The following is a 107,078-nucleotide window of genomic DNA, read 5'->3' as shown; positions in this document are numbered from 1 at the left end:
ATAAGAAATTCACTTCTCATTGAATGTGATATACACTCAAATGTATTAAATTTAATATTTAACAATTTAATTAATTCAGATTTTAATTTTATCAAAACACACCCTAAGATGGTAACCTCAATATTTAACAAGTCAAACAAAACCTGAAAAGTGTTGTTGTACTTTTGCCCGATTTTTTTTATCAGACTTTTGCTCGATTTCAACCTTATTTTTTATTTTCTTACACCCCAACCAAAAAAAAAAAGAAACTTTTTTTATTTACCATTATGCAAGTTGGCTGTTCCTATTCCAGCCTGTCTGAAAGGAACGGGGCGGTGGGGAATTTGGGGGAAAAGGGGGAATTCAGATATTCTCAGTCTTAACACGTGAGGAAAAATTAGGACTTTCTGAAGCAAGTTGAGAACATGGGCGTGGCCCAGCAGACTTTGGGCCGAAGTCCACGAGGATGGTCCCTTCTCTGTTCTGCTTCCGTATCTATGTGGGACCGTAAGCGCGGCCCGGGCCAGACTAGTTGGCCTTGGTCAGATAACAGCAGGGAACGGAAGCACGTGAACCCGTTTGGCAAAAGTGGCGAACCCCAACTTTACTCGCACTCGCAGCACCACCGCCACACATTATTGTTGTATCTTCATCTTCTATTTATTTATATCTATTATATTCATGGTCTTTCATTTATTTTGCCCAAAATAGTACGAAAAATCTTAAATAAATCACATTAAAATATAATTTCCAAATATTTTAATTTGCACTAGATTAGATGGGCTTGCGTAACTTATTTATTTTCCAAAAAAGAAAAAGAAAAAGAAAAAAAAGGCACATAACGGACGGGTAAGGTTGGAAGGTGGGGAACAGCAGGTTCATGTGAACGTGATGAGGACTTTCGTCTGGACTGGAGCCTCCCATTTATTACGTTTAGACGGGTCCCGTTGGCTTTGATAATTGATGACTCTTGGATTGTTTCAGATGTTTAACCAATTTTTCGAAGTTATGAAGAATTATAAAGACAATAGTTAACCAATTCTGCTAGTTTCTGATGAGGCTTGGCTGAGTGATGAAACGACTAAAGGTTGAACCTCAATAACTACAACTTCTTGGGTTCCTTTTCTGGTAAGAATTAAATTAACTGTAGTAATCCCACATATATATATATATATATATATATATACAACTATCATGCAATGAACCTTTTTTCGTTCTTACATATGCACTACGGGTAACTTTCGTGGGAACCCTGAGAAACAGCGTATCTTTTGAGGGTGTTGTGTACGTATTACAACCCTTGCTCCAGTGTCATAAAGTGATCTTGGGTCATGTAACATCAGAACAGGTCACAACTCGCAAGTATAGATGTACAGAAAAGCTAGCTAGGGGGGTGATGTTTTCCTCGTTTGGTATCCTATGTTAATTTGATGTATGATGGAAGAGAGGCAAGAGTTGCACCACTTGGAGGAGTATCAACACATTTTCAGTAAAAAAAGGTTGTACCATTGATTCCTTGCTTTCTCCAAACTAGCTAGCTAGCCGTCTTCAAACATTCTTGACTCATTCTATCGTGCTTATATTCTGCAAACCCCTCGATCGAGTACTCTTTTATTTGTTGCCCCCCCCCCGGGGGGGGGGGGGGTTGTAAGATGACTCAGCATCAACTAACTTCATGAAGGATTTCGGCCCTCAACTTTTAAATACTTGTTGAGGTTTGAGAGAGTAGAAGACAAGTAACCATTTTCTATTTGCATGTTGTATTTACAGTACTTAATCAATCGATAAGATGTAGTACATTCTTTATTAGCGAACATCAAATTAAACCCATATATTGAATTTCGAAAGTATCTAAAAGGATAAGTTGTTACCATATATCATCTTCCGAGAAGGACACGAGAAATGGTAACATGGTCTGCATCTACTTTGTGAGTTGAACTTGTGAGCCGTAGCGCTGCAGGACAATAGCAGTTGAGGGATAGAAATAGGTTGAGTGGTACGGAAAGAGAAAATATTATCAGGTGAGATTTCGAATTTGATAATTCTCACTTACACTTATAAAAAAAAATCTCGTGTTTCCCAGAAACCAGTAAGCACCATTGCTCCGGAATTTTTTTGCTTATTCCCTTTCTCTTAAGACGCCATGAAAGACTCCTCAACTTCCCGTAATCAAGCTTCCATCATTGTAAGTTCGCTTTTTTCCACCTTCCCACTCACCGTCCACCATCTAAATCACTTTCCCTTTTGTACCGAATTAATTTGATCAAATACAAGCCGAAAAAACAAAAAAGACCCTCTTAAACGAATTTTGCCATGCATGACTTAAGATATGGATATCATGGTTGTTTGGACAGGGTATTATTTGAAATAATTACTGTAACACTTTTTATGATGTAATGTTTGTGAGATAAAAAGGTGGATTGAAAAATATGTTTATGATGCAAGCGACATATTAATATTTGAGATAATAGTAGTGCTATCCAAACACCCAACTTATATCATAACTACTTTCCAACCGAAAGGCTAAAACGTTGCGTTAGATCTCTACAACTACTGTTGACTGTCCTCTTTTGTTTAATCTAATCTTCTACCGCCTCCCCCCGTCAATTTCAACGGACCACCGCTCACGGAAGAAGAAGCCCATTTATCAATTTACCCACACCCATGTCTGACGGTGACAGACAGGTAGCATCACCTACTAGCCACTCAACTCGGTGATATTTTTTAAGAGGAAAGGTATTTAGAGCTAATGGGATGGTAAAAAAATAACACTGGCGCCTAGATTTTAAGGTACTTCTACAAAAGAAAAGGTTATGGAGATTAAAGGAAGTCAAATGGCAAGAAATAAATATTTCTGGTAGAGTGGTGCATTCCAATCTCAAATAGGTTTGGAAGTCAAGGCGCGAAGAAGAGGTAGGTGTACTCGGTGAGTTTTTAGGGTTTGATTTTGAGACAGAGAAAGAAGATTTGTAAACGACTTGTTAAGGTAATGGGCTAATGGCAATAATCTTTGTCATTTAGGATTATTAATAGCGATTTTTTTTTTCTTTTTTACATCAGCAAAATGAAACTCCAATTCATTTTTTAAAGGAGGGTTGTGTAATTTTTCAAACCTGATGGTTACTGTCTTTAATTGTCATAAACTTTAAGAGAGGTTTGTGAAATTATTTATTTGTAAAGGTTCGTGGATTCTGAAGTCACTTTCTGTGGTCTTCTTCAAAACATTTTTTAACCGAAAACACGACAAGTTGGATTTCTAGGAAATTAATACTTACAGTTCTGCGATTGGATATTTCAATTTCAAACTAAAAAAGGTATCGATTTACCCCTCAAACAAGTAAAGTTTAGTGATCTAGAAGAGTATTATATGTACTAGTGCGAATGGCACACTCTATGTGTGTGTAAATCTAGAAGGAAATTTTTTTAAAAGAAAAAATTATTAAAATTTTTAGTAGTTGTTGTATTTTTTTTTTTCAAAAATATGGATAGAAAAATTGTGGTCTTTTTTTATTTGGTAGGAAGTTGTTGACAGTTATTGCTTTATTGGAAGTTATGTTAAACTAGAAATATGGAGGTGTAAGTATGTGCTTGTGTGTGTTTAGTTTAGGAGATGACAGTACCATTTTACCCTTTATTTGGAGAGTAAAGTAGGAATTGTAAAAAAATGACACAAAAAGTTTACACCAACTCCTCCATCATTCTTTATAAATAGGATATCTATACAATAATAAAGGGAGAGAAGTAGTGTCATTTTTTGAACTTTCAATTTTATCTTTAAAAAAAATTAATTTTTACTCCAACCACATAATGACATTTGCTAATATAATCTCCCACAACTCTCTTAAATATTATAACTACCAAACTAACTATAACTGTATTAAAGAAAAAATTACTAATAAATTGCAATTTTTTTCACGAAGAATATAAAAATTAATTTTATAAAAACAAAATTAATATATTCATAAAAATTAATAATTATTTCTAAACTGCATCCACATTGAGTGTACCCTTAACACTAGTAGTATATAGTATAGATGTCCTCATAAAAAAGTTTCCAGTGGTTTATTTTTTAATTTTAATTCCGATTTTGTTTTGAGGCAAGGGAATTTTTAACATGAATGCTTTAAGGTTTTAATGGACTTTTAAATCATAGTATTAGAGAATCAATAGACATCAATTAAGTCTTTGTTATTTCTTTTTTTTTTCACTCTTACGTCCCTTCCCATAATTCGAACCTTGAATTTGATGGTAGGAAAGACCCTAACTGACCACTAGATTGATCCTAAATCGTTGGGTGTGCTTGAAAGGCTGATTTTTTAAGTATTTGTATTAAATTTTAGTGTGACTTACCATAGGATTGGTAGAAAAGCTTTTGAAAATTTTCTCTTTTTTTCCCTTTTCTTCTTCTTTTTTTTTCCCCTTTCGTTCCTCTTTCTTCTTCTTCCTCCCCACACATATTTTATCTTAGTAAATATCTTACACATATTTATTGAACTATTGACTCTTTGACTACTGAGTACTAACTACTAACTGTTTGACATTTTAGTATTGGTTTACTGCGTAACGGAATTGGTTGGAGTTTGGACAGTGGAAATGGCAAGTTGCCATGTTGACTTGTTATTTTTTTTGTTTCTTTAACGTGATGATGAGGTGATGATTGATGTGCTGATTTTTTTTTATTTAATTTTGTCGGAAATTACATATGGAATATTATTTTGATGTAATTTTTTTTTGGAAAAAATTGAAATAGTTTAACTTATTATTAGCATTTCGAATTTTGAATATTACCGAATAACTGATTTTTCAACCAAAATTCAATTATCTATATCCTATTTATCAAACTAAATTTTGAACAATAATCGAATATTGATCTTGACAAACTGACTACTGAATTTCTGAAAAAATTTTTTTTATCAAATTTCTAATTATGGGCCGATGAACATCCTACTCCATGTCCCAATTATGATTAATGCTAATGACCCAATTATGATTAATCATAATGAGCGGGTCGACAACGTGTTATGTTGGATATGATACTTTGAAGTGGCCACCCGTGGTATCTATCAATCATGATTGTTCCGCAAGTTAAGACGGAGTAAAATTAAAGGCCCGAAATTAAGCTCTTCTATCTGGACTTTTGAATGCGCTTGCGGACACGGCCATGTCTCCGAAGCTTCAATAATATTTTAAAGATAATAATATTAAGGCCTAGACAATTACAATCTTTAATAAAGGATTAATTGAATTTGATCCCGTCTCAAGGGAAAAAAAAAAATGACTAATTGAATTTGAACCCGTCTCAAAGTTTATACAGCTTCCTGCTCAGTCAGATACCGGTTGCCAAGCCGAAGCTGCAATGAGGGGCCGGCTATGCCAGCCCAGCGTTAGACACCCCTCACTTTCTTCTATACAGTATCCCTCAGCTGAAAATAATGTCAATAGCATACTGGCTTGCTTAAATGCGTTGGATCCCAAATACAGTGGCTTGAAGCCAGCCCCCTTCAGTCGAGCTTTCCATTTGGCTAAGGGCTCGTGTCTTTCCACCCGGGCTGAATCCTCACAACACACTATGTTACATATCTCTTTTTGCATGTATATCTCGGCTAAAACATTATCAGCCCGATTTGAACAAGCTTCCAGCGAGTCAAACATCGTTGAATAATAGTACAGGGCTTCAGTAAATCGATCTAAAAATTCGGCTTGGTTGTGACTAGCTTCTTGCTCCACGACGGTCACGATTTTCGGGTTCAAGCCCCGGATCCAGGCCAGAACCTGTTCCACTGATGATGATCCATGAACTTGATCCGGCCCGAGTAGTTTGTGGAGCTGCAGGATCGAATTTACCGCAACGGCTTCATTCGGGTCGGCTTCTAACATCCATGGCTTGACATCTTCAAGCCGCGAAGCTGCCACCCCACGAAAGGCAAACTTGACGTTCACCGAGCGAGCCAATCCGGCTAATCTCAACCCAATTACGCATAGAGAATCGCGCCCATCAGGAAATGGCGGGCCAATCCCAGTCAGCCGTAGCAACGGCGGCCCACCGGGGCGGAGAGCCAAGGCTTGGATTAGAGCCGGCCATTGCAAGCCTTGCATTAGATTAAAGTCAACGACATGGACGCAATCGTGGCCCTGAAAGGCTTCCAATATCGCCTGGTTGGCCGTGAAATGAGCAAATTTTAAGTAAGGAGCCGCTTCGTAGAAATGATGATACAGAATCTCATCCTCAGATGCCCAGCAGCTCATGAAGCTGGCGGCTCCTGGAGGCACCGCCGTGAATATCCGGCGGCTCAGGGCGTCGATGAAATAGCCAGCCACTTTTCCAATACCACATGCAGTGTTGACACGTGTAAGCAGCGCCTGTAAATCTGCTATCAAGGAACCAGCCAACGGGAGGTTGCCACACTGGACAGACTCCGCACAGCTAATCAACACGTGGACTAACTGAATGCTGGAATCTTCCTGGTCCATTTGGTGCAAGACATGGGATAGAACCTCCTGGGGCTGCTGATTCTCGCTCTCGTTCCCGTTCCCGTTCCGAGGAGGCGGCGGCGCATGGAATTCAGACGGAGACCACCCGGTGGATTCATAATTACCAGGACACGGCGGGAGACCTGAAGATGATGCTGATGAACCGGGTTGGAGTTGGTGGAGCTCCGACAGCAAATTGTCGACCCATGAAGAGAGGTCAGAGGGATTGTAGTGCACGACGTCGTTGGCCAGATGATATTGTATGGGGAGGTGGGTGGGGATGTTCTGGTTGTGGACCATGACATTCTCCAGACATTCGAGGCGGTGGGCCACTTGGTGGAGCTGGGAGGAGCGGACCGAGTACCCAGCTCCGGCCAGAAGCTGGTCGATCTGATGATGATGGTGATGATCAGGTGCTCTGGCGGCCGCGGAGCATGATGACGAGCTGCCACTGCTGCTGGTTATGGAGGATCCTTCTGGGCCCATTTTGGTATCTCTTATGAAGTAGTCGTATTTTTTTATTTCGTCTCCCTTTCTTGTTTTTTCCTTGGTTGGGGCTTATAATGCCGCGGAGGAAGGGTAGGGCTTCTGCCCCAGTAGATGGACTGGGTGGAACATGCCTTTTTTCCTCGTATCGTGTATTACTGTGCGACCCTCTGTGTGTGTGTGTGTGCAGGGGTGTGGGAAGAGTGGGAGTTATGGGTGAGGAGGCTTTTTTGAAGAAGAAAAGAAAGGGTTTTGGACGTTCGGAGCGACAGCAGTCTTGTAGTAATATACTGATATGAATGGAGGATGCAAGAAAGGATTAAGTTAAGTAGTGCTACTGCCTGTCTTCATTTAATTCAATTGAAGATAATCCTTTCTTGAATGAAAGATATGTGGAGCGTTTTTTTTATATTGAAATGGGAAATGAAATACTCCACCCACAAATTATATTGATTACACACTAATTAAGAAGGAGAAAAATAAAATTAATTAAGAAAGAAAGGATAGCAAAAGGATTTGAGCTGACTTCACTTCAAGGGGTGGTTGCTTCACTCACGACTCTAATTAATTAGACGATTATGATTGTTCAAAGAGGAATAGGGTGGAGTGTGTGTGAGGGACCATTTTGTAGTCTCAACTCTCAATTGATTTCATCAAGAATGGACTCCGGCCTCAACTGTAGCTTGATAAAGACCTTGAAGCTGATATTTCCAAGTAATTTTTTATCATTGACTGACATGTACTGTTGTTTCTGAATCGCAAATTTTCGTGCCTTGGAGTTGGATTAGTGCCATTAGTTCCTGGGTCCTGGCGTTTTCACTGTTCCTTTTCAAGCCACATTCTTGCTGTCATTTCAAGCTTCCAAAGAAGAGAAAACTGGGAAGGGGAATGTCATTTTCTGTATGAGCCATTGGGCCTTTGGTCCGGTGGCCATCCCAAGCCTTCTTAGGCTTGGTGGTGCGGGAGGTCAAGGTTCGAATCTTGCCTCCCACAAAATTTATCATAATATGTGACGGTCTTCATTGACCAGTTTTGATGGAGTTTCTACTCACATCGAGTCCCCTCCCCTTCTCCTCTAGAATAGGCTAGTTTAGGTTATAGGAATTCTATCGTGTCGACAAAAAAAAAAAAGAAAAGGGAATGTCATTTTCTGCATGACTTTGGAGCAACCCCAAAATAACAACCCTATTCCTGCATTATGGATGTTTAAGTTTTAACTTTCTGGGAAGAAGTGCGTTAATTGTGTCGAGCCAAATGGCCTTAAGTGCTTAATTATGTGACTACGCCATAGAGTCTGGCAGGAAAAAAACACGTACTATTTAGGAAAATGAGAGAGTAGTTTGCAGTTAGAAGATCAGGTTGCGTAGCAAGCCAAGGTTTGCTTGCACTTCATGACTCTTCATTATTAGAAAAGACGGTAGCTTTCTGCCATCTAGCTCGCATATTTATTTAAGGATGTAATACAGTAGTCTACGTATTCCGCAAATGATTTGAAAAACCAGTTCTAGAGCTAAATATAACTTCCATTATATATATATATATATAATGAACATTATCACGCCCACAAGACTAGTAAAGATTTTCTCCCTTTGTTTAACTTTTGACCAAAATTATGCACGAAGGTTAGTTATTGAAGACGTTATATGCAGCTGTAGTCGACTCAAATCATCAATCTATAGGGTTTTTAGCTCTCTTGCTAAAATTTGTGTAATTCGAAATGTCTTATCTTTGTGTGGGCATGAATCCCGATCATATTACCAACAACCAGCAAACAAAAGAGAAAATGGCAAAGATAACAAGCTACCGTAACCGAGCAGGATCGCTCTCTCCCTTCCCCCCCCCCCAAAAAAAATAACACCACAAAAAAAAAGAGAGAGATAATCTTTCTCTCTCTCAAGATATTGACCTATGATAAATGAACTCAACTTTAAAATAGTACTTGCTACACAACAAGGACGCGCATTTGATCAATCACACTGGTTGTGGTAACATATATTAACATGTATTAAACTAGGAACAGAAAATGCAGTAGGATAAGGATGTAAGAATTGGGGCAGAAATTATCTGATAGGGATATCATCATGTTGGCCAACTATTCTTCTTAAAAGAGGAGTTTAATAATGCTTTTGACAATGACAAATGACCTTATATTGCCACAAATAATCCTGGGAAAATGACCCTGAAACAACATTAACTGCTGCAAGAGGATGATGAGCCGAAAATGGCAACTGATGGTCCAGATTGCGCTGGAAAACAGAAGTAATGGGATCAACGCCATCATAAAGAAGTCCAATTTATGTTCCTCATGGACAAAATATAATGCTGTAGCAGCTAACAAATACTAGTACTAATTATCACTGGTGATGTAATCTGGCACAGGCATACTCATCGTATTGTTTTATTGTCAAGCTAGTTAACAGTTCACGAACCACAATAACAGAAAAAAGAAAAAAAGAAAAGGACCTAATCCATTGCCCCATAACAAGATTTCCATTCTCCAAAGATCCTTTCCTAATATCAGAAAATTTCTTCTCACTCTGCCAAGTTATAAAGTCACAGCAAACACTACTGTTTATGAAAAAAAAATGTTAGTCACAGAATATTTTGAATAAATAAAAAACTCTGGAAAGGGAATGTGGCTGAGTACATACTTGGAACTTGGTCCGCTCATGCATAGAAGACATCTCAACAGGCTCTCTGTCGAAATATTAATAAACCTTACAAGCGCCTTTCCCTTCCCATAGAGGGAATATACCTAACTACATGATACATGCCAGATTGCCGGCAACGGAAGCACGGTGACTGAGGAATATCTATACATATATAGGTTTTGGCTTGTGAGTCGTGACTATTTACAATCTCCTTTCTAGAGCATTTTCTTTTGGGGGGGGGGAGATGTTGGAGGAAGGAAAGACAAAAATTAGAACAAAGATTATGAGTGTAAAAAAGAAAAAAGGATAGTCAAAAAATTTTCTAACATTTTTTTCTGAAGCTGTAGAGCGGAAAGATGAAAATGGATTAATAGAGATGTGCGCATCCAGATCAAACTAAAACATGTTGTTGATATTTATTTGACAATACCGTATTAAGGAATTTTAATTTATTGAAGAAATCTCACCCTTTATTATTTCGCTTCATGGTGTCATGGTGCTAGCAATCTGGAAAATAGACTAGTGGTATTATGGTGCTGTATTTTATGCATGGCAAACTTCGAAGGTTGTGACAAGCCGACGTTAAGATCGAGTCATTAGATCAGATGAAGATTTTTCTATTACATAGCTTTATGGTGTTTTGAAAACTCTCCAGTGCTTTTGCAACCCTTTAAAAAAAAAAAATTTGATTTCATACCTTGGAGGCTTGGACAAATCAACGAGAAGGATGTGTGAGCTCCAGTTGGTATGTATAAAATTCCTTTACAAATGCTAGAGGTTGCCCTTGTTGCTGTCTACTTCAAATTTTGAATGAAGATTGCTTTGCAAAATACAAATTCGTATTCCAATACTTTAAATGCATGTATATAATAGCAACTTTTCGATTGAATATAGAGCCTAAAGAGCAGCCCTGCAGGCTGTTTCTACGTATTAACGTCATATATAAAATCTTTTATGTGTGTGTATGTATATATATATATATATATATATATAAAAGATACAATGCAGCCCAGGAGTGGTGATTGAGCTGTTCATTGTATTTGTGTTTTCTGGGACGGGAAAAGTGCGGGGTGTGGTTGGACGTGGTTTAATTCATTGTGGATTTAAGGGAAAGGGACCATCAATTGTGCTTAAGGTATTGGTTATGCTGAATTGATCCACTAAGCTAATGTAGTATTTTTTTTTTTTTCCCCAACCAGCAGAAGTGTCTCTCTCAACTTTCTGAAGCAGAAAATGATGCTACGCAATGTTTGAGGGGCTCGTGGCTAGGTATGCAGCCCTCCTTTTCTGAGCTTTAAAGTTTTAATCATTCAGCTGAAATCTAAAATCTGAAGTATGGATTCCAATTCTGCTATAGATATATGTGAGAGATTTTTCCACGAAACATTTGTTTGGATAGGGTATTATTTGAAATATTATTTGGAATAATTACTGTAGTATTTTTTGTGATGTGATGTATATGAGATAAAAAGATAATTAGAAAGATAAAAAATTGTATTGAAAATTATAATGGTGATCTCAGCAAATATATTTGACCAAATAATCTGCTGTCCAAACAAACTCCATGGCCTGTCCGATATCTGATCATGATTCAACGAATTTCAACTCCTATTATCAATTTCCAAGGAGAAAAATTAACGGAAGAGATTGGACCTTTCTCGAACGAAACATATTTTTTTTTTTTTTTGGCTTTTTTCCTTCTCAATAGTCAATAGTAAACACGTTCCTACTAGTTCCGAACGAACAATACTGTATAGGATAAAACTAATGAAATTGCTCACTAGAACATAATGTGCTGTTTCGGGGCAAGAAAAACAATTCTAAAACATTCGGCACAATTTCACCGCGATGAATTCTGAAATAAAAGTGCTCCAGAGAAGTACTAGTACTCCCTCCGTCCCACTTTGATAGTCCTGTATTTCTTTTTCATCTGTTCCAAATTGTAGTCTACTTTCCAATTCAAGAATATAGTTATATTTTAATTTTTCTAAAATACCCTTATTCAATGTAAGTAGTTGTTACTATAAACCTACTCCATTTAATGAGAGTTGATTCTTTTTTTACCATCAATTCAAGTTCCCATAAAGTTGTACCACATTTAATGTGAGGGTATTTTAGGAAAATAGTAATCTAAATTTACTTTTCCAATAAAGTTAACTACTTTTTCTTAATCTGTGTGAAAAAAGAAACAGAACTATTAAAGTGAGACGGAGGGAGTATAAATTAAAAACTGCGTCGAAGAACTGAGAATGCACTCAAGATCAATTGGACAGGGGGAATGATGGTCCACAGTGAATATTTATACCAGCATAGTAAATATGGAAAAATGGACCATCAGAAATCACGATGCCCAAAAGGCACGATTTTCTACCAGCGTAATTGCAATCCAGGTACCCAAGATTGCATAAATAAATGCATGTATATGACCCCTAGGTCCGTAGATAGCCTTGTTCTGAGGATGGACACCTAATCGTCTCATCTGCATACGCTACGAGCCTACATCTACATGGAGGTGGAGTTAGGCAGTTGGGAGTTTGTGTGGCACTGAAAGGCGGGCACGGGAATTTGGGAATCTGGGGCTATGGGACCATAAATTGCGGTAGATAATCATTCTCCCCAAGAACGCATGTTATGCTTCACAGTTTTAGTCCAGAACAGATATTGCTAGTAGTGTCTGTCCGCCCCGTCATTATAGCTGACACTATCACGTATACACATACCCTTTTCTTTTTCTTTTTCTTTTTTTTTTGTAAGAACTATCATTGACCTATCAAAATTTGCAATGAATCATTCCTCTTATCGTAAGAGCATATATATTGTTTACTGTATATAAAATTTATTTTTTTAAAATGTATAAAATATAAATTTTTTTTGAATAATGCATATAAACGTGTCTTATATAGATATAATACGAGTATTTATTGAATATTAGTGCTGTTATACACATCTTTGATGATGAGTGATGAGACTGGGACTTTGGTTTCTATAGACTAGGGTTAACATTTTTTAGTGAGTACACAGTATTGTGATGTACAATTATTCCGAAAAAAAACTCTCTTACAAAAATTTTAAATCATGAATGGTAAATATGGGTAATTACATTTACAGCCTGCAGATTTTTAGATGCATCTTCCATGTGAGAAGTACAAGCAGACAGGGGATCGATCCATTTAACACACCACAAATGACACACTTGACTGTACATGTGATATAAGAGTAATTATATATGTCCAGAATTGACGTGCACTTTTCTTTACATGTATGTATGATTTTTGTCTAGACGAAGATGCGGCAAAAGTCGGCAGACGCTATACAAGTTTGAGTTTTGCGTATGGTACATCGCGTATGTAAATTGAGCCAAGCGGTAAAAACTGGGATTGAAGGTTTGTTTGGATTGCGTTTTATTTGTCAAAATATATTTGATTACATCATCATTATAATTTCCAACGCACTTTTTTATCTTCCCAATTACCTTTTTATCTTATATACATCACATCACAAAAAGTGTTACATTAAAAATATCTCTAATAATTCACAATCCAAACAAATTTCTCTCTCTTTTGAAAAAAAAATTTAATATCACTTATTGTAAAATTTGTAAAAAAAAAAAAAAAAACATTCTAATGTGTGTAAAAACTTTCCTTTTTTCATTGGGTTATTATCACTTTACCCTCTTAAACTATATCATTACTATCAGTTTACCCCCTAACGTTATCTTTTAGTCACTTCACCCCCGTAAGTAATTCAATTTAACATGTTAAGAAATTTTGGGCAAAAATACTCTTTTATTCTATAGCATTACTACATTGTTATTATTACTTTATTTCTTTAAATTATAGTGATATAATTGTTTTAATTCTTAACATTATTTCTAGGCATCTTACTTCATTGTTAATCTAACTAGTAGTCTAGTGTGGTCAAAAATTTTTAAATATATTTACCCTTATATATATAATTCAAAACAAAAAAGTTGGAATGATTATTCTTCTTTTTTTTCACTTTAAGAGATCCAAAAATAAAAAATAAAAAAATTTTCTCAAATTTCTTTTTTCACACTTATTAATACTAGAAAAAGAAAAAGAGATAGGAAAGAAGGAGGCAGAAAATTAGATTTTGCAAAGAAACAATAAAGAAAAGTCTAATATTATTGTATTAATTTAAGATTATTGGGATTAGAATTGAAATCTGATGGTAAATAGTAAAGTGAAATAATTTTAAAATAATAAAAGTATTTAATTCTTTCTTACTTGTATTTTTTTAAAAAAAAAGAATTGAGCTCTCTCTCTATCTCTCTCTCCCTCCCCCTCACCATCTTTTTTTTTTTTAAATATTAATAAGATTGTCAAGAAGAAAGAAATTAATACTTTGACTTTTTTTCTTGATACTGAAGAGGAGAAGAGTCACACTAAATTTTTTATTATTTTTATTATACAAAGAAGAGAGTACTTTCTTCTAAAGTTTTTTAACTTGCTAAATTGGTTTAATGGTGGGATAAATTATCTAAAAAATAATTTTATGGGTAAATTGATAATGAGACCATAGTTTATGGGGGTAAAGTGATAATAACTTTAAGGGCTAAACTTGTCTTTTCATTTTAATTAACAAACTCCGTTAAAATTGACCGTTAGTGTTGGAGGTAAAGTGACTAAAAGATTACATTAAGGAGGTAAAGTAATAATAACTCTTTTTCATTTGTCTTTTCTTTTTCTCTTTCCTTTTGCTTTTCTTGCCTCTTTTTCTCCTCCCTAACTTCCCATTGTCCACTGTGGTTGGCAGGGTGAAAAAGGTGGCGAGAGAAAAGGAAGGAGGGAAGAAAGGGGAAGAGATGAGGAGGGGAGGAAGGGAGGAAAGAGAGAGGAAAGAAAGGGCAAAAAAACAAAGAAAAAGTCGGCACTGGCGTCAGTGGAGGCGTCTATTAGTGGCGGAGGTGGTGGTGAGTTGAGATTGAAGGGAGGAGTAAAAAGAAAGGAAAGAAGGAAATTTTTTTGTGTTTTTCCTTTTAGCATTTTGATGTGCATATTTTGAAAATTTGTCTAAGTTTATTGTAATAAAAGTTGTTAAAATACTTATTGAAGAAAATTTTGACCAAAAAAAAAACTCACTTTTCAAAGAGAGCCCTAATTATTAGGCAATTAGCCACAACAACGATTGCCGGAGTAAGGATGCTACCCACAAAAAGAAAAAGAAAAAGAAAAGGCTGGAGAAAGGAACACACGGAGGAAGGTAGCCATCACGGGTAAAGCTGGGGCAGCACTATTGCCGTTGAGGAACGTACACGAGGCAAATTTTCCAGACGACTTCTCAAAAGGAAGATCTCCATTTTGCAAGGGGATAAACTTAAAATTTCGAGTTAGATAGCTCCAAAAAAGGCCTCATTGTTGATTAAATCTTGATTAGCTACTATAGCCTCTAAACGTCTGCATCTTTTGTTTAAAATATTTTCCTTCCTTTTTTGGTTGTCATAGACTCATGATGGCCTCATAGCCACTGAATTGGGAGATAAGTTGATTCCTTTTCTCAGTTTCTTAATGCTCAATTATGTCTCTTAGTCTCTTACCTTAAAGATTAGGGTTAATTACATTTACCTCCCCTGAGGTTTGACCAAATAACGAATCGATCCCTGAGATTTGATCAAATAACAAAAAGGTCCCTCAACCGTTAGTCTTTGCCGTTGACTGTTAGGGTTAATTACATTTACCCCCTTGAGATTTGACCAAATAACGAATCGATCCCTAAAATTTGACCAAATAACAGATTCCTCCCCCACACTAACTTCTGTCACTTATATGTAACGGAAATAGCCAAAAATCTAAATAACCCTTATTGATTTCCATCAAATTTTTAAGGATTAATTACATCTATCTCCCTTGTGGTTTGACCAAACTACTTTTAAATCCCTGTGGTGTGGTAATATTACATGTACCTCCTTTTTAAGTAATCTCGTCAAAGACACTTAAATAGAAGTAGTAAAATATCATATTTACCCTCTTTGTAAAACTTGTAGTTAGAGAAAACTTACCGTTAAAAAATCGAAGGTGGTTTCAATAATAACGAATTAAACTAAGAGTTTATTACTTAAATAAAACAGTTTTTAACCAGTATAAAAGAAAAAAAACCAAGCATGTAATAATCAAACTTGATAAAATATGCGCATAAAGGAACAAAAGAAAGAAAATGAAGAAAGAAGGAAAGCTTAGAAAACAAAAAAGAAATTAAAATGTGAAAAGCAAAGAAAGGAATGGAAAAAAAAAGTAGAGTGAAAAAAGGAAACCGACAATTGAGCGATGAAAGAAAATTTATAGAAGCAATGTAAAGGTTCACTCAATCCACCACAAAAATGAGACAGACATGATTTTAAAAAATGAGACCATTACCTGATTCTCAAATATCCTTTGACTACTTAATCGGCCATGACAAAGTGTTTTGTGTAGAAAAGCCTTCTGCTAGTTTGGTTTTACAATGGGTTACTAATAAATAGAGTAAAATGCCAATAGAAAGCTGGTACTTCATTTATATAATATAGGAAAAGTATAAGGAGCTGGTACATTATGGAAAGAAAAAATGCGTACTACATTTTCAACCCTCTTATTCGCTAGAAATTTTAATATTACTTTATCTTTTAAATAAATTATTTTTTGAAAAAATAGGTACTTTGTTCATATAATTGGGAAAAGTCGTAAAGCACTGGTATTTTATGGGATAATGGGTATTACCCCATGTAATCCAAAATTTGTCACACTATTTCACCAAATTATAAAATATGTGTATGGCAAATTTTGCATTACAAGGTCTATCAAAATTTACTCTGATTTTATATGTTAAATAAATTAATAATTTGTTGGATTCAAAATTTTATTTGTTAACCAAAATTTTTTTCTGAAAACACAAAAATCGATAGGTCAAAAATTTGATGGAAATCAATAAGGGTTATTCAAACTTTTGGCTATTTCCGTTACATATAAGTGACAGAAGTTAGTGTGGGGGAGGAATCTGTTATTTGGTCAAATTTTAGGGATCGATTCATTATTTGGTCAAATCTCAGGGGGGTAAATGTAATTAACCCTAACAGTCAACGGCAAAGACTAACGGTTGAGGGACCTTTTTGTTATTTGGTCAAATCTCAGGGATCGATTCGTTATTTGGTCAAACCTCAGGGGAGGTAAATGTAATTAACCCTAAAGATTAACTAGTCTCTCATTTAAGGTTGTAAACAAATCTAGTTCGATCACGGACAACTCGAGTTCAGTCAACATTGAACTCGAGTCGAATTCGAACTGATGAAGTCGAATTCGAGTTTAAAAATACTAACTCGTTAACTCGCAAGTCGGCTCAAATTCGATTTATATATATATAATATTTTATTATTTATTTAAAAAATTCAAAAATACTAACTCATTAGCTCGCAAGTCGGCTCAAATTCGATTGCGCGCGCACGCACTCACACATATATATATATAATATTTTATTATTTATTAAAAAAATTCAAAAATATTAACTCGTTATCTAGGAAGTCAACTCAAATTCGATTACTTATATATATATATATTATATAATAATATATATAATATTTTATTATTTATTTAAAAAATTTTATTTTATTTATTAAAAATAAATAAAATAATAATTTTTTATTTTTTTTGAACTTGAGGTTGAACTTGACAATTTGAACTCATCGAACTTAATCACGAGTTCGAGATTCTTAAAATTATGTTAAATCTCGACTCGATTAAGTTAAAATTTGACTTGATTCAACTCGTTTGCACCCTTACTTTCGCTGCACCAAAAGTTTACTTAGAGAGCTGCAGCACGGTACTCTTCCTTTTTTTTTTTTTTTTTTTTGTTATGCTTTCTTTCTTTCTTTCTTAATGAAGATTTGCTTTACCCAAGGAAAATTTTTAAAAAAAAAAATCAATATGACAGAGGTCAAACTGTGGCAGCTTTGGGAATTCCACTGTTCAACAAGGAGGCATCTTTCCCGTTCCCCGGCGGGCATAAACATAAACATATCCTCCAACAACAGTCTGCAATCTCGTGCGTTAGTACGCTTACTTTTACTGTCGGTAACTCGACGCACCATGTAGTTCTAATAGTTGTGCCTTCTTTTTTCCTTCTTTTTGGTTTTTGGGGGTTCAGGTAGATGTCAATTTAAGTAACAAGTTTTATCATTTCCTTGAATTTGTTTATTCGGTCAACCATCAAGAACAGTTGCCTTGTAATGTGAATCATATTGCTGGCTTCTTTCTAGCATTCAGTCACCATGAGAAATCTGAAATCCGTTATGGATTGGGCATTCCTGTGCTTGTCTCTTGCTTTTGTCAGCCCAATATGATCTCATGGAATAGCTAGCTCTTTGTGGGCTTCTGTCTCCCATTTTACGCTTTATATTGATCTGATGGTCTATTTTTATTTCCATTCCTCATAAAAGAAGTTCTCATTACTCTCTCCCCAAGAGAATGTGGGAAAATGCTTCAAAGAGAAAAGAGAATTTGGGAAAGAATATGGGACGAGCTCTCATACTATACTAATCAATACATGGATCGTAAAGAACAAATACTTTGCCAAGAAGAAAAATGTGATAATTACATTCCACAGCTGAGCTGGAACAATAGACCAACAGCAACAGCAACAACAACAACAACAAATGGTTGCGATCATCCAATCGATAACTTACGGTCACAGCAAACTTTCAACAAAAAATGAAATAGTTACTACTAACAACCAATCGGGAGCGTACTTGGATCAATTTAGTGCTACTTTACTTCAGTGTGAGGCCAGAAGAAAAGGCAATTCCGGCCATGTTGGCACCCTTCATTTTGCAATCCGGAATTGGAACCCAATTCCAAATCCTGCTCTCTAATTCATAACATAGCCATATAATGTCCCATACGCCCTCCAAGTTGGACATCAAGATGGCTCTTACAACTCCCAGCCTTTGCTCCAAACACCCCATCATAGCCCCATAAGGCTTCCTAATTTTCTCAACCAGTTCATTCGGAACCGTTGATATCAGTTCCCAATGCCCCCCACTTGAGCTCAGCCCCCACAGCTCTAACCCATTCAACATCCTCATCGCCCTCCTATTCCCATCTTCAACGCCGTTGGATCTCACGATCATCGCCTTCCCATCGCCGTACACGTATAGCCGATCAATCGCATTTCCCCAGCTAAATCCAACAGCTAGCTGTCCCCCTTCATTTCCTCCCCATCCCACAAATCTTGGCCGTACAACCGCGGCCGCGTCACGTTCATCTTGGTCGGTTGTCCCTTTGCCTTTTGCAATGATGACACTTCCACTGGTTCCATTGTATGCGCTCAGATAAATGGTACCGTAATCTCTTCCTGTTTCGGCACTGACAACATTTTCTCCTGCTTCAGTGGAGCTCCACTCATTGCTTCTGGAATCATACTCGAATAGAGTTGGTTGATTTTCCCGCATTTCTGCGAATAAAAATCGAAAATGATCTGAACCTGGGGGGCCAGATAGTAATTTGATGCCCGATCGTCGCCAGGATGACGTGCCCCGTGGACCTAATGGACTTGGGGGGATTTTCTTAACCGTTTTGGACATGGGGTTAACTGAAATAACTTCCAGGCGGTTATTCAAGGCAAACAGAAAAATATTACCCGATGCCGTCAGCAAGTACAGGTCCTCCCCTGGTGGAGCCACGGACTTCAACATATCAGCAATCAGAATCTTGAACCATCGATTGGAACAGTTGGTGTAGCCCTGAAGCATGGAATCCCGATGCCATCTTTTCTTGTATATAAATAGCCAGGTGACGGAGCTGGAATGGAGATTATAGTCTCGGACAAAGTCTTGGTCCGAGATCATCGATGAGATGGATTTGTTGACCGATTTTAATCGGACAATATCAGGTAAAGCCAACCGGAGAATTATGTACTGTATGAGTTCCGATGGGAGTAGACAAAAACCGATGGCATTCGTGGTCAAACTCCGATAACCCTCCATAACTAAAAGGAGAGACAATCTGGGCTGCTGGCTTTTGCTTGTGCAGAAGTTCAAGTTCTAGAGGAGTATGCTTTCATTTATATTGTGATAGTCAACTTGGATTTACCGATTTTTTTAAGTAAACATGCTTTTTAACTACATGCATAATGGCTTAGATTTATAGCGAATTAACGTCACCAAGGAAAAGACAAATTGTGCTTACAAGGAACCTGAAGGCTGATGCTGATTTTATGGTCACAGTTTGGACAAAACTGGAAGGCATGCGATTTAAACAAGACAGAAGGGTTTGACAAAATTGATTGGTGGAGATTGATGAGTTGGGCAAAGTAACTAAAATAAGTGAAATCCTAGAGCAGTTGTTGGTATCTTTCTTAATATACAAACAAGGTTGGACGGATCATTCATGGTGGAGGTGTTACGGAGGATGGGAGGCTTCCTTTGATGTTGACGCTCTTCTAGTGACTTTGCTTTAAAGAAGTGGTAATGGAGAACTAATCAGACAGAATTGAACTATGACCTCTGTTACTGTTTACTAATGTATTTGACGCAGGCAAAATACAATCTTCTGGATTAGTTGTTTTTCGGTGTATTTTTGAAAAACCTTACTGTTGTTGCTGTACATATGAAAACTTTTATTGTAAATATTTTTAAGAGTTTTTAAAATATATTTTGGTTTATTTTTATAATTTACAACTTTTTTGGGATATTTTTTTGGGAAAATGGCCAATTTAGTCCCCAAACTTTTTTTTATTGTCAATTTGATACCTACTTAATTTTTTTGGCCAATTTAATCCCTATACTTACTTATCGGTTCCAATTGAGGAACACCGCGGCGGCGCCACCTTGTAATTTCGATCAAGCTTCTAATTGAACACTTCAGTAGGGATATTTCGGGTACTTCACTTTGTAATTTCGATCAAGCTTCCATTGTTGGCATAAACCCTCCTCTCACCGCCGGAATAACTACTTCTCCTCTTCCCAGCAAGTGAGCTGCCATCCCTCGAGTACCTCCCGCAATAATAGGCTATCAGGAAGGAAGCATTTGGTCGCTGTCTAATTAACTTCAAATATACCTGGTTCAGAAAAGCAAGGAGCAAATGCTTGAAGTTAGCTGCAGTGACAGGCGTTCTGGCCTCGTTGGTATGATTTGTGCTTCTGCACTTATATTAGCCAGTTGTTTTGTGAACTTCCATTTTTTTTTCTTTTTCTTTCTGGGTCTTGCATCTTTGTTTAAACTTTCCTGTTGATTTAAATCAATTCATTGTTTGTTTAAAATTGGCATGTCAGCCCGGCAGCCTGCATTTTGTTAAAAAAAAAATTGCAAAGGCTACAATAAAAAAGGGAATTAGCTCCAATATTCCTTGTGAGGAAAAGACATGCCTTTTCTGCTAAACCAATGAGATTTTAAATTTGACTCAACTGGAGAAACAACTTACTACAAAATAGAAATGAAAAGATTGCTTAAAAACAAAAAAAAAAAGGCAGACGATAAAGAAAAAAAAAGGAAAGTACAAAAAAAATTTTTTTGAGATAACCTTCATTGTTTCAAACTGGGAAGTGATCTTTGCAAGAAACGAGCATTCATTTTCCGATTATTTTCAACATTTTCCGTTTTTGCATGTCCTCTCACTTTAGGCTAAAAGTTGCAGGCCCATCCCACCGGCAAAGGCAAAAGGCAGCAGCAGATGGGTCGCGGCAAAAGCACGAGGGAAATTACCGAATATTAATATTTTTCTTTTTGGGTTTTTTCTTTCTGTTGATGGGAGTTCCGATGGGATTTCGCCGGAGATGTCGTTGCTGGAGAGATAGAGGAGCTTGAGGTTGAGGCAGCGGGTGAGAGGGCTGAGGGTGCCGTTAAGGCGGTTGTCGTGGAGGTTGAGGAGGCAGAGCTGGTCAAGGGAAGAGGGGAAGTCAATGGGGCCTCGGAGTTACCATCAGAAATACCCGAAATACCCTTGCTTAAGTGCTTAATTAAAAGCTTGATCGAAATTATAAGGTGGCGCTGCCGCGGTGTTCCTCAATTGGAACTGATAAGTAAGTATAGGGATTAAATTGGTCAAAAAAATTAAATAGGGATCAAATTGACAGTAAAAAAAAGTTTGGGGACTAAATTAGCCATTTTCCCTATTTTTTTTTTAAAATTTTACACAACCCATGCCACCACCCCCGCTCTCCTCTCTCTCCCTCTACTCCTTCCCTCTCTTTCCCCTCCTCCTCCCTCTTTCCTCTCCCTCCTCCTCCCTTCTCTCCCGCCCCCAAATCCCTCTCCTACTCGCACGTGGTGACTGTGACTGCAGCCGCGACCAGAAAGGTTCCGGTCAGAAGCCACAAGTCGTGGCTTCTATCCGCGACATTTCTAGTCTCGACCAGGTAGGTCGTGGTCAGTGGAGGGGAGGGGGGATTGGGGGACAGGGAAAGGGAAGGGAGAAGGGTGAAAGGAGAAGGGAGAGGAGGAAGTAGAAGAAGAGAGGAGGAGGAGGAGGGAGGGTCTTGGGTGTGGAGGTGATGGCAGTGTTAGTGGAGAGTGATGGGTGGTGGTGGATAGTGTATGGTAGAAGAAAGAGAGTTTTTTTTTTTAATATATTTGAGATGTGTTGTATTTTTTGAATTATTTTTAGAATTTATTACTGTATATTTGAAAGACAAAAATAATTTTTTAAAAAACTGTTAAATCCAAACGGAGCTTTTAACTTTTCAACAAAAGGGCGTATTTGGGCTAAATTTAGACCGCCCTGATTTTAATTTGGAGAAAACCCCAAAAAAGTCAGACCACTCTCCTCACAGCACGATTGAAACTTTGATATCGAGCTCTCATGTATCATTGTGCTGTTTGACGAATAATCGAGTGATGAAAATTTGCAACCTTGAGGGCCAATGACATTACCTTGATCAATTGTTTGAAGGCCTGTTGAGGAGCAAGGGACCTACTCTACCAAAAAAAGAAGAGCAAACTTTAGGGCCAATCAGACTATTTTGCTCAATTGATTGAAGGCTTGTTGAACAACAAGGGACCTGTTCTACCAGAAAAAAGAAGAGCAGGGGACCTACACATACAGTAAAATGCCTGCACGGGCTCATCAACGAAAATAAAGTAGGGTTTCGATGGTCCTCGTGGCTGGAATAGCTTATGAATGCTTTTGGAAAATACAGATTGTGCTTCACGGGCTCCTGATACACTTTATGTAATGCTAAGAAAATATACTTTCAGTACTCATATCTGCAATGCTTATGTTGAAATTCCCATTTGGAGTGAAGATTAGTCGCGAAAAAAGAAATGCAAAAATCTGTTTTGAGATGTGAGTTAAAATAATAACTAAACCAAAGAGAAAGACAGTAGCGTGTTTAGAGAGTCTCCATAGAATCATTTTTCAGAAACAAGTTATCAGTGAGAATTATTTCTTCTTCAAATTCTGCTGAGGCAGGAATGCAAATTTTGATTTGATGCCTGGTGACATTAAGGGTCTGTTTGGTTGGAAGTAAAATGTTTTCCTTAGGAAAATATTTTCCGTGGAAGTAATTTTCCATGAAAATCATTTCCCTTTCATCATTTTCAGGTGTTTGGTTAGCTTATTGAAAATAATTTTTTACTTCATTTTTCTGGTGTTTGTTTAACTTTTGAAATATTTTCACTTTTATCTCTATCTTTACTTTCTACACATTATAACTATATACTTCTTCCCATGCAAAATGAGAAAATTTATCTCATTGTTTAACTTTAAAAAATCTTGGAGAAATGTATATATGAATAAAAAATATCTCCTTAAGCAATAAACAAATTGCTGGCCATTTAGTGTCAAATATCAATCACATGCAATGCTTATTGTGACATATATCTTGCACTCTCACTACTGAAAGTTTCTTTAGAAAAGAATGTCCCTATTATACATAATTAATTACTAGCATAGAATGAGCAGGATGAGATTTTTCTTTTATTTTGAATATACTAGGGGGAGGGTTGGGTTGGGTTGGGTAGTACGGGGGAGGGAGTGTAAGGAAGAGGTTTTGGATTCGAGTCCTCCTGTTTACACTAAAAAAAAAAAAAGAACATACTACAAGATATTTTCAGTAAGTTTGGAACATACTACAGGCGGGATGCATGCATTTCGGAAAACAACTTCAGTAAGTTTGAAAGGGAAGTTGTTTTCCATAAGATGAGTGAAAATATTTTACATAGGAAAATGTTTTCAATAACTTTTGTGCAACCAAACACGGGAAATTAGGAAAATATTTTCCTGGAAAACATTTTCACCCGAAACAAACGGATCCTAAGTGCAGAGCAGTTTCCACAATTTTGTCGTCCTTTAGCTGGACGTTGCCGTTAAAAATCTTTCTCTACAGAAAACGCAAGTCACCACCCTAAATAAATATTCAGAAGTTGGAATATTCGCGTCTAAACATAAGCTTGCCGGCACCTATCTATATCAACAGAATAGAGGGTATTTTAGACTTCGAAGCACACAATCATACCCTCCCTGGAAGAACAATAAAGTTATGACTCGCCAGTTCTCATAGCAACAGTCATCCATGCAGTTGAATCACTGCGCAGCAGATTCCAGCATGGCAAAAGCTTAAACTCACGATATCTGAAATTCCGGGGGACATTATGCCACGGGACAAGAAGATTTATGCCGTAAGGCATGATTATCGACACGGCTATAAACATATCACACACTGGAATAACCTAAAAACCAAAACCATTTTTGGAACTGCGACCAAGGATAGGAAGAAAGTGAGAGATGCAGAAAGAGCGAGAAGCAGGGAAAGCAAAGAGTCTGTACTTTTCTCTGAAGAGTAAGATAAACACGGAAGAAAGTGATTGTCCGTCCATTCATTCCCTACATTTTTTTCCAAGCAAAGAACCGAAAAACTTCAAAATCCTTCTCTATTGGTAAGTCATAGATTTTGGTACCAAGTTGCTATAACCAGGTTGTCTATTTCAAGACAAGGATGCAAATGACTACAGTAAAAATGTTCGAGACCATCAACTGTTATTAAAAGATCGAAAGCACGTTGAAAGGTGCATAGTTGATACAGTTACTGATTGAGCAGAACAGGAGAACAGAAGTGGCCAGTATCTGAAGGTATTTGATGCTTCAGAAAAGAGGCCAATCTTAATGGTCTAGAGGGGGGGAAAAAGGAGAAATGTGAATTTCAAGGTCTTGAACATAATGTACCAAGAGATCATGAGCTAAAAGGTTGTATCGCAACATATGATATGATAGTATTCCAGATGTTTTATTCCAAATCAAGTTTACAGATAGCCAAACAGTGTATATCAAGATAAGCAAAGCACATAGCACCACTATGAGTGGAACAAAGATAGTATATCCAATCATTGAATATCAAAAATAGACCCTAAAATCAAAACCTGCTTACCTTCTCTGTGAAGAGCCACAAAAGAGACTTCATAAAGTAATGTGTAAGAGATAAACCGCATGTACGGTAATTACAAGGTTACAGCTACCAAGGCCTGCTTACAGCAATTGAACAGGGTAATGTTGAAACAGAAAAACATGTACTAGAAGATTAGCCTAATAGAAGTTTTTCGGCACAACAAATGCGCTTCCTTAAAGCAAAGTCTGAGAAAAGGAAACACAATGGCCGAATTCGGCAATATGAGCTTTCCAATATCGAATATATACTCCGGTCACCAGATGAACCACAACAAAATACATGATAGTTCAAAATTGCAATATTCACCAGAAAATCAAGATAGTGATAATATAATTGATCATTGTTAAACCAAATTAACAAGAAAAATTAGAATGATTCTCAAAAATGATAATACCATTCAGTACATGAGAATATTCAAGTCAAAAGAATATGCATCAAAGTCCATACTAAATTCCACTTTCAGCAACATACAATGCTGCAAAATACCTTATACACCAGAAAATTTACTGGATACCCTTTTCTACATCATCTGCACTACGATCATCTTCACTTTGTTTACGTTCCGAATACATAGAGGCTCCAGATTCCCTTTGAACTGGGGCATTGCTAACTCCGGTAACAGATTGCTGATAAAGGACACCACCAGCAATAGTCAGTAGCAAGCAGACCAAACCAAATGGGCTAGCATGCTTATCCCAGATCAACACATTAATAGCCACAGTCAGAAACTTATTCACCACACCAGTCACAGTAAATGCGGTAGCAGATATTGCCTTCCTGGCTGCAAAGCCAAAGAAACTAATAAGCATTCCAAACACACAAGACAACGATACAGCCAGAAACGCAACAGGCTCAAAGAGATTTCCCCTGTTCACTCCCAAAGCCGTGAATACTTCAACATACTCTCCAGTAATGATCCAAAATAGAGGAGCCATCATCAAGGACAACAAATTGTTGTACAACACAAAACCCCACGTATTCAATCCAAGATTAGTCACCATGTGTTTAATATAAACCATCTCAGTCGTAATAGTCACCATATATGCAAATGCCCACGAATAAGCAGTTATCGTAAAACCATAATCAGTAACAACATACCCAATGGCGGCACCCAGAATAATCACCAACGATAAAAAGGTCAACTTTGATGGACATGGTTGCCTCCTAAATGCAGTATCGGCAATAGCCACCAAAAGGGGTGTGCAAGATCTAAAGACTATGAAAGTATCCACATTGGCGTGTCGCAAAAGATTGGTATTTGTGAAGATTGCCAGGTAGAAAACAGTAGCTGCAGGCAAGAATTTCTTGGCAATGTCCCATGTGAATGGATCATGGTGCAAGAATCCCAATTTCCCTAAGACCCAAACGCCCAGAGCTGAAGTTAAGTACTGCAATGCAGTGAGGAGACCCGGGTAGTTGAATTTAGTTATGGCAAACTTGTTTATGACAGCAAGTAAACTAGAGCATAATGCATAGCCCACCACAAGACTGCTAGTAGCATAAGCTTGCTTGGATGAATCAAATCGAATCGAAGCCATTTTCTTCAAATCAAGAAGGGTTTTCAGAATTTTCGCTTCCCCTTCCTTCTCTACAAAGATCAAGCAAGATTGGCAAGTATCACCAAGATCAGGGACCTTGATGCAAAGATTTGATCTTGAAAATACTGGAAATTGAGCTAAATATAAGCTTCAAGGCGTACATTTGGGAGCGGGAACATATTGACTCAAATTTTTTTCGATCTAAGAAACTTGGATAAACAAGATGCCCAAAAAAAAATCACAATTATTAGTTAGTTCTCCCTATCTGAGATGAATTTCGAGGGGAAAGAGAACAGAAAAATAACCGCTAAATACCGGTGGGATTTCAGTTTCACTAAAAACAATTATTAATTTCAACTAATGTGCAGAAAGAAAATGGATTCAAGACCGAGAAAAGTTTTAAAAAGGAACAAATTTAAATGGAATTAAAGTAAACTTTGGGTCTGAACTAAAAGATCAAATCATATGATCTGGCGAATAGCAATAAGCAAAACAGAGCATATGAAGATAAAGTGGTTGGGTGGGTGAAAAAAACATAAAAGAGACAGAGAGAGCCCTAATGAGAATCCAATTTGCACTGCCGACACAGATAATTGTCGTTGATTAATTTAAGGATGGAGGTAAAATCCCAGGAGGAGGGTTTAAATGCAAAACCTTTTATCACGTGAATGATCTGAGAGAGATTCAGAGAAAAGTACGGAGTAACTTCAATGAATGGACAGAGGAGAGAGAGAGGGAGCAATCAAGATTGGGCAGGGCTGGGGTTAGAGTACCGAGGCCATGGCTTTTGAGGTGTACTGTAGACTAAGGTTTGTGAAGTCAATACTCAAGTTTCTTGCAATTTGACAAAAAGGGCTGGGGTTAGAGTTAAGAACGTTGTCGTTTTCCACGTTTGCATAAGCTCAATGGCCATTTCTCTTTGCGCAGCAGGTTAGGTTCGAACCCACCTGCTTTGAAAAAAAATATACCTGCTTTTAGGCTTTCTTTTTAGGTTTTTACACAGTTTCTTTAATTTCTCCCTCCCCTCTTTAGGCTCTAAAGCCTCTAATCCATTACACAATCTCTTTATGCTCTTGACCCCCTCTTTAGCCTATAATCTTTTGTACAGTGTCTTTAAACTCCTCCTTTAGACTTTAACACAACTCCCCTTTTGGGCTCTCTCTCCTCTCTTTAGGCTCTAACCATACCTCTTTAGGCTATTCCTCCCTTCTTTAGACTCTAACACCCTACACAGGATTTTTAGATTCTTCATTTTCTCTTTAGACTCTAATTCCTTGCATAATCTTTTTAGTCTCCCATTACCCTTTTTAGACTCTCTTTCCGTGTAAAATATGATAGATTAAATTATACAACCTTTTTAGACTTTCCTTTCTCTCTTTAGGATCTCTCTGCATGTTGATATGATAGATTAAGTTATAAAAATATGTCGTTGTCCGTTTTTAGGTTTTAACTCCTTACACAGCCTCTTTAAAACTCTCACTCCTCTCTTTAGACTCTCTCTCCTTGTAAAATATGATAAATTATATTATAAAAATGTTATCATTGTCCCTCTTTAGACTCTAACCCCTTATACAGCTTCTTTAGACTTTCTCTCCCTTCTTTAGATTCTCTCTCCCTGTAGAATATGATAAATTAAGTTATAAAAATATTATTGTTGCAGCAAAAAATAAATTACACTAACCAATCGTCATCTTTCCAGTCAAATTTTGACAATAAAAGGTCATAAACCCATCACATGAATAGTTTTTGAAAAGTAAATTTGGCAACTCAGTTGATGATGATCCAATTTCTCATTTAATCTATCGTTTTCTTTCCTATTTCTCATTTAATACTTTGCATATTCGATGAGTCGTGATTGATTTATGTACACAACCATAGTTTAACAATGAAATGTGTAAAAAAACTTGATATTTGTTTATTATATAAAAAAAAAAATTCTCTATCATCTATACACATAATATTGTTGATCTAATTCATTATGTGCATTTGATAAAAAAATGTTATTTGCACTCTATTTTTTATTATTTATATTCTCACTATTTGTTTTATCATATAATCTAATAAATAAAAGGAATAATTTCAGAAACCTCTCATGAGGTTTTCAACTATGTCATTGGCCTCATTCCAGATTTTCAAAATTATACTAACCCCAGTTAAGATTAATTATTTGATAATATTTAAATCCAATCAATAATTAAAAAATGATATTAGAAGAGAAAAGATGATATGATTCCATCAAACCTCTCATCTACTTTAATTAATTTAATACCAACCCACACATTAATGAAAAACACTAAAATTTGATGTTTATCATTAGGGATCAAATTACATATAATATCAAAAAATAATGTATCGTTTTATATTTTCACCTAATGTAAGATCTAAATTAATCTTTTCAATTACATACCCACTGTCAAACATGGTCAATAACAAATAATCAAAAAATTTGCAACCAAAATATTATAGAGAACAAACTTTAACATCATAAATATTCTTGTCAACATATTAAAATTAGTCACTAAGATTTTTATAATATTAAAATTCGCTCTTTTTAATATTTTTGTTACAGATTTTTTTGATTATTTATTGTTGATCATGTTTGATAACAAGTTTGTAACTGAAAAGAGCAATTTGAATCTTACATCAAATGAAATATATAGAATGATATACTATTTCTGATGCCATATACGATTTAATTTATAATGATAAACAACAAATTATAGTATTTTCTTTAATTTTTAGATTGATATTAAAATAATTAAATAATTTAGTAGATGAGGGGCAATGATGAAATCATATTATCTTCTTTCTTCTAATATCATTTTTTATTATTAGTTGAACCTAAATGTTACAAAATAATAAATTTCAAGGAAGGTTAGTGTAATTTTCAGAACATGGAAGGAGGCAAATGAAATAATAAAAATCTCAGGGAAGGTTTCTGAAATTATCCCTAAATAAAATCTATATGAATAAAATGATAGTAGAAGTGTGATTAATAAAAATGGAAGTGCAAATAACATTTCCTTTCATAAAATGTTAGTGGACATCTATCATTTAGTATTTATATTTCTTTTTGACCTTTCGATGATAGAAAAATGATATTAGTTGCATATGTACATTGAAGACATTAACATAATTAAATTATATACTTCCAAATTAAGTTGTTATGGATTGGTTTATATTCCTTACACTTTTGGCCTCCTTTTATTAATAAAAAATTCATATTTTTATAAAATAAAACAGTACTCTATTTAATTAAATGAGCGCTTATTTGAATTATAAATACACTCGATAAATTATTAATTTATCAATTAATTAATAGATTTTGTAAGGTTCAAAGATTATTAATTTATGAGGTTTCATTAGTACTTCTATGAGTTTGTTGAATAAATATAATTTAAACGTGTGAATGATACTATTTAGATTGAATAGGGGTGTTTTTTAAAAATTTTGTTGTAGCAGAGTTTTTAGATTATATTTTGGGATATTTTCAGAAAATATTTTGGGATATTTAAGAGTAGAAGAGTTTCTAGAATATATTTTGAGATATTTTTTAAAATTTTAAAAAAATTTAAACTAATTTTTAGATTACCTTTTAGAGTACTTTTTAAAATTTTTTATTGTATTTAAAAAATTAGTTTTTGAAAAACACTCCATAGAAACAGAACCAAATCTCTTAAAACACTCCCACCATGTTGCAAAAAAATCTCGACTGTCAATTGTCACTGACAAATACTCAAACATTTCCCAGCCAAGTCTCTTAAAATAGTTATCAGAAAAAGAAAGAAATGCAAGCAAAAATGTGTACCATTCTTCTATTGTTTTGAAAAAATGAAGGCGCTCAAACTTCAACCAAGATTTTCTTAATCAATTAAATTTGAGGCCAAATTTGACGTGGCCTTGAAGACGCAAAAGGCCTTTATTCCTCGCTGATGAAAGCAATAAGGAAGTTTGAGGCAAATAGCAAATACAAATACCGGGGGAGCGAGACGGCCGTCCGTCGCCCATGAAACCTATTTCCCGCCAATTTGTTTCGCACTTGTCAACTGCCCCCTCTTCACGAACAACAATCCTCACCAAGAAATCATCCGTATACCTCCTCAAGACTTGCAAATCCATGACCCACCTGATGCAAATCCAAGCGCAAGTCTTGATATTAGGCCTCCACCAAAACTTAGACATTATCCACAAGCTTGTGGCCTTCACTGCTGACCCTTTTCTAGGAAACCTCGGCTATGCACAAAGAATCTTTGACCACGTTGAAACCCCGAGTCTATTTATCTACAATGTGATGATCAAAGCACACACGAAAGCTGGAAATTTCAGAAAAGCCCTTTGTTTGTTTGATCAGCTAAGAAAGCACGGTTTGTGGCCTGATAATTACACTTATCCCTTTGTTTTTAAGGCCATTGGAGAGTTGAAATCTGTAAGAGAAGGTGAAAAGATTCATGGCTTTGTGTTGAAAAGTGGGGATGGATTTGATTGCTATGTTTGTAACTCAATCATGGATTGTTATGGCGTGGAAGGTTCTGTGGACAGTTTGAGAAAGGTGTTTGACGAAATGCGTCAGAGAGACTTGGTCTCGTGGAATGTCTTAATATCTGGGTTTGTTAGGTGCCATAAATTCGAGGATGCCATTGGGGTATATACGAGGATGAGGCAAGAAGCAAATCTTAAACCTGATGAGGCTACGGTTGTGAGTACTTTATCTGCTTGTACTGCACTGAGAAATTTGGAACTTGGGCGAGAAATACATGACTATGTGAGCAATGAACTTGAATTGACTGTTATAATTGGAAATGCCTTGTTGGATATGTATTCCAAGTGTGGATGCTTGAATATAGCTAGGCAAATTTTTGATACCATACCAAACAGGAATGTCATATGTTGGACAAGTATGGTTTCAGGTTATATCAGTAATGGTAAGCTCGATGATGCCAGAGAATTGTTTGATAGAAGTCCAGTTCGCGATCTTGTTCTTTGGACAGCTATGATCAATGGGTATGTACAGTTTAATCGTGTCGATGATGCACTCGCCTTGTTTAGGGAGATGCAAATGGAAAGGATAATACCAGATAAATTCACATTGGTTACTTTACTTACTGGATGTGCTCAGTTGGGTGCCATGGAACAAGGGGAATGGCTTCATGCTTGCATTGAGGAAAACAGGATATCAATAGATGCTGTTGTCGGCACTGCTTTGATAGAGATGTATGCAAAGTGTGGATTTATTGAAAAATCCCTGGCAATTTTCAACACGTTGAAGGAGAAAGACACGGCATCCTGGACTGCTCTTATTTGTGCTCTAGCCATGAACGGTGAGTCCTGCAAGGCGCTGGAACTGTTCTCAGGAATGAAACAAGCTGGAATTAAACCTGATGATATCACTTTCATTGGAGTTTTAAGTGCTTGCAGTCATGGTGGACTAGTAGAGGAAGGCCGCCAACATTTTGATTCCATGAAAAATGTCTATCACATTGAACCAAAGTTAGAGCATTATGGGTGCTTGATAGATCTTTTTGGTCGCGCTGGACTATTAGGGGAAGCTCAAGACATGATAGCAAATATACCCAATAAAGATAACAAAATTGTAGTACCCCTTTATGGTGCTTTGCTCAGCGCTTGCAGAACCTATGGTGATGTCGATATGGGTGAACGCATTGCTAACATTTTGATACAAATTCAATGTAGTGATTCTAGTACTCATTCTCTTCTGGCCAACATTTATGCGTCAGCCAACAGGTGGGAAGATGTCAAAAAGGTCAGAAGGGAAATGAGCACCCTTGGATTTAAGAAGTCCCCTGGATGCAGTTCAATTGAAGTTGATAGCAATATACATGAGTTGATTGCTGGCCATTTGCAGCACTGGAATGAAATAGACTAAGTTCACTTTGTCTAGCATGGCTAGCCCAGTATTGCACATAGAAGAGACAAAAGCCGAATAAGGCAACAAAATGAAGGCATGTGCTTTTGTGATGGATCAGGAATCAGTGATTTCACCACTCTAGTAGTTCAGATTTCTAAGCCTTGATCTTCTGGAACTTCTTCAGAGCTTTTGAAGTTCTTTAGTATGACAATGATCATACATTTAAGTGCTGGAAACATAAAAAATGTAAACTTCACATCTTTGATAAGAGGTTCTCAAACTATTGGTTTTACTTAAATCAGTTTAATGAGGGCTGAGGAATAATTAACACAAGCAAAGCCAGTATCAGATGAAGACAACAATCCTTGCCAGTATCAGCTTCTTGTTTTGTTCTTTGACAAGAAAGGTACTCAAGGGAATTGCATCAACGAAAGTGGGGGTCTTCAAACACAAGCATATCACAAATCATGCAGGTCTAGAGGGAGTGGGCAGCACAAGATCAGGTAAGTAATAGCCATACTAGCTCTACACATAGTTACTGGAGTCGCAAGTTTTAAGTGAATCAGAAAATTATTGTTGTTAGAGAGTAGGGATCTCTGAGGTTCCTACTATTAGGTTAACAATGGTGCTTAATATATCTAGACTTTGATAGAAGATTGCTGATGTGTGGAGAGATTTCTCGAATCATTGGCCAAACAAAAGAAACTTTTCACATATAAGTAAGCCTTTGTGCCAGCCGGATTTATGTGAACTGTGAAGTTACCTTAAAATGAAAATCAAGAATGCAATTGTTAATCTGCCTAGATATTTAAGCCTTATTACTATGAATTACTAAGCTGTCATTGAGGAAATTGTCTTCTCGTAATTCGTCCGGCTCAACTACTAAACACAACTCAAACGTATCAGAAAGTCGTGTATGTAATTTTTTCTTTGGAGAGTGACATGAACTATCACCATGGCTAAGTTGCTGTTCTTACTCATAACAGAGACCATTCAATATGATTGCTGTCATTACTAGCTGCCAATCAAGCAATTTTCTTTCCTATACCAGAAAGAACTAAACTGCCCACTTAAACAAGAAAAACCGCAATAGAATTTTGCTTACGAGCTAATAAAATGGATTGCACCATAAATACATGCTTAATGAAGTTAGCGTTTTCTTCAGAGTAGTCCCCATATAATAATATTAGCAGATTGAAGGCCTAAGCTGTTATGTGAGCCTGAATTCGAGCACAACTGACAAAGCATTGGTGTTATTTGAAATCATTTAGTCTTTTTTAATCATTACAACCTTCACTGGCTTCTTGCTGGTTTGCTTGACTGTCCAAGTGATATGAATTTGTTGATATATATTTCTACTTTGGGTGCATTCGTGCAGCTGGCCCCTGATCATTACCAACATCATCAATTTCCAGGAATCCTGCCAGAGCACAGTTTTAAACCGCCTAACATTGTCTTCATCTCCTTCCAGACATTCTGCTGGAGCATGATTCTTTGGTATGCTCTCATCAAATCCATTTGGATGGCCTTCTTGTACTTCGGGCAAGTAGTTGGAAAAATGGATGGTTTCTGGGTTGAAGAGTGCGACTGGGAAAGAAACGGGAAGTGGGATTGCATGGATGAGGATGCCATAAAAGCTTGTATAAGCGAGTTCTAATAAGCACTGGTATACCGAATTTGGCACAGGGCTAGCTCGTGGAAATTTGTGGAGTGGTACCTGATGGATGTGAATACCCAACTCGGGTTGTATGTGGCACCAAATAGCTTTGCCAGATCAGGAAACTGCACTCCAGATCGGATATTCATATGACAAGTCAGCAAGCACATTGGCTGGCAAGTAAATAGTTCACCATCATGGATGGGCAAAAAGGCGAATTGTCAGTCCAGAATCAGTCAAAAGAGTTTGAAAGTTTTTGTGCATGGTGGTGACTGGTGACAGCTAAACGTAGATGATGCCATTTTTACGTGAAGAATGTAGCCAAGCTACATGTTCAGAAAGGATAAGGATCTTATTATGGCTTGTTTTTCCTTTATTAAAGAGCAAAGAAACGGAAGCAACACCTGGCTGACATTCGCCAGGGGGGTTTTATGCTGATCACCCACATCCAGTTTTACACGAGATATGTTCAAGTGAATCATGCATGTAAACATGTAGATTACAACTCACCAATCAGCAAAAGCACGGGCCTGCAAGTACTCTGCCAAGTCATTGAATGAGTATTACCAGATATTACCTGTTTTGAGTTGTAGTACCGGTCCTGTTGGATCATTATTGGATATCGCTATGACACGACACAATGGAAGACTGACTTCCAATTATCCATAGGTTAAATCTGCCCCCGTCACTTATCAGCAAGGTATCTAGCTGCGTCATCCATTTAATTTGGGCAAAATTGTTATGACTTTCTTAACCAATATGATATCATTATTTTCTTGCGTATTCATTTTAGTTAAGGAAAACTGTTCTCTTTGCAATTAATATTTGTCTCTATGGGAGAGGAGGTGAAATTACGGCTCTGTTTGGGAGACGGGTTTTTTGGCCGATTTTTAATAGATAAATTTTGTAGCAACTTTAACTATAATAACCCTCTAAAATATCCCCAAGAGTTTTAAAATACATGCTACAAAAACACACAAAATTTTTTCCTTTCTTTCCTTTTTTTTCTTCCTCCTCCTCCCTTACCTCAACCCATCACTGCCAACTGACACCCTCCTTCCCTTGTTTTTTTCTGTTCTCTCCTCCTCCTCCTCCTCCTCCTCCTCCCCTCTTTCTCTTTTATAAGTCCCGCGACCCCAAAGAGAGCCCATTCAGTTGTGCTTTGTCGTTTGAAAAGAAATTTAAAACACGTCAGTTGCAAAATTTCTTCATGCTGATGGTAGTATTATACTGTCACAAATAAATTATGTAATATTGTGACTTTATTTAAATTATCACTCTGACTGACTGGAAGCCTAAAAAACTCTGGTCGGTCAAAGTCCAAAAATACGTAAACAGCACTGCAACCCACGTAACGTTAGCAGTACAATTAAACAAACCAAAAAGAGCAGCAGAACCAGAAAATATAAAAATCCGGCAAAAGGAAGTTAATAGATTTCGCTATTAGGGTTCTGAGACTAAAATATCAGAAACGAGGAATACTACAATTAATCAATACTAATTGAGTTGTAACTTGGAAGGTTCGATTTGATAAAAAAAAAAAAAAAAAAAAAAGAACATGCGAAAAGATTCCCAGGTGCAAGTATGAAATTTTGGGTGAAGTAAATGAAGTTCATGCAGCTGGAGCACAATGATAACCGTCGTCGTCATCGTCATCGTCGTCATCACCCTCCTCCTCCAGGGATGCAGCCGGAGCATAGTCATAATCTCCGTCATCGTCGTCGCCATCGCCTTCAACGCATGCGGCTGGGGCATAATCATAGCCGCCATTATCATCATCGTCATCTCCATCTGCGTGCTGCCTCCTCATCTTCTTCTCGTACCATGACGACTCAATAATGATGTTCCTAAAAGCAATCGACATTTATTTTTTTTCTCTTGTCGGGTAGTCGGATCAACTCAAACTTCACCGAGGAGACAAAAAATGGAAAAGGAAAATTTAAATATACTTCTGGTAAGTGAAGTACGAGGACTACGTATTGGAGAAGTTTTTCTTTTTTTTTTTTTTTTGTTGATTAGACTGGACTTGGTGTAAAGGAAGACTGGGTAGCAGGGGAGTATATAAAACTATAGAAGTGGATCGGAAGCAGGGGAGGCGTGGTGCAGCGCAGGGCTGGCACGGGGATTATGACAACATCCCGACGCCGATTACGTGTGTGCCACTGGTCCCTTAACCACGTCGGAGATCTCATATGACACGTCAGTAATATCAGTTTTTTTTTAAAAAAAACTTTTTTTAATATAAGTGAAAGTGTTGAAACTCGAGACATATCTCTTGAATTACTTCTTCCGTACCATCAAATTTATTCATCACTCAACAAAATGTTAACCGTCCTTCTACTACTTGCTTTTTTTTTTTTTTTTTATCAAATAAATGTCGAGGTCTTAAAGGTTTACTTACAATCTTTCCTCCTAACATTCAATGTTCATCTTTATGTTCAGTGTGGCTCCGGAGTAAAATAAAGGGGGTTTGGTACGCAGGAACTACTCTCCGGTGCGGACACGGGAAGAATTTTTTCGGTCTACTTAATTTTGACAGACAAATCATATGATCAGCTGATCATAATCCAGGAAACTGTTTCTTATAGTATCTATCATGCATCACTGCTGTCTTGTTTCCATATACCGTAATACTCCATTCTTTTTGGGGTAAAATAGTTACCAGGAGACGTAAGTACAATTTTATGGTTAAAATATCGATTCATCGGACAAAATCGAGTACGGGAAGACAAGACCGGTGACGTCCACCATGCCGTTGGGCCACAAATGCATGACTTTAATTTTTTTTTAAAAAAAAAGGAAGTAAACAATTAAAACTGCCACATCACACAATCTGGTCGGTCGGTCCTTGAAACGACATCAACGCTGTACACTTATTATGTTTGAGGCTGAATTCTATATATCACTCCATATATAATGGATGGCTCACGAGTTTGATGTTAAAAAATTATATCATTATTTTTTTTTATTTGAAGTGTATCCTTTCAAAATTCAACATAATATACTCACGTTTTAATCACCAAAAAATTTTCAATAATCTCCAAAAAAAAATTATGCCCTTTTTTTTTTCCTTGCTTTAAAAATATTTGCTTAATGTGCACACACATAGTATGTGCTATTCCCCGCTAATATTTATAAATATAGGCCTAATGAAGATAAAGAGCACATTTTAACGGACCTGATTTGATTACGGTACTGCTGTTTACGTATGCATCGCATGTGCACAAAGCCAAACATCCATTGATCGAATATTCTAAGAAGCTTTATATCCTTGATTACTACAATTCAACGACCAACATACCCCCTAAGAGAGTTATTTTTGCATTGCTCCAAATTTTCGCACTACAGTTTCATCATTCATGTGCTACAACCCTACTACTCCCTCCGTTCCAATTATTTAGTTATGTTTCGGAAATTCAACTTTTTAAAAATAGTGATTTGATTGTGATATTTGTATTTCTTTTTTCAATTTTACCCCTATAAATTCAAATTTTAAATTTGAATGATAATATGCATACGATTAAAAATAAAAATTATATTGAAAAGACAAATTAAAATTTGTTTTGACTTTTCTCACATGATAAATATCTTGAACCATTCTAAAATGGAGAGCGTAGCACTTTCAATGAGACGGGGACTACTTTGGTTGCTGGAAGTGGAGAGACTCCGGAACCACAATCATGATGTGAAATCAGGCATGTGGTCGAGCTGCTACCGTGGAGCATGGGGAATGGACTCAAGAGTCACGACCACATTTTGAGCATTCAAATTTCAAAAAATGTCGACATTCATATTCCTATGGGATAATTTCAAAAACCTCCCTTGAGGTTTTTAATAATTTCATTTAGCTTCTTGAGATTTTAAAAATTATATATACCTCCCTTGTTATTTAAAATGACAATACTATCCTTAAATATTTTAATGAAATTCCCTTATTTTGTATGTTTATACTTAGAATGACTTTTAAAATTTTTTTATTCTTTTCCTTCTTATTCCTTTTTTTTTTTTGAATTTTTTGCCAATAAAACTATAGAACTACCACTATTACCTATAGTTTCTATTGTAATCAAATATCGAACTAGTGATTTTTTTGATAAATTAACTTTATATGCAATCCAATGTTTTTGCTGATATTTATTTTCTATTTTTTGGTATTAAAATTAACAATAAATCAAAAGGAAATGACCCAAAATCACCACTAAATTATGATAATCCCACTGCTCAAAAAATTTCTAAACTCTAAATGAATTATTTCAACATCTTCTTTTCTATCTTATAAATTTAAATTCATAATAAAATACCATCAAAAATATTCTACCATAGTGATAAAATTATTATTATAGTTATTTATTAAATAGTAAGTATAGACATGAAAAATTTGGCACATTTTCTTATAATTATACTAGATAATCTTATTGTATGGAAAAGTAAATTAAAACTCATTACACAAGAGCATTTTTGGATATTCATTTAAAAATTTGATCAACCCAATATTATTTTAAAATTTTGTTAATAAAACTATCAAATCAAGGAAGATAGGTGTAATTTTTCAAATCTCAGAGGAGGTCAGTAAAATTGTCAGAAACTTCAGGAGAAGGTATTCGAAATTATTCGTATTCCTATTCTTGCAAGTAGAATGCATTTTTTTTGTCAATCGTCACTTTTCTTATCCATAGTATCCTATACTATCCTAATATAAGGGGCAGACCCAACTGGGTTTAGGGGGGTCGATGGAAATTGAATCACCATCGGACCAGACGGGTACATTACACACCTGTTGAATTTTTTAAGAAGCCACTTAATGTGGTAGTTGGTGGGAGACAACTTAATGTGCACTACACCAAGCGTCTGAACCCTTGTCTCCCACCTCACCAAGCCTTTAATGGCAAGGTTTTTTAAGTAGAACGCTTGTTAGACATACCTATAAAAAAGTTGTTCCAGGCTGGAGCCTCCACTTCCAGCAACTATTCAACCTTAAGTGGAAAATTTTGCCATATTAGTTCATTCGAGGATCACTTTTAAGATAATGCGAAAGTTAGAAAATTTAATTGAAGCACGACGTCTAGGGCAAACAATTTTGGGTAAAATACTTATTACCCCTCTGTAATTTTACAAAATGCCAGATAACCCCCATAAAGTTTAAAATATCCACATAATCCCCGTGTGGTTTTATGTAAACTAGAAAATGGACACCAAACGGGCTTTAAAGCACATGTAATAAAATCTTAATATCCATGTACTCCCTTATAATTTGTATAAATATTCACTTTAATTCTTATGATTTTTGCATTCATTCATGTAATCTCCTTATACTTGCATACATGATGGTTAAACCATTTATTAATTTTGCATTTAAGTAAAGACACTATTGATATTTTAACTACCGACGGTACATAATTATTTTTCGTCAAATTTTCATTTTACATAAAATCATGGGGCAGTGAAGTGGATCTTTTGAAACTTTAAAGGGATCACGTGACAACAGATGAAACTACAAAGGAATTACATGTAATTTACCCAACAATTTTCTTGAAAGTAACGATGGGAAGTAGATTTTAACTTAGAGTAAATTTTATATACATTGTCAATATATACACTATCACAATTGGATGGATGACATATGAGCAAATTTTGATTTTAAATTCAAATTTTACACATGTAACATATAGCTAATGGTGGTAGTGCATATATTGAGAATGTATATGAGATTAATCTTGTAACTAATAAGCATGGGACCATTTTTGGATATATAGGGCGGCGCTCAAGTGAATAAGATGCCACTAGATCCCCCAAACCAATCTGTTGGAGTCTCGAAGAGACAATTTGAGATAGATTTTCTCCAAACTGAACACTGTTTGGATATATAAATCCATGAGAAACGGAACCATCTAAAACTTATACTTCCTGTAACAATTAGTAATTAGATATATATCCAACCTAAAAGTAATCAAATGTATGAAAAAGATATAGATAATTCAAATTATGAGTACGAAACTTCAATGGCTTGATTAGCCCTTTTCATCTTGGTGCAAGAAATATTGAGATGATGGAGCTCCATTATGCATTATATCGTGCTTTTGCGTGACAAAATGCTCAGTCAGAACTGGAAAAGTTCCAAACCCTACTCCATTTCCTTTACCAAAAACGATTAACCTTTTGTCGCAAATGCTCATTCACCCTCTAAATGAGACAATTATTGAGATATGGAGGCCATTCCAGGATTGTTTATGTACGTATAAGCCACAGTAATTACATAATTTTGACCATAGAAATTGCAATGGAACTATAATTCCTAATTAATATTTTGGAGGCCTTTTTGATAACATGAACATGAACATGGCCTACCAGGACCCCAAAAAAGAAAAAAGAAAAAAGAAAGACAAAGCATGAACATGTATGGATTCACAAACCATTGGAATTTATAATCCTTAGGGTATAAAAAGTGACTAGCAAGAAACGACTCATTCACTAGTACCTCAAACTTTCGTAGCGTACTGATTTAATAGATGCAAAGCCAAGAAATTAGGGCTGCATATAACGATCAACTGCAGGATTTCTTCCTTAGAAAGCACTACATACATATTGTCCTTATTTCAACTAAGTGAAAGACATTCTTGGATAACCTTGTACAAGGGGACAGATACACTCTATTAGCGGTCTTAAAATTTTAGGGTTTAAATAAAATATGGGATTTAGTATTCAAGAACTAGGGTTTGGCTGATGGTATAAAAACTAGGGTATTGGTAAAGCCCCGATGAAAACTTCAAGCAGCTGGAGCATAATCGTATCCTCCATCACCGTCATCGTCGTCGTCATCTCCGTCTCCATCAGCAGGTGCAGCTGGAGAACGGCAGTACCCTTGTTCCTTGTCTTCTATAAACATTGACGATGGAGGATGATAAATGTGATAATATTCGAGGTCATCATTAATTACCATGGACAGTAAGATTACCATGACCATCGAAATGGTGGACATATTAGCTTATTGTAGGATTTGAAGCAGATGGATGGTTGCTGGCTTGCAGCTAAGTGGATTTATTTTGGGAGCTTAGAACACAGAGCTGAGGGTAGAGACTGTGAACTTATATACCTGCCCTAGCATTCTACTGTACGAGGTTGTACACTACGAAGATTAAGGCCTAGTTTGGTAGTTACTATAGAAAAAGAGAACTTCCCCAAAAAAGAAAAAATTGGATTAATGTTTCATTACTATTTTTTTCTTTTGGTTCAACCTTCAATGAATATAAGGTTTGTGTGACGGAGAGTTCCCTCCATTTAACTCCCACGTGATAAAAGGCTGGATCCTATTGTCTCTGTTCTTTTTATTCTCCTTCAATTTCTCAACTAAAAGAAAAATTGCAAGCATGTTTAAGTAGCAGAAAAATTATGTGCGATGTTCTTCAGGAAAAGAGCTAAAGCAAAACAACAGAGTTTTTTTTTTTGAGTTGGGGAGGGGGGGAATAGAAAGAAAGTACAAAGAAAGCAGCATTTAGTGAATGGTTATTTGAGTTATATGATTAGCTGAAATTTTATTGTAGCATTAGGAAAAAAAGTTTAGAAAATGCAGATTTGTTACGACAAAAGGAAAGTAAAACATCGTTGTGTATGTATTTTTTCTGAATAGAAAAAGATATACAAGAAACTAGATTGAAGAAAAGAATTCTCGAGATATAAATTTTGCAAGATTGAAAAATTTTTTTTTGGGGGGGGGGGGGGTGATGAGCTAACACCCAACTAAACCAAATACTTATTTGAAGGGCAAGACTATTTACCAGCTACTCACTTTTCGTTTACTCTGTTGTTGTTCAAGCAATGATACCAAATTGGAGTACATGAAATATCAGCTCAGCAAGAGCTAATTACCTGATCATAATCTCTTCATAATTCAAAACAAGAAATTCCAATAATGAACTTGTAGAAATTTTCTGTGCTATCCCTTTTGCCTTCACTCAAACAAAACCTTAGTGAGTGTCGGACCCGTGCACGGGTGTGCATTAAATGTTTAGAAGCGTGTATTTCGCATGGAAAAATATGCCATGTTGGCATCACCTTTTTTGAAATTACAATCATGTGGTCTTGGTCCTTTTTTCATCGTAAATCGTAATGGTGTTTTTGCCTCTTGCTCTCCTGAATCTTTACAACGCCGGCCATTTAAATTTGGGGCTTTTGCTCGAGAGATTCCTCCAGAGTTATCCTTTACCTTTTCTCCAATTTCTTGTTAGCTGCAATGAAGCACCAAACACTGCCGCACGCAAGAATAAGATGAATAGTATCCACCATTTCTTTGCGTCTGTCTCAGACAGATAATTTAGCACGCAAGAAGTGAGGCTGATTGCAAGAAATAATTGTTTAGGCAAAGATCCTTCATCTGCGAAAATTCATATGATTGAAGCCACTTGATGAGTCAAGTTTCTTCCATTCAAGCGAACCTTTTAATAAAAAATTAGAGAACATGCAGCAGATTAATTTAGCTAAGTGGTGGATTTAAACCTCCGTTCTTTTCATTAATGTCATTACTCATTCGTGATTTACATTAAAAACTCTAATGCCTTTCTCTTTGACAAGGCAGGGAAAAACTGCTGATAAAGAGCTGGAAAGGAGCCGAGAGCACCTTTGGGTAGGAATAAAAATTATTTAAGTGTCATGTGCATATCTTTCATGATATGATTCCTTATTTATTTATAGGGCCTTACCCAATAGGCGATAGGGAGAATAGGCTTATCCCTTTGTTTCACGATAACTATTCCATAAGATGATTACGAGTTTACCAGTTTACCCTGGGCGGAGTTCTAGAATTCACACCTCAAACTTATCCTGAACGTTTGGGACCAAACTTAATACTACCCTCTTCCCTTGTTCGGCAAATGGCCGAACAAGTCACCATGACACATGTCCAATGGTGACTTCATTCCCCTGACTGTAGCACGTAGCGGAGGAGGGGCAGGAACAACCCTTTCTGAAAGTTTATGACTAAGATTTTGTCCAAAAAAATATAAAATCCAAATTGTATCTTATATATCATTTTTTATATCATATATAAAATTTATAAAATTTTATTTTACTGTTATACGTTGTTGGAAAGTGAATTACGCCGTACACATACAAAGTTACTTTTTATACATTTTGTACAAAATCAGTCCCAACGATTTTTCAGACAACCGATTGGACCCATGTCCGCATGCAGCATATTACCATCTAAAAATCCTAAGCTACAGTAGGTCAAAAGCATGCCCAAGCCATAGGCTGAACCTGACTACAGCAGAAAACGCTAAAGCTTTCCTCCAAAAATGAAAACCAAGAGGAGTAAAAGGCTTAGCGCCCTCCTCCTCCTCCTCCTCCTCCTCCTCGACTCCCGGAATTCAGTTGGACTCTCTGCAATGGTCCCGATTTGTTGTGTCCAAGTATCGTTATTGGGCCTTCAGCCCATGGAGAATTCTAATCAGACATTTTTGTCAATTATCCATTTTCCTAAATTTTGCAATCCTCGAATAAACGGTGCTGCTTCGAGCTTCAACGAAAAATACCAACCAATCCTTTTGTATGGCCAGGACTTTTGTAAACACCGGCCTGGCCAGTGGCCACCAATCACCCAGTCTTTCGATGCCTCACAATCTGCACAGCAATCCACATGGCCACTGCACAGTTAGGCCGCGACCAAATTTGCCGGCGCACGCCCACTTTCCACCGCCACCACCCCACCACCGCCGCCAAACCCTCCACGGCACTCCTCTTCATTCCTCCCAAAAACAACCCAAGTAAAATAAGAACTTCACTAACTAAAGGGAAGCCAAAATTGGGATGGGCAGTTAGGATGAGCATTGTTGAACAGAGCCCGCCAAAAGAACCAACTAGTGTAAATGACGTCGAAAGGTTGGTTGGCTTCTTGTACGAGGACCTTCCTCACCTCTTCGATGACCAAGGGATCGACAGGACTGCGTATGACGAGCGTGTCGATTTCAGAGATCCCATTACTAAACATGATACTCTCAGTGGATATCTGTTTAACATTGCTACGTTAAAGTTGCTGTTCCGCCCCCAGTTTCAGTTACACTGGGTCAAACAGGTATGATATATTTTGTGACATTCAATTCTGCTGAGAGGCAACCCCAGATGTTGTTTAATGATCCCTAGTGTACCATATTTGTTCCCTGTCTTTATGGTAGGCTAGTATTCTGCTATATGAACAAGTACGAATGAAGGGAAGGAAGAAAAGAATAAAAAAAACAAAAACAAAAACAAAAGCAAGAAAAAAGCAGCAATGGAATGTTTATTTTACTTACAAATTTTAATATGTGCTTTTTGGGGCAGTCGGTTTCTTTGGTGAGAATGGTAAGATCATTCGAAATTTTGCATATGGAGTAGCGAATTTTTTGGTTGTCCAGAGGATGGTGGTATTATAGTATCTTTCATTGGGGTGTCATTCGTGACCTGTATATTTGTTAAATAGACGAGTGAAACTATTTTGGTCGGCTTGCACGTCTCCTTCACATTTTGCCATGCGTAACTGGTGTTTTTACAACTGGAAAGCTGGAAATATAATCTGTCAGATTTCCATATTGATGTTGCTGGTTTGACTGATTGAGTTGGTATAGACAGGGCCTTATGAGATCACCACAAGATGGACTATGGTAATGACTTTCATGCTTCTGCCCTGGAGACCTGAATTAGTTGGTATAGACAGGGCCTTATGAGATCACCACAAGATGGACTATGGTAATGACTTTCATGCTTCTGCCCTGGAGACCTGAATTAGTCTTCACAGGAACTTCTGTCATGGGAATCAATCCAAAAACCAACAAGTTCTGTAGCCATGTTGTAAGATGTTGCTCTTTGCCTTTGACACAGAAAGTCAGAGTTGTGAATCCCCCAACAAGTTCTGTAGTCTTTATTTATCGTTTGTCATCGTAATTAATAGGACTACTGGGATTCTATAAAGAACAACGACTTTTTTTCTATTGAAGGCCTCATGGATGTGTTGAAGCAGGTATCTGCTACTTAATTCGCTAGTGCATTTTTCCATTTGCAATTTTGTTATTTGTCAAGTTTCCATTGCCAATTTTAAGCAACCGTAACTGATATAGTTGCAATTTTAACAGTTGCAGATTTACAAGACTCCAGAGTTAGAAACGCCTAAATATCAGATACTAAAAAGAACTGCTACGTATGAGGTCTGTGGTTTTTTCCCTGAATGCAGCAGCATTCTTAACTTGCACCCGTTAAATCTGGCATTGCTTTAATTCTTCAGATCTGAAACAAAACTTACGTGAAAAATCAAATTTCCCTTGTTGCTAACCGACCCATTGTTGAAGTTAAGGAATTCCATCTTGCTGATATAAATGTCAAGCTCTCCGGGTAATAACTAACTTTCCATCGTTAAATACAGGTGAGAAAGTACAAACCTTTTATGGTCGTCGAAACAGATGGTGACAAGTTGACTGGTTCAAGTGGTTTTAATGCCGTTGCCGGGTGAGGTTTGGTGTTTGAATTCATTGTTTATCATTTGATTGGTAATTGCTTTCGTTCCTACCGTCAGCTCCTTGATCTTTTTCTCACAGGTATATTTTTGGGAAGAACGCAGCAGAGGAAAAGATACCCATGACTACTCCTGTGTTTACTCAGGCAGTTGATGCTGAAACATCCAAAGTGTCTATCCAGATAGTTCTGCCATCAGAAAAAGATTTGAGCAGGTGAAGTTCACCAAATTGCATCAGGTTACACAACCTTTGAAGCTGAAACTTACTTAGCAAGGGAGACAGCTAGTGTCAAAATTGGGGGTCTCTTAGGAGTTAATTAGAGAACTCCATAAAATCATTCATTCAGTTTTCTATCAAATACTGTATATAATGTTAATAATGGTCATATAAAAAGAATTTGTTTGAACAGTTTACCAGCTCCGAATGAGGAAGCAATCACATTGAGGCAGGTTGATGGAGGCATAGCAGCAGTAACAAAGTTTAGTGGAGAACCTATTGAGAATATTGTTCGAGAGAAGGAGAAAGCTCTCCGGTCTGCTGTTATGAGGAATGGTTTAAAACCAAAACCCGGTTGCTTGCTTGCACGTTACAATGATCCAGGTCGAACGTGGAGCTTTATCATGGTAAGGACTAGGGAATGGAAGTCTTTTCTTGCATATTTTTGACGTGTTTTGAATGTTTATTTATTCATGAAAATTGTTGGTTGCAATTTTTGAGCTTTTTTTTTTTTTTTTTAATAACTACTAAATAATATCTTGTGTATCTCCTGTTTTGTTGTTAAAAAAAGAGGAATGAGGTGCTCATATGGCTTGAGGAATTCACATTGGAATAAGTTTCAACATTCTTCACTTGCTACCATGGAAGTACGTAGTGGCAACATCAGAAGCGATGGTAATCTTCAATCGCTGTTTTGGCTGTGTAGAATCTTTAAAGATGGTTGTGAGAGCCAGTCACAATTGAATTTTCGTTTGTACCATAGTATCCAATTTCGAATGTAGCTACAAAGTCCAGTTTCACACTCCTTAGTTACCTCAATCCCTTTGTTTCGAATTGAGGAATCACAACAAATTCTTTTGGTTTCTCTTTTAGCTCAACCCATCCTGGATTTAGACGGAACCTTAAAGCAGAAATGGTATCGATATTTAAAAGAATTCACTCTTTAGTTTTATACGCTAATGGTATAGTAATTTTTTTTTATACTAACAGCTATGAATGTACGCCACGTAACGTGTGCATGATTTGAATGAATTTGAAATTTGAATTCATGTTATATGGTATAATTTAAATTTATTAATATAAAAAATAAATTATACAACTTAGAGAATTATAAGAAACTTATCCTATTTTTTTTTTTTTAAAAAAAATTATAAGAAATCTGTTTAGATTGGTCTATTTTTCAAAAACTAATTTTTCAAATACAATGTTACAATAATACATAAGCAAAAACAACTCTAAAAACATCTTATCCATATAATATATAAAAAATAACTCATAAATATACAAACAAAAATATTAAAAAAATAAAATTTACAACACTTTCCGTCTATGAAGAGTGAAGAGTGAAGGAGAGGGAGAAGGAAAATGGAGGAAGAGAGAGAAGAAAGGAAAAAAGACGGGATGGTGGCGGTGGTGAGTGGTAATGTTAATTTTTACAAGCTACTCTAAAATTTTTTTTAATTTTAAAAGTTACATCAAAATATATTCAAAAAACATCTACAGTAAAAATTTTTCATATACACTATTACAATAAAATATTTTAAAAATATTTCAAAAACTGCGAATCCAAACGGAGCCATATCCTCTTTAAAAATGCACCGCACATGGCTTTATCAACTTCAGAAAGGTCCAAATTGAATTTGGACAAAAGAATGATAGTAGATTAGAAAAGAAGACTAATTCGCACAAAGCGTATAGCAAAAGGGGTATTGTCATCAATGATTCGAATTTGGAAAATGAGTTGGGTATTCCAAATTTTGACCAAACCAAAAGAATGCAACGGATCTTCTGTCCCACATTCTGTGTCACTCTCTGTCCCACTTTTTATTATATTGATATTTCTCCTCTATAAACATCACGTTTTAGTTTCTTTTTGTTTTCTTAAGATCCAATAACTATTAATTGAGTAATACACAAAATTTAACAAACTCAAAAAACCAAAATGCATAAAAAATGATTTTTTATGAATTTTCTGTTGTATTTTTTAATTTTCTATTATATATTATTTTTTTGAACCTCCTGTATTTATTTTTTACTCAATTAATAGTTATTGGATCTTAAGAAAACAAAAAAGAACTAAAACGTGATGTTTATACAGGAGAAATATCAATATAATAAAAAATGAGACAAATAATGGCATAGAGTGTGGGACAGAAGATCTGTTGCGCCAAAAGAACGAGACTTGTTTTGGTCGCAATCAAATAGTAAAATAAACAGACCGACTCTCCGTGAAGTGTGAACGAGAGGGGGTGGTCACCAATTCACCAACTTTGACCCGTTCAACCCCCGATTGCTTGCTCAAAGAATTTGAATACATCTGGCTCCTTTGCCTCCATAATCTGTAGCGTCTGGTTTTTCGTCTAGGATACTTTGTCTAATTATTTTAATAAAATAAGTTTGAAATTGTGTTGAAGTTTAATTTATTTATTAATTAGAATTGAATTCAAATAAATTTTTATCAGGTTCGAATTTGTCTAATTATTTTAATAAATTTGAAATTGTGTTTAAATTTAATTTATTTATTTATCAGAGTTGAATTTAAATGACTTTTTATCGAATTCAAATATTTTTAAACTCTTTTAATTTGACTTACAGCCATGACAATTGAAAGTATAGAACCAGCGGCTGGGACAAAAGAAAAGAGACCAGCAAAGCAACTCTCAGCAGTTCAAATATATTCTCTCCCCGTTTACGTTTCCGCCGCCGCCTCCTCCTCCTGCCGATATATATACATCTCTAGTCATCTTCTTGGACTCCTTCTATACACACAAAGAAAGAGAAAAAGATCGTGCATGAGACACGGTTTCTAGAACACGTTGCCAGTGAGGTGGGGGGGACTAATACTAGCATAATTTTGACCATTTAAATTTGGTGGCATTGCTTGTTATTCTCAATCTTTTCTGCGTATATTCCCAGAAGCCCTCTTCGACTCTCATTTCTTCTAATTCTTCACTGGCCACAACACGTTGAAGGAAATAAACACTCTCATTTCCTCTTTTCCCTTTTTTCCTAATATACTTCCTCTAGTAAAACTCCTGCATCCATTTCATTTTCTGGCGCTCTCTCCCTCTGCATCCGGGGCTTCTATCCTTCTTTAGTGAAGAGATCGTTGAAGCTATCTGGGTTTGAGATTCACCTTAGAGGTAATTACCTTTTCTGGGTTGTTTTATTTATTAATGGTACTTATGTAGCATACATTAGTATATCACCATAAAGATCTGTTCTTGATTTATTTTTTGGCTAGATTTTATTTCTGCATTTTATGTTCTTGCGTTGTATGATGCTTCAAATAATATTTTATTTTATGTTTGAACTTCTAATCCTGGTTTTGTTTTAAAATTAACAACTTCAGCGGTGTATCCGATCTATTTCACAACAGATTTCATTGTGAGGGTTTTATGCATGGTGATTGGTTATTGATATTTAGCTCAATTTGATCTGTCAAGTGTCAGCAGACGGATTTATACAGAAACGACCGGATTTAACTGCCTGATCTCTTGATTATGGCGGTTGATATACACATTTTTTCGACCATATTTAACTGCCTGTCCTCTTGATTATTGCGGTTGATATACATTTTTTTTTCCCTCTGTCTCTTTCTGTGGAACCAGATTGTGGCTACCTTACAACTACAATAGAACTGCATTTAGGTTGATAAGTTGGAAAATCTGTCATGACCTTCTCTCGGAACAATATGAATGTATTTCCCTGCAATTGTGTAGTCTCCCAACAAATTATTGGTTCTCTCTTTTTTTCAATGCTTTGGCTCACATTTTGTCAAGTACGCTTTATGAGACACAGTATTCTCCAGAAATTCTCAATCGGAATCAACTCTAGATCATTTTCTTCTCTCTCTCAGTTGTCTGTTTTTGTCTTCTCTAAAATGTTTCTGCTTATCTCACCAATTCTTGTTATGTTTGAGCAGGGAAATAATGGAAGAAACAAAGACAAAGGCGCCATTGCTCGCCCCTTCATCAGGGAAATTTCCAGATTATAAGAAATCAATCAAGTTGAAATATGTCAAACTTGGTTATCACTACCTTATCACTCATGCAATGTACCTGTTCATTACCCCCTTTGTAATTGTAATTGCAGCACAAATGTCCACCTGGTCTCTCCCTGATCTTTACGAGCTATGGGATAATCTCCAGTATAACCTCATTTCGGTGATCCTGTGCTCAAGTCTCATAGTTTTCATATCGACCATCTATTTCCTCACTCGTCCTCGTCCAGTTTACCTTGTTGATTTCTCCTGCTACAAGCCTGATGAAGCTCAAAGATGCACAATGAAGACTTTCATAGATCAGTCCGAAATGGTTGGCTCATTCGCAAAAGAGAATCTTGAGTTTCAAAGGAAAATCCTTCAAAGGTCTGGCCTTGGAGATAACACTTATCTTCCTGAGGCTGTCCTTAATATACCTCCAAATCCATCAATGAAAGAAGCTAGAAAAGAGGCCGAGGCTGTTATGTTTGGTGCCATCGATGAGCTTTTGGCAAAGACTAAGGTAAAAGCAAAAGACATTGGAATTTTGGTTGTCAACTGTAGCTTGTTCAATCCAACTCCATCTTTGTCTGCAATGATAATTAATCATTATAAACTTCGAGGGAACGTAGCCAGTTATAATTTAGGCGGCATGGGATGTAGTGCAGGTTTAATTTCTATTGACCTAGCTAAAAAACTCCTTCAGTTCCATCCAAACTCATATGCCTTGGTCGTCAGCATGGAGAACATCACTCTGAATTGGTATTTTGGAAATGACCGATCGAAGCTTGTATCCAATTGTTTGTTCAGAATGGGAGGTGCTGCAATACTACTTTCCAACAAATTCTCGGAAAAAAGAAGATCGAAGTATCAATTGGTTCACACTGTTCGCACCCACAAGGGTGCTGATGATAAGTGCTATGCCTGTGTCTTTCAAGAAGAAGACGCGGATGGAAAGATTGGAGTTTCTTTATCAAAGGAGCTCATGGCTGTAGCTGGTGATGCATTGAAGACCAATATCACTACTCTAGGACCTCTTGTTCTCCCAATGTCTGAGCAATTGCTTTTCTTTGCTACGCTAGTTGGGAAGAAACTATTCAAGATGAAGCTCAAGCCTTACATCCCCGATTTTAAACTAGCTTTTGACCATTTCTGCATTCATGCTGGAGGTAGAGCAGTCCTGGATGAACTGGAGAAGAATTTGCAGCTATCTGAATGGCATATGGAGCCATCAAGAATGACACTGCATCGATTTGGCAACACCTCAAGCAGTTCTCTGTGGTATGAATTGGCTTACATGGAAGCCAAGGGAAGAGTAAAAAGAGGACACAGAGTATGGCAAATAGCATTTGGTTCAGGTTTCAAGTGCAACAGTGCTGTATGGAAGGCCCTCAGAACTGTGAAGCCTGCAAAGGAAAAAAACCCCTGGATGTCTGAGATTGATAAGTTTCCCGTGGAGGTTCCAAAGGTAGCAAACATTTGAGGTTCGCAGATGATATTGAGCATATTCTCAGTTCTGTTAGTCTATAGAGGTTGCCATCGTTAGTTTTTCTGTTTTGTTCTGGCCTAGATTAGTTACTTTTACTTATATGAAGGGGGCGATTGACTGGGGTTTTATTTATCTAAAGCTCTAAGACTTAGCCATCAACAATGTACATGAGTTCAGACAAAAGGTTCTGATCCCTAGCTCAGGACGTGGATCAGTGAGAACATCGTTAGAGATGGTTGGCATTTCCTTTTGGCCAACTCTATGACTCAGATATTTGAGCATGTCAAGATTGCGTTCTTAACCCTCTTTACCTGGCGGAACGTCTTTGTGCGAGTATTATTACTGGTACAACCATAAGCTGCACCTTTTGTCACGATACGGTGCATCTAAACTGCGAATAGGGCAAGAAGTAGTCTTCGGTTTATGCTCTCACAACCATTTTGTGACAGAGTACTCAGTAGGGAGGCGTCTGATTCAGAAAAAGGCCTTAGAAAACTAGAGACCAGATTAGGATTTAAGCGTATGGAATATTGTTACATTAGATCTCTAATATTCAACTCGCTCAGGACCAAAATGACCAAGTTCAGGAAGAATAGCAACGCTAGAGCCGAAATGACTGAGCTCAGAAAATAATAGCACACCAATCTCTCTAATGAATTTTGAGGTTAGTTAAGTCTGCCAGTACATGCAACGATCAGGAAACAGTCTTGGCACCGGAATATATAGAAAAGCACAAATATAACAGACTTGAGAAACATGGCTTTATTTACACATTCAAATCCACCAGAATATAAAGACAAAGACACGATCCTAATAGCCTATGATTGTAACCACGTCTACAGCATCTAAGAAGCAGCTAGAATTCATGCAGACCAGTTTAGATGCACAAGCAAAGTGACACGGGGTTAAGTCAGCCAGTCTTCTGAAAGTGAATTCTCTCAACTAAAAGAAATCCACCATCCGTTGGAAACTAGTCCTTGGATGATTTGTTGATAAGTGACTTGTGGATGTGCGGAATCACACCTCCACCAGCAATGGTTCCTTTGATCAGTGTATCGAGTTCTTCATCACCTCGAATTGCCAGCTGCAAATGTCTTGGAGTAATACGTTTCACCTTAAGATCCTTACTTGCATTGCCAGCAAGCTCCAACACTTCAGCAGTCAAATACTCCAAGATAGCTGCAGAGTAGACTGCCGCTGTTGCACCCACTCTCCCATGTGCTGTTGTCCTCTGTTTCAGTAAACGATGGATCCGACCAACTGGAAACTGCAGTCAAATGCGATATACAGTCATTTCACTAAGAGAATTGGTTAGCTAACACATCATATTCGGCTTAGCAAATAACAGCTAGTACAAACATTTAGAACCAAGAAAACAATAAATCCAACTAACAAATGACCTTTGAAAAAGTAGACAAGTTAAAGAATTACTCCATAACCACAAAGAACCCTAATTTCTCATTAAACAAGAAAGAGGGAAGGGGGGGGGGGGGGGTGGAAGAAAAACTTAAAGCAAATACACGAAATCAAAAACAATAACCAAACAACAAGAAGACATACAGATGTCCCCAACAGTCAGAAAACTTTCAGTGTGTTCATAAACATGAATATGCAACAAAATATCACTGCTAAACAGTAAACAAATACATAAGAAATTTTACATTTGCTAGTCATTAAGAAGAAGGGAACGGCAAAAGAGAGGAAGAAAATACTAAGATGAAGAAATTCAGTTTGATTTCTTCCTGGCTCTCAATAGTTATCCTATCTTGCATGAGTGGAGAGCACATAATGGCCAAAGAAAGAAGAAAAAGAAGAAGAAGATGAGGTAACAAAAGAAAGTTATTCATGTCACACAGATCCATATGAACAAGAACCGGGTTGATATGTTCCTGAAACATCCGCAGTTGGTTATTGAATACTTACAAAACAAGTTCAACTTCTAGAACAAACCGACAAAACTGATTTGAGCATTTCAACCAAAGATCGTTTTTTGTCTCTTACTTTCTGGGGATGTGGATCATGGAAGAGTAACATGTAAACTGTCCAATGATCTTATCTCCTTTTATTTTTGATCATTTGAGTTTTACTGATAAGGCATCACTGACTTTGAAATTAAGAATAGAACATTCTTCTCTTTTTCTTCCTTTCCTCTTTTAATAGTTTCATTTTCACATAGCATTAGATTGTATTACCACATGAATAAGACATTTTACAAATCCATAAAAATGAGCATTCAAATTCCTAGGTAGAAACTATAAACTAATCATTCAAATGCACAGAAGTAGAGTAAATCTACGGGCTTATTTCCACAATATTATAGTTTTTAATCAATTTTACAAAATATCGCACCTTTTAAATTAATTAAAAGCCCAATAATAATGTAAATAACCGCAGAATCTCCGCATGCATAACTTTGTGTATTTTTGCAGGGTCAGGGCCTTCATATCATATGGTAAAAGAACAAATCTTAAACCCAAATAAACAAATAAGAAAACCATGCAAAAGGAAGAAATCAATAAGAAAATTGAAAAACAAAACAGGAAGGGAAGAACACAAAACTCGCTTCGGAAGGGTAGTCAGGAATTCGGTTTTTTTTTTTAAAAAAAAACGAAAAAAAAGGGTTGGGAAAAAGTACTTGGAGGCCGGCACGAGAGGAACGAGAAGTAGGTTTCTTCTTGTCCTTGTCTTTGTCCTTGTTAGCCGCAGCGGACGCGGAGGAGTTTTTGCCGGTTATCAAACCCTTGGCGCCTTTTCCCGACATTTTTTCCCGCCAAATCCCTCCAACCGATTGGAAGGGCTTTCAGTTTTTATCAAGGCTTGAGAACGAAAAAGAGGCTTTTTGGAGCTTCCGGTTCGGGTTTTGATCGACGGGTCGCAACTCGCAACTCACAAGTCACAAACGAGGCAGCAGGCAGTCCAGTCGAAGACGGAGAGAAAGAGAGAAGACGAGAGGAGGAAAGTTAACGTGCAAGGCGCGCGCAGTAATGGAATTGTCATAAAGGGGGGATGCCGTAACGTATTTAGGTTACCCTCAATTTCGTAGGAATTTGCACAACTGTCCGCTTTGCATCCACTGCCATTGAGGGTAAAAGGGTAATTTCGTGTGCCCCATGGGTACTCCTGACGAGATTTGCTCTTTACCTCTTCTGTTCCCAGGCAGCTGGATAAGGATCACTCAAAATCCCCCTCTTTCCTTACAACGTTAGTCTGTCGGGAAATTTCAACACATATTTAACTCGTGTTACACTTTCTAACTTTACCAAATCGTCCTAAAACAGTAAAGAAATCTTCAGCTCTTGAACTCGTAGATAAGGCAATTTGAAATAGTCCAGCTTTTTAGAATTTCTAGAATTTTTAAAGCCGCATTACGTTGATATAAATCTCTGCTAAACCTTTACAAGAATTAAAGGTTAGAAGAAGTTAACTTTTAAATAGCTTGAAAAGGAAAAGGTTAGTCAATCACACTTGGATTAGAACACGCTTCACCATATACTAACTTCCGCAACTGTAGCTGCTCAACTTAAAACTGGAAAGGAAATACTTGAGAAACTGGTACAGACATAGGCCTTTATCTTGATTGCTTTAGATTTTACAAAATCTGATTATAGACAATAATCAACATCAATAAAAGCAACCTTTCATAAGTTATATATTTTTTTATCATTATAAAATCTACAATCAGAATATAAAAGTAATTGAGAACATCACAAAAACTGATTACTCGTGATCAAAATGTATAATCTGTTAAAATAATCGATTTGAGTACAACAAGCCCATGCTCACGGGAAGTGGTGTAAACTAAAGTGCCAATCATCCCTTGAACCGTCATGAAATAACCGCAAAACTTCAAGAATTTCCAAAACTTCAATCCCAACACGTGCGGTCATAAGGTAATGAACATAACCCGCATTTTATAAACGCGCGCCGTACAAGCACATTTCTAATGAATCATCATCACCAGTCATGTAGTAGCTAGCTTCCAGCGAGACCTTGATATACATACAGACAATAACTAAGTGCACCAAGCAATGGTCGCGGGTTTACCACAATAGCTGTTCTTAAGAAAGCAGATCCGCGAATTTAAACTAAAGATATCCTGCCTAGAGGCAAAGGAAAGACAATTAGACTGACGTCCGACAGAGGAGGAATCTTTGTACGTGGCATTTGACATCCCAACCAACACAGATATCATCAGCCCCTCAGGCGTTCTCCATCTCTTCTTTCTCCCTGGACTTTCCCTCATCTGTAATGTGGAACCCCTCAATTTTGCGGGAAACTTCATCTGCACTAACCTTCACCCTTCCTGTTCCACCATTTGCTGCAATAGGCTCACTCTCATCATTAATCAGTGGCCCTGTTTGCCATATTCTGATTGTTCCATCTTCAGATCCTGAGGCATATGTTTCCCCGCCTGGTGCAAAGCGAACACAGTGCACAGGACCATGGTGACCCTTGTTACATGCTGCACCCATAAGATAAATACTTAGCGTGAAACTGGAGACCAACCAAGGATGTATTCCCTAAACCTTCAAGCGTCAGGTTAGTACATGTACATCAACTAATTGAAACAAGACAAAAAGAAAATCAGACACAACATGGGATATAAGGAGCCTGTAAAGGAACCAGCCAGGCCAGGATTTAGAAGGTCAAGGGTCAATGAGAAAATAATATCTATGCCTAGGGGCCCCGACATTCTTTTCATATTACAATCCATGTCTCATAATTTTGTAATATGCGGTCCAAAATCTGAAGTTGGTTCACTCTAAATCTCGTTTATTTTACTGACGTACCTATCTCGTCACCAGTATGAAAATCAAAAACACGAATCCACATGTCTTCTCCTGCAGCAACAAATTTGAAACCATATTTGGGTTCCAAAGAAGCTGACTCTACAGTGCATGGCATGTTGTAGCTCTTAACCAATCCAAAACTGCAAAACAAGAAAACACATGTGACTAGAAGTTAGGCCCGCAGAATCAAGACAAATGCATCTGATTTTCGTTGAACTCACTGATTTGCATCCCAGAACTTCACACTGAAACCATCGGCAGTTGTAATGTATCGACCATCTTGACTAACTTCAGCACTAGTAACGGGTGATTTAGTCTCTAGTGTTTCGACCACTTTGCCAGTTCTGACATCCCATAATCTGAAATGGGAAATAAACCATTAGAAGATAAGCTTCAACCTCCTGTAAGATCTCAAACACATTATAGAGAATCTGAAACACGAAAAACAAGTACGGACAAAAAAGTAAATGAAATGCCAGGTTATAGCAATAAAGCTTATCTTATTTTCAAACTTCCACCTCTAACCTCGACATACACGCTAACTTCAATTTTCATAGTGTGAACTATGAAATCTATCTAATAAAATGGAAATGAGGATCTGAAACTTTAAAAACCCAAGAACCAAAGATTTCAGTACACGAATTCTATGGTACAAGCATACCTGACCCCTCCCATATCCGTACAAGAACTTAAAATTGTCTGATCACTGTGGAGCCATGTAACAGTTCTGACAGAGCCAGGAGACTTGTCTACTTCTCTAGGAGGAGCATCAGGGCGATTCAGATCATATATTCGAAGAACTTTCTCAACTCCTCCAGTAAGTAAAAAATTGGTATCCTATTCCAGGAAAAGGAAGTAATTCTAAGAAGAGCATGAATTGATGGCAAGAAAGTGTTTATACAGGAAATGACTCAAAGATGTACCTCTGAGAAAGCACAGGCTCGAACAATGTGCTTGTGCTCAAAAGAATGCAGTATGTCCCCAGTTGTAGCATCCCAGATTTTTCTGTATCACAATAAACCAGATTGTACAAGGCAATCAATTGAATGCTGATCAATGGAGACAATACCACTCTTGTTAAATGCAGGAGATGACAAGAAGACACAAAGACATCAAGACAAATGCATATAATTTCTTGAGCGACTATCAACAGTGTGCAAGTTTTGTTCGCTTTGCAAGAGTATTGAGGAGCATGTTACATACGCAGAGAAGTCAGCAGAACCAGTAGCCGCACGAAAAGCATTTGTATCCAAGCAGCAACTCCAGACTGCACCTTTATGCCCTTCAAATGTTCCGATCCAATCTCCAGTCTCACCATTTCTAAGCATAGGATTGGAATCTGGAATATACGAACGAAATATGATATACTAATCAACTAGAAGTATGAAAGTGCAGAAAACAGGGTTCTTTACAACAATGAAATACAAACTAAGATAAACTCTCATATCTTACTCCTACCGGAACTAACTGCTTGAAAAATTATAAGCAAACAAGCCATTGAACATTGACATATGCTGGTTCGATTAAGGTGCCCTTCTCAGACAATACTCCTTTCACTCAATGCCAAAATAAGGAAGCAATCAAAACCTAGAGTTGCTTCTAGTAATTCACAATGATCGTCCTAATTTACACTGCTGACAGATAATGGACAAAAGTACTCAAGAAACTGTACATCAACGGTAATTAGACACGAGTATCAGCATGATCAGAGCCTTCTACTCGGGGGACGGGAGGAAGAATTTTAGAATCTCAAGAAATTTAACAAGAAACAATTGATTGTCGGAATGAAAATAATCTCAGTATAATTATCCAACGTATGTACCAACAGATACGTTGAATTTCTCGCATATATGTAAAATGTGAATAAAAACTTAGGAAAAACCGAAAAAAAAAGCGCAAACCTTTGCTGGCACTAATGAGGAAGTAGCCATCTGGAGTGACAGGACTATAGAACAAATCAACGACGGGGCGCGAATGGCCGTGGCAAACCAACGGTACCGCCACTCTCTTCTTATCCATTTCTCCCAAATACAAATTCTACTATGTTCAACAAAATACCTCAGCTATTTATGTATATCTACCGTTTTTAATCTAAAATTTTATTTATTTGATTGATATATATTCTAGAAAATACGGAAAAGATTTTTTAAAATTATTTTGAATGCAATGTTTTGTTGAGCTGCCAAAATTACAATTAATAAAATATAAAAGGGAAAAAAAAAGACAGCTGCAATTAAACAAGGTTGTAAGAAATGAGAAAGAAAATTCTGGTGGTGTATAAGATTTAAATGTACGTGAATCTGGCGGTATATGGAATACAAGTGGGATTCAGGAAAGGGAATCCGCACCTCCTAGCCCCTCCCTGTTAGCTCGGCTGTAGATGGAGATTTTCAAAATTGTGGAGATCAAGGGTTGGGAAAGAAAGAACTGAGAAAGAGGCGAGCGGGTGAACGGGTGACCGGGCTAGGCGCAGGGTCAAATTCTGGCCGGGCCAAGGCTTTTTATGGGAGGTTCATGGCTCTTTTTGTCTTTTCCTAATCCTAATGGATTGTTCCTGTTCGCTAAAAAATTACTACTATTAGAGTGGCATAAGTTCTGACATGTAAAAAAAATGATTGAGTTGGGTGGTAGGAAAAAAATATAAATAAAAAATTCTAAATTTAAAGCCTTGCACTTAGAAAAGAAAAAGTCTTAGCATTGTTTAAAAATTAAAAAAAATTAGTCTTGACATGTATAAATTCTATTAATTTTTAACATTTCTTTTACAGAAATTATACAAATTAGCTTTTATGTATTACAACTTGTTAATTGTCGCTCAGTAAAATTTTAGACAAATACAAAAAAAACTCATTCACGAAACCAGCCAAACTTTTGGTTTGTTGTATTCCAAGACCCGAATGAGTTTCTGAATTCGTTTGTTGTCATCCAAGACCCAATAGGAAATCCGCACCCCATCGACCCGCCCGATTTATCCGTATTTATAAATAGGGCAAGGAAAAAGGAAAAAAACAATACCAGAGTTCAGAGGAAATCGATCGTCATTCTGGTGCAATTGAATCCCCAATTCACCTATCATCAAAATCCGATAAAATCGAAGCTACCAAAGAAGCTTTAATAAAATGGCTACAGCAGAGGTAGAGAAGAACCGAAGTGGAGCAGAGAGAGAAGAGAGCTGTTCGAGCAAGGGTACGATGATGGTGAAGCAAGGCGAGGGCTTGCGGCAGTATTATCTCCAACATATCCACGATCTTCAGCTCCAGGTCCGCCAGAAATCCCACAATCTCAACCGTCTCGAAGCCCAACGCAACGAGCTCAATTCTAAAGGTTGCCAATGCCACTTCCAGTTCATTGCTTGCTTTTCGTTTACCCAAATAGTTAAAAACCCTAGCTTAATAGTTGATTTTTTTTTTTTCAAAATCTACACAATTTGCTAGTCCCACACTATGCCTTCGCAGTAAGATGCCTTGGGCTGGGGGGTGGGGGAGGGGGAGGGCTATACACCTATTTTAAATAATGTTGTTGACGAATTCGCAGAATGTTGGAGGTATTATCTGGGGATTTGTTGGAGTGCTTAGCTTGTGATTTATTTTGGCAATGCACAAAGTGGATGTTAGGTCTCGAATTGGCAAAGTTTGAATCTTGAGAACCTTGGGTTAGGTGATTGGCAAAGTTCAGTTCTGTAGACGCAGCGGTGTGTGAAATTTTTACATTTTGGGATTCTTTTAAGGTACTTTCCTTTACAGAGAAGTAGTTTGGATATGGTTTTGAACACTTGACCCACATCATAAAGAGCTCAAAAGTAATAGGCAGGGGTCGGCAAGGACCTGAGTTTTGGATCGGATTACATATGCTGGATCAACTAATTGTCATATGCACAGAGGTCCTTAGCTGAAAATCATCTAAATCAGATTAGCAAGGTTTTTTAGCTTAATGAAGTTATTGGGGTTTGGGATATTAGAATTGACAGAGAGCAATATAAATTTACTATGCCCTTTTATTATATGCACAGAGGACTTTTATTATTGTTCTCTGGCATGAATAGTTTGTTCTTTTAGAATCTAGTAGCGCTTGTATCCATGGTTCAAAGCTGTCCTCATGTGTGATGTAGACACCTGTCTATCTAGTTTAAGTAAATAAGAGGATTTGGGACGGAAGAGTTGAGTTGAGTGCAAACGTCGCTATATTTTAGTAAACCTGTGGGACAATATGATTCTTCCTTTAGTTAATGCTTACTTGAACAACTTTTTGTATTTTAAGCATAAGCTAGCTCTTTTATCTCTTTATTTACTTTTACGAAGAGATGGCTACTATGAATTCTGTTTTCTATTCAAGCTGTCCGAATCATGACTAATTCTGATTTTTGCTTATCGTTCAACATGTGATTCGTGCAAGTTTGCAGTTTTAAATATTGAATTACCAGTTATTGTTTTATCTGTACTTGAAATGACAGTGAGAATGCTCAAGGAGGAGTTGCAACTACTGCAGGAGCCTGGATCTTATGTGGGTGAAGTTGTCAAAGTAATGGGGAAATCTAAAGTTCTAGTTAAAGTAAGTTTCCTTATGTTCTTGCAACCTCTCTTTTGAAGAATCCAAAACACAAAAAGAAAGCAAACAAAAAATTAATAGACGGAGTTCAATGCTTACGCTTTCCTTATTGTATATCCCATCAGGTCCATCCAGAAGGAAAATATGTGGTTGATATTGATAAAAACATTGACATTACAAAGATCACTCCATCAACCAGAGTTGCTCTCCGAAATGACAGCTATGTCCTGCATTTAATTTTGCCCAGCAAAGTGGATCCGTTAGTCAATCTCATGAAAGTTGAAAAAGTTCCTGATTCTACATATGACATGATTGGCGGTCTTGACCAGCAAATCAAAGAGATTAAGGAGGTTTTTCCCTTTCCATTTGAAATATTTGGAAATTATCATAGATGAACGTTGTAATTTTGATGTTATTGGATAATTGATTTCTTTGCATTCTGTTCCTGTTGCATTCCAGGTTATTGAGCTTCCAATCAAACATCCTGAGTTATTTGAGAGTCTTGGGATAGCTCAACCCAAGGTGCTAATTTGTAGCCTAGCTATTTGAATATGTTGCCTTTATGATAATTTAACTTTCTACTCATGCTCTCTCTTTTATTTTTTAAATGGCAGGGAGTCCTACTTTATGGACCTCCAGGAACTGGGAAAACACTGTTGGCCAGGGCAGTCGCACATCATACTGATTGTACTTTCATCAGGGTCTCTGGTTCTGAACTAGTGCAAAAATATATTGGGGAAGGTTCCCGAATGGTGAGGGAACTTTTTGTCATGGCCAGGTTGGTTGCAAAACTTGCTGCTTCATTTTAATATCCTTGAATTTTCATTTCACTGAAGTGGCTATATGCTCATTTTCCTTGTTTTCTGCAACATTTCTTCTAAATGTGGAAACCAAGTTGGTTGAAAGAAGCTAAGGAAAAGGTGGGGTAGGATCCAGCATTTAAGATTGTTGTGTGATGATTTATTGGAACATTACTTGCTATTAGGTATTATTTTGAGATATTACGTATGATGCAAGGTTTTTCCATCAATCAAAGAAGTACACGAGTATTTTAGTGTCACAAGAATGAACATCCAAACTGTTACCTTTTTTGGGCCAGCAGGTTGTGGGAGACTGCAAATTATATGCATTGGAGTAAAATGTTAATTTGTGAACTTTTGGCTAGCAGATGATTGTGTTGTAGGCTGGATCTTAGAATTGGCATTTGAAACAAGATTGTTCTCCTATAGACAACAGAGGAAAAAAGAAAGTTTAATTAGAAATATAGAAAAATTCGCATGGAGTCGAAAAAAATGAAATACAAGAAGGATTGACTCTTCCAATTTATCTGTATCAGATTTTAATCATAATTGCGTTAACTTATTTTACATGATTATAGCATAGGGCTGTATTGTGTATTGCAAAGTGAATGCCTACTAGCAGCTCTTAAATTTCTCTGTTGCAATGGGGCAAAGTGATCCAGACACCCACAAAAAATATTCTCATTGTTCAGGAGAATTGAGAAACGTCATCTACCAGTTGAAAGCATAAACCTCTGGATCTCTTACCTTTTAAGATTTTTTTTGGGGGGTCCTATTGACATTTGCTTTAAGCTTTTTGCCATTGAAGCATGGCTTTTGCTGGATGATACAGTTTCATGATTACTTTTAACAGTGTATTGTAAGGACTAAATTTCCTTATTTTGGGCTTTATTGTTGTTTTATAGGGAGCATGCCCCATCCATCATTTTTATGGATGAAATAGACAGTATTGGTTCTGCGAGAATGGAATCTGGAAGTGGCAATGGTGACAGTGAAGTACAGCGGACGATGCTGGAACTTCTCAACCAACTTGATGGTTTTGAGGCATCAAATAAGATCAAGGTGAATACATACATTGGCGCTTTATTGAATATCAGTTTTGTGTTTATCCTTTATGTTCATGGTGCTGTAGTAGTTAAAATTTGCCTGTTCAGGTTTTGATGGCCACAAATCGTATTGATATTTTGGATCAAGCTCTCCTTAGACCTGGGAGAATTGACCGGAAGATAGAATTTCCAAATCCGAATGAAGAGGTATGTGGATATTTAGACAATGTTCTGAATCCTTGAAAGTGTTTTTTCTTGTCTACTTCTTCAGCTTTTTAGCTCATTGAAACGCTTCTTGTCTCATTATAAATATTTCAGTCCATGAGGATGGATCTCTTCTGCCTTTCATTTGTAGTCCTCCTGGGAAGTCAAATCATGAAATCTATAGTTAGGGAATGCCCTTGCGTGTTTTCCTAGTCTAACATTGTTGAAATTTCCTCAGTTAGATATTGCTTTTGGATGCTTTCATGGTCTAAACTGTTGAAATCTCAGAAAATGCATTTTTATCCTATTTTTGCGTATCTTTTGTACTTTCACATAGATGCACATGCTAAAGCAACAATTTTTAGGTCTTCGTTTTTTCATGTCATATCAGTGAGTTTGTCTTGGTTTTACTTATAATAATTTTGGTAGTTAGTTCCATCAGTAACCTGTTTATAACTTTTCATCAATTGACTTTGGTACTGAAATGCTTTGCAGTCTCGGTTCGATATTCTAAAAATCCATTCAAGAAAGATGAATTTAATGCGTGGGATTGACTTAAAGAAGATTGCAGAAAAGATGAATGGTGCATCTGGTGCAGAATTGAAGGTGCAAGTCTATCTGCTTCTAGATTTTTTGCTTAGTGCTTAACCCACTGTTTCTTGTGTCGTACACTAAGAAACTGGCAGGTCCTTTTTTTTTTTTTTTTTTATAATAATAATGATGCATGTTTTTGTTGCTTATGTTGCATCTGTACCTCTAACTTGACTCTTTCTGCATCCTCAGCTGATGTAAGTGTATGAAACTTGTTTCATTCAAAGTAGTTGTCATTAGGAAGTCTGGCTAAATGCAATAGGCGGTACTGGTGAACTGTCAGGCTCTGGGTTCCAATCCATGATTTGTTTGTGATTTTTGCACATCTGCCAACTTTCAGATTTATTGATACATGAATTCCATATTCATATATTAATTATGTTATGTGGTACCACTGGATTTTGTTAGAACTCTTAGACAATTGGAGTGTAGGTGAGAACCAATTTCTGGTTTATCAACTCTGTCCAACACCAATGCTGAGCTGAATTGATTGGGTTGGGTTTTTTCTCCCACTTCTTTAGTTGAATGTAGGAGTATTCGAGTGCTAGAGTGGGGGGTTGAGAAATTGATATTTCTGACTTTTCTTTTGGTTAAACCTTTAGCATGTATTTCAGTGATCTGAGTTTAGGCAGCTTTGTATTATTGATTGTGCACTTGAGAGACAATTTTGAGTTTAAAGATCAAACGAGTAGATTTTACTCGTTTCATGATTCTTTTTCTACATATATACTCTATTTTTTCTCCCCTTTGATGTGAATAGGATACTCAGCATCAGCTTTTAAGTTCGCTTAAGCTTTATTGGCCCCTTTATTGCAGGCTGTGTGTACAGAAGCAGGGATGTTTGCTCTGAGGGAGAGGAGGGTTCATGTGACGCAAGAGGATTTTGAGATGGCTGTTGCCAAGGTGATGAAAAAGGAGACGGAGAAAAATATGTCCTTGCGAAAGCTATGGAAGTAATGAGAGTTTTGGTTTTCTCTGGATTGATGTACTTGAAAAGTGTCCAAGTTTCCGTTTAACTTTGGTTTTATGTAGCAGAATATCGTTGATCTGGAAGATACCATGTTTGCATCTGTCGTTGCTCGCCTTTGCGTTAGTAACCCCAGATGCAAATCGGTTGTGTTATTTTCTGAGTTTGACGTTTTTCCTCCCTTGTCTTGCGAACATTTGTATGTAATTTTATGAAGTGAGTTCGATAAAGTTCTTAATCCAACCCGAGGTTTTATGACTCGTGTCATTTTCTTCTTAATTTCCTTCTCTCACTGACGAAGCATATACTCCATGCAATTAAAGATGTCACAAGCAGAGGTGTTAAAATGAGTGATTCAAACGGGTATAATTGATAATTGAATCATCCGGTATAATTGGGTCAACTAATTTGAGTCAATTCATTTATATTTATTTAATAAATAGGCATAGGTAATATTTAATTATCCATTTAATTCACTTGAAATTTTTACTTGTTAATTTTTTTTTTATTTTTTCACACATTGTTTGATAAGAAATAGTAGTAATATTTTATTGTTATTAGATTGATAGAAAATTCAAATGTATTTTTGTTTGAAACTCATTAATATTTGAGTTTAAGTGTATAATTATTTTAAAATAATTATAAATGGACGCGTCGAATCAGTCCACTGTTTATCAATTAAATGGTTTAATTGAATACTTGTTTAAATCCATTTAAAGTTCGTTGCACACTTCAGCGGACGGGTTTGGATAGTTCAACAATTAATTAGGATACAATCGACCGACTTGTGATTGACACTTGATCTTTGATGATAACATTTTGAGTGAAGTTCCTTTCTGGATTTCCAAATCAACCACATTCACAATGGCAAATCTCCAAAGAGTGATCATTAATTTAAGTAAACAGCGCGTGTATCCAATCAAAAAACTGAATCAAGTTTCTTTCCGATCGGTGAATCCCAAAAAAAACTCCGGGCACGCGTTTTGCGGGGGGTTTAATGTTTGGCTATTGTCCTTGATTGGTCATAGTTTGCTTCTGACTGACGATGCTTACGCGTCGCGTCATGCAAGCTGAAGATTGCATGAATTCATATTGTGATGCTAAATCTCATAGGTTCGTTGCCATGTTAAAAAGTAACACGAAGGAGTGATTCGACTGGCCTGCATGTTTCTCCAACCATGCAAGTAGACCTTAAATTTGCTGCAAACTGGATAATAGCAGATCATTGCTACTAATTAAAAAGAGAAAAAAAAGTAAATTGAAAAGTCGATAATAGCAGGCAATTGCCCCGCCAACGTCTCCTGTTTTTTGGTACAAATAGTGAAATAGCGCGTAAGATTGGAGAGATGAGACGTTGGTTAATTATGACTTTAGTATTTAAATGTATACAAGTAATTGATAAATTAAAAATTCCTATATCTCAAATAATCCAAATAGTAATTTAAAAGGATTTTAAAAAAATTTAAAGCATTCATCGAATTCCCTCGCTCCATGCGTTGCATAAATGAATGCTAATTTATGTCAACAAAGTCAACTTCTTTCTACCTGTGTTAGCCATACAAAAAATTTGATGAAAAAGTACTTGGGGGTAATTCTCGACTGATATGGGCCCAAATTAACAATACCTCCTGGCCGAAACTTCTTCAGATGGCCCATCCAGCCCAGATTATAAGTCCATATTTGTCCTCGTGCAGTCCAGAAATACCTACGTGTACTATTCCAAGCCCTATCCACTTATGTATCAGTAATTACTTGCTTAAATTAGTTAATCACTGATAACAGCGTTTTCTTCTCTTCTCTTCACTTCTTTAGTAATTAAAGCAGAAAAAGAATAAGAGGAAAAAATAACGAAAAAACGGAGTCAGCAGTCAAGAGAAGAGACCCTCCCCCCTTGACGCTCTCTGTACTACAATTAAAAAAAAAAAAAGAGCCTAAATTTGATTAAATTTCTCGTTTACTCCGTCTCCTCTCCAAAAAATTCCAGTCCGTAATTCCTACGTTTCTTTGCTCTATTTATATTCTCAAATTTGTTATTTTAATTCAATATAGTTCTTTATATTGTAATTCATTCCAATCTTGCATTTTCAACTTTTTTCCCTGTTATTGAGATAGGGTTTTCCGATGAACGGAGAATTACAGCTGGAGTCGATTGGTGGTGACCGGAACCCCAGTGACTCCGATCCTCTGCTTCATGAACGCCACCAACTTCAAAAGCATATCGACACTTCGTCGCCATCGTCCTCGGGAAGCTCCAGCGAGATAAAGGATGAAGACCTTGAGGCCGGTTCCTTGCCTTGTTGTAGGATTTGTCTCGAATGCGACGGTGAAGATGGTAAAACTGTTGCTAGTAATCTGTATATTAGTAGGTTTCATCTGTTCAGAACGGTGTATTTCATCGCGTTGTGTTGGTTCTTTGGGGATTTTGGTTGTTCAATTTTTTATTGGTATATTTTCTCTTGGGGTGTGGGAGGTGGTTATGTTTCCGTGTTTATATTACTGCTTGGTGTAGCTGTAAATTGCAATTTGGGAATGGGTTTATCTGAGAGGTTACTGGCTAATGCAATAGGTCTAAATACGACATTTCTGGTGCTTTGGGCAAGCTCAATTTTTGCGTGTGAACTGTTGGTTGATTTTTGCTGCTTCAAAGGCCCCCACGTTTTTTAGTTTAATCGATTTTTTTGTCCTTTATTTGAGAAACAAAATTTGACACTTATCAAGGAGAACAAAAATTTACAGTTTTATGCTTTAACATGTAAATGTATATTGTTAACTTCAATATAGGATTGTCTTACGATTATTACCGACAAAGGTGATGACTAGGTAGAAGAGTTATGACAATTAGGACAAGTTTGTTTATCGTCATCAAAATTTGTTACCATTGGAAGCATGAGAGGATATTCCCGATTCTTGAACTCGAAAGCTTTAAAGCAAGAAACTTGTGTTTGTACATTCAAGGATCTGTCTAGTTAATCAAGCATTAATTTTTGTTCATTGGAATTGATTGTTCAAGTGCTGATGATGTCATATTGCTTTTCATACATTTTAAACTGTCATATATTTGAACTGTCATACATTATTGGCATCCATTCTCGATAAAAGTGCAGTCTCCTTTTTGTAATGGCTTGGGATAACCATTTATAGTGGTTGAGCAGTATGTGTTGGTATTGTTCTTCTGCCGTGGACTGTGATTGCACATTGAGTCTCATTTTGCTGGCCTAAAAAATTATTTTTCCTTGATTGGTAGATGATGAATTGATATCTCCGTGCATGTGCAAAGGCACACAGCAGTTTGTTCATCGTTCTTGCCTTGATCACTGGCGGTCAGTCAAGGTGAGGAGAATAATTCTGGTGTGACCACGTGGTGATACTAAGGATGCAGATTCTGTTGTATTGATCATAACAGCATGCAAATGCAGGAAGGTTTTGCGTTTTCTCATTGCACAACTTGTAAAGCTCAATTTCATCTTCGAGTGGCAGAGTTGGAGGACAATTCTTGGCGAAAAATAAAATTTAGGATCTTTGTTGCAAGAGATGTTTTCCTCGTATTTCTTGCTGTACAAACTGTAAGCATGATTTTTTACTGTCAATTTCATGTAAAGTGTGGATATAAGGATTCTTTTTAATTTATATTATTGGGGTTAAATTAACTTTATCTTAAAAGTTGGGAATGGCTATGCATGTTTTCTAAGTTCTGAGGTTTTATTGTTGTTGCTATCTCCCATAATGATTGGATGGACACAATTGGTGCTTTAGTAGTTATTTTGCTGTAAGTTTATAATATCAAATTCAACTAAATCTACACTCTACCGCTAGGAGTGAAGGATTGAATTTGAGGATATTCTGTAATGAACTATATAGCTCTGGATTTGCTTGTGGCTAATCCCCAAATGGTTATTTGGTTGCTAATTTTCTCACTTTAATTTACTACTAAACTAGTCTTTTGGCTCACGCATCTGAATTGGTACCCAGATTGTGTGATTTCTTGAAAATCTAAAGTTAGTGGTGAGTGAGCGCTGAGGTCCTCAACTTTGAAATGTTTTGTTTAGATACATGAATGAGTTTTCTCATTTAGTTCTTCTCTGACTTTTTTCTTTTCTTTTTCCTTGTTTTTCTAAGTTTTATTAAGTAATAAAGAGGTGAACATAAGCATATGAGGTTGTTGCGGCATTCTGTCACAACTGTCAGTTGAGACTTTTGTTTTCTCTTTTTTTTCCTTTAGACATGATGCATGGCATGGACTTCAAATTTCTATACTGGGTGTCTTCTAATGTCTTAACTTGTTTTCACTTGTTCCTTCAGGTGATTGCTATGATTGGCGGTTTTGCTTACCTCATGGATAGAGATGGATCTTTCAGGAACTCGTTCAATGATAGCTGGGATCGCATACTTTCTAAGCATCCAATTCCATTTTATTACTGTATAGGTGCACCGACAAATTTATTTTGTAGACCAAAGACTAAATGCATCAAAGGTCCACTATTGTATCTCCTGTGGTGGATTTGTTAGTCCTGTGGGCAAAGACTTACATAGACCTGGTCCACCGCCTCGAAATAGACCCTGTGGAAATAAATAAGCCACGCCGCGCTTTTTCTTTGCAATCTTCAGGCTTTTCAGCAAGGAAGTGATGTGGCGAGTTTTTGGCCACATGGTCCACAGCCTTGCTGGTGGACCAGGTCTATCCAAGTATTTGCCCTTGCGGTGCTCCATTTTCGGTGAAGTGTGACCTTTTTATGTTAAGAAAAGATGTTTATTTCGGTGAGATGTGACCTTTTTATGTTAAGAGAACACGTTTAAAAGGATAGCATAGATGAATGGCTTGATGATCTTATCAAATATATAAATGGGGTTTGGCCTGGTAGCCAGGGTTCTGAAGGGAGAGAATGACATGAGCATGGTGATGGTCTAGCTCTTGTGTCACTTACAAAAGAATATCATGGTTTTCGTCGAAAAGATAGCCTGGCTGTTGGGTAGGCAGTTTTTAATGTGTTTTAAACCCATAAACTTAGGAAATATTTTAAATGTACCTTGCAACTCATTTCCATGAAATAAATGAGACTGTATTATGAAGATTTAACTTCTTTTAAGCATGTCAAGATGGGTTTTCCTTCCACTTGATTTTATTGTTTTCGCAAGATTCTGATACAGTTGTTGCCTTTCAAGTATTCCTGAATTTGCTGGAATTGTTAATGCGATAAATCTTGTTACTACTGATCTGGTAACATTAATCAATAATCGGGTTGCATGTTTTAGTTGCTGTCTCTGTAATGCTTTCTCTGAGGAGTCATGAGTATCTCTTTTTTGCATTCAATAGGGCAGAATATCCCATGGATCTAACCATACCAATTCATTGACTGAACAGGGGTTCTTGGCTTCTTTGTGCTGCTGGGATTTTTTGGGCTCATACTACACTGCTCCTCTCTGAACAGCAATGACCCGCGTGTGGCTGGTTGTCAAAATTGTTGTTATGGCTGGGGCATCTTGGATTGTTTCCCTGCATCCATGGAAGCATGCTTTGCCCTAGTAATTGTTTTTGTTGTCATCTTTGCCATTCTTGGAATTGCTTATGGTTTCCTTGCTGCCACCATGGCCATCCAGAGGATTTGGCAGAGACACTACCACATCCTCACGAAGAGAGAACTCACACAGGTAAAATCTCTTGGCTATGTCTTGTATAAATTATGTGATAAGTCAAATAATCATTGTGGTATGAGTGAACTTGTATAGTTTTGGAATCTTATAATGAAGCTAGTCAATGGTGTCGACTTCTTTTACTTCATTTTATTTTTGGAGTTAATGACTTGCTGGAGTTTCCTTTTATTATCAACGAGGTTTGTTAATGGTGACAGTATGTTCTTTAAAAAAGAGTAGGAGCAATGTGAGAAAAGGGGGTTTACTTTGGAAATCTGAGGTTGTTCTTGTGAAGTTCAGTCTGCGGAATGATAATTTTCTCTTAATGTTTGGACTTGGAATTAGTAGGTAGACTAGAGATTTGAAATTCATGGGCATCCATTGAAGATTTATGGTGAGACTGGTATCCAATTTCTGTGCTTCAAAAAACCTAAAAGGAAAAGGTACTGTTCCAGTTCCAGTGGTCATTTGGAAATTGATACTTCGTTATGCTTTACTACTTAAAACCATTATTCTCCAACTCCGACAACCGGTCCTGAAATTCTTAGAATTTTCTTTTCCATTAGAATTGCTTCATCTGTGATCTTGTGGTTGACCACATTGGTTTTGAATTACTAAGGAAATACTTGCCGTTGATGTTGACCAAGATAGCGTTGAAGCTGGGTGATGTTCAGACTTCTGAGTTCTTTAGGCACATAGTTTTCCAATCAGTTTCTGGAGAATAGATGATCAGAAAAATCTGGACTTTTAATCTAATGGTCCCAGCACGGAAAATTCTCGAGACCCAAATATTTGCCCTTCCTATTTTGTAGTGCTAGGTTATTTTTATTCTCCTCCTCTTTCCCTCACTGCTGACGTTCTTTTTTGGGATATTGCAGGAGTATATTGTTGAGGACCTTCGAGGCTGTTATACCACTCCAAAATTGGACCTGGAGCATGAAGAACGGCTCAAAATGCTGAAGCTGTTGTAGGGAGGAGTTATCTGGATGTGTATGGTACCATGAACTGCTTTGAAGTTATCACTCGAGATCCGAAGCTGTTTCTTGTTTGTACTGATGACCATTATAATAAATAGTATGGAAGATATGTCTATAGTAAACCTTTGTGCAGATGAGAGGATCTGAATTTGGCAGTATCACTTGTTAGCTATTTTACTATTTTATATTGTATGTGCATATGCCCATTATGGTTGAGTTTGATTTTCTGCTGCATGTGTGTTGTATTTGCTAATACTCCGGAGTACAGCTGTATGGGGAACCAGAAGATTTTGCAGGTCTAACCTTGCCTTTACTTCGACTTAAAATAGAGAATTACGGCTTGGAGATCATTTGATTCGGTTGTGTTAGAAGCATAAATCTTATGTGATGATATAATCTCTAGTGAACTGATTCGAATTTATCCCGTGGCAAACAATTGGGTTGAGGGCACAGAAGAGAATGATTGGGTGTAGCCCCCAAATCCAAATGGGTGCGTGCATTCACTGAGCAAAAACAATTGGTGAATGATATGACTACACAATCAAAGACGTTGGCTCCGGAAATTGATGGCCTTGAGGAACCTACAAAGATTTAGGAAGAAAAATGGAAAACGCGGTTTTCTGGTTTATCTCAATACACCATCAGCACCTTCAGCTCTTTGCTGATTAGGCCCGCGCACGCCACCATCGCTTACGAATACCAAATGGTCACCGTCCCTTACCAACTCAATTTCGTCAATTTCAGCTCCATCCTTGTTCAATATTCTGGCTGGCCAAAACCCATATTTTTTGAATCCAATCTCACGTAACTCTTGGAAGCTAGGTGGAAGGCAAACAAGCCTTCCAGCAACATCTTCTTTCTCAGGGCAACTTATGGTCACTCTAGCAACGTAGATTCTGGTACCCGTGGCAAGTTTAGCCTGATTCACGGATAAAAGCAAGCTGTTCTCCCCATTCCGGGCAGCTGACATGATCCCGACTAGTGAATTGTGAAATTTATCAGCCCTACGTCTTCTACTTGATCGTCCCCACGATCCTCCAACAGCTGGAAATGAGCCTTCCTGCGGCACAGGGAAGATCGTAGGCTCACTTTTAAATCTTCCAAGGAACCGAACTCCATGCTTTTCTTCCAAGATTGGAGCAACAGGTTGAGTTTTAGTTTCTTTTATGGACTCAAAGAGAGCTTTTATGGATTCAAAGAGAGCTGTTATGTCTTCATGACCCTGCTGTTCAGCTAGATCTCTCGGGGTCCAGCCATGTTCGTCTGTTTTATCAATATCAGCGCCTTGTTGCAAGAGGAATTTCACAATGTCATTGTTACCTTCACAAACAGCAACATGAAGAGCTGTTGATCCATTGCTCCTGGGACGTTTAACATTCCCGCCGAGACGAACAATCTCCTGTAGCAATTTTAAGTTGTTATGTTCAGCAGCAGTGCACGCAAATTGGCCAACATCTCCAGAAGTTATTTTGGCACCATTATCACTCAATAGCTTGACGACTAATTCATGCCTGCCCAACATGGCCTCCCATAATGGTACGTTTCCCTCCGAGTCTGCATAATCAAAGCACACGCGTTTTTTTGTTTTTTTTTGTTTTTTTTGGCCATCAATACAGATCAACAGGCAGACCATAATGAAATGGACAATCGCAGTAAATATAGAGACCTTAAAAGAGTAAATGAGACTGGTGTTACAGTTGTCTAGGAGATGCAGATTCAGCCATTTTCAACTTGTACGGAATGACCAAAAGGGTATTTTTCACTTTTCATTGATGCAAGAGGGCCAGCCCATACAGTCCGCACTCGGACAGAATGAGGGGTAAATCATACGGTACTAGCAATTAAATCAAAGACGGCTCAAATTAATAAATAAAACTGACGCCTGGAGAGTATTAGGGGCCACATTTCGCTAAGTTGACTATTGCTGCCATTACTGTAGTTATAAAATATGAAGAAGGGACGTGTAAATTATAATTGTCATTGTTTTCCTGCTTCTATATCATCACAAAGTTGGGTTCCCATAGCAGTATTGGGGACGTCATAACTTAAAGCAATATGAAAGTTGGAGATACCTCTGCTGTTGGGGTCCGCTCCAAAATCCAGAAGCAGTAGCACACAATTCTCGTTTCCTTTTGATGCAGCTATATGCTGAGTACATAAAAGGACGTAGAATGAACAAAAAGACAGAATTGCATTCTAGAAATAATTTTTAAGGAGTCAAATGAGAGTAGTATATACACACCAGGGCAGTTCTCCCATCGTTGTCGGATTCATTTGGATCTAGACCTCGTTTCAACAAGTGATGCAACAGCAAGTCGTCTCCTCTCAGTGTTGCAAAGCAGAGGCTGAGAGGTAAGTCCATTCTACCACGAGCTAGCATGTTCTCTGTCTCTATCAGCACTCCCTCCATGATTGGATCCTTTAGCTCCTTCAAATGCTGCGCAACCAATGAAGAAAGCCAAAAGCAATTCAATGATAGTCAATGACAGAGTGTGTGCAGTAGTGAACCCAAAAGGACCTTGTAACGAAAATTTTCAATCAAAATTGAAAATCGTCTTCCAGTTAACGAAGCATACGGACGGACCTGAAGGAGATTATTCATGATAATGGTCCCGTCTCCAACATTGGCCTGAATGATATTCATAAATGTGGTTCGATTCAGTCGCAATAGCTGGCTCAGTCTTTTTGTTCGTACAGTGAACAGCTGAGGCCTATAGCAAAGAACCCCAATCTCACCACAGAGATCACCATTTTTTGCCTCCCCAACAATCTGAAAATTCAGTCACAACATCTTCAATATAAGAGGAAAGTCTAAATCTTTCATTATTTGTTGAAGTAGATAGTCTAGTCCAGGGAAAAACAAGGGGGGAGTATTTGATCCGAGCATATGCATTGCACTTGCCTGCTCGCCAATATTTTTGAAAACCAGTAAATCCTGTGAGCAGTTCAAACATCAGCAGCAGGCATTTATGAGTCAACAGCTTTTTTACAAGTCCAAATGAGGGTAACAAATTACAAGCACATGACTTTCGATAAATCACAATGAAAAAGATGAAAAAGGAAGCCCAATTTTACCACTGCTCCTGACACAAGAATGTAAAAATCTGTTGGAGCTTCATTCTGCAGAATTACATCCTCCTTGGGAGGAAAGTACTCAGCTTTCATCTCTGAAACCTGGCAGTATAGGAAGTATATGCTATAAGGCCTCAAACTTGAAAAGTGAAAATGTTCTACCGTTCCAAAGAATTACCAGTTGGAAGAGCAAGTCGTTGGACACGCCACGAAATAAGTACACCTTATCCACTAGGGAGTAAAAGAGAAAATGTGAAATGCTTGACCGGATGGCTTTTGGAAGAGAATCTAGAGTCTCTTGCTGCTCCAGCCCCTCTGAGTCAGTTCTGAACTTCAAGCACAAGTGAGAGAGCATCTGATCTTGTAGGCGAAGAGGCAACTGGTTCCTCTGAGCGAAACTTGATGCAGCTTGAATGGTATCTCTCTGTTTATGTATGAATGCACGGCCTCATTAAAATTGAAGATCATGTGCAAGCAGTTAACATAAATATCGTAAACTTAGACTTGACTTCAAGAAATCACAAAAAAACGATGTATAGGTATTACTCACAAATTTTCTGGTCCTACTGGTTCCATGAACAACCAAATTGGTCATATTTCCTATCAAATATGCTGTCAGCCCCAGGTTAAAGAGCATGTAAACGATGTCAAAGATCATCTCTCTCGTATTCTCGGCATGTAGGTCACCATAACCAACTGTAGTTAGAGTAGTGATGGACCAGTACATTGAGGTTACATAACGGATCCACAGACTTTCCCGAAGGAAGTCCCCCATAGAAGCCCCAATCCATGTCTTCTTGTGATTGTGATAACGAGCAGCAAGCAGATAGTAGAAGCACCCCGCACAATGAACAGCAAAAAGAGTCACCTATAATCACACATGGATCAGCATTTAACGAGATAACCTAACTACTTTATACTAATGATTTATTTACCAACAAATTGTGTAATATATACATACACAAATAAGCTTAGCGCATCGAACCCAAAAGTAGTTGAAGTTTCTGTCTTTCTCCAACCTGTTCCGAAGTAAGAAGGGGGTGGGGGTGGGGGGGAAGCAGGAATCAGTATAAATTACAAAGAGAGCAATTTCCTCATGCCTGGAAAAGATTAGTGCGCTCAACAATTTGGTTAGCTACTTGAGTCATTTACCGGGCAAATAAGGCACTAACTCTACGAAGACGCCAGAGACGAAGCATATTGAATAAGCCATATGTCCGCAAATCTTGAGGAGAAATTCTGCGAGCAAGTTCAGAAGGAATAGTGGAGACAACATCGAAGGCCAACCAACTGCTGGCGTATTTCCAAGCAATCAGCCCGCGATCATCAATGAGAAGATACGTAGTCCTATCGAGGTATGCAACAAAGAAAGTGAGAATGATATCAATGGCAAAGAAACCATTGACGACATTATCCAAAATAGGCAGTGGTCCCTCTGGTTTCTCCAAAAACCCAAACTCAAATGGAGACACCCAAGCAGTATAAGCTACCAGAACAATCAGAAACGTTTCCCATGCCCTGTAAAAAATGCAATTGTATTGCTTGGATCAAACATAAAGAACTTTGCACTGAATATGAAACTGCAAAAATCATCAAAGCATAACGTTGAATACAGAAACAGTCTAGAGCACGGTCGAAACACAAGAACAAACGAAGAGTCTACAACTGCAAACCTCGTAAATGGAATTCAACAATTTCCTAACGTCTCCACTGATAAAACACAAGAAATAGCGCTCATAATTGAGACATTCAGATATTAAATAAAACGATACTGTTGTATTACTGCCATTTAGTCCATACCCCATGGGCGTGAAGATATACACTAGCAAAATTCAACAACTTACCAAATTGCAAATAGAGCACAAAAAAGGCATAAATTTTACCCTGGTGTCACTACCAGGGCAAACAAAGGATTGAGGCTAGTTCTTGTGAAAATACGGATAAAGCACAGGCTATGAAAAAGAAAGCATATCAAAGAATTCTTGATTAGCATTTGAAACTGAAAGGAACCTCTATTGACTCAAAGAGCCTCTGAGGAAAACAGGAAAAAGATCTACTGCTACTATTATTTTGGAGTTGGAGGATACTGCACGAAAAAATGGCTTCCGTTAATTGGATGAAGAATTGGGTTCCACTTAGTCACCCCTCAATAATCCAATTCTTTTCACCCAATTCACAATTCACACTAAATAGATTGTTTTTAACACAAAAAGAAAGGGGGGGGGGGGGGGAACGACCGATTCTTGTTAAATGAGGGAGTAGAATGACTTCCGCGAAAAGTGGTAGGAAAATAGGACTAACTTTGTTGACATAAAAGCGAGAAGGTTTTTTTTTTAAAAAAAAAGGTGAAACAATGATTGTAACAGCCAACTACCGGGGCAGACACTGTGAAAAAGCGGTTGGCTCATGGAAGAAACAAGATTAAAAGACAGAGGAAATTCTGAATTAGTTCGTAAGAATTCGTAAGCTGAAGCCTTGGCAACCATATTTACTGTGCATCTTCTTCTCTAAGCAGTTTCCGTTCGTTAAATAAATAAATGAAGAAGAAGAGGAAGGAGTCAAATCCCACTCCACAACTCTATTATTCTCTTGGGTCAGACAATGATTTCATCATCACTTTCCATTCTGCAACATTCATTCATTCATTGAATAAACGAATGAATACAAACGAACCTCTATCAGTAGAAAAAAAATCGCCTCTAACAAAAACATATGGTAATTTACGCAAACAAGAAAATCTTAGACGACTACTACAACTTCTTGCGAACAAAAACACAGTAGCATACGAACGAACGGACCGCGAAAGCGCGGCCATATAGTCATATTATTATATAGTTACTAAAGAACACAAAAAACAAAACACTCGCCTGTAGCGGCGATCATATGGGGAAATAGTGAATCTACGGAGCTGGACCCGGCGGTTGCTTCTTGCACCCAGCGAAGGAAGGATCCCGGAGGTTATACTGTAATGGCTGCCTTCTCTGGACAACTGCTCCATCTCTTCTGCTACCCCGGCGCCGCACATTGATACCCTACTAAACATTCCATTGTAATTCGCAGTCCGTAATCCCACCATGTTTTGTAAATCAATTCCTTTTCTTCTTCCTTGTTTCCCCACCCTTCTTTCCCTTTTTTCTTGGTTTTTTTAGTCTAGTTTCTTTCGTCTTTTCTTGTTCGTGGGTATTTCTTTCCTCCTATTGAGCTACTGCTCCTCGTTGAATTCAATATTGCATCCCTCCCTACTCCTCACCCGTCAGCATGCTCCAAGCCTTCCTCATAAATATAAATGAATGAATGAATAAACAAAAGGAGGAAAAAAAAAAAGGGTCGAGGTGTATCCTCCCTCCTTCCTCTTTAGCTCCTCTCCCGTCAATTCTCGTCATGCTACTGTAGTCTATATATGATACGTATATGATACGGTTATATTTCTTTCCTTTTTTGCATGTTGGATTTTACTGTACTATTTTTAATTCATTCACTTCTCTATTTGGTTATGGAAATTGGCTAATTTTTAATAAACCCCGCAGTCCTCACCATAATTAGCGCATATATGTAGCATACTATACTATAAACAAGAAACTAGAAACGGTTAATTTTCACTAACTTGTGAGGGGCATAAAGTGAGTTTAGGCAAGTCAAACACCATTACGTTAGAATTGTTTAATTATTTTAACAAGTTTAAATTTTTATTCATCTTCGACTTATTTATTCACCAACTAGCTTTGACTTTAAACAAAGTGTCTATCAAATTTGAGCGTCGTCGTCGTAGAACATAAAACACTATTTAAGTTTGACTTAACTCATTATTGTATCAAATTAGAACTGAAATTTTACTCAATCGAATTCGAATCAAATATCAAATAGTTTAACCCTAATAATTTGCCTCCGCAATCAAGAAACTCTCCCCACACTCTTTTGACATCTTTACCCCTTCCCCACAGCTCGCCCGTGACATATGGGTATATGGGGTCTTTGACATCTGGTCCTTCCCTCATTCTTTAGGTTCTTTATGCTTTGTAAGCTGATGGCGATGTTAATTAAAATCGTTAATTATCAGATCCTATGGCCTCCTAAACCGACTATCCCTTGCGTTAATAAATTTTATAGTACATAACTGTGACTAACTTATTATGTGTATGCTGCTGCATCCACCCAAAGCCAAATTTGTGACGTGAAATTGCTCATTGATTTGAAAATAATTACATTAGTGTTCTCATCATTTGCGAGTCAGCATATAATACTTGCTTGTATTATTGGCTCGTAATAACTATCCTTGTTGTCTGTTCCTAGTAATCATTTTTTATTAGAAGAAAGAAAAACTCAACTAGTATTATACTTCAATGCACTTTCAATAGTACAGTCCACGGTCACAAATTGAATTGGGTTTTGGTTTTCATCGACGGACAGACGATCGAAACTCCTCCTAGTGCGTTGAAAATATCCGGCTTATGAAAACAAAAAAGAGGACCTATTGTTGTGGCCAAAGTCGATTCACGGGGCATTACTTCACCAATCATCATGGTCCAACCCCTTGCGCGTGTAGCTGCCAAAGTTGACTGGCAAGAGTAATTAATTATCTTCCCAGCAAAACACATTTTTTTCTCAAATGTCAAAATTACGCTTAATCAATTAATTGTATAGATATTTATTGATTTTCCTAAGATTCATATGCATAAATTACTACTCTTTTCTCTCTCTAATTAAACATTTTCTCATAGGGCCTCTCATTTTTCTTCCTACTATTCTCATCTCTCTCTTTCTCACCCACAGACTAATACATCTATTGTTTTACAATTAAATAACTTAATTTTTGCCTTAATCTTTTCTTGTATCTTTTTGGTTCTATGCACTCTTGCTTTTTTTTTTTTACTTAAATTACATTTTATTTGAAAAAAGGACCTTTTGAATAAAATTTTAAAAAAAAAAATATAAGAACATGTAGAATTAATATACGAGCTGAAATTATTAAAACCAAGACCAATTCAGCAAATTATGAAAATAATTGATGAACTAATGTGTGAGAGTGAGAGAGAAGAATGCAAGTGAGCAGGAAAAAACTTTAATTAGATAGAGAAAAAGAGAAGTAATTAGTAGTTAGTGAATTTTTAAAAAATCAAGAAGAATTTTGATATAAAATTGATTGATTGTAGATAATCTTGACATTTGAGAAAAATTTGTTCTAACAGTAACATTGATTATTGCTTTGGAAATATTCCCAACCAAGTTGACTGCACAGCATCAAGGGGTACCGGGAAACAAGTTACTACTCTGTAGCAGCAACAACCTCTCAAGTTCCTCAAAACAGTTAAAAAAATTGCTTGATTCAAAAACGGATCAACTTGGCTATACTCGCAACGCTGTCACTTTTGTCTTTACATCAACGAGGATATCTTTACTTTTCCAACCATATTGCCACCTCAAAGGTTATCCCTGGCACAGATCAAACCGCAACACTCCAAACAGTGATCCTAGATTTTCTGTTTCTCGCTCCTCTTGTTCGGTGTTTGTTTGGAATAAGCATTCTAAGAAAATCTTCTTTCCTTTGCGGTAATTATTATTTTTGTTATTTTCTAAAAATGTGCTAACCAGTTACTAGGTGCAAAGCATCATTTGTGAAAACAGATTGGTTTGCATGACAACTAAAAAAAACTAACAATTAGCATTCAAAAACTATCCTCATTTTGTTGCATGACTTTAAGGTGATCGAGCTCTTTTTTTTTTAGGAAAAGAACATAAACGATTTTTAACATAAAATTTCTAATAAATCTTGGTGTCTCAATCCAAATAATGAATGTGGCTGTAGGAAATGAAGTATGCCTTAAAACCTTGAAATTGATATGTAATTCATGGCATTCATCCTTTATGTGTTTGTCGCGAATTTGTTCTAATGCGAAATTACATAATTTTGCCACATCCACGCACAAGAAGATTCACTGAAATCTTACCCGAATATCATGCGACAAAAAATTCGCAACGGATCTTTTGTTGTATTTTTAAATTTTCTATTATATATTACTTTTTTGAAGTTGTTGTATTTATTTTTTACTCAATTAATAGTTATTGAATCTTAAAGAAATAAAAAAGAATTAAAATATGATATTTATGAAGGAGAAATAGCAATATAATAAAAAGTGGAACAGAGAGTGGCACAAGATGTGAGACAAAAAATCCGTTGCGCAAAAAATTCGATAACGAAATTCTCGTGTGTTCTCAGTCTCATGCGTCCTAGTTTTAAAACTATATACTAATATGGGTATTTGGGAACATCCATAAATGATAAATCCCAGTTTTAAAAGCATATCAATCCCAGAAAGTTATAAAACTCAGAGATCTTATACTCAATCCGACAAGAAAACATCTTGGTTCCTTTTTTTTTTTTTTTAAGAGGGAGGTCTACTGCTGTCTGCTGCATTGCAAATACTAGAGCCGTCAAAGAAGAGATAAGCAAGGTAATTTTGGAGGAGTAATGTTTTCTAAATCTGGCCATCAAATGTATTTCCCTTCTAGGAATATGCCATAAAATATATTCATACACGTATTGTGTGCATTTAATTTGCACCACTGGGCGGCCGCGAGCTCGGTTGACTCTCCTGTTTCGCTTTTAGGATAATCTTTTTTTTTTTTTGGTCGTGGAGCTGAAGTCATTTAATTCTTCCTAAAATGTCATTCATCTGCGATCGAGTGCCTCTTAATAGAAGAGGTTCATATCGTTGTGATGGTTGAGACGGTGCAATGATCTGTAGTAATGGAATTAATAAAAGTGCATTATTATTAACAATTAATGTTGTCTGACTCTTCACCGAGAAAATTAATGTTGATCCTCCAAAGATTGTTTGTATCTTTTTTCTTTAATTTTGCCTCCAACGGATCTTAAACTTGAGTCACATATTACGCACGATCAAAAAATGATGACTTGATTTCAGATAAAATAATTTACTATACAAATTTCAACCACCTTTTTATCTCACATACATTAAATCACAAAAAGTACTACAGTAATTAACTCAAATAAACTCCTATCCAAACAAACTCATTGGTTCAGACATGTTTAATTGTTTGTCGCGTTGATTAATAGAGTGCCTGATCGATACTTTTCCCTTAGACGACAGACGTAGCCACTAGTCCTGTTTTAATTATAATTATTCACAAGTACAGACACTTGACGTTGGAACTCCCTTCACCTCTTGAAAAGGATTAAAGGAACTGATGATGAAGAGGTCATCATGCTATATCATATGTCGTCAAGGATCAGGCTTCTTCTTGATTTAGTCAATTGATGTCGAGAGGAGGATCCGGATAATGGCATGCATTTTAAGGTGTTAATATAAATTGATTTGGTGCTTTAAAATACTACTAGTAATCAATTCGTCATGCCCTCCAACAGATATAGAGTAGGGACAGATGGTCCGCAGATCTCACGCCCTCCAGCTACCTACCCAAGTGGCTCATTTTTATGTCCCGTTTCGGAAATTAATACTGCTAGTCTACTTCTACTACTATTTGCAGTCAACTGCAGGGAAAAGTTTTCCCAAAAACAATAATAATAAGATGCCATTATTGATTATTGATTGACTTTTTTATTTCCATAGAATTATTTTCGGATTGATGTTTCTATATGGACTTCTTTTTTTAGTAATAAATATCCCGCAGAAGAAAGAAACATCTCCACCATGCTGCAGGTATATTCTGCGTGCGGGCTTTCCCGAGTGTTTTAATACACCACACTGAACTTTTTTGTCAAACTTCATGGCTTTGAAATGTAGCTCTCCTCGCTAAAACAACATTAATTGTTTGTTGTCTTGATTCTGAAATTTGTGAATGGATTACTTAAAACCGATACATCCCTACTTTCATTTTGTCTGTTTTCTATATTATTTTTTTTTTGTCGACACGATAGAATTTCTATAACCTAAACTAGCCTATTCTAGGGGGAAGGGGAAAGGACTCGATGTGAGTAGAAACTCCATCGAAATTGGTCAAAAGAAGACCAATTTTTGTCTGTTTTCTATATTAATCAAGTTCAAGAAATTGCGAGACGTACCATCCACGTCCAAATGTCAGTCTTTCATGATCTTCTGCACTTGTACGTAATTCCCAAATTTACGCAAACAAGCTTTACATTGACTCTGAGATCTGTTTTCTCAACTAAATCAAACTGATCAATCACATTACATTTTCCATCATGGAAACACACAATTTTCTATTTTCCAACAAAGAGTTTAGCTAGATTGGACACGTGGGTGGATTCAACATGGTCATGTGTGGTGTCACCTAAGTACCTAACTCAATGAGTGCTAAAACGCCATAATGTCGAGTTCACAGGTATATACTCTCCTGAAACCGTTTCCCTTCTTTTGTTCAATTGATTGAAATCGAATAATAATGGTATGGTAATTTCTGGGTCTACTACTATTTCCACGAGAACAACGTGGGATTAAATTAGTTTTCGTGATTGAATCAAGAGGATATTTCAAAGCGAACAAACATTCAAGAGGATATTTCATATTGAATTGTCAGTATTTGCGTCGTATAAGCCAAGTGGAAAACTTGAAATATGTTCAAATGAATTGAATCATTCTGATTTTCCAATAATGGTCCCAAGAACAGGTTAAATGTCCAGACTTTTCTTCGTCAATGATTCTACTTGCCAAGGATCAACAACCTGTAATCCCGTGGTCCCCGAAACATTGCACCAACGAGGAACGTCCCCAGAAGTGGAAGGCGCCAATTAGTAGTACCTAAAATTTACATTCTAATAAGGTGCGAAATGAGAGGACTGTCGAAACTTGCTGGTCCATTCAGAATATTGAACTACTGGCTTGCAAGGCTATATTACAGTTGCCTCTCTCTCTCTCTCTCTCTCTTCTATTTGTTCCTTCGCTACAGTGGATTACGAGAGTTTCTCCTTTCATATCTTAAACTCCCTAAAGTAAATTCCCCAGACTAGCCATTCTAGGTTTTGAATGCTTTGCCTTCTTAAAATTTGAAACCGCGAACCTGCACTAGAATATTGTACTAAAGCATGCATCCTACATTTAGCATGTTACTTCTAGTACTTGACTATGCTTATCTCCTCACGTGATTTCTCTCACACCATTGAATGTGGAAAGATATTTCATTAGCATACATGTAAAAGCTAAATTAAAAGCAGACAAGATCATGATGATTATACTCTGTTAAGGATTGAAGAAAAGTTGATTTACGCATCTAATTTTCTGCCATTTGCTTTGGTCGGGAACAGGAACACTTCATTATCGGCCCTCCACTTTAGCTGAAAAGGTTGTTCGATGTGAAAACGCTCGACTTACCGACAATGCGGTGAAAGTTCTTTTTAACAACTAAAAAGTAGGAAAGATAATGGTGTTTGAACGAACAGAGAGGAAGCTAACATAAACACGATATCAAATGATGATAATTCACACACCATATATGTATTGGTGCTGATCGAAACCATAAGCTTTTTTGGGAGCTTTTAGACCTTAATTAAATTTGCATCTTTTTTTTTTATTTTTATAAACTCTTTGTTGCTATGGATTATATGAATGATGCACTAGAAATTCAGCTCTGTAGGTTGGGACATTCGTCAATGACTGTTAGGTCCCAGATTCAAAAAATCTCAAGCTTCTCCTTTTTCCAATCGCCTTTGTAAAGCTTCGCCTTAACCAAAAAAGATAATATGAATTATAACAATTTTGGGAAGTAGGAAAGCTGAAAGAATTGGTATGCCAGAAAACCAATCGGTCAATTGCAATGATTCCTCAAGAGGTGATGGCCTCTGATTTTTAAAAAGAAAGGAATGCAGTGCTGGTTGGTTGGCCTTAGTCCTGATTCGTCTTTCCTTGGTCCAAAAGGCGCTCCCGTTTTAGTTAAAAAATCCCATCAATGTTTTTTCACTTTTGAACGCTAGCAGTCCAGGAACTGGATAAGTCTTCAGCTTGTTTTGCATGCAAACTTAATATTCATGAGATGAGACATGACTTCGAGCTTATCTCTCTTCCTCAACCCCAATGGTGTGTTTGATATGAAAGAAGTACGTACAAAGGGGGTAAAAAAATGTGGGAGAAAAAGGTACAAAATTGGAAATGGAGTTGGTCCTTAGTCCCACCATAGGACCAAAAAATGCAAAAACGGAAAAAAAAAAAAAAAAAGAGGAAGAAAATACTGCAAAAGGATAAGTTTAGGTTGATATCCAGTATATTAATGACCAATTGTCATTTAGAAAGAAACCGGGCAGAAAACAAATCAAGCTACTAAGGGTCCGTTTGGATTAATTGTTTTTGGGGTTATTTTTTAAAAATAACACTGTAGCATTTCGTTTTTGAAATACAAGTCCATTTGGATTAGTATTCTTTGGCCTAAACTTAGTTCAATAAGACTCACAGAGGTGTGACTCATTTAAGGCTCACGAAAAATTTTGAGTTATAAACTCTATTTAGGTTGGCTCATACTCATACCATGTATTCTTTAGGTTGAAAAACGTGTAGAAAAATACTATAGTCCCTTGTGAGTACAGTGCCTTCGGTTCTAATTCATTTAACTCTTGCTACATCATTCAGTGCGTCAAACTATTGAAATAATCTAATGATTGATAACTTTTATTGTATGTCTAACGGGTAAATTTAATTTTATTGGTATAGTATCCAAAAGAGACTGTAGAACTAAGTCTCCGTAAGTATAAGGGATGCAATATATCAAAAATACATTCAATCCTAAAATTGGTTTGAATATCTTCATCTACTGAACTTACAAGCAAGTAATTTTTTTTCTTATTCTGGCGAAATAAAAAATTCATTAAATAAAGTTTGTAAATTAGATTCACAGCCATATAAGGAAAAAGCAAGCCATCTTTAACTATAACTTTATTGTCAAGAAACAAATATCAATTCACTATTTTATCTCTTAAGATTACTGATAAAAAAAAAAATCACTACTAACAAATACAATTGGTCAATTTATTCTCAGTTTTAGTTAATATTGATGTAAAGGGAAAGTAATACTCCAATAATCCTAACTATTTCAATCGGATGAATTGCACCTAAACAAGTATCACTAAAGCTTAAATTTAATACACATATTTCACTTTGATTTATTATGTGCATATAACGCTAATTAGGTTGAACTTTAAGTGAGTTGAGCTTAGGTGTAATATTTAATCCCAAACTCAACTTAGATCATATCCGTTAATGCTCAGCCCACTTTATTCAGGGCTGCACGAGCTGAGCTCGAGTTAGTACGGCTCAATTGATAACCCTAATCATGGAAACATCACACGTTTTAATGATATAGATGGAAAGCGAAGAATTTAAGGATAATGGTGTGTCTGATAAAATTGAAATATAAAATACCAATTTATTAAATTATTAAATAATTAAGTACTAAATTTGATATATTTGAGTCTATATCACATCTAGTGATGATTGATTGAATAACTTATCACTTATTTTTTGTACCAAATTTTACCTAAAAAATTTATTGTCACTTTATTAATTCAGATGTTCTATTTCTGGTTATCCAACGCAACTGAACATATTAAGACCGGAATTCATTACATTTAAATACTAAATTGATTTATTAGACCTGCGGAATTGTCTTAAGATTATTGGCTGCTGATTTTCTTGGTCCAACTTGTTGAAGATTTTTCGAGAGATTTCGCTTTTGATTGAAAATATCGAGCTACGGCGCCCGCAGATTGGGTCCAGGACGTCCATCCAAACTACTTTCCTCTATCATTGATTCATTATGCCTCATCCATCAAGCCATCATGCGGGGCATCTCTCCGCACGATGTCTCCTCATATCTACTAGTAATTGATTTTTTCGGAACATTCTTTTTAGGAATTATATTTTAATTTTAGGATAAAGAGTAAGGGAAAAGGAAAAATATGCAACTTTAGGGTTATGTCTTCAAACCAACATCGACTCTTCTTCTCCTCCTCTTTTGCTTCTTTTTTGTTTATAACTCCACATACAAATTGTAGAGGCAATTGAGTGCACAATTGTTGGGGCATCTGATTATTCTTTACAAGTTTATAGTCATCGTGGTTTGGGGCCTGCGAAAGGAATGGAGGATTGGCTTTCAGTTGCAGCTGCTTTGCTGGAGATGCAAAATGTGGATATCCTTGTTCCCGTTTGATGGTAAACCCATTAGGCGTTTACATCAGTGAGGACCACGTTGCTGGGATTCAGACTTTAGATAACTCCAAAGTCTTTGGGGAAGCTTTGTCTGCGAACCACTATGCACTAATAGCCTCGCATTTCTTATTTGTTGAACCTAAACAATAGCTGCTGGGGCCAAACTCAACTTCCCACGATGGATGTGACTGAGCGTGCTTCTCTTCTGTGTGTATGTGTGTCTGTGCGTGTTCTCAATGGTTAACCCTTGTACTGTCTTAGTTTTTAAAAAATTTTGGTAAAAACAAAGGGAAAATCGTTCAAAATATTCCTTACATTTTACAAAATAACTTTTTTCATCTCTCACATTTAAAAATATAATTATACATTCCTTACAAATTCACATTGATTAAATTTGATCCCCACCCAAGTTTCCGATTAGTTTTTGGTCGGAATCCACCACGTGCCTTGCACGTGATTATTTTTTAAGGGCAAATTTGTCAAATCAATTTTACATAATTCGATTCATAATCCTTCATATTTTACAAAATAAATTTTTTTGTCCCTTACACATCACAAAATAAATTTTTTTATTCTTCACATTTTTCAAAATAGATATTTTCATCCCTCATTGATCATGTGTACGAATAATTTTTTTAACCCATGTAAATATCTATTTGATTTCACTTAAACAGTACGAATAACATGTAATATATCTCTATTTGATTTCTCTATTTAATTTTGTCTAACGAAATTAAATAGAGATATATTACATGCTATTCGTACTGTTCAAGTAAAATCAAATAGATATATACATGGGTTTAAAAAAATTATTAGCTTTTCACTCATATTCATTTCATTTTACTCAAAAATTGAAAACAAAGAAAAAACTTAATCTTAAACATTATCGAGTGTTTCTATCGAATTAAATTTGTGCAAAAAAAATAAACAAAGGAAAAGTATGATAAAAAAAAGTAAGTGATTGACATTTTCAAATTTTAAAACAATCACAAGACAAGTAATTCAACTGTTGGTCTTAAAAGTGACGAGTAGAAATTTCAGATTTAAACTGCAATTTGTTAGCATGACTATAAAATTTAATTTAAAACCTATTAATTAGATGGCCTTCTTATACATCTCAATAAATAAATTATTATCAAAAGAGAAAGACCACAAATATTGAATAGGTTTACATGTTAAAATCATCTAGATATTATATGGGTTTAAAACAAAATTGTTAATTTTAAATCTCTGTATATATCTATTGAATAGCATATATACATCTACGATGAGTCTGTTTAAGTAAAATCAAATAGAAATACATTATATGTTATTCGTACTGTTCAAATGAAAACAAATTGATATACATATATATTGATTTAAAGAAAAAAAAATTATTCGTACATATGATCAATGGGTGATGAAAAAATTCATTTTGAAAAATGTGAGGGGTTAAAAAATTCATTTTATGAAATGTGAGGGATGAAAACATTTATTTTGTGAAATGTGAGGGACTATGAATCGGATTATGTAAAATTTAATTTGACAAATTTACCCTAAAAAAATTATCATGTGCAAGGCACGTGATGGATTTTGGCAAAAAACTAATCGGAAACCTAGGTAGGGATCAAATTTGATCAATAATGAATTTATAAGGGATATAAAATTATACTTTTAAAAGTGAGGGAAGAAAAAAGTCATCTTGCAAAATGTGAAAGATGTTTTAAACGATTTTCCCAAAAGCAAATCTGGCCTTCTTTTTTTTTTTTGGTAATAAAAAAGGACTATTAATTGAACAAACTTAAATTATAGGTACAAAACGAGGGAAGCAAATTTCCTTAATATCTACATCTACTAGATTTCTCAAAGTATGAGAAACACTATCATAGCATACAAAATTCATGTCTTGTTGAGCATCGAATTTCGCCAATCTGTCAGTACACTGGTTTGCTTCTCGATAAGCATGTCTAAGTGTGACTTTATACAGAGCAAAGATTGAGAACCTGCAATCAGAGATAATTAAAGCATACTCATGAGTTGAGTATCAGGAACCTGCAATCTGGCCTTCAATATATAGCATATGTGTAGTTTTAGTCTCTAAAATTATGACAAGAGTAACTTTAGTCTCCAATGCGTTCAATTTAAAGCAGATTTAGCACATTTGAAGAATTTTTTTCAATTATTAATAGAATTTAGTCACGTCTAATCACGTGTCCGTTAAATTAACTTTTAAAATAAAGAAACAAAATAGTAGCTGACTTTAAACAATAAGGACTAACAACTTATATGCTAATTAATTAACTAGTAAAAAGAAGAAAAATCTTAACCTAAAAAGCTAAAACTAGTCGAGCAACCAATTTATTGATCCAGTACTTATTTTCATTTTCTACCCCACTATCTCCAAACAAAAAATTATAATTTTTAATTTTTTGTATAGATTTCCATTTTTGATTTCTTAGTTAATAAGTTACAAGTGTGCCATCACATGAATTATTCCTATTATTCAAGATTATTCACTATTTTATTATTTTTTAAAGGAAGTTTAATTCAATAAATATAGAACTACACATCCTTTCAATTGTCCTAAATTTGCTTCAAATCGATAACATCGAGGACCATATTTGTTTTGTCAAACGTTTGAACTAAAATTACTCTAAGTATTAAACATTAGAGATTAGATTTATTTTTGTTGAAACTTTAAAGACCAAAATTGCACAAGTGTCAAACAATGAGGATCAATTGATCAAAACTGTATTTCTCCGTGATTATAAAATGTAGCAATTCCCAGCTATTGGAAGGGTTTATTACCTGTGTTAGTGACACACTCGATGGCTCAAAGTGAGTAAGGTTTAGCCTGGTGGGCCTTTTAGCAGTAGAGCCCGTCGTTCAGAGACTAGAAATATTACAATTGAAGCCCAAAAATAGGCCTATGATCCGACCCAGATAGCAGGCCATTCAAAATTAAACAATTGCGTCCTTCGTCGCTGCTCACAGTGTCACATAGAGCAGCAGCAAAATCTGAGATCTCAAAACAAAACAGAAATGGCGACGGCGTCGTCTTGGGTGGCAAAGATTCTGAACCCAAAGAGCAATCCCTTGGCCGCTATGCACATGAAAGCCATCTCTACCCGCCTCCGCAATTACGGTTCGTTTCCTTCATATTCTTTTGTTTTTTTGGGGGTTCTGGGTGTTGAATCAAATATCCATATAGTATTGCAATAGAATTAGAGGGAGTAACATTTTTGGGATGATTTCGTTTTTTTATTTTTTATTTTAAATTAACAATAAATAAATGGGGAAAATGGATTTGAATGATAGGGTTGAGGTATGACGACCTGTATGATCCGCTGGAGGACATGGACATCAAAGAAGCATTGAGACGGCTTCCTCCAGAAGTTGTGGATGCTCGCAATCAGCGGCTCTTGCGGGCCATGGATCTCTCCATGAAGCATCAGTACCTTCCCGAACACCTCCAGGTTCCATCTACTTTCCTCTTCCCTTTCTTTTGTTTAATTTTTTTAGTTAAATTTAGATAATGAATTTTTCAGTTTATAATTTTTTCCGATCGTCGAAATAAGAACCTGTGTAAATGAAGATGCTTGTTGTTGGTAATGCAGGCACAGCAGACGCCATTCAGGAGCTATCTTAAAGATATGCTAGCTCTGGTAACTCCTCTCCCTCTCTCTAGGAAAATCAACTTCTGATTCCATTTCTGAATAGGTTTTTGAGATTAGTTCTTTCTCTCTAAGCAGGCGTTGTTAAGGCATGAACCAGATATTCCTTTCAAGTTATTATTTTTTCTGCTTTAATTTCGATTTTTGTCTCGCATTTGATTTGACTATAGCAGAAAAGAACTCCTATATTAGTTTACAGCCAAAATGGACATTCAAGATAGTATTCAAGTCATGTTGATGTTAAGTTTCAACTTTTCTTTCTTCTTTTTCTTTTTGTTTTCCCCAGGAGTAGAAGGAGAATGAAGGTAGGCATTAGAACTCGGCATTCACCATCATAAGATAGTCACAAGCTTAGTGCACTGTCATAGGTTTTGAGCTTTCTCAGTTTTTTATACTACTGAGACAGCGAGCTGGACAATAAGGCCTGACTATCATGACTGTTGTCCTTGTTTTTTAAAACCACCCGTTAGAAGACAGGCTTGCACATCATGAACTGGTTCCTCCTTTCTTAGATGACTCCATTGGTGAAGAAGCCTCAACTGGTTATCGTTTTACAAGTAGATTTGAAAATGAAACCTTTTCACAAGGCTTCTAACATAACTTAGGCATCTAAAAAACATTTTCCGTGCATAGATCTGTGGGTCAATGTGAAACTTGTATTTCTTCTGTTGAAAGGCAAGTGTACTTGTATCCTATTTTTGTAACAAGAGAAGCCCTTCAAAAGAGGTTTTTTTTTGGGCAGAAATATCAACTAGTTCAAATGTGAATCAAGTTATTCAAAGTTGGTGGCCAGTGAGTAGTTACACGATAACTCGTTGAAGTTGTAGTCTTAGTTCCCTGTTTGTTGGTTTTTACATTTGCTGTGGAGTGCATTACAAGTATCAATGCCACCAGATTTGCTAATGTATAGTGGCAGCTTACTAACATGAATATCAGCTGTGTATGCGCACAGTGTATTGAGCGATATTTCAATTTCATTCCTCATTAACTAATGAAAATGCTGAAATTTTTGTCTTTGGCAGGTAAAGAGGGAGAGGGCAGAGCGTGAAGCTTTGGGAGCTTTGCCTCTTTATCAGCGTACACTTCCCTAAGCTTGATATTTCCTCAGGTCACGCAAGTTAGATGCTCTTAGAATTCGGTCTAGCGAATAATAGCTGTAACATTTCATGGGGAGGAAGACCTCCATGGAATGCAATTGATGGGATTTTGGATCCAATCGATGATTTTTCTGTTACAGCAGCAGAGTTTCTGAGCCTGCAGGCACATGTTTTTTGGCCTAATAAGTCTTCACGCAAATGCATATTGAAATTTTTGGCACGCAAACAGCGAGATCCGCAGCTGTGAACCTTTCATTTCCATTTTTCTTGGTCATCTTGTGCTATAGTATTCATCAGGTTCTTGATAATGCTGATACTGCTTTGGACAAACTTATTGGACTGCTTCTCGTGTTTGGGCTAACAATAATACGTAAGGCTCATGGTCAATGCGTGAGTTTTGGTTACTAAATGTATCACGGATGTCCAGTTTGTAGGATTCCTGCTCACTGTTTCAAGTGGTGTAACCCAATATTCCGGTGAATGTGCGGGATTGTATTTTATTTTCTTCAAATCGAACTGGAAAGCCGCTTTCAGCAAACCACAAAAGTTTTAAAATATCAAACCTCCCGGTTCAATCCTATAGATGCTAGTTAATTTTCTACTGAGCCCAGCGAAATTGCAAAATTTCTTTTATGTAGCGGGGCACGCAGAAGCTATAAATTTTTTTGTTGGGATCAATCTGTAATTCCCATTCGTATTTTTACACTAATCTATGGTAGGGGAGGGGTTCAACTAAGCCAAGGGGAGTAGAGGGAGAGAATTTCACCTCTAAGCTAAAGGGATTTACTGTTGCATATCTTTTGAATTTATTGCAGATGTAGAAGTTTTAAATCCCTGACTCGTACCTGTACCTTGTACTTTATTTAGTGCCCTACTCATCTCAGGAGAGTTGGTTCATAGAAGCTATAAAGATTTACAATTTCCCACCTAAGGCAGGTTGGTTCATGAAAGCTATAAAGATTTTCAATTTCTTTAATGCCGTGGCAGGGGGAGCTGTAACTTGAAACCAAGGTTTAAGAAAACATTTGGATTCTAATGTAGCTTTTTCTAAATTTAATATCACTCTTGCGAGCTACTGACTTTTTTGTCATCTCTTTATTTTTTTTAATTAAATTTTGAATTAAATCGTTTTATACATACTACTCCAAAAACTTTTTGTCATCTAATCATTCTTTCTTAAATTTTGAATTTATACACACGACACAAATTTGAAGACTAGGAAGATTAGGAAAGCTTTTCCTCCCAAAAAGAGCAGATAACATAAGGACGGGTATATAATTTTTTTCTTTTTTTTTTTTTGTAAATTTAAGGAAAGCTAAGTTTATAAGAAATGGTGGAAAATTGAAATTAATGATCATTTGAATTGTTGAAAAAGCATGGACCAAATAGCGGGGCCCTAAATCCGTGAGCTGCTCCTCCCGGTCGGCGGCAAGGATTTCAAACGCTTAAGCACCTTTTCCGTTCGGCCATGAAAGTGTCCACTTGCCAGAGCAGAGTTGAATACAAAGTCACTGCGCATCGCTATGTGCTAATGAAAATGCGGAGGTAGAGTAATGAAGTCCGATTTCAAGGCCCATAAGAGAAGTCCAGATGCTGAATCAATCGTTTCTTGATCCAATTCTGATATACATATTGCCAGCCATAGAGACCAGCGGCAACCACAGGAACAGAGACAAAGATGTCGAAGTCTCGTGCTGCCCAGCCAGCGGGAATATGCCATTCAACACATGGAACATTTTTTCCCTCAACCCCGTGTCCCATAACGTCAATATTGTACACTTTCTCTAAGACTATTCAACCCCCGTTTTGGAACGCCCCGGTATCTGACAAAGTCGGCAAAGTTTTGTCAGCGAGGTTCGTCGAGAGCGACACGTGCCGTCCTCGTCTCTCCAATCTCCATGCCATGCCCGTATCCTGCGTGAACCCCTGCAAAATGCCAACAAGAAGGAAACCTTCCGCCTCTCCTCCCGGACCACACTGTTCCGTTTCAAATTTTTCAAACGTGGGCGTGTCAGCTATCTCATCCTTGTCACAGTTTTTGCACGTTAACAGCACCTTTCTTCGAAACTCCATTTCAACAAAGGGACAAGAACAGCCGGTTCTTCAACGATCTAGTAATACAAATGGTTTTTTTTTTTTAACGTAACGTAATATGATTTTAATTGTTTCAACCAGTTGTTATTCATTATTAATTATTCATACAATGTACAAAAATTATTTGTATAAATTAATATAATTTTTAACATTTGAACAAGTTGTAACTCATTATTAATCATTTTTTCAGTAAAAAAAGACAATTATTTATACGACATAGCATACTCTAAAGAACTTTCTCGATACATCCACTACTAAGTTGGGCTAAAGAACTAGATGAAGTTCATCCTCGCGTGTTACCCCTAGCATCAAAAGGGTATAATCACCAATACTTGAGAATGAGAGGAGCAATCATGTAATAGTAATAGAGAGGGTCAAAGTTCAATTGGAAATCCACTGAGCAAAAGAATCAGAAGCATCGATTATTAGCTGCACTAGGAAGTTAGTACATGGGACTTTCTTTTTTTTTTCCCCATTATGGTTTTTTGGCTTTGCGTGGAAAAAAGCCATCTTCTAGAATTGAGAGGGCTGGAAAAGCAAGATGAAAGGTGAGGAGTGAGAAATGGTGGAAAATTGAACTTCGGAGAAGTACTTTTCAAGATGTGGAATGTATCGTGGCCTTGTTTGGAAGACAAGTTCTTTGTCAAGTTTATCTGCTACAAATTTTTTAAAATAATTTTTAAACTATACACTTCAAAATATTTAAAAAAAAACACAATTCAAAAATTTTTTTAAAAACTTCGACAGTAAGTTACAGTAAAATTTTAGACAAACATCTAAAAAATTCACTTGTCAATCGGGTTCAAGAAATTATATCAAGATCTCGATTATGTCATCTTAAATCAGAAGCAGTATACACGATTGACAACAAATTGATAACAAGAAACTTATAAAAAAAATCGTTTTAATCATCCAGTGCGTTCGGATAGAAGATTATGTGGAGAGTTTTTTTTTTTTTTTGGAATAACACTGCAGCCAAAAGACGAAAAATTGTTATATTCATTAATTAAGCAATATGCGCCAGTGATTAGGCTAAATCATTTCGGCTTAATTTTTAATCATTGAACAACAGCAGGGAGAACCTAAATCCAAATGGAATCGAGCAACAATATAATAATAGAAGAAAAGGGGGAATGGATGTGGCTGGACACACGTTAGTATTAGGTACCGATGGATAAGGCTAGATGACATGAATCATTACCAAATGGATCTCCTGAAATGAGGGATACCCTAATTCTTTAGCCAACTCCACCCTTCCAGAATCCCAATTTCCGCTATCTGTCCGGCCAAACCAAGGGCAGTTTCGTCCTAGTAACTATTCAGTCCGCCGAAGCAACTTGAGTACCGGCACAAACGGTTAAAACTTATGCATAAAGTAAGAGTCAGACGGTCAAACCCTCGCTCCAGCCTTACTCGTCACCTCCACGTGTGCATCTTATCCAATCCACCCCTTTATATAGCATCTCCTATCTCCGACACTCCTCCGTAGCCGCTTTGGCCCCTAAAAGTTTCCTTAGCCTTAAAACACACACAATCGCCCCTTCAAAAACAAACACAACTTCTCTCTCTACAAATACTTGCACAATTTCCACTCCGCTGATACGTACCACATCTCTGGTCCAGTGATCTAAATGGCGACCACTATGTTACCGATCAGCGCAGTCGGAGTGAGAGCCTGTGCGAGTACCGGCCCCCGGAAAGCTGACGTAAATAACCGGAGGAGTTCATCTTCCAACTGGTGGTCCCCAATCTTCGGCTGGTCTGCTGAGCCGGACTACATTGACACTGATAACAAGAGAGGTGATTTATCATCTATTAGTAAAAAGTCGGAGCAGGATCAGGATCCTAAGCCGGTGGCAAAATCTCGGTTTGCTCCTGGTTCGTTCACAGCGGAAAAGGCCAGGCAGCTCCGGATGATGACGACTGGGTCGTCTACGTTTCATGACGTCATGTACCACTCTGCCATCGCCTCCAGACTCGCCTCCGATTTCTCCGGCCGCTCCGAACTATAAATCGCCTGCACAACAGCTATAAATAATTTAGAAATCTGTTGGCGTTTAGGTGGAAGTCGTAGTTAATTTTTTTATTTTCTTTTTCCTAATCTTATTTTTATTAATTGAACAAAATGTGAAGACCTTAAGATCAGACGGTAATGATGTAGATTATCATGTATTGTTGCATGATAATCTGGATCTGATGATAGATAAGCATGTAGTACTTAAGTATCTCTCTCTTTTTTATTGTTGCTTAAGTCAATGCTTATTACACTGTATCATTACATATGTAAATGCTTGTATGACGTGGAGAAGTCGATGATTGGATTAAATTATTTTGGATGAAGATCAGATGATTCATCACTCTATTATTTAGTTTATTGACCCAACTTTCCATTTAAATTGACAACTGATGATGGGATGTTTGGCCAAATAAATCACGGATTAGTGTCCTCAACTTCATATTTTCTTGATCAACAAATCACGGATGGCTGGTTCCGCTGTATGGGCAGTAATTGCAAGAACGATGCAGGAGTTAATATGTGGGGTGGATAATTCTGCCGAGGTTTGAATGGGTAGAAGCCCGATTGGGGCCTAGGAGCAGGCCAGTACGAGTTAATCGAACTGTTTTTAGCCAAGGCCTCAGGGAGTCTGTTTGACGACATTTTTTTTACTTTTTCGTTCCTTTTCCATCCAAGTGGGGTTCATATTCTGATTTGACTATTTTGTTTACTTCTGATACCTTTTCTTTCCAAGTGGATGGCATATTCCGGAGTACACTTCTGATTCTGTGTGTTTTGACTTTTGAACCTGTGGACGATGGATGGTATAGTATTTCCTCCTAGAAAAATAGGAGACAGGGAAAGACGCGGAGCCAGGTCCCGGATATCAAAATATCGACGAGCATATAAATGAAAAAAGAAGAATATGTATGCTCTCCATGTGACTGATGCAGTCTATACGCAGAAAAAAAGAAGTAATTATGAGAAAGGGTGGCAAAAGAATATTCAAGGAAACTATTTCAGAATAAAAATTAAAATTTGGTGCTCCACTTGCCTCTGTCCTGTGTACTCCGTGTGTTTTACCCATTAAAGGTACAACTTCAAGTCAACCATTGGCCACCAAGGAGGGACAGGGAAAGGGAAAGACTCGGAGCCAAGTCCCGGACTATATAAATCCCTCCGGACATTAAGACCCGCCTGGACTGTAGGTAGGAATTTAAATTCCACTTGTATCATCGAAAAAAATTCATAGATGGTGTCAAAACGCCGCTTTGATCTAATAAAAATTCAAGTCAATTGATCTGTTATTTTGCTCAATCGCTGTAACATGCAGAAGATTGACCTTTTCATTCCTGTGAAACAAAATAGGTCTTTTGCACTGTAACGCACAGTCAATATTGGGTTCATGCTTGACTAGCCAAATAGACAAATGACCCTGCATTTTTCTTTTCTCTCCCATATTTTTATTTGCACACGTATTTCAACTTTATGATAAAATTTATGAAGATTGGTTTTATATTGTACAAAGAAATACTATCTAATTCACCAATTCATGGGAACAGACTGAAGTTTTGTATTTGAAAAATGTTTCAACAAGTATATAAAAAATATAGCCAGAGAGAGAGATTGAAGGGGGCACGGTGAGTGGAACTCCATAATTATCCATTAGCTTGGGGCATTGCCTATGAATTGGTGTAACAAAAGAGTCCGTTGAATCTCTAGCAGTCGATTCATTGCTTTATTGAAACCGTTTGAAGGCTTGAAGCTAATATGGAAGAGATAATAATGGCAAACAACGGTGAAAAATCAAACCCTAGATTGTCAGCAATACATCATGTTGTTCCGAGATATTAGAGCTGCATGTCATTTGCAAAATGGTGGCTACGTTGCTTCCAAAATGCAGACCTCGCACTGCATTTTATTGATTCACTTGCTCTCAGCATCATATATATCTGTTCTGGATACGTCGATTAAGGAAAACACGAGAGAATGTCCAAGAACCATAAAAATCCAATGCTTTCAATTCCCAACAATTTCAAGTGTTGAAGCATTCATGATGATTGCATCACTTTGGCATCTAATTCAATATCTCCGTCCGCCCACACAAAATAAATTTAAAAAGGAAGAAAGGAAAGGGCAGTGTGGGTACAGTCAAAGCATTCTATAAGGCTTGCAGATTACACAATTATTCCAGAAGTAGTAGAAATAGCCATAATTCTGGTGAACAGTAGAGATCGAAAAGAGGGGGGACGAGGGAAACAATAACAAACTAAATCAAGTGCAAGTGAGCGTCATGTGCAGAATGAACTCAAGAAGTAGTGGTGTCTGATCACCTATATTCCAGAAGCCCCACGAATGCAGAATGCAATGATTATTAAACTTGATAAGGAAGAGTTTATAAGTAACTCATAGAGTGCCTCCTAAATCCTAACGAAAGTCCAAATTCTACTTGTGTTTTAATTGTGATTATATAAATTTCAAAATGAATACCATGAACCAAGACAGGCTGCATCTAAGCACAGTCTTTACAGGTGCTCATCCAGATTGCAACAGCAAATGTACTAATTACTCAATCAAATGAACAACATCCGTTGTTCTCAAAGATTTCAAGTCTACTGACTCACTGATGCAAACATCCCAAACTCTTCAGTTTTTTTTTTTTTTTTTGGGTGAAAAAGATAGGTAAACAGTAAAACTTTTTCTGTATGGTCATAATACATAGAAAACCAAAAGTTCAAGTTGCAAAATCTCCCAGTTTAATTGTTTTCCTAGTTGCTGGTAGGATATATACATATTTGTTGAACCAGCAGCCACAAAGTCTGATCTTACATTAGCATAATGGCATATCTCCTGTAATAAAATTCTAATCTCAATGCCAAAGCAATATTTTAGGTTCACCATACATATATTTTATAAACAATACCTTTAAACAAAGACAGCGACACAGACAAAGTGTGAAACTAATCCCAGTGGTTCAATTGTTGCATTTGGCTTGCAAATTACCACTAGCAACAACACAAGGCAGCTAATCAGATATGGTGAATTTAAGACCAAATCATCTACCTTGGCTAAAAATAACAACACCTGTTTCATTTTTCTTCTTCTCTGAAACAGAGAATAGAAAAAGAAACTAGTTAAACAATATGATGGTCAAAATGCTAAAACATGCAGCGACCAAGTATTCCTTCAATTTCACGCATGTGATCTCCCAGTCACTAGTTCCCTCCTGACCATCAACAATTTCGTCAATTGACTATTGTTATAAACTTTTATTCTGTATTTCTTTTCCTTGATGAGTGAATATTCAGTTTACCATGTCATTTTCTAGTCGCAACTATATCCTTGACCATGTGCCCTACACATATGCTGTTCTAAGTTCATTGCCATCTGAATTCAACTTCAGGCACCAACTTAAGTAGATGGTCCTCTAAATCACTCGTTACAAGCACGGCAGCTTTCCTCTTGCAAATCATATTCCAATACCAGGGATTATCATCCATTATAGACACTGCAAATATTTAGACAATTTTTCTCCAACGAACTAACTTCCCCATATTATTCCTATGAATTTTCTCTAAGAAAAAAAATTCCTAAATAACTCAAGTTTTAAATCAAATGAGTAATTTTGGAAATAAAGTAAAAAAAACAAGTTGTCTGAGAATCGAATGAACCTGTAATTACCAATTTTACTTATGAATAATGAGATCAATCACTGAGCTACATTACTCCCATTGGAATTGATAGTTATCATAGGAAACACAAAAGATTAAGGACCCAAAAAAAGGAGGTGATAATGTAAGAAAAAGAATCGAAGGATACACCAAATAAAAGCCATGAGCAAATGCACCAGCCAAAACAGCAGTGAACAAACGATCCCTCAGAACTGGCCTATGCCGCAACGTTAGCCGAACTGACAACAAGAAGCAAAATAATATAAAAGCAATAATCCTATTAGAACATTGACAGCATTAATCCCATGTAGTAATCCAATCTCAATAAAACAAAGAAGAAAAATTCTGGTAACGAGAGGCGTACAAAGCAACGAACTTACTAAGTGGAAGAACAGGAGCGTAGATTAGAGGTACCAAGAACTTAAAAGGGGGTCCTTTATTTTGCCTTCTAACCACTTCCCTTCAACAACAGAATCTATTTAATTCAGAATAACTGATGAAATTTAAATTACTCTAAGAAAAAAAAAATGAAGATCAACGGGGTTGGGATCAAATCAATCAAAATGGTATCCAGAAAGAAATAGAGACAGATCAAAAGGCTTACTGGTTTGCTGTATTCGACGGGGTGGCCATGGTTGTTAAGCTTGAGACTTTTTTTTTTTGACAAAACCAACAGCTGAATTAAATCTTAGGACTAACCTTTTCCTCCGATGGCAGCAGATGCATCAGCGATAAAACGCAAGGAAATTCTATACACTGTAGATGCTAATACTTGTACTTTCTTCCTATTGGGAAATCGGGATTTCCCCTATTTTAAGGTGGCTTGAAATTTTAATGGCTTTCTGTCTCCTCTTTTCTTTTTCTTTCTTTTCCCCCACAATTCACTTTTTCGTTTCCTGCGGTGTCTTAAAATGGGCCGGGCTTTTGGCAATATTGGCATGCGCTGGATCTATTGGCTTGACAAATTGAATGATGCGTCACGTACGTATTCATTTTTGGAAATTGCTTATATATATAAGAAGAGATACATGTGTAATATAGACCCTGTTTGACACTTGAGTTTTTTGCTAAGTTTGTCTGCTACAAGTTTTTTAAGAAACCTTAAAAAACTTCTTAAAGTTTTTAAACTATACACTTTAAAATGTTCAAAAATTTACACACTTCAAAAATTTTTTAAAAAACTTCTACAATGAGTTATAGTAAAGTTTTAGACAAACATCCAAAAAAAACTCACTTACCAAACGGGCTATAGAATGCACCTAAAAACTAATGAATATGTAGAGAGGGACTGTACTATTTGGATCATGAGGTATACATAAGCGAATCTACAACATCAATCCTGTGAGGGAACTAAAGAATGCAGCAAAGTTTGGGTTGGGTACACTCTCTCTTTTTTTTTTGAAATTAATGTTTCTTATCCAAAACAATGTAGATACACCTAAAACTGTTTATCAAAGCAGTATAAATTTTTGTTTTGCATATATATCATGTATTTAAACCCTCTAATGTTATGTGTCTACAAACGAAGGGTACATTAATGTTTATGTTAACAAGGTAAACACAATTCAATGTGCTTGGATAGTGATTATTTGGGATAAGCTTTTGAAAAAAAAATATTGTAACACTTTTTTAATGCGATGTATGTGAGATAAAAAAGTGATTAAAAAACATGTTAACGACATGAGCAAGTAAAATCGTGCAAGCAATTCACTGTCCAAACAAGACCAATGAGTTTTAGGTCGAGAATTTTGGGAAGCCCAATAAAGCCCAGCAGCTTGGCCCAACCAATGTCCATGACATGCAGAACATGGTTGTGGCGTCCGGGAGATGGACTAGCCCAGTAGCTTTAAAAAATGGAAAAATAAGAGGGGATAAAAGATTCAAAGTACGGGTGGACTGCCGAGTCGACAAACAGACAAACGGGAGAATTGACAAATGTGAAAGCACGAAATAGTTTGCAATTCTTTCCAACCAAAAAGCAAGGCGCTACTGGTATCTTCTGGAAGAGTTAATTAGTAAAAGAGTATCTGCCGCCGCTCCAAACAGTAGGGGGGCTAGCGTCCAAAGCAAGCCTAAGTACAGTTTACGCTACTTTCTCCACTTGTTTTTTCTCTTTGCGTTCGTCTACTGCTTCTTCTTCTATATAAAGTCGTACAAACGGACTCTTCCCTCCTGCTCTACTGTATCATCTCGATCTCCACCGTCCGTTAGCTCGTACTTGCAAAATGGTATTTCTCTTTTCTATTTTTGCTGATTTTCAAATGATGTAAACTTTCCCTTTTTTTGGTTGTACCTATTCCTACATGTTTGTAATTATTGTTGTTCTAATCTACTGGTTTCTAGGCTTTTCAATTTGGACTTTTGTGTTTTTCTATTGAGATCTGCTCCTTTGCTGCTGTGATCACTCTATGTTATTAGGATTTTATTCTATATCGTATACTGATATTTAAATTATTTTCCAAAATCTGTACATCTCAATGGAAGATAGAAACAACAATTTCGTCTGCTTTTGCATTCACCTTTTTTTTTTAAATGTCAAATTCTTTGAGCGATGGAGTAATGTGGTCATAGCGTTATGGATTTTTTTTAAAAGAAAAAGAAAAATGATTTTGTTTGGATTTCTTAATCAGATGGTACAGCGTCAATTGATCGAGTACATATTACGAAAGAATTTGTATTCATGATTCCTATCTTTATCTTTCTCGGTATCTGATTCCCCTTTTTTTTCCCTTCCCTTTGGTTGGTTATGTGATTTCAGGCTTTGCCTAATCAGCAGATTGTGGATTACCCTAACTTTAAGCTTGTGATTGTCGGTGATGGAGGAACTGGTATTATACAGTTTGATTTCATATTGTTAATGCTACTTCAGTTTTGCATGCTTAGTTTAATAATCTCTGCTGAGTTAAGTCGCTTCATTTTGCTTTAATTATTTAGTGGATAAAGTTGTGTTGTCAAAGAATTGAAGCACCTGCTAGACATAGGACAGCCCAAGGAAAAAAAATTATACTTTTGAATGTGGGTTATGTTCTTCTTCTTCTCTATAATGTAATTGGTTTAATACCGTGCAGGTAAAACTACTTTTGTCAAGAGGCACTTGACTGGTGAATTTGAGAAAAAATATGAACGTAAGTGGGTTCACCTTTTACCAATTTTCCTTTGCGCTATAGTTTCATCAACGAGCAATTTTTTTGTGAAAGGAATTTCTTTGTCTATCCTCTCTTGGGATGGTTTACAATTTCGACTTGACTCGTTTTGAGTGTGCTTATTTGTTAAACAGCAACTATTGGAGTGGAGGTTCACCCATTGGACTTTTTCACAAATTGTGGGAAACTTCGTTTCTACTGCTGGGATACTGCTGGGCAAGAGAAATTTGGAGGTCTTCGAGATGGCTACTAGTGAGTTGATATGCATGGATCTGTTTGCGAACATAAGTTTGAGTTTGAATATATTTCTTTGAGCTGCTCAACCTTTACAGTGAACTACCTTTTGAAAATGGATAATGGTTGAAAATCTATACGGTGAAAAGTAACTGCAATGGGTTAGACTTGATTTTTTGAGGGTGAGAATTAAAATACGTCATTGTTGCTGAGTATTAGTGATAAGATCAGGACAGATGGATCTGTTGTCAACACAGATTGGATGTCATGCACGTGTACTAACACGTAAAAGCGGATTGATATCTTTCTGAATCTTGATGTGTAGGACACAGGGAACCCAAGAACATGGATATTGAAAACCAAATTAGAAAAGAGGAACAAATTTGGAGGACCCCATGTGAAAGGAATGGGTATCTTCAAGTGTCTGTGGCTTTCCGCAAATTAATGGGGTTTAGAGTCATTTCATTGCTTCCCTGGCTTAGAAATGCACAGAGTACTACAGAAATAGGATTATTCGTTATTATCTGTAGGGTTAAAAGTTCACAAGAATCATTCACTGTATGGCTTCTAAGTTTACCATTGCCTACATCTGCACTTTTTTTCTCTCTTTTTTTTTTTGGAGCTTAAATCTAGTATTTGCAAAATATTTCATGAAAAAATGCTGGGTATTTCTCCTAGATTTTGATTTAAGTAAACGGAAGTTTGGCTATGGTATTAAATATGAAATTACAAAACCACAGCTGATTTTGATCTTCTAGATGGAGCCTTGTCTTTTTACAGTTATTTTCATGTAAAATTGCAGATAAATATAATTTTGGTTGAAAATGAAGCTGAGTTACCCAGTCTGTTACTGCTGATGCATCTTGGATTATTAGTACTAGTGCTAATGGCACACCTGCAATGTCTGCAATATGACAATATTCTATGTAAAAACTAATGTAGGGGTAAAATTATGGGCTTTATGGGTGTAAAATTAATTTTATCCTTACCTTAGCTGTTTTATGTTGGCATGTAAGCATTTTGTCTTATGGATACCCTAGTTTATTATCAAAACATTATGAGATTTTCAATTAGATTCTCATTGTTCACTTTTCAGGATGGGGTGGAAGTGAAAAAATGATTAATGTTTTGCATAAATTTATAAGACATTTTTGGGTTTGTAACTTTGTCCATTGCTAATGCTCCACCCCCTTTCTCTGTTGAAGCGCTTTGGCTGATTGTTAGTTTAATTGATTATTCTTGACCTTCCTTTCAATACATTTGTGGTAAATCTCTCTTTTACTGAACTTCATAAATTGTGATGCAGCATTCATGGGCAATGTGCAATTATAATGTTTGATGTCACAGCACGGCTGACCTACAAGAATGTGCCAACATGGCATCGAGATCTCTGCAGGTTTGCCAGTGTATCCTTGGTGTGCTTTTTCCTAAATTTCTCTTGTGAGAGATTTATCTTTGGTATTTTCTAAGTATAATATGATTTGATATTTTCTGGATGTGACAGGGTTTGTGAAAGTATTCCTATTGTCCTCTGTGGAAACAAAGTTGATGTCAAGAATAGGCAGGTGAAGGCCAAGCAAGTTACATTCCACCGGAAGAAAAATTTGCAGTACTATGAGATTTCTGCAAAGAGCAACTACAATTTTGAAAAGCCTTTCTTGTACCTTGCCAGGAAGCTTGCTGGGTAACATAGAATTATAACTTTATTTGTTGTTGTCTCAGTAAAGAAATTGTGGCATCATTTTGAGCTTCTATTGTTGCTGCATGTTAGGGATCCCAATCTTCATTTCGTGGAATCACCTGCCCTTCTTCCCCCCGAAGTCCAGATAGATTTGGCTGCACAGCAACAGTAAGAGCATTTTTGAAGTTTAATCTTTCTTCTTTCTGTGGATATAGAATCACTGGTTGTTGAGACAAATACGCTGTAGTACAAGGATGTTTCATGAAGGAAGGGGTGTGAATTCTTTCTTCTAGGGCTTGGTGATTAGCAATAATGCTATTCCTGCTTGCATTGACAGCATTCTTTTATTTGTCAATTGGTTGGTTTCTGGTCATATGTTGTGAAACTCTTCTATAGTTGTAGAACTATCTAAAGGATCTAGTCTAATAAGTTGGACTCACTTGGCAATTTTGCAAACCATTAACCCGGTATCATACATCTATGCTTCTGCACTGAGGAAGTGCGAATGTGATGTTGGTATAGTTTCTTCTTCTGACCTCATATGAGGGAGGCTATGGGTGCACGCTGAATTCTCTTCAGGTTTTACTGCTACTTTTCTGGTCATTGTTCCAATTCTTTGAAATCAATAGATTGGGATTTTTGTTCTTTTAAATGTTGGATTTGATTCAAGTTTGTATTATGGTGCATGCAACAGTTCAGATGTAGCAAGTATTTTTTGGAAGATAACTGCTTGTTTCAACCTCTGCTCAAATGCGTATGCTCGTTACAAATTCTTAATTGCATGTCCAGGATAACTTTTCCTCTGGGTCCGTTGGTTGGTTACAAGTTCTATGACGAGAATCTGTCTTGAACTATGCTCTCTCACTTTATTGTTTGTCTTTTCAGGCATGAGGCTGAGCTTGCTCAAGCAGCTATTCAACCACTCCCTGACGACGACGACGATGCGTTCGAGTAAATAAGATGGGCCGTTTGCTGCTGCTTCACAACCTACTACCTCGCTCTTTTTGGTTGCAAAGCTTATGAACTTCTAGATAGAAGTAGTTTATTGCGAAGATTAGCGCTAAGTAGATTGTGATTTCGTGCGACGGCGGGCTGTCAGCTCTCAGCTGTTGGTACCCTTGTGTTGTGAGTAGATATTGTAACAACAGCCAATGGCCAAGAGGTACTCCCAGAAATTTTACTTTCTACTAGTCGAGACTTGTAGTGTTTGGGCGTCCCATTTGATTGATGTGATCTTGAACTTGTGAGAAGATGGAAAGTGGTAGACGTAACCCCATTCAACAAGCGCTGGGAGTCTCTCAGTATTTACTCATGTAGTCATGTTCTTGCTTTGTGTTCCAATCTGCCTCCAGAGTTCGGAAATCCTATGCGAAAACTCGTCGCCCGCTGTCTCTGAAGGTCGAAAGACGTTTTGATTTGTAGCGTCATACGGAAGCCATTGAAAAAAGGAATAACCCTGGAATGATTAACATTTACGCTTTTCAAAGATTTAGAAATTGGGGTCCATGATGTCAGAAAATCCCATCCCGCCTTTGCTTGCTACGAGATTGGCGCCAATGAGGGGCGACTGCATGTTTTGTTATTTACTGTTTTTCTATAATTTGTTTCTTGCGCAAATTTTAGCAAAAGAATTACTAGTATTTATTTTCAGCAGGGTGATAGCGTCAATTCACAAGGGGGCTTTTGTGATATTATCCCAAAAGAAAAACCCTGGAATGATTTGCGATTTTCGAAAATGGATATATGAAATAGGAGGAGTGTAAAACAAAACCCATCACGACGGCAAACGTTTGATTTTCTCGATTCACTTGGCTTGGCTTTTCTTCCCGAATTTTGTTGTTGGGTGACGTCTTTTTTCCCGATTTTGGGGATTAAGCAAACTCTAAACAGAATAAAGCAAAATATCCTCGATTTTAAGTTTGTAGGCGCTCCCTGAAACAAAAAAAAAAAAAGAACTTCGCCTTAAGTTTGTCCTCCGGGCCCGCCCAATGCTTGGTTTTGTGTCAGTGTGCGGAGATATGAATAGGTTTCTGGGGGGGTGGCGTGGCGCATGTGAAGTCGGTGCAAATAGTTTTTTTTCTGACACTACTATGAGAGGTGCAATTTCAGACTTAACACAATGCCTTTGTCGTGTTTGCTCATTTAGGGCTAATGGTAGAATGGTACGGGAAGTTGATCGCCTAGACAATCTTTCCCCTTATCGAACTTTGATAGAGTGGGGCACCTCTATTTTGTTTCCTAATGGAAAGCACTGTTTGAGTTTATGTGAGTCCACAATACATCTGGCCCATGCCCAAGTGGAACCAGCAGTCCCTCCCCACTTTGCATGGAAAAGATCTTCATTATTATCTGCTAGAATGGAAGCCCAGACAGAAGAAGCACGCCAATGTCCTACATCTACAGCTTTAAGTTTGTTTTCGTCCCTTGAACCTCAAAATGTGAGGTCCAGCGCGAAGGCTTGTACTCGTATTTTTATGCTATCAACCACTAACATGTCCCCGATACATTTTGATCTTTGGAACCAGACAAGTGACCCAGAACTCGAAAACTGGGTGGGCCGCTCTTTTTTCTTGGTTCTCTTACTAGGCCTCAATTGTGGGCCCTTCTGTAGTATAGAGCCCAGCTGGAGCTAGATGGTACGCGTCCAATGTTGCCTATTTCCTTACGGGTTCTTTGCCACATCCGTTGATAAAGTGCTCAATTCAGCTCTTTCTTTCTCTCTCTTTTTTTTTAGCCCTTTTTCTTTTACCTGTTTTCCCTTGAACTTAGGGTCTATTCTTATCTGAATTTTTTTAGTAACTTTTGATTTCAGAAAATCTGTACGCGATGTTTTTATTGTTAAAATCACAAGTTGCAGAGTACTCTTACAAAATCAATTGAATAACACGCAAAATAAATATCCTATGCTGTCCGTTCCTGTGTTTAGGCACTGAATATACGCTACATAAAGCATACAGGATCATCTGTTCATTGTATCTGTCAACTTTTACATCCAATACAAAACTACTTAGTTTTACTTACTAATAATGTAGCACATAACATTGAATGCATATTTAGGGGGTGTTTGACAAATGGGTTTCAAATTTAATTATATTCATAAAATGATATTTGTTTATGCCCAATTGTACTACCCATAGTCTTCTACTTTGGAATTCCAGGCAGCGTGATTCAAATGAGATTAAGCAAGCATTTGAAAACAAGATCCTTGAATTTGTTAGAGCTGCAGTTACATACAGTCATGTTGATTCAGAAAGCAGGCCGTCTATGCTAAAATTGAATTGAAAATCTATTTACCAAACACCCTCTAAATATATATTCAATGTTATGTGTCATATCAGCAATATTAGTTAGTGAAACTACGTAATTTTGTATTGAACAGAAAAGTGGATAGACATAATAGACAGAGGATCCTGATGCTACGTAAAAACACCGTTACAATGATGACTCAAAGAGTAGTACTGTGAACTTGTGCTGGTACAGGCACTAATGCATGTGAAATCTAAAAAATTGTGTATATTAAAAAAAAATAGAGTGAGAGAGAGAAGGGAAACATGGATACAAATCATATCGGCTTGCACAGTAACT

General features: G+C 36.8%; 15 protein-coding genes across 18 annotated transcripts; 8 read left to right on the top strand and 7 right to left on the bottom strand.

Annotated features, from left to right (window-relative positions):
- Positions 1–5,161: 5,161 nt before the first annotated feature.
- Positions 5,162–7,219, bottom strand: LOC113775071 (DELLA protein GAI-like). The gene has a single exon (XM_027319802.1). The coding sequence runs from the start codon at positions 6,934–6,936 to the stop codon at positions 5,302–5,304; it is 1,635 nt and encodes a 544-aa protein (XP_027175603.1). The 5' UTR covers positions 6,937–7,219; the 3' UTR covers positions 5,162–5,301.
- Positions 7,220–18,183: 10,964 nt separating this feature from the next.
- On the bottom strand, positions 18,184–20,158 carry LOC113775795. Its single transcript, XM_027320811.1, has one exon. It carries the CDS (start codon positions 19,555–19,557, stop codon positions 18,343–18,345), a length of 1,215 nt encoding a protein of 404 aa, XP_027176612.1. The 5' UTR covers positions 19,558–20,158; the 3' UTR covers positions 18,184–18,342.
- Positions 20,159–25,270: 5,112 nt separating this feature from the next.
- LOC113774669 (GDP-fucose transporter 1) lies at positions 25,271–27,242 on the bottom strand. Its single transcript, XM_027319267.1, has one exon. The coding sequence runs from the start codon at positions 26,487–26,489 to the stop codon at positions 25,455–25,457; it is 1,035 nt and encodes a 344-aa protein (XP_027175068.1). The 5' UTR covers positions 26,490–27,242; the 3' UTR covers positions 25,271–25,454.
- Positions 27,243–30,495: 3,253 nt separating this feature from the next.
- LOC113773485 (pentatricopeptide repeat-containing protein At1g31430) lies at positions 30,496–34,770 on the top strand. The gene is made up of 2 exons (XM_027318131.1): positions 30,496–32,858; positions 33,734–34,770. The coding sequence occupies exon 1, from the start codon at positions 30,496–30,498 to the stop codon at positions 32,371–32,373; it is 1,878 nt and encodes a 625-aa protein (XP_027173932.1). The 3' UTR covers positions 32,374–32,858; positions 33,734–34,770.
- An 8,803-nt stretch (positions 34,771–43,573) lies between these two features.
- On the top strand, positions 43,574–46,654 carry LOC113774729. Its single transcript, XM_027319340.1, has 8 exons — positions 43,574–44,075; positions 44,690–44,827; positions 44,928–44,996; positions 45,109–45,180; positions 45,396–45,478; positions 45,568–45,699; positions 45,896–46,109; positions 46,274–46,654. Exons 1-8 carry the CDS (start codon positions 43,641–43,643, stop codon positions 46,316–46,318), a joined length of 1,188 nt encoding a protein of 395 aa, XP_027175141.1. The 5' UTR covers positions 43,574–43,640; the 3' UTR covers positions 46,319–46,654.
- A 1,730-nt stretch (positions 46,655–48,384) lies between these two features.
- LOC113775063 (3-ketoacyl-CoA synthase 11-like) lies at positions 48,385–51,483 on the top strand. The gene is made up of 2 exons (XM_027319795.1): positions 48,385–48,845; positions 49,628–51,483. The coding sequence occupies exon 2, from the start codon at positions 49,635–49,637 to the stop codon at positions 51,165–51,167; it is 1,533 nt and encodes a 510-aa protein (XP_027175596.1). The 5' UTR covers positions 48,385–48,845; positions 49,628–49,634; the 3' UTR covers positions 51,168–51,483.
- Positions 51,484–51,866: 383 nt separating this feature from the next.
- On the bottom strand, positions 51,867–54,059 carry LOC113774961 (probable histone H2A variant 3). The gene is made up of 2 exons (XM_027319632.1): positions 53,809–54,059; positions 51,867–52,440 (listed from the first exon to the last, which is right to left on the bottom strand). The coding sequence occupies exons 1-2, from the start codon at positions 53,932–53,934 to the stop codon at positions 52,144–52,146; spliced, it is 423 nt and encodes a 140-aa protein (XP_027175433.1). The 5' UTR covers positions 53,935–54,059; the 3' UTR covers positions 51,867–52,143.
- Positions 54,060–54,877: 818 nt separating this feature from the next.
- Positions 54,878–58,422, bottom strand: LOC113775566 (serine-threonine kinase receptor-associated protein-like). 2 transcript variants are annotated; one of them, XM_027320504.1, is made up of 8 exons: positions 58,312–58,422; positions 57,865–58,000; positions 57,167–57,302; positions 56,887–56,968; positions 56,625–56,800; positions 56,185–56,322; positions 55,964–56,103; positions 54,878–55,635 (listed from the first exon to the last, which is right to left on the bottom strand). In XM_027320504.1, the coding sequence occupies exons 2-8, from the start codon at positions 57,980–57,982 to the stop codon at positions 55,373–55,375; spliced, it is 1,053 nt and encodes a 350-aa protein (XP_027176305.1). In that variant the 5' UTR covers positions 57,983–58,000; positions 58,312–58,422; the 3' UTR covers positions 54,878–55,372. The 2 variants fall into 2 exon arrangements, with proteins under 2 accessions (XP_027176305.1, XP_027176304.1); XM_027320503.1 differs by having other exon boundaries at positions 57,865–58,422.
- A 540-nt stretch (positions 58,423–58,962) lies between these two features.
- LOC113774609 (26S proteasome regulatory subunit 8 homolog A) lies at positions 58,963–64,395 on the top strand. The gene is made up of 9 exons (XM_027319175.1): positions 58,963–59,287; positions 60,414–60,511; positions 60,634–60,858; positions 60,968–61,030; positions 61,123–61,286; positions 62,214–62,370; positions 62,463–62,561; positions 63,054–63,164; positions 63,966–64,395. The coding sequence occupies exons 1-9, from the start codon at positions 59,083–59,085 to the stop codon at positions 64,104–64,106; spliced, it is 1,263 nt and encodes a 420-aa protein (XP_027174976.1). The 5' UTR covers positions 58,963–59,082; the 3' UTR covers positions 64,107–64,395.
- Positions 64,396–66,030: 1,635 nt separating this feature from the next.
- On the top strand, positions 66,031–70,955 carry LOC113772960. 2 transcript variants are annotated; one of them, XM_027317462.1, is made up of 7 exons: positions 66,031–66,099; positions 66,229–66,448; positions 67,361–67,446; positions 67,533–67,679; positions 68,416–68,539; positions 69,476–69,762; positions 70,623–70,955. In XM_027317462.1, exons 2-7 carry the CDS (start codon positions 66,238–66,240, stop codon positions 70,713–70,715), a joined length of 948 nt encoding a protein of 315 aa, XP_027173263.1. In that variant the 5' UTR covers positions 66,031–66,099; positions 66,229–66,237; the 3' UTR covers positions 70,716–70,955. The 2 variants fall into 2 exon arrangements, with proteins under 2 accessions (XP_027173263.1, XP_027173262.1); XM_027317461.1 differs by having other exon boundaries at positions 68,416–68,587.
- Positions 70,956–71,173: 218 nt separating this feature from the next.
- LOC113772961 (potassium channel AKT1-like) lies at positions 71,174–77,095 on the bottom strand. The gene is made up of 11 exons (XM_027317463.1): positions 76,661–77,095; positions 74,946–75,311; positions 74,755–74,812; positions 74,344–74,661; positions 73,972–74,217; positions 73,797–73,895; positions 73,624–73,656; positions 73,306–73,491; positions 72,964–73,158; positions 72,794–72,869; positions 71,174–72,275 (listed from the first exon to the last, which is right to left on the bottom strand). Exons 1-11 carry the CDS (start codon positions 76,867–76,869, stop codon positions 71,347–71,349), a joined length of 2,715 nt encoding a protein of 904 aa, XP_027173264.1. The 5' UTR covers positions 76,870–77,095; the 3' UTR covers positions 71,174–71,346.
- Positions 77,096–88,886: 11,791 nt separating this feature from the next.
- Positions 88,887–91,117, top strand: LOC113774686 (cytochrome b-c1 complex subunit 7-like). The gene is made up of 4 exons (XM_027319285.1): positions 88,887–89,048; positions 89,222–89,379; positions 89,521–89,568; positions 90,600–91,117. Exons 1-4 carry the CDS (start codon positions 88,946–88,948, stop codon positions 90,666–90,668), a joined length of 378 nt encoding a protein of 125 aa, XP_027175086.1. The 5' UTR covers positions 88,887–88,945; the 3' UTR covers positions 90,669–91,117.
- A 3,128-nt stretch (positions 91,118–94,245) lies between these two features.
- On the top strand, positions 94,246–95,133 carry LOC113774879. Its single transcript, XM_027319529.1, has one exon. It carries the CDS (start codon positions 94,400–94,402, stop codon positions 94,778–94,780), a length of 381 nt encoding a protein of 126 aa, XP_027175330.1. The 5' UTR covers positions 94,246–94,399; the 3' UTR covers positions 94,781–95,133.
- A 1,271-nt stretch (positions 95,134–96,404) lies between these two features.
- Positions 96,405–99,318, bottom strand: LOC113775230. Of its 2 annotated transcripts, none has more exons than XM_027320015.1 (4): positions 99,040–99,318; positions 98,816–98,890; positions 98,584–98,674; positions 96,405–96,721 (listed from the first exon to the last, which is right to left on the bottom strand). In XM_027320015.1, coding segments are annotated over exons 1-4 (198 nt in total). In that variant the 5' UTR covers positions 99,041–99,318; the 3' UTR covers positions 96,405–96,690. The 2 variants fall into 2 exon arrangements, with proteins under 2 accessions (XP_027175816.1, XP_027175815.1); XM_027320014.1 differs by having other exon boundaries at positions 98,816–98,895; positions 99,040–99,317.
- A 1,067-nt stretch (positions 99,319–100,385) lies between these two features.
- LOC113774610 (GTP-binding nuclear protein Ran1A) lies at positions 100,386–104,834 on the top strand. The gene is made up of 8 exons (XM_027319176.1): positions 100,386–100,663; positions 101,194–101,263; positions 101,504–101,560; positions 101,713–101,830; positions 103,119–103,208; positions 103,317–103,496; positions 103,584–103,661; positions 104,379–104,834. Exons 1-8 carry the CDS (start codon positions 100,661–100,663, stop codon positions 104,446–104,448), a joined length of 666 nt encoding a protein of 221 aa, XP_027174977.1. The 5' UTR covers positions 100,386–100,660; the 3' UTR covers positions 104,449–104,834.
- The last annotated feature ends 2,244 nt before the right edge of the window (positions 104,835–107,078 follow it).

Source organism: Coffea eugenioides, chromosome 6, assembly GCF_003713205.1.
Source record: "Coffea eugenioides isolate CCC68of chromosome 6, Ceug_1.0, whole genome shotgun sequence".
Taxonomy (NCBI): domain Eukaryota; kingdom Viridiplantae; phylum Streptophyta; class Magnoliopsida; order Gentianales; family Rubiaceae; genus Coffea; species Coffea eugenioides.
The sequence above is the reverse complement of the archived record's forward strand: the minus strand, read 5'-3'. Positions and strand labels throughout refer to the sequence as shown.

Bases quoted from the DNA above. Each gene is read 5' to 3' on its own strand.
- LOC113775071 (XM_027319802.1), bottom strand. From the start codon at position 6,936: ATGGGCCCAGAAGGATCCTCCATAACCAGCAGCAGTGGCAGCTCGTCA.
- LOC113775795 (XM_027320811.1), bottom strand. From the start codon at position 19,557: ATGGAGGGTTATCGGAGTTTGACCACGAATGCCATCGGTTTTTGTCTA.
- LOC113774669 (XM_027319267.1), bottom strand. From the start codon at position 26,489: ATGGCTTCGATTCGATTTGATTCATCCAAGCAAGCTTATGCTACTAGC.
- LOC113773485 (XM_027318131.1), top strand. From the start codon at position 30,496: ATGAAACCTATTTCCCGCCAATTTGTTTCGCACTTGTCAACTGCCCCC.
- LOC113774729 (XM_027319340.1), top strand. From the start codon at position 43,641: ATGGCCACTGCACAGTTAGGCCGCGACCAAATTTGCCGGCGCACGCCC. The intron at 44,828-44,927 runs GTAAGATGTTGC...CGTAATTAATAG, and splicing joins ACAAGTTCTGTAGCCATGTT to GACTACTGGGATTCTATAAA. The intron at 45,700-45,895 runs GTGAAGTTCACC...TTGTTTGAACAG, and splicing joins TCAGAAAAAGATTTGAGCAG to TTTACCAGCTCCGAATGAGG.
- LOC113775063 (XM_027319795.1), top strand. From the start codon at position 49,635: ATGGAAGAAACAAAGACAAAGGCGCCATTGCTCGCCCCTTCATCAGGG.
- LOC113774961 (XM_027319632.1), bottom strand. From the start codon at position 53,934: ATGTCGGGAAAAGGCGCCAAGGGTTTGATAACCGGCAAAAACTCCTCC. The intron at 52,441-53,808 runs GTACTTTTTCCC...ATTTGACTGCAG, and splicing joins CCTCTCGTGCCGGCCTCCAA to TTTCCAGTTGGTCGGATCCA.
- LOC113775566 (XM_027320503.1), bottom strand. From the start codon at position 57,982: ATGGATAAGAAGAGAGTGGCGGTACCGTTGGTTTGCCACGGCCATTCG. The intron at 57,303-57,864 runs GTTTGCGCTTTT...CGTATATTCCAG, and splicing joins CCTCATTAGTGCCAGCAAAG to ATTCCAATCCTATGCTTAGA. The intron at 56,323-56,624 runs GTATGCTTGTAC...TTCCCATTTCAG, and splicing joins ACGGATATGGGAGGGGTCAG to ATTATGGGATGTCAGAACTG.
- LOC113774609 (XM_027319175.1), top strand. From the start codon at position 59,083: ATGGCTACAGCAGAGGTAGAGAAGAACCGAAGTGGAGCAGAGAGAGAA. The intron at 60,512-60,633 runs GTAAGTTTCCTT...ATATCCCATCAG, and splicing joins AATCTAAAGTTCTAGTTAAA to GTCCATCCAGAAGGAAAATA. The intron at 61,287-62,213 runs GTTGGTTGCAAA...GTTGTTTTATAG, and splicing joins GAACTTTTTGTCATGGCCAG to GGAGCATGCCCCATCCATCA.
- LOC113772960 (XM_027317461.1), top strand. From the start codon at position 66,238: ATGAACGGAGAATTACAGCTGGAGTCGATTGGTGGTGACCGGAACCCC. The intron at 66,449-67,360 runs GTAAAACTGTTG...CTTGATTGGTAG, and splicing joins CGAATGCGACGGTGAAGATG to ATGATGAATTGATATCTCCG. The intron at 68,588-69,475 runs GTCCACTATTGT...TTGACTGAACAG, and splicing joins AAAGACTAAATGCATCAAAG to GGGTTCTTGGCTTCTTTGTG.
- LOC113772961 (XM_027317463.1), bottom strand. From the start codon at position 76,869: ATGGTGGGATTACGGACTGCGAATTACAATGGAATGTTTAGTAGGGTA. The intron at 74,813-74,945 runs GTAAATGACTCA...ACTTCGGAACAG, and splicing joins GTTAGTGCCTTATTTGCCCG to GTTGGAGAAAGACAGAAACT. The intron at 73,657-73,796 runs GTAAAATTGGGC...AACTGCTCACAG, and splicing joins TTCTTGTGTCAGGAGCAGTG to GATTTACTGGTTTTCAAAAA.
- LOC113774686 (XM_027319285.1), top strand. From the start codon at position 88,946: ATGGCGACGGCGTCGTCTTGGGTGGCAAAGATTCTGAACCCAAAGAGC. The intron at 89,049-89,221 runs GTTCGTTTCCTT...TTTGAATGATAG, and splicing joins TACCCGCCTCCGCAATTACG to GGTTGAGGTATGACGACCTG. The intron at 89,569-90,599 runs GTAACTCCTCTC...TGTCTTTGGCAG, and splicing joins TTAAAGATATGCTAGCTCTG to GTAAAGAGGGAGAGGGCAGA.
- LOC113774879 (XM_027319529.1), top strand. From the start codon at position 94,400: ATGGCGACCACTATGTTACCGATCAGCGCAGTCGGAGTGAGAGCCTGT.
- LOC113775230 (XM_027320014.1), bottom strand. From the start codon at position 99,068: ATGGCCACCCCGTCGAATACAGCAAACCA. The intron at 98,896-99,039 runs GTAAGCCTTTTG...CTGTTGTTGAAG, and splicing joins CCGTCGAATACAGCAAACCA to GGAAGTGGTTAGAAGGCAAA. The intron at 96,722-98,583 runs GTATCCTTCGAT...CGACGTATCCAG, and splicing joins GCTCATGGCTTTTATTTGGT to AACAGATATATATGATGCTG.
- LOC113774610 (XM_027319176.1), top strand. The intron at 101,831-103,118 runs GTGAGTTGATAT...ATTGTGATGCAG, and splicing joins GGTCTTCGAGATGGCTACTA to CATTCATGGGCAATGTGCAA. The intron at 103,662-104,378 runs GTAAGAGCATTT...TTGTCTTTTCAG, and splicing joins GATTTGGCTGCACAGCAACA to GCATGAGGCTGAGCTTGCTC.